Source organism: Mixophyes fleayi, chromosome 9 (assembly GCF_038048845.1).
Source record: "Mixophyes fleayi isolate aMixFle1 chromosome 9, aMixFle1.hap1, whole genome shotgun sequence".
In the NCBI taxonomy this organism is placed as follows: domain Eukaryota; kingdom Metazoa; phylum Chordata; class Amphibia; order Anura; family Limnodynastidae; genus Mixophyes; species Mixophyes fleayi.
This window is the reverse complement of record NC_134410.1, coordinates 111,806,603-111,950,781: the sequence shown is the minus strand read 5'-3', so window position 1 is coordinate 111,950,781 and position 144,179 is coordinate 111,806,603. Positions and strand designations below refer to the sequence as shown.

Sequence of the window (144,179 nt, the reverse complement as noted above, 5' to 3'; positions counted from 1 at the left end):
TTTACCCCTTTTTTTTTTGGTGATGTTTTACTTGCTAGCAAGATAAGAGTTCAAACTTGGCTTGTAACTTGTTTATTAGATGCTAATCTATGTCAACGTGAACTTCCTGGTACTGTGCTCAGTAAATAAATAAGACACATTTTAAGATAGCACAAGCTGGGGAAATATGATGGGAGCACAAACAATTAAAATATGATGGGACGAAGCAGACTTGGAGATCGCTATCTCTGCAGAGGATTGGGAGAAGATTTTCCAAAACATTTATAAAATGTCAAAGTGTATCAGCCACTCCGAGATGATGCACCGGTTGTATCTTACCCGGGAAAAGCTTCACAGAATTTGTCCTTCAGTCTCTAAATATTGTTGGAGAGAGTGTGGGGAAATTGGCATGATTATAATGATTATACGTCTTTTGGTCCTGTTCAGGAATCAGGCCACTGTGGAACGCAGTGTTCTATCTCATATCTTGGGTCACCAAAACTACTGTCCACCCTTGTCCGGCTATGGCACTTCTACATCTCTACCCACCTCATCTACAGCGCCACAGTCACTATGTCACCGGGCATGTTCTCATCGCCACTAGGGAGGCAATAGCCCAACATTGGAAGCTTCCATTGCGTAATGGAAACCATCAGGTTTAAATATTCCTCTGCCGTATCCTCCCCTCTGATTAAGTGGTCCCTGTGGTATGAATATTACATGGAGCACTTGTCCCCTGAGGAACCTCTGGCCTTAACCTAGCTCCTAGGGTTATATTTGGATTGTAGTATCCATTTGTATTTTACTGTACTGCTGTTTGCAACTAAATATGTCTCCTCCCTTGTCTCCTTTTCTCCTCCACTTGCTGCCCCCCCTTCCTCCCCCCCCCACATCCCATCCATTTCTGATTTATGTTTTCTTTTCTTGTCTGATGTTTTCTCTCTATACCAGCAATGTGTCTGTATAACGGTGTTTGCTTGTATCCTGAATTCCTCAGCACACCAAAAGCAAAAATATATATATAAAAAAAAAAGCAGGAATTACCGCGGGAACGTCACACGTACGCGATACATTCATAAGTGTTACCCCATAACATAATATAATAATAATAATAATAATAATAATAATAATAATAGTGAACTCTTTATTTCACTAAAATATTTTATGAAGAAAACATATGGAACAAATAGTGAAATTATTTCCTAAAGGGCTCACCGTGTATGTTTCGTAAACCTTACATCAACCTTATCATTCTAAACCTTTGCATGCAAATAAAGACACGGAGACTTGAATAAGTTATAAAAAATTGACAGAACTTTTATTATGATTTTAATTTTAACTAGACCTATGGTGGCGGAGAAAGGGCACTGCGAAACAACTCTCAAGCTGACAAACACTATCACGAGTGGACTGGCGCAAACCGCAGTACGTCCACCACCACAGGGAACAAATCCCAACATAACTTTTGCGCTGAGTTGGCGTCAGAGTGACTGCCCCTTTTAAAACTCACTCTGCCCTCCCTTACCGAGTCGAAGAGGGACCCTCCTCACCGAAGGGCCAAAAAGGGAGTTACTGGTGCCTCAACGGGGGGCAGTGACCTACGACAACTACCAATGCGCCCACAAATCAGCCGCTGAACGCAGTGCCTTCCTACCGCAACATAACCGGACATACCATACCAAAGGAGTGGGTGGGTGGGATCTCGTGCTGTAGAATGAACCAGAACAGGAAGTGCAGCCTCCTATAACAATCAAGGTCCCTCCCACTGGATTACACATTGGTCGGGCCAACCCATGTTAACACCTTCAGGTCAGTGTTCAGCTTACTACAAACCCTGTCGCCCTTTAAGTGCATTCGTCCTATTCAGCCTCATTTGTCATTAAGGCAAGGGCTTCCAGTTAACCATAGTATGAAGCCTGTACCGTCATAAATCTTGTGCTTTCTCTCCTGTTGGATGCCTTGCGCCGCAGCACACTTAGCAACATCTCGCGGCACGCTGGTTGAGGAGCACTGCTGTAGACATTGCTATGTTTGTTTTGTTTTATTTCATCAAACCAATAACAAAACTTTTCAAGTTAAAAAAAATATATATATGCTGGGGGCGCATGCTTGCTATTTCGGATGTAAGTAGGAATTGTTAAATGGTGAGAGGGGTACAGATTAGTGAAATTGACTGGTATAATGTGATGGCAGGACACACTGCTAATATGTGGTAGGAGGACGTGCTGGTACTATGCGATAGGAGCTCAGGTTTGTGGAGTGTATAGAAACCAGTGCAGGTATGGTGTCCTGAGCCCCTTTAGGCTATGGTACCTCCCACGTTTGTGTATGTGTGTATGTGTGTGTAGGAATTTTTGTTCTTCCATTAGCTTGTGGAAAAGGCTTGTGCAGTACCCTTGAGATGTGTAATTCATAAGCAGCTGGAATGAACACTGAGGTCATGGCAAACGTGGGGCTCAGCAGGGTCCGCAGTGTGTAAACTGCAGCCATGGTGATTCTGGACGACACTTACAGATAGAAAAGGAAACTTAGATTTTCATGATAGGGTTCTAAAATTGTTGTGGAGTTATCCAAAATAAAAAAAAACAGTGTTTTACAAACCATGTCAATGGTCTCCTATATGTTATGTAGCCTGGGCTTATGGTAAACATATACACTGGAATGTAAGTACAACATACACTGAATAAAATGGGTAAATAACTTGAATGCAAATGGCCATTCTACCATATAAGGAGTCATAAAGGTAGCATTAAAAAGGGAAACACTACTCACCATTATTTGATGTGTTACTTATGTATATTTCCCATTTAGCCAGAATGTCACTATTTTATACAACTTGGAATCATTCCAATATTATAAAGTAACTATAATAGCTGTGTTTATAAACAATTTTAATAGTAGTTTAATACTCCTCAATAGTAGTGGTAGGTGACAGCAGTGACACATGTAGGGCCTGAGTCATTAAGGTGGGCATAAAAAAGGAGTAATGTGATCTAAGTGATTTTTACTGTGGAATGATTGTTGGTGCCATAAGGGTTGTTTCAGTACCTCAGAAACTGCTGATCTCTTGGGATCTTTACACTAGGGATGTGCACCGGCCACTTTTGGTGTCTCGTGTTTTGTGTTTTGGATTCGGATTTGCTTGAGGTTTTGGGTTCGGATTTGTTTCGCAAAACACCTGACGAAAGGTTTTGGTTCGGATTTATTTTGAAAAAAACATAAAAAGTGCTAAAAACCAGTTTTGTGGGTTTTTTTTTTTTCACTCCTACGCTATTATTAACCTCAATAACATTCAATAACAATCATTTCCACTAATTTCCAGTCTATTCTGAACACCTCACAATATTGTTTTTAGGCCAAAAGGTTGCACCGAGGTAGCTTGAGCACATAATGCCAAAAAAAGAGGTACAAGATGGAATTGTTCTGGGCCCTCCCTCCCACCCCTCGCGAGATTCGACGCGAGACTTGGACGACAGAGCCTCGTTTTCAATTTTTTGCCCGCCGGAAATATCCGAACAGTGCTCGGATTCCGTTCGAATCCGCACTGTTCGGGTGGGCTCGGATTAGCGGAATCCGAGCCCGCTCATCTCTACTTTACACCCAACAGTCTCTAGAGTTTAACAGAGAACAGTGCTCAAAACCAGAGCGTCAGTTCTGTGGGTGGAAACACCTTGTTAATGAGTGATGTCAGAAGAGAATGGCCAGTCTGATTCAAGCTGACAGGAAGGTGACAGTAACTCAATTAACTCTGGGTGGTTGCAGAAGAGCATCTCTGAATGCACAGCACATTCAACCTTAAAGTGGATGTGCTGCAGCAGCAGAAGACCACAAAGCGACCGCCACACAATACATAGCACCCTTGAGACCACCACACAAAAACATAGCACGCAAGTGTTCATACATCTAAGCAGACTTCAAAATACAAATAGTCAAACACAGTTAACTGTCAGTGGTACCAGAACAGGACCATGGATAATAAAAAAAGGTGGCCTTCTCTGATGGATCATGTTTTCTTTTACATCATGTGGCCGGCTGGATGCGTGTGCATTGTTTACCTGGGAAAGAGATGGCGACAGGATGCACTATGAGAAGAAGGCAAGCTGACGGCGGTAGTGTGATTCGCTGGACAATGTTCTGCTGGGAACCCTTGGGTCCTGACATTCATGTGGATGGTACTTTGACATGTACCACCTACCTAAGCATTGTTGTCACCCCTTCATGGCAACAGTATTCCCTGATAGCAGTGGCCTCTTTCAGCAAGATAATGCGCTCTGCCACACTGCAAAAAATGTTCATTATTTGCTTTAGAAACATGACAAAGAGCTCAAGGTGTTGAATTTGTCTCTCGTTGTACCGGCTGGTCCCATATAAATGGGGCACCCTTGTTCTCCATATTCAACTCAGGGAACTGTGCTGAGGGGATAGGAGAGCTACAAGCTGAGTAGCAGAAAGGAGTAAGATAACTCTGTCCAGGTTTGAATACACAGACAGTAGTAGAGGCTTTGGTTTGAGTTTGCAGTTAACTTCCTTTTAGTATCTTGAATGTTGCACTAGTCTCTGATGACCGTGAGAAACTAGGCACATTGATAAAACTGTCTATAGTAATATGACAAACAAGCAGGTTTGGTGGACTGGTAGTTTGGTGATCTACTGACAGCAGTGATAGAGTTATTGGTTTGAGTTCTAAGGCAGGTTACATTTTTAGGAATTTGAATATTGCAACAGGCTGGTTGATAACATTGAGAAAAATATTCAGAAACACTGATGGCAAAAGTTAGCTTCGTTGTCTAGAAGCCCAGTACTTACCTGGCTATGATGAAGATGTCTAGAAGCCTAGTACTTACCTGGCTATGATGAAGATGTCTAGAAGCCCAGTACTTACCTGGCTATGATGAAGATGTCTAGAAGCCCAGTACTTACCTGGCTATGATGAAGATGTCTAGAAGCCCAGTACTTACCTGGCTATGATGAAGATGTCTAGAAGCCCAGTACTTACCTGGCTATGATGAAGATGTCTAGAAGCCCAGTACTTACCTGGCTATGATGGAGATGTCTAGAAGCCAGGTACTCATTTGGCTGTTATGGTGGAGCTTATTGAATCTCTAGGTGTGTTCTCTCTTACTACCATGAATGTTGCACCAGGTTGGTTGGTGACATTGTGAAAGTACATGACCTGGCCCAGCAAGCCGCTGCCAGTAATGGTGGAGTCCCAGGTTTGAATCTGCAGACAGGTATCATTTTACTACTTAGGATATTGCACATGCTTGGTGACATTTAGAAAAGTCTTATCTCCTAAACATACTGTGCTGGGTCACTGGACTAGTACCCATGTGCTCTACTAACAGAGATGTTGAAGTTGGTGGTAGTCATTTTAGCGGTACTTATAAACCGGACACACTACACACCGAGGAAAAAAAATCACAATCACTACAACAGCGATAATGCAAAAATAACGACCTACAATCTAACAGACAAGTAGACAACCACCTGGATTATATTATACAGACTGTGGGTCCACCCATTGCTGCTTTAAAACCCGCAGTTTTCACTATGACCATTAAAAGTGACATGATTTGTTACTGTACATGTTTTGGAAAGTCGCTTTTTACATTTGCAAGAAATTTAAGGTGCCGGAAATAATACTTGTTTGTTAGATTGTAAGTTGTTATTTTAACATTATTGTTGTTGTAGTGATTGTGATTTTTTTCGTTGGTGTGTAGTGTGTCAGGTTTATAAGTGCCGGGAACCCTACCACACCTGTTCAAGTCCTGGTTTATGTTCCCCCAGACAGCATTCTGTTAGCACCTTGGATCTTGCTCCAGGATGGCTGAAAACATTGACCATAATCTCACCAACATATCTAACAAGCAAGCTGGCTCTGTAGACTTGTGTCCAAATTCTCTTTCACAGTTAATGGTGGAGGCTCTGGTTCGAACCCCAAGAAAGGTTTCTTTTAACTACCTTGCCTGATGTACCAGGATGAATTATTACACAGATGAAAATCCCTTACTTAAGGTTAAAGTGGCTCAGAAGACTAGTAAACTGGTTCTCTGCTTGTAGAAATGGCTGAAGTCTTAGTTCAAATCCCCAAACAGCTGTAGTTTTGGTACTTTTTACATCTGGCTTGTTGAAGACATTGAGAAACGTCTCCTTAATTACTTATACCATGTGTTGGCTCAATTGACTAGTAGGCAGCTGCTCTCCTATCATTAGATGGTTGAGGTCCTGTTTCAAATCCCCCACTTTACATTGGTTGGTGCACTTGGCTGGTTTGTGACATTGACAAGAGTCAACTTACCTGCAGGATGGTCTGTCTTTCTTCACATTTAGGACATAGGTTAGTGGGCAAGTACTAAAGTGATCAACTGACAGCAGAGTTCTCAGTATTGAGAAAAGAGTAGGTTATTGGCAAGTTAATAATGTAAGAAAGAGTTCTCTATTCATATATCAGCTGTTGTACTTTTGGTAACAACAGCAAAGTTTATTAAAGAATGCTAGACAAACGAAATAACACATCATCAGTACCAGGAGAGAACCCAATAACCAGCTCACTGAGCAGGCTTATGACATAAGAAAGATCATCAAGCCTGAACTAGGACCTCCAACATCACAGTCAGCAATCTGGCTATTAGTCAACTGAGCCAGTACATGATGTGATCAGCAGAGAGACTTTTATCAATGCCATCAAGGGGCTTTAAACAAAATCAAAGGAGCTATAAATGTTACCTGGCTGGGGATTCAAACAAGGGACTTCATATAAACAGATCTTCTATCTACTGGGCCACCAAACTAGAACATTTGCTGAAGATATGGAGAGACTTTTCTCAAGGACTTCATCAAGCCTGTTGTAACATGAAATGTGGTAAAATAGAAGCCACTCAGAATTCAAAGGAGGCCTCTGCTATGACTGTCCATGGGCTCCTCACTACTAGTCAACTGAGATAACTTATACTTTTCTCAATGCCTTCAATCAGCCTGCTGCAACATTGAATTTACTAAAATGAGACCAGACAGGGGATTCAAACCAGAGCCTCCTCTATCACTATAATTAAAGAATGGGGTTACTATCCCACTGAGCCATTTCTTTCTTTACGTAAGGTGAGAGACTTTTCTCACTGTCTTCAATCAGTAACTTTGTTTGTATTAGACATGGGCCATGTTTCTGAACTGCAAACAGCAAACTCAATAAACCTCTGTTTGACCATCAGTGGAGAGAGCCCAGGCACAACTGGAGTCCTCTATTTCTCTGACTGCAAAAGCCTTTGGTATCTGATTACCTTATATTTCTACATAGGTACCTTTAGAACTTTGAAACAATGGTGTCAAATCATTCTGCTCTGTGGTGAGGTTTGTACATGTCAAGGACTATAGGACGGGGAAGGTGACAAGTGATATGTGGAGTGATGATGATGATGATTTTGGTGTGGGTCACCTCTCCAACAGACAAATCACAGCTGGGGGCAGTTTGTGGTAGTGGTTTAAGAGAGACCTTTGGGGCCTCCTCGCAGTTAGCAAGAGAGACAAATATTTAAGTTAGGTACAATGAAGTTATAACTAAGTTAGATGCAAACCTAAAAATGCCTTACTGTGTGATGTATTTCAGATATTACTCTATTAGATAGACACAAAGGGCCTGATTCATTAAGGAATGTAAATGCCTATACGTGCCATATTTTGTGTAAAATCATTCTGCACATGCCCAGAAACAAACCATACGCCAGAGAGTGCAGCAACGTCCAATTCATCTTCAAGCACAAAGGACCCTACTACAGACTACAATTTCACGGGAGGATTGGGAAGGGAATCATGTAGTCAATGTACAGTAAGGGCATGCTAAGCTTGAGTGCAATCAGCAGCGTCCAATTCAATCTTTGGGCATCTAATAGGTATGTGTATTTCTGTCATATCACTTGCACCAGCTACAGGTCTGGTGTAAGTGCTGATTACTAGCGATGATTGTCACATATACACGCTAGAACATGTGTTTGCAATCAGGTGCAACTATAAAAATGCATTTTATGCACAGTAGACATTAATAACATCCTAATAAATGTATTTTCTGGAGAGAAAAAAATGATTTTTTTTTTAAATTTAATTTTATTAATAACTAACAGGTGACATTAATTGAATTTTTTTTTTCTGTGCGTGGCTTTATATTCCCCATATGTATTGGGCGTATCCTGCAGTGCATTGTCTGTTAGAGCAGAGCTGACCTAGACTTGTATGTATCAACAGAGGCTGGAGACCATGCATTGTATCCGTTTTAAAGGTTTACAAAAAGAACATTTACCAAAAAACAGATACTGTGTCTGGAAGTGTCAGTTTTAGGCTGACAGGTTTCTGGATTTCAGCCCCAAGGTGTTTAGGAGCTTCTCAGCCATCATTTGTCTTTGGTGCAATATATTCAATTTTATTACAGATTTGCAAAACAATAATCAAGTTTTATTATTATTTGTCTTAATTAGGCAAAAAAAATATAAAAGTCCCATATTTTGTTGAGTTGCTCATAAAATGACATACCTGCCGACACTAGGCAACATATGGGCACTACAACAGATTAAAACCATCAGTGTTTCCAGAAATTGGGAGGCTAAAGGTCAAAAGATCTCCGGTGTAGAGGCGGAATGCTCAGGGTTAGAGCGGGTGCAAAGCCAAACGGAATGGACAGCATGACTAAAAGGCAACGACCTTGAGGTTGACCTTGGAGGTCAGAAGAAGGCAATTGTGCTCTAGAATTGCAGTGGTAACGGTGGCCTTAGTGTCTGTGAGTGGTTAAAGAACAAACATAGAGGCAGACATGGTTACATTGGATGGATGTGAAGTCTGGCTGTTTTACGTGACATAGGATGGCTATAATGGCCTGGAGAACATGGGTTAGTATTCAGGTTAAGATGGAGCTCTAGCAGCGAAGCAAGCTTAATGTGATAGTTCCTTATAATAACTATAAAGTGGCTCCAAGTTTCATTCATATAGATCAATGCATATCCAGAAAAGTTATTTTCCTCATAAGGATGTCCTCAATTAGTAAGTGTTTAATGTTATTTTATATGAGTTTATGGTACACAATTAGACTGGAATGGGTGTATGACACCACAGCCGCCCACTGGTATATAAATGAGCAGCCAACAACAATTACTAACCAGTAATGAACCTAATGTAATTTACAGCTGTGCTTGAAGTCTGCTTCTCTGGTCCTATTGGAAAATTATAACCCCTCGAAAAGGAGTAACAATAATAAATAAAAGAGGAAAACGGGTGATATGGATCCAAAAGAAGGAAGGTGACAGTTGGGATGTAGAATATTGTAGATTGCAAGCTCTTCAGCACAAGTTCTTCTCTGCCATTTGTGCCAACTTTTAGCTGTGGGTCAGTTACTCTCTGTGAGTTTCTGCATGTATTACGTAGTACGTTCCTCTCTGTAAAAATATATAAATGTTACACCAAGTGACTGACTCTAGAATGGACAGAATATAGGCGTCTGGGGACGATCGCTCTTGTAATATTTTTACAGCTGAAAACACTAGCTTGCTTGCCTTACCGAAATCTGGTCCTCCCCCTTGTCCTCAGCTGGGTCCCTATGTTTTATTTGGACAATAAGCTACATTCCTGGAGCAGATTAACCAAACCAGTGATAGGGCACTTCCTGTGCTCTGTGTCAAAGGCCACACATCCTAGTTACACTGGATTTTGGGAACGGCTCTGTGCTTGCGTTGTCATAAACGTTTGTTTGTAAGGACTATTTGCTCCTGAAACATCTTAGCACAGCTGTTGTGGACTGTGGGATGCACTTTGTATAAAGAAAGCTGTGATATTAGACTCTACTGAAGACCTTCCCCCTACAGGGACTGTACAAAGTTACCAAATTAAAGGGAATAATTATCATAGGGCGAAAATCCATACGGCTGACAATAACGGGTGTTTTCGTCGCCAATAGGGCTTCGCCCTATACATCAAGTGGTCACCGGCGGCGATAGATAAGGTTTGCCAAGTTTGGCCGGGGATAAGATTGGGGAAGCCAATTTAGCAAGCATTGCATTGGTACATGGATGGCAATAACTGAGGAAAATCAAAGAGAAATGGCTCTATTCTATTAAGATGATTTTTTATGTTTTGCAGACTTTTATCTGTTTCTAACATGTAATTGTATTATTAATATATTAGTGGAACTGAAAGTCCAAATCTAGTGATGAGTTAACCCTTACTGCTCTAGGCCAGAATCTCTGAGGCAGCCAAGGTACGCTCATCTGCCCCAGCGAGATGTTATTCATAAGTCGCAGTAATAACAGACATTATTATCATTCCAATAAGCGTGAATAAAAAATCCTGGTTATTGCCGTTTGCTAGTAAAAATGGCCCCTTAATGTAAATAAAATGCATCTGCCTCAATGGCCTCCTTTGCTGTGTGCAGGCGGTGGGTATAATTTAGGAGCGTGTGCGCACAGGAATGTTTCATGTGTACCCCGAACCCCTTATCATCATTTGTTTATATAATGCCACCAATTCTGAAGTGCTGTACAGAGAATATTTGTCATTCACCTCAGTCCCTGCCCCATTGGTGCTTACAGTCTCAATGCCCTAACACATACAGACTAGTGTTAATTTTGGCGTCAGCCAATCAACCTACCAGTACGTTTTTGAAGTGTGGGAGTAAACTGGAGTACCTTTAGGAAACTCACACAAACACGGGGAGAACATACAAACTCCACACAGACAAGGTCACGGTCGGGAATAGAGATCATGACGGTAGTGCTGTGAAGCAGAAGTGCTAACCACTGAGCCACCATGCTACCCTATGCATGTTCTATTGTCTCACATTCATTGTTGATCCAGCATTCACTCATTGTGTTTAATCAGTACGTTTTTTTATGATCTTTAATAATTCCTGTTTGGAGCTCTTTGCCATAACTGCCTCACCTCAGGTGGCAGAATAAAGGGGGGAGGCAGTGAATTGAGTGAATCAATCATTTTAATTATTTACAATTATTTTACTTCTTGGCTAGATATCTTTTATGCGACACAACTTTTAATCGACCCTTGCCTGTCAATGCTGATGCTCCTGACATTGACGTTGTTGAGGAGTGTGCCAGTGAAATCGAAAGGTATGGGGACAGTGCTAAGTTATTCCAGAAACAACAGGTTTCCATCATAACTATTCACTTGTTGACCTCACCCTGCTCTCACTAGTCACTGTGCACACCTTGTGTTATCAATGAATAGAGCAGTTGTCAGGGAACAGGGGTAAATTACCCCAAATGGGGTAAAAATTAATTTCCTGGGGGTAATGCTGCCGATTCACATGCTGTCAGTTGGATTGTAAACCTTTAAATGTGAAATTGCTGTTGTACCAGAATAGCCTCAAGGGTTGGCAGAGGCACTTCTTGAGCTTCGATGCAATAATGAAGCACGTATTGCATTTGAAAACAAAGCAGATCTGTCATATTTTTGGATGTCAACAGCTGCAAAGACATTCAAAATTGCACATGAGGAGGCAGTCAAAAAGTTGCTGCCTTTTGCAACAACCTACCTTTACGAACAAGGATTTTCCACTCTAACGAACATAAAAACAAAGCAGAGAAATCGATTGGACGGTGAAGACTGTATCCAAATTGCTCTGACATCAAAATGCCCCAATATTGATGCTCTCGTATCAAAATTGAAGCAACATCATTTCTCCAAAATCTGAAGTTTTGAAGTTGAAGCTTTCAAAGAAATTTTGAATAGATTCAATAAAATTTTGAATTCCAATAATTAATAATATGTGATTTCCTTCCTTTCAAATCAAGAGGGTAACATCGGCGTATCTAAATATATTCGGGGGTAAAAGGTAAAAAAGTTCCCTGACCCCTGGAATAGTGGAATGGTAGTGGTGAAGCACAAGGGACAAGAGGCAGATGGATATACCGCTTCCACATGAACAATGACTGATCATCAAGGCCAAGTAGAAAGAATTGTTTGTTTTTTTCTCTTTGGGAGGTGTGTATGGAGATAGTGTGGGGAGGGAGGGGGGGCAGCAACACCCCTAGGCAGCACTAGGGTTAGGAATGACCCTGGGGCTTCTGCAATCTTGGGAGTAAACAAAACAGCAACAATAATAATACAAATGGAAAATAATACTAAAGCCAACTACACTTTCATAAAAAATTGCATTAGAGCAACGTCCTATTTCAGTATTGAAAGGCATATCGAATAACTCTGAATAAAGCACACTGTGTACAGGGGAGGGACATGAAACAGGGATGTGGAGCAGGGCCATCTTTTCCATTGGGCACGATGGGCAGCTGCCCAGGGGCCCCACGGGCACGGGGGCCCCATAGGCATGGCTCTTAATGAGAATAAATAATCCTGCAAAAGAAAAAAACCTGCAAAAAAAACCTACAAGGGTCACTGAGCAAGTACATCTATCTATCTCTATCTCTCTATATATCTATATCTGTATCTGTATACATCTATATATCTATATCTATATCTATATCTAGGGGTCCCGGAGCACTGCTTTGCCCGGGGGCCCATAATGTTAAGATGGCCCTGATGTAGAGAGGGTGGTGCAGATTGAAGGAAGGAATAAGAAAATAAAAGATGTTTAAAAAGAAAAAGAAGAATCGGGGCCACCTCAGACCCCATCGCGTATCCCGCTAGGGAAATTTTGTACTCATTGATTTATAGGGAGAGCAGAAAACAGGTAAAATGTCTCAGGAAGGAATATTTATCTAGGGCTTCAAAGTCTTTGAGAATCTAGCACTGATGTCTGTTAATATGCTGGAAAATTTCTCTATCACCAAAATTAACTTCATAGTTTAAACTCCGGGAGGTCTTTGCTGGAGTATTTCAGTGTCTAGAGACCATCCACTGCTTTCCAAGAGTTAAAATAAAGTTAGCTTCCAGCCAAATCTATTATTATAAGCAATACTTAGCCATGGGCAGTGTTTTCTGCATGTAAAAGCCTTAACATGTATTTGCTCTGAACACATTTAGAACATCACAGCCATGGGGCTAGATTTACTAAACTGCGGGTTTGAAAAAGTGGAGGTGTTGCCTATAGCAACCAATCAGATTCTAGTTATGATTTATTTAGTGCATTATATTCGAAGCAATATGGGATGATGTACCATGGTCATTTATTAAAAATGTCATACTGGGACAGCACATTAGATAAGAGGCCGTCCCGGCATGACTCCTTTTCATCTGCAACTCCGGGGGGTTATTTTTACAAAACTGTGGGTTTGAAAAAGTGGATATGTTGCCTATAGCAACCAATCACATTCTAGCTGTCATTTTGTAGAATGCACTAAATAAATGAAAGCTAGAATCTGATTGGTTGATATAGATAACATCACCACTTTTTCAAACCCTCAGTTTAGTAAATATACCCCCGGGTCTTGACCCGGAGTGTTTACTGCTCATGTGGGACCTAGGGTTGTCAATTTCTTTAATCAACATAGAGGAGAGCACAAAGGTCTATGAGAATCTAAGCTTTGATAAATTTACCCAGCCCGCATTCCCCATTAAGTATTATGAGGACAGCGGTATTGTGTGGTACTTTGTCTAATGCAGGAGATGTCTGATATATAATTACTATATTATAATTAAAAATGCCTATAGCATACGGAAAAAGCAGTTTACGCATGGTTTAAGGCTTGATAGATAGACCCCTTAGGGGATATATTTACTAAACTGCGGATTTGAAAAAGTGAAGGTGTTGCCTATAGCAACCAATCAGATTCTAGCTGTCAATCTGTAGAATGCACAAAATAAAAGAAAGTTAGAATCTGATTGGTTGCTATAGGCAACATCTTCACTTTTTCAAACCTGCAGTTTAGTAAATATACCCCTAAGTCTTTTATTAGGCTATAAGAAGACATTCACATATGCAATTATAAACATAAAAAATAAACAACAAACTCTGGTCGAATCTTACTTTACTTTTAAATAGAGTACATTTTCCAGTAAACTTGCTTGGAATAGAAAATAGAGAGAACCCCTTTGGTTTCACACATGGGACAACATTTTTTTTTCCAGCTTGCACATGGATGATTTAACATCCACAGCTAACAAAGTCTCTATTCACAGCTCTGGAAGCCTGTGGGCTTTTCTGGAAATGTTTCCAAGTTTTCAGTTTACGATGAGATGACCAGTGAGGTAGGTCTCAAACATCTGGGCAGTATGGACTAATTATCCTCTACTCTCGTGTAAAAACAACAATAATTATCCGAATGTGCAAAACTGTCATTTCATCTCATAGCACATCTGCTACTGATATTTAAAAAAAATTGTTACAGTATATAAATAACTAATATTAAGAAAAATAGAGTAGAGAGTGAAGAAAATGTCCACCATTAAATAATAACCATTAACAATTGACTAGCAACCAATACAGATTGCCACCTCTGTCAATGTCTACCATGAATCACCCATGTTTCATCAACTACTTGGGTTTGGGAAATGTTTGGGTGGGAGGAAAAAAGTGTTTGTTGCTATAGTATTGACCGCACAGTGCTGGGTTTGTAAGTATCGAAACCACCAGGAAGTTGTCATCCCAACAACTTCAAATGCTAGGTTGGCCTTGCCAAGTTCCCGTCGTCTCCCCTGTGTCTTGGTAATAACACGAGCACTTCCTGTATTGTGAAGTCAAAGGTCGGTAACATGTGCTAAACCTAGCACACACCATCTGGGACAGCTCATTGCAGTCGAACATCTAACCCCCCTTTTTTTTCCCTATGCTATCGTTTACATCCCAAATGAAAACCATTTTGGACATAGTTTGACTTTGTCATCCAGCAGCATCATAGGTTAAAGGATAAAGCAAAAATACCCTTAAATATATGATGGAATGTGTTTTTAACAAGCCAAAATTTGCAGCAATTTCCGGTGTAATGTTACAACTTCTAGCAACTTTGTTTATATTAGATGAGACACTATTAGAGATTTGCATAGAGTAACAAAGAGAGACATGGCTTTGCCTGCAGGTGTATTTTGAAATGAGTTAAATGTATAGTATATTGAAGCAATAACCTAATTAGAGAACTTAGTATAATGTAAGAGACACAAATTCATCATCATCTATTTATATAGCGCCACTAATTCTGCAGCGCTGTACAGAGAACTCACTCACATCAGTCCCTGCCCCATTGGAGCTTACAATCTAAATCCCCTAACATACACACAAACCGAGAGAGACTAAGGGCAATTTAATAGCAGCCAATTAACCTACCGGTATGTTTTTGAGGTGTGGGAGGAAACCGGAGCACCCGGAGGAAACCCATGCAAACACAGAGAGAACATACAAACTCCACACAGATAAGGCCAGGGTCAGGAATCAAACTCATGAACACAGTGCTGTGAGGCAGAAGTGCTAACCACTAAGCCACTGTCCTGCCATTAAATTTGTTCTGCATTCCAAAATGATAACTTTGCAAAGCTGATAACAAATGTACCCTCTGAAAATATTAATTTAAACATAAGTAGCCCCACCCAAATCGGGACAGTTGGAAGATAGGAATAAATATAAAACTAAACAATCCATAGGTATATCAGTTAGAATTCTGTATATACACACAGCTCTGATTAATGCACAAAGCATGGGCAATGAACACATCAACACAAACATCTCACCAGTGTTGTGGATCCCCACCTCATGTACCCTGAAGCATTAATAATATGATAATTGTGCAAACCTAACATTTCATGTGTGTTATTCTGATAAATAAAAATAACATGTAATGTACACACAAAGGGCTCCAGTTAGAGTTTGATACAATTTGTGCTCCAAACGCACTTGTATATACTACAATAATACTCCATTGCACAGTGGCTTAGTGGTTAACACTTCTGCCTTACAGCACTGGGGTCATGAGTTCAATTCCCGACCATGGCCTTATCTGTGAGGAGTTTGTATGTTCTCCCCGTGTTTGCGTGGGTTTCCTCTGGGTGCTCCAGTTTCCTCCCACACTCCAAAAACATACTGGTAGTTTAATTGGCTGCTAACAAATTGACCCTAGTTTGTCTGTGTGTGTATGTATGTATATTAGGGAATTTAGACTGTAAGCCCCAATGGGGCAGGGACTAATGTGAGTGAGTTCTCTGTACAGCGCTGCGGAATTAGTGCCGCTATATAAATTAATGGTGATGATGATTGTTTGTGTCTGTAAATTAAAAAAAGATGGAAAAACTTTATAAAATTTTAAATTCACACTTTATTTTCACAGTTTAAATCCACTTTTAACAGACTGCTGTTTTATAGAATATTTTCTTTGATGTTGTAGTTTGATTTTTAAATGGTATCTTCTGAAGGTGGTTGTGTGCCACCCCGCCAGTTCCTCTACTGCCTTCTTTGTACAACTATTAAATTCCATTCACTTACATTTTCTATACCGCCACTCTAAACTTCCATACCGCCACTTCTAAATTTCATCTTTGACCACTGAATACATGTATGTGCATAGTCTTGAATTAGTCTATTATACGCCCTGAAGAAGTCAATTGCTATACAGCAGCCCCATTCATTTGGGAAAATTTATACAAAAAATGGTTAGGGAACGTTTTTCTTTTCTAACCTGTATTGTGTAGAAAAAGATGACAGCTAGAATCTGGTTAGCTGTAGCACCTTCTTCATGTGCACCAGTTGTCATAAATTATCACCCCCATGATCACTAAGAATGATTTTTGTGGAATTTACGGTAACAGTTGCACACAGGAATGTATCCCAGAAGTGAGTGTTATGGGAATTTCCACAAGTTTAGAGTGTGGGTCTCGGAAGGTTCACCTGGCATTGCTGGATCCCGATCTCTTCCGGGCCTTGTAGCGACTGCAGCCTCTGCAGTAGCAGCATTTCCGCTGCTAAACTTACCTATGAATATGAATCCATCAATCCACACAGTGTATAACTGTAAAGCAAGTCTGCAAAACTGTCAGTCACTGTCTGCCTGTTTAGTTATAGAATCACCTCCCTCCCAACATGGGAACTTGCTGCAGAGGAGGGGCATAGAGCATGCTGCACAAAATGAATTACATTTAAACTCTTCAGTTATTTCACTACACAAATTGTGATATATATACTGTATATCAGAGTCAAACACTGACTTTACTTGTTAAATAGAGCACTGTTTTAAAGCCATGCATCGTCCTTTTTGCTGGCGTTAGTCGATCAGATCATGCTAGTTATGTCTCAACTTAACAGCAACACTGTATGGGATGGATGATAGCCAAGAATATCACTGGGACCTCCATCCATAGTGTTATGAACATTAATGAAGGAAGAAATGAAGAGACCAGAGCAAGGAAAGAGTAATAAATAAAGATGGAGACGAGAACACCCAACAGGAATAATGACAGGATTGAAGGGAAAATGCAGGGTAGTCGGCTAGTAAATGATTAATTTAAAAGCCCCATCTGAATCTACTTGCCTTAATTGCCTACTCTCCCGGAATGTCCGGTATACTATTGAATATCGGGGAGTTCAACTGGACTCCCGGAAGAGTAAGCCGCCAACCCAGATCCCAACAGATCTTCATGCAAACTGGTAGGGCGGCATTGTGCAGCAGAGGGCGGGGTCTGTGATAATGTGAAATCCTCTGTCATACCCCCCTGGATCTCTGGATGGAAGGGATAATAAGTATGTTACTACCATTCACGCACACACGCAATAGCAAATTCTTACCTAGTACCTACTTTGGAGTGGGGGCAGGGTGGCATCTTGTATTCTTGGAAGTGTGGCACATCTGTGACTTCATGTTTTATTTGTCTACTTTTCCAATGTTCATTTTCTTAATAACTACATGGTCTTTACCATTCACCTCTTGGTCCTAGTAAAGATAATGAAGGAGAGGAGGATGTGCTAGCTAGAGGTCAGGAGCATATGAGCGTAGCCTTGTAGAATGCTTAGGAGAGTGGTACATATACAGTTGTTGAGCAGTCACATATCCTGGAGCTGAGGTACTTATACAATTATTAAAGGGTCACATCTTGTGTGGCTGTAGCTGTGGTACTTATACAATTGCTAAGCAGATACATCTGTAGCTATGGAGTGTACAGTAACATGACACTATGACATGTTGAAGAATTGCTTCCTTCTAGGATAAGAGCAGTCTAAGTATTAACCCTTGTAATTAAGGTTTATGTTTTAAATGGAAGCTTAAACCAATCTTTTAACAATGGCTGCAAATCCTTCCCTTACAGCAGCCTTTATGTCATAACCAGGGGCGGGCTGGCAAATTTCAGCCCAGGGGCGCACATGCGGCCGCATGACATGCGATGACGCAGCCACTTCGCGTGTCATGTGATGCGGCCGCCTGTGCGCTGACGTGGCCGCATCGCGTGTCATGTGATGTGGGCGCATGTGCGCCGCTGGTAATATTCAGCTTATGCGGACGGCACCGCTTGCATCCAGAGGGGGGCCGGCCCAAACAGCGGTTAGACTGAGCGGCCCGGTGCCCCCCTGCCCCAGCCCGCCCCTGGTCATAACCCTTCTAATAACAAATCACCACACTATTCTTTGCTATGGCTCCCTCTGTGCAGACCAGAAGTGAATAAACCACGGTTGACCATGAGAACAACAAGTCCCAGCATCCCAACGAACAAGACATGCTCGAACTTGTAGTCCCCCAACAGCCGGAGAGCCACTGGTGGCTCAAGATCAAATTGTTTTGTTATAACTTTTCTCTTGCTTGGACCCTGTCGGACCATCTGTGTTTTTTGGCGTTCCCCTGACAAACTTTGCACAAGCTAGAATGAAAAATGTTGCTGCTTGTCTTAAATCTTAGAAAACATAATGGACTTGAAGAGCACATATTAAGAAAGAATGCAACTGACGGGATAGGGTATATGTGCTTGGGCTGAGATACAGCGAAACTGGCTTCTTTGTGCGGCTTCCAATTTTTGCCTGGAAATAATAGGGAATGGTAACAGATGTAATAAATGCAGTAAAACGTCTCTGTGTAATCACGTTTTTTGTGCACGAAGAGCCGGACAATGTGTCTCTCTGTAAAACAAACACACACAAAGAAAATGTCCTTTGGGGGTGGGGATGAAGAGGTTGAAATAAAGTCCATATGCTGGTTTACTGTGCAATTTATCTAATGAGACTAGTTCTGGGGCCAAGAAAGGTTCATGCTTACATCCACCAATTACCTTCTGTTATCTTGAAGCAAGAAGAGGGGGGTGGCTGGGGAGAAGTTATGCTGAGTTAACCATTTTCCATCCAGAGATTTGGCCCTGCTTCAAGCACATCTGCAGTTGGAGCACAATGACAGCAGAGTCAGAATATACGGGCAGCTGGAAACTTGTGGAACAAAACGTTTTACGCTGATATTTTGAACCTCTACTGTGTTTGTCACGACCATCCTAAAACGGAACAGGCTGTCTCTCTTTTTTTTTTTTTCCTAAACGTTTGCAATACAATTTAGCAAAAATTTAACATTAAGCAATTTTTACCTTCTGCTTTCTGGATGGACCAACATGCAATATGTAGACTTAACCTCACATATCAAACTCCAATTGTCTCATAGATTGTAGGCTTGCCAGCAGGGCCTTCTTACCTCTCTGTCTGTATTACCCAGTATTGTTTTATAAGTGTGTTTGTTCCCAATTGTAAAGCGCTACGAAATTTTATGGCGCTGTAGAAATGAATGTTGATGATGATGATGAACATAAGGCAAAGAGCGACTCTCACACATTATTCACACTCGTCCAAACGTAGTTTAGGTGACTTTCGCTATTTCAAGTTATATTTGTGAATCTAACCGCAAATTTTCATCCATTTTTCTGTGTACCCATTGATGCTTGTAGAAGGCCAGAGAGCTATTGATTTAAGCTGCCCAGTAAGTCATAGTGGGACATTTAGGCCCACCCAAATCAAAATGATAATCTTCCTAACATAAATTAGTATGATTGTCTCATGCATTCCATTACTTCATTCACTATAACAAAAGGCAATTTTTGACATCCCGCTTCAGCAGTAAGGCCGTACTATATAAAGTTACCACTTAGTGATTACCCTAGCAGGAACCCCAATAGCTGCTACATGTAGCTATTTTTCGCAAGGGTCTGTTTATTTTTCTCACAGCTCTGAAAAACTGGGGAGCGACGTGATGCTGCAAAGGGGGTGTGTGCGGGAGGACCAATCAGAAGCCACAATATCTTTATCGCAGCTTCTGATTGATCCTCCCACTCACACACCCACTTCTCCACCTTTTTAAAGTGACAAATGAAATAGATTTACCAATTCTATTTAACAGAACTGCTCCCGGGGGGCTGTCCCATTCAATTTTTTTCCCGAGACCCCAGCTAGGTGACTCATCAAATTAGAAAAATCAATGGGGTTTGTGGTAGTGCAGAGTTAATATAGCCCTCTTATAGGGGGAACACCAAGGAAGCCTCCATGTCATGGGCTTAAGTAATATGCAAATGAGAATGCATACTAAGTAGAAGAATGTTTCTAATTCCGTTTGACATCTTTCATGGTTATTTATGGGGGTAAACCCATTGCCTTCAACCTACCAAGGCAGCACGGTGGCTTAATGGTTAGCACTTCTGTCTCACAGCGCTGGGGTCATGAGTTCAATTCCTGATCATGGTCTTATCTGTGTGGAGTTTGTATGTTCTCCCTGTGTTTGCGTAGGTTTCCTCTGGGTGCTCCGGTTTCCTCCTACACTCCAAAAACATACTGGTAGGTTAATTGGCTGCTATCAAAATTGACCCTAGTCTCTCTCTCTCTCTCTGTCTGTGTGTATATGTTAGGGAATTTAGATTGTAAGCTCCAATGGGGCAGGGACTGATGTGAGTGAGTTCTCTGTACAGCGCTGCGGAATCAGTGGCGCTATATAAATAGCTGATGATGATAATATATTTTGTATGCACCCATAGAGGCAATTTCTTAATTATAATAGCCATACAGACCTTAGTTATGTCTTGTGCATTACTGAACCATAGATTCAGGGATTTTTATGAAAATAGGGCAAACCTACAACTAACGCTAACATAATTCATACATCCTCACCCATGCTTACTGCTACCTGCCCATCAACTCTGGGTACATACAAACACTTTTCAGCATCTATAGTCTGTATTTTTTAACCATAAACAGACAACCTCCCACCCTTCATTATAAAGAGCCTGTGAAACCAAACAGCTGCAGAAGGTCTTAAAATGATCCCAAAATCTTTCATCCGCCACCCTTATAAAACGGTAAAAATAAGATCTAGAAATTTGGCACATTTTAATACGTTAATGAATGATTGATTGTAGTTTGCCTTAAACCATATTTGTATTTTTTTATGTTTTTATCACCAAGAATGCTATTACTGAGGCAGAAATGCCACGGGTACAGAAGTGTCTTTTTGCAGTTATTATTACATTAACCCATACTTGCCATCTCTCCCGAAATGTCCGGGAGACTCCCGCATTTAGCGTGAGTCTCACAGACTCCCAGGAGAGTGTGGCAATTTCCCGGATCTGCCCACTTCCTAGTGCAGTGGGCAGATTTAGGTCCAAAACGCCGCGATTCACCGGGAATCGCGGCGTTTGGCCCTGCCCCCGCTGTAAAATGATGCGTTTTGCATATTACGTCACGGGGCGGACCAAAATGACACGATTTTCGGAGCGCCCCCCTCTGCACACCCACCTTCCCCGGCAGGCTCCAGGACTATACTTGCCATAAGTTGGCAGGTATGCATTAACCAAAAATATATTGTAAAAGAACTAACTGATTATCCTTTATTATTTTATCCTTTTCCCAGGGCTCCTGTCCGCAGGACTGTGACTAGTGGCCAGATAGAGCTATCAGGCCCCCTCTAATATGTGTGGTGGCCTTCTGCAGTCTTACAATAGCCAACACGTAAAGTGAAATAAATCCTACTCTGAATGTGAGATCGAGGCGTAGTAAAATTTCTTCACATGTGTTTTGCATTTGGACTACCAAGAACACAGTGCTCTAGATTTAAGGGTAAACAAATGGGTTATATTGTCTCCTTATCGTCACATCTGACAGTGCCTCAATTATTTGATATCTTGCATGACATGCGCACACATTTTTGGGTTATTCATTGTTTGTGTAAATGGTGACAAGTCAAGATTTTCATTTTACACAAGTTTGCTGAAAGTTTCCACTTACATATCATCCTGTGTAAAAGTGTCATGATTACTACTGAATCTTTTTCTGGTATTTTAACTCTTAAAGCCACATTACCCAGGAAAATATTTTCCTTGGTGGCTCCCAAGGGCAGATTTTAGCTCGGTGGGGGAGATTAGACTCAGCAGCCTATTAGGTTTATTTTAAAAGAAAAACATGCAGGTAGCCTGGTGACCCATCCCATGGTAGCCCATTATGGGACCAGCCCAGGGGGACAGATGCTCCCCTGCCTCCCAGCACCTGGAGGCTCCTCCCCCTCGCTTGCTTGATCCCCGGGGGGTTCTCTCCCCCCTCCGACCAAAAACTGGGGTTGGGAGTTGGATTATAAGTATGGGCTCCGATCACAAACTCCTCCACAGTCATTTGATGTTGGTTAACAGAATTAATAAGGGTCCCAGGAAAAATGGCTCCATCATCATCTATTTATATAGCGCCACTAATTCTGCAGCGCTGTACGGAGAAGGCACTCTTATCAGTCCCTGCCCCATTGGGGATTACAGTCTAAATTCCCTAAAACACACACACACACACACGGGTCAATTTTTCGGCAGCCAATTAACCTATCAGAAAGTTCTTAGAATGTGGGAGGAAACCCACGCAAACACGGGGAGAACATACAAGCTCCACACAGATAAGGCCATGGTCAGGAATCAAACTCATGACCCCAGTGCTGTGAGGCACCATGCTTAGTGGTTAGCACAATGTACAGTAGTAGCACTTGGTGCTCCGGATAGTGGGCACCTAAGTGAAATATTTTCCTAGGGGGTAATGCAACTTTAAAACTGCATTAATAAATACTAATTTTAGCCCGGGGGGAGGGGGGGGCAAGACTTGACTCAGCAGGCTGTTAGCAACATTTTAAAGGAAAAAAAATGCAAGCGGCCCAGTGGCCTAGCCCCAGGTAGCCCAGTGTGGGACCGGCCCAGGGAGCAGAAGCCCCCCAGCCCCTAGTTGACAATTTTTTCTAATATCCAGGGACAGTCCTAGGTGTTAGGGTTTTTACGCATGGGTGCTTTCTCCGCACTCTGCTCCGTCTACCTGCGGTGCATTCTGTTGGACTACACCTGAAAAGAGAAGAGCAGCACTGACAGCTGTTATATTTATAAAAAAAAATACACTTTTTTTGTTTTTAGAAAGCAAACCCAGTCCCAAATAATTATTAAACTGATTCACCAAGCCTAAAAAAAAATTGCTAATTGAAATAAACTTTAAAGTGCCTTTACAAATCAACCCCCAACACACCTCATCACTCCTCTGTCTTGTTCCACTTGGTGGACAAACTTGTCATTAGGATATAAGTAATGGAAAGCGGCAGAGTTAGCTGAGTGTACGTCAATACAACAGGAAAAGGAGGAGAGATTGTCTGTCTGACTGGCCGTGACTCTGGTTCTCCGGGGGGATGATACATGTCAGGACTTTCTTCCACTAGTCATGTCTTATTTGGACTCAGGCCTAATTGGCTGAGGAACAGACAGTTTAAAGGATTTCCTGCTGGGCCGATTCACCTGCTGTAAATATGACAAGGATATTCCATAAACAGAGGCGCAGAGCACATGGAATTGTAACATTTACCAAATGCATCCCAGGGGCTACGGCAGAGTTATATGTCAAACAATGATTGGAGATAAAGCCAACAGTCCCGAAGATAGATGCAATAGTCTGGAATCTAAGGCCTGATTCATTAAGGATCTTAACTTAAGAAACTTCTTATTTAAGTCTCCTGGACAAAACCATGTTACAATGCAAGGGGTGCAAATTAGTATTCTGTTTTGCACATAAGTTAAATACTGACTGTTTTTTCAAAACTGACAGCATGTGAATCGCCAGCATTACCCCCAGGAATTTCATTTTTACCCCATTTGGGGTAATTTACCCCTGTTCCCTGACCAGTGGTCTAAAGTCTTACATGATGCTTTTATCTATGTATTAATTTTAGTGGTTTTAGGGCATAAAATACTTGCAAAAGTAATGTGAAATTACCATTGTTCTAAATGAATTGAATGGTCTGTATTGTGCATACATAATAAATTGAGAATATTCTGAAGAGACTTAGGGCTAGATTTACTAACCAGCGGGTTTGAAAAAGTGGAGATATTGCCTATAGCTTCTATCTGTCATTTTGTAGAAAGTACTAAATAAATGACAGCTAGAATCTGATTGGTTGCTATAGGCAACATCCCCACTTTTTCAAACCCGCAGCTTAGTAAATCTAGCCCTTAGTTTTTGGATTATTTCGGAAAACTCCCATAACAGTCGCTATGGCAAGAATTTGCAAACTGGCTGTTGGGGGTACCGTGGCCTGGTAAAGAACAACTCGGAGAAAAGACAAATGTATCAGTCTTGAATATTTCTCTCATTCTGTTGCACAAAGGAGGATAATATGCAATTTATCTCTCGAGAGAATTGCCTACACTCGCCTCACACACTTTCTTACAGCAAACAACCTATTGGATCCTCTTCAGTCAGGCTTTCGCTCTCAACACTCCACAGAGACTGCGCTGACCAAAGTTGTCAATGATTTGATCACAGCAAAAAATAATAACCAATACTCTCTTCTAGTTCTCCTGGATCTCTCTGCTGCATTTGACACTGTTGACCACCCTCTCCTCATACAAACGCTACAATCCCTAGGTCTTGAAGACACTGTCCTATCCTGGTTCTCATCCTACTTATCTAATCGCTCTTTCAGTGTTAATTTCTCTGGATCCACCTCTGCTCCGCTTCCTTTATCAGTTGGAGTACCACAAGGCTCAGTCCTAGGTCCTCTGCTTTCTCTATCTATACCGCTTCTCTTGGAAAACTAATAAGCTCCTTTGCATTTCAGTATCATCTCTATGCGGATGATACACAAATTTATCTATCCTCTCCTGATATTTCACCATCTGTGTTGTCTCGCGTTACTGACTGTCTTTCTGCCATTTCATCTTGGATGTCTTCTCGCCAACTCAAACTCAATCTTTCAAAAACTAAATTAATAATATTCCCACCCAAAAACAGAAGCTTCCTGACTGACATTTCTATTTCTGTTGATAACATGACCATAAATCCCACCCCGCAAGCTCGCTGCCTAGGTGTAATCCTTGATTCACAACTGTCGTTTATTCCCCACATCGACTCTATATCTAAATCATGTTACATACACCTAAAGAACATTTCCAGAATACGCACATATCTGACACAAGACACCGCAAAAACATTAATTCATGCACTCATCATCTCCCGCATCGACTATTGCAATTCCCTCCTTACTGGTCTTCCCAAAGTCAGACTTGAGCCCCTACAATCTATTTTGCACGCAGCGGCTAGATTGATTTTCCTTACAAACCGTTACTCCTCTGCTGAGCCACTCTGTCAGTCTCTACATTGGCTGCCTGTATTTCAACGAATCCAATATAAAATTCTTCTACTAACATACAAATATTTTTCTACTAACATACAAGGCCATCAACAAAATTGCACCGACATACATTTCCTCACTTGTCTCGAAATATCTCCCTACTCGACACCTCCGTTCTGCACAAGATCTACGTCTCTCCTCCACTCTCATCACATCCTCCCATTCTCGGTTACAGGTTTTTTTCCGGGCTGCACCCACTTTGTGGAATTCCCTCCCACGCACATTAAGACTTTCCTCTTGTCTTCAAACCTTCAAGCATTCACTGAAAACCCACCTCTTCAGACAAGGTAATGATATTCCTCAACCATCATCTTAATTTCCCTAGATTACACTATTACCATCCTCTACACTGCTAACGCAGGACAACAACCCTCTGACCAATATTGCAACACACACAGCCCACTCAGTACTTTTACCTTTGCAGTCTGGCTGGTCCATTGTGCAATATGATGTAGCACATGCCCTTGTGTTTCTAACTCCCATTGTCCTATAGATTGTAAGCTTTCGAGTAGGGTTCTCTTACCTCTCTGTCTGTATGTATTACCCAGTATTGTCTTATTAATGTTTGTTCCCAATTGTAAAGCGCTACGGAATTTGATGGCGCTATATAAATAAATGTTGATGATGATGATGATGATGATGATTCTAGTTGTCATTTTGCAGAATGTACTAAATAAATGATAAATAGAATCTGATTGGTTGCTATAGGTAACATCTCCACTTTTTTAAACCAGCAGTTTAGTAAATATACCCCCTGATTAACAAATAGGCTTATTAGGCTGTAGCCAGGGCGCATGGTTTTTTGGGGGCATGAGCGCCGTGACCTTACCTACTTCTGCACAGAAGTGTCCGGCTGCAGTCAACTCTTCCTGGTATACACCGAAGGGGTGTCTGCTGATGCCATGCTGAATTGGGTGGCGACCGGACTCTTAAAATATACCAAAAAGAGAATCAATCAAGCGTCATAGACAATTGCAGCTAAATAATTCACAAAATAACAACTGTACACAAGTTGGTTGGTAAATGATAAAACTAAACAGAAGAGTGGGATAAATTCAGTGCGATTGGTTCCTCAAAAGGCCAACAGATAACTATATCCGATGAAGGATAAAATAAAATTATAATAATATTGCAGGGTAACACCCTATTAATAACGTACTGTACCACCTTAAGGGGCGCTTCTGGTTGCCCAGTGAAGGAAGCCAGATTTTAAATTAAGGATGAGTTTGTTTTTACTTACCACGTATTAGCCTGGCATAGCAAGCATGTGGGCACTGCAAGGGTATTAGCCTAGGGTGGCATGAACCCTTAATCAGGTCCTAACACATACTTGCCAACTCTCCCCGAATGTCACGGAGACTCCCTGAAATAGGGGTGATCTCCCTCACTCCCTGAAGAGTCTGGCATTCTCCCTGATGCTGAGTCAGTACAAGACGTGGTTGGCTTCGCCATCTGTGGCATGATGACACAGTTCAGAAATTGTGTCCTATGTCCATGTATGTCCATGCCTATGGAGGTGGCCATTTTCATGGTGACCAAGATTTGATCAAAGACTGACAGGTAAGACAACATGACTTCAGTAATGGAGACAGAAATGTAAAAGACACTTCAGTCTCTAGAGATTCATTAGCTGCTTTTCTTTAATACATAGTTGCCTACTCTCCCAGAATGTCCGGGAGACTCCTGCATTTCTGGGAGACCTCCCGGGAAAGCAGGACAACCTCCCGGTTCTCACCCCCGCAATAGATAAGTGGCGCAAATATCGAGTCATCTTAGCCCCTCCCCCTGCTGTAATTGGCCAATATTGTGACAACTGTTTAGGGGGCGGGGTCAAAATGATGAGATTCATCAAGCCTCGCCCTCACACGCCCACTTTCCCCAGGATCTCCCTGAAGCCAAGGAGGAAAAGATGGCAAGTATGTCCTAACAATAAACCCTCAGGAATGTACACATAACATTTAATCACATAGAATCTATTAAAGCAGCTCACAGAAGAAGAATATATAATGTTTCAATGACACAGAGAACCCAGTAAAAGAGCGGATCCATGTAACTGACCATATACAAGGCTAAACTACATACTCACAAGACTAAAACATGTACACATACTAGACATCATACACAATGAATGAAACCCTACTTACTACATATTCTCTCTTTTCCCTCTGCCCACATTCATCTACCGAGCTCCCCTCTCCTCAATGGGTCTGAGTCATTAAGGAGAGCAAAGCATAAAAAAGAAGTAACTTTGCACCTGAGCAAAACCATGTTGCATTGGAGGGGGAGGTAAATTTCAAATGTGGGTACAGATTTATAATTGGGTTAGGGCATATCCTGGATTACTTTAAATTTCAGTGTACAAATAAAGCTATCAAGTATTTGTGTGCTACATGAAAAAAACAGCCAGTATTTTCCTTACGTGCAAAATAAAAAACTAATTAGCACCTCTTGCATTGTAACATGGTTTGTCCCAGAGAATATTTACTCCTTATTTTTGCCTTACTTCCCTTAATGACTCAGTCCCAATGTTTCTCCCAGATCCTTTTATCTTCTGAGGGTAAGGCTTGAGACTGCTAGAACACAGCACCTAATCTACACAAGTCACCTTTCTTTGCAGTGAAAGACCCTTCTCTATGATAGAGGAAGTCGAGCTTCCAGTGTGTGTTAGCCGGAGCTATTATTACATGAATCAGTTGTCGCTTCCTCATAGAATAGACAGAATTATTTATAAACGGGACCAAAGTTTCTTTCATCCATTATATTTAATTTTTGCGAAAAGCACAGACCCTTACAAATATAGACTCTCCTCTGATCTCAGCGGAGAATCTGTATAAGAGATGCAATGCACGCCAAGGCAGCCCCGAGGCTCACTGTGCAGGAGGACACAATTCATCCAGTCCTGTTCAGTGAAGCTTCTATTTCACTCTACTGAATGGGACTTGATAGAGTACTCCATCCTGCACTGTGAACTGCAGTAAAAGATCTGACGTGCGGTGCGGCTTTGGGTAATGGTAGAATCCTTACCCCAGGACTGCTGCAATTGGACCATCTGGGTGCAGGACTTAAAGGGGAATGATTTTGGACAACCCATATTTTAACAAGGGGGCACTTTGTTTGTGTGTTTGTCATTTCTAAGCTGTAACCCATCCCAAAATGACATGGGGAATGAGGAGGTATTTAAAGGTTTTAATCAATGCCCCATTAGGGGTCTTGGTCTGTACTTTGCCCCTTTCCCCCGCCTGGCATTAGGGCAGCGGTAATGGCTCTCAGCACAGGGGAGTTGTACTGTGCCAAGTCCTCTTCCAGAATCAAGGGCTGTGAAGGACCACTAGCACTTGGCTGGGGCTGGAATCCTGCACTTCTCCCTCCCGGCATCAGGGGGTGGGCAGCTAATTCCAAAATCACCCCCAACACATCATCATAATCCCACTTCCACATCACTCCAGGCGTTGCCAGGAGAACCCTCCAGGATGGAGCGTCACATTTTATCATCATACTTTTATAACCTAGCCCCACATCTGTTGATTAATACAGGTCTAGGTCAACTTTGCTCTAACAGACAATGCACTGCTGGATACGTCCAATACAAATGTGGAATATAAAGTCACGTACAGGAAAAAAAAATCAATTAATATCACCTGTTATAGTTATTAATGACAAATCATTAAAAAATATTAAAAAAATATATTTTTTTCCCTCCATAAAATATATTTATTAGGCTGCTGATTGCACTCAAACTTGGCACACACTTACTGTACATTCCATCAGGATAGTCCTGATTTTAGGAGACTGTCCTGATTAGCCAGGAGCTTGTCCCGGCCTGAGGGACAGCTGGGACGTATTTCCACTCTTCACGTTACATACATACTGTGTGATCCAGTTAGTGGTGCACTCTTTATATAAGGGAGGATGGGAGGGAGATGTAGGTGGTTGGAGGGAAGAGCAAGCTATGACCTCCATGGTGCTGGCCACGCCCACACACAGCTGGCCACACCCACACATCACTGGACACACCTCCAGTGGGACGGCACTTCTCACAACAGGCCCTTTATAATTTTCAGCCCCAGGCCCATGTGGCTCTTAATCTTGCCCTGCCTATACATCAAATGTGGGCCAAGATAGGGACCCTAATTGTAGCCTGGAGGCCATTTTATTGTACTGCCTAGGGCACCAGGGGGTGGTAAGACACACTCTCCAGGGTCTGGCTGGCAGCTTTAAGCCTGGGGTAGTAATCCCACCAAGTGTCCTAGTTTGTGCCACCGCCTGAGGCTACCTTCTCCCTCTCCATTCGTGCATCAGAATATATTCTATGTGTCCACCAACCATCCAGGCAATGAATCCATAAAAGCACCTTCTCCACCTGTTAAATATAATTTTAACATCTGTTCTTACAAACCATAATACATTTTTTTTGCATGTGGACTTACATTTAGTTTTCAACAAACCAATCCGTCCAGCTCCTCCCATCAGAAGAAACTAAATGCTGTACCCCTACAGATGCTGCTATTTTCATATACATGTCAGGCAAAATCATTTGTTTAAAAAGGGCAGATGGCAAATCAAAACATCTTTGACACTGCTGGTCTGCAGTTTTGTGCTTTCAGAAATGATCCTTACGACTCCTGTTAGTAACACAGTAGATGATGATGATATGTGGTTGTGTTCATACCTCCCAACATTTATGATAAAGGAATCAAGACAGACTACACTCATGACAAAGGGGTGTGGCCACACTAGAAGGGGACATGGCAATGTCACATTGGGTGCATGCTAGTTCCCAATCCACTCTAGACTCTCTGCTTCCTTCCATACTGTTGACTACTCCCTCATTTTGCACACTCTCAAATCTAGAGGCCTCAGTAACATTGTCCTCTCCTGGTTTTCCTCTTATCTCACCACCCACTCTTTTTCAGTCTCTACACCTGACTGCACATCTCCCTTGTTCTCTTATCTATTGGAGTTCCCCAATGATCCATTCTTGCCTCCTTGCTCTTCTACCTCTACACCTCCTCCCTTAGTGACCTCATACACTCCTTTGACCCCCAGTACCACCTCTATGCTGATGACACACAAATGTATCTTTCATCCCCTGACCCCTCCCCTTCCTTTATGTCTCGTGTCTCCTGATGTCTCTCGGCTATCTCATCTTGGTTGTCCTAGAGCTTTCTTAAAATCAATATTTCCGAGACTGAACTAATTATTGTCCTCCCTTCCAGGGCTTTCTCACCTTTCCCCCTCTCTATTTCTGTTAATAACACTATCTCCTTTCTGTTCCTCAAATCCGATGTTTAGAAGTCATCCTCGACTCCTGCTTCTTCTTCAAGACTCACATTCTATGCCTCTCAAAAGCCTGCTACTTCTACCTCCTGAATATATCCAAGATACGGCCCTCTCTCACCACATAAGCCGACAAAACTCTTATTCATTTTCTTGTAATCTCTTGCCTTGATTACTGTAAACTCCTTCTCTCTGGCCTACCCGACTCCCACCTTGCCCCACTATCCTCAATGCTGCTGCTCGCCTCATTTTTCTCTCCCGACGCTCTATCTCTGCTATCCCTCTCTGCCAATAGCTACATTGGCTCCCCTTGACCTACAGAATTAAATGTAAACATCTTACTATCACCTTCAAAGCTCTAAATCCCCCTCCCCATCTCCAACCTCATCTCTATCCACACTTCTTGCTGCTCCCTCCGCTCTACCAATGACCTCCGCCTCATTACTTCACTGATCACTTCTCCCCACTCCCGCATGCCTGATCAGGATAGGTTCTACTGTCCAAGGCTTCAAGTATGCCCTTAAGACTCATTTCTTTATTCACGTCTTCCTCCTATCTCCCTTGTCTCGGATTTCAGCCCCACTCCCCTAATCAATACCACCCTATTTGTGTCTTCCTCTTTCATTTTGGCATGTAAGCTCTCACAAGCAGGGTCTTCTTTCATTGTGTTCTCCTTCTACTATTCCATCACCCTCTGTACCTCTTGACCTGCCTCCCTATCCCTGTTTTCTTGAGCTCAGGCCTATTTCAAACTGGTCACTACCATCACTCTCACTCACTGTTCTGTAAACAATTTTAACTGGATTAGCATGTTATCTGTATATTATTTGTTTATTCAGTATGGTCTTTATATTTTGTTTTTCATATATCATGTAATGTGCTATGTATCATGGTGTTCTGTATATGTCATGTACGGTACTGCAGACCTATTGTGGTTTCCTTATAAATAAAAGATAATAACAATATAATAGTAATAATAATAATAATAATAATAATTCTAAGATTTTTTTTAATTGCTATAAATGTAAATTGAGTGCTAATTAAATGTATTGGTATGAAAAAATCATTAGAAGATGACACCAGAGAATGTTATGATTTATAGTTTGGACGGGTGACGGGCATGATTGCTCCAAAAAACACAAAACTTTTCCGCTCCCCAGTGTTTGTTGTGCAGTAACATTGACAACACATAGAGCAGACGATGGGATAGTTCAAACACTTGGTAAAACAGGAAATATCTAAGTGTTTGTGTTTTTCTCCATGTATCTGTCATTGTTCATTTTTATTGCCTGTTTTAACAAGAGGCCCAATTCTCTGGCAAATTACTCAGCCCCAACTAAAATGTAACTGCACTCTGGAGCATCAAAGTCTTATACACAACCTCATATTCTAGACAGCATTTTATAAAGTTAATTATCTAACCCATGACGTACATGTTTTACTTTTGTAAAAATTTTGCCCCCTCCCAAGTTTCATTTTTATATTATGCTGCATTTTAATTATTATTGTCCTTCAATTATATCATTTTAACATATTATGCAGTGTAAACAGTCACATCAGTACTTGCCCCAATGGAATTTACAGTCTATATTGTCTACCACAAAAAAACACACATGTACAAACACACACTAACGTACTAATATCATAATTACCTACTTCTCCGGGAATGCCTAAGAGCTCTCCCCGACTCCCAGGAGAGCAGGGCAACATCCCACATCCTGCCCACTTCTGTATTATACAGCAAATTGCGGCACTGAGCAGCGGGGGTGGGGTTTAATCATGCTTTTCACATAGCCACACCCCTTGACTCGGCAGCAGGATCTCCCCTCCCCAGAGGGGGGATTATAAATGTTGGCAAGTATGACTAATATGTTTTTAGGAGTTTGAGAGGAGTTCCTGGAGGAGACCCATCGTGGGAGAGATCGTGTCAAACAAATCTTATTGAATTTTTTTGACTGGGTGACTAAAGTATTAGATCAAGGGGGAGCCGTAGATGTAGTCTATCTAGATTTTAGTAAGGTTTTTGACACTGTCCCACATCGCAGACTGTTAAACAAACTCAAAAGCTTGGGATTGGATCCTAAGATGGTTGAATGGATGAGATCTTGGTTACAGGATGTAAAAACAGAGAGTTGAAGTAAATGGAGTACATTCACAGGAGGGACAGTTTACCAGTGGAGTATCCCAGGGATCTGTACTTGGACCGATGATTTTTAAAATCTTTATTAGTGACATTGCAAATGGAATTGAAAGCAAAGTATGGCTTTTTGCAGAGGACACAAAGATATGCAACAGAATAGAAACACCAGGAGGGGTAAAAAAAATGATCGATGATCTAGGTAGACTAGAGGAATGTTCAAAAGGGTGGTAGCTACAGTTTAATGCCAAAAAATGCTAAATCATGCACTTGGGTCTCATATAGTATTAACAGCACTATAACGGAAACTACTAAAGAGGAAAAAAATCTAGGAGTCACTATTTCAGGTGACTTAAAGGCAGGTAAGATGTAAATTTAACAAAGCAATGAGTAAGGGAAGTCAGATGCTTGGTTGCATAGAGAAAGAAATCAGTAGCAGATAGAAAGAAGTAATAATGTCACTGTATAGGTCATTGGTACGACCTCATCTAGAATACTGTGTTCAGTTCTGGAGGCCATATCTCCAGGAGGTTATAAATACATTAGAGACTGTACAAAGAAGGGCAACTAAAATGGTGCATGGCCTACAGCACAAACCTTATCCAGAAAGACTAAAAGATCTTAATATGTATAGTTTGAAGCAGAGAAATGTAAGGGGGAACATGATAGAAACTTTCACATTAATCAAGTACAGGAGGGAAACTTTCTACAAAGGAAGAGAAGTATTAGAACACGAGGACATGTACTGACACTGGGGGGAAGTAGGTTCAGAGGAAATTTGAGGAAAAACTATTTCACAAAAAGGGTACTAGATAAGTGGAATAACCTCCATCAGAGGTGGTAGAGGTTAATACAGTACAGCAATTTAAACATGCCTAGGATAGACATAAGGATATCCTTACATAGAAATAAGAATCAAATAGGGTTGGAGGTTACCATAGGTTAATAAAATGGGCAGACTAGATGGTCCAAGTCAAATTCTATGTCTCTATGTTTACCTGAATTTTGACTTCAGCCTACCCTGACCACGCTCCGGAATTTCTGGCACCCTGGCCCACGGTTATTCTGACCATCCTGGATCTCTGGGGCCCAGGCCCTGGGAAGTATAAAGAACTTTGTGTATTTCTGAACTTTGAGTTACTGGGTGGTTACTTTGTATATTGTGCATTGGTCTGTGGATTCTGTGTCCTTTTGCACATGCATCAGGACCTGCTTACCTGTATGTCACAGCACAGTGTATTCAGTATTTGGACTTGCCTGGCCTCCAGCCATTGAGATCCTTATCCTTGCATGTTATTATCAATACATATCACTTTATTTCACCTTAAACATTGTTTCAATGCAATATTTCAATGTGGACACAAGATAACCTTGAGACAGCAGGGAGTAGGAAAGTAATGAAGAGTTCTGGGCAAATGGGCTGCCACCATAACAATTACTTTTTTCCCCAATTAGTAATTAATTACCCAGTATTCAGGGAGGTCTGGTGAAAGACATTCCAGGACTTTTGTGATGTATATTATGAGGATTATACTGCAATATAGAAAGGTAAGTCTAAGTAACTGTCAGGAGTCCCAATATGAACACCACGGAGACGATATAAATGAAGCAAAATGGTTTATTTCAAACATAGGCCCCACAGGTAAAAATGAGATGCGGTAAATAAGGTAACTCTGGTTTTCCAGGTTTGACAGATGGCTGCAGCTATAGGATGTCTGGAGGCACTGGATGATCCATGGGAGAATAAGGCAAAAGGAGGGTCACGCAAGCCAGTAGTCAGAAGTCGAAGATCCACAATAATACCAGAAAGTAGGCAGGAGCAAGGTCAATTGAAGCCAGGGTCTGGGTCACTAAAGGAGGTGCAAAATGTAGGCACAAGACGGAGTCAAATACCAGGGAGTAAGTCAGGATCAGCTCACAGGAGTGTTCACAGGGAAAAAAGCAGCAGTGACAATTGTTGAACTGTCCCAGTTTGCAGGGAAAGGCAGTCTTATAATGGCCAGACACAGCTGATCATGATCCAGATTCATTGATGAGAACTTAACCCCTTGCAGGCAGGAACAGATGAAGGCACAGCAGCATCTAGGTAGGAGATGTTGAACTGCAGCCAGGGGCAAATCGTGACAGCTACAAGCGTGGGCCACAGGTTCCATAATTTCAATTGTAAAACAGCTTTCTATTAGGCCCTAATAGCAGGGCAAGACTGCGGGCATGGAATTGACAAAAAACAGCCACAACACTGGTATGGCTGCGGTTAGGACCCTTTTCTGCTTCTCTGATCCATATACCCACATTACCTGCTCACTTCAGACAATTCTCTTACAGCTCTGTCCCTCTGGAATTCTACATTCTGTCTCTAGCTCAAGAATCATCAATCCCTGTTTAACACAATGATGTAAACATAGTAAGCATACATCCAAATAATGCTACCTACTGAAGGGAAGAGTACTCTTAATTATTGCATTTGTTTTCTTCCTGTTCAACTCATCCATTACATATTTAGATTGTAAGCTCCCCAGGAAATTACTCCTTTCCTCAAGTAGTTTAACAATCAACTTACCCTTTACTATAAGTAGCTTTGTACGTCCTACAAGGAGTAGTGCGGTCATCATATAATGGACTCTTATGGGATATATTTATATAGCAACCAATCAGAGTCTATTTATCACTTATTTCGTACAGTCTACAAAATGACAGCTGGAATCTAATTGGTTGCTATAGGCAACATCTCCACTTTTTCAAACCCTCAATTTAGTAAATATACCCCCTTGGACTGCAAGTCATGTGATGTTTTTCAGGTTAAGCAGGTACTCTGTGGGGACTCTAGATATGGTATTGAAAAGGAACTCTCCTACTCATAGAGGAGGCAGCCATCTTTTCTAACAATGTATCCTATTAGATCACTGGCAGCTAATGACATCACTAAGGAGCAGAATAATGTCACTGGATCCTTGTAAGTTGGTGACCTGAATGTTGGTTCAGCACACAATATGGATGTCTTCAACCCGTGTGCAGGTGACAGGTGCAGATCATTGTCTGTGGTTGTGGCTCTTATGTAACAAGATTAACGCCCCCTACATAGTCTAACAGAGGCTGATTTAATATTTACAGAAACATCTCTCCCCACCAGTTGCTAATCCGCTGGGTGTGGTACGGCATATTGATGGCGAGAAGGCCGACAAGACTTACTCCGACCTGAAGATTCCGAATGAGCTGCTTCACGACAATGACAGATGCAAACTCCTCCTCAACCTAACTTCAGCCAATGACGATGAAGGAAGCAGGCGGCTGCAGTTGATGACGTCATTGAGCATGCCGACGAGATTATCGCTATTGTTAAGGGGGTAATGAATGTATGCACCCATGTACAATGTAGAATCCTTTGTAAACTACATTGTACATGGGTGCATACTTACATTACCCCCTTAACAACAGCGATAATCACGTTGGCATGCTCAATGACGTCATCAACTGCAGCCGCCTTCTTGCTTCATCGTCATTGGTTGAAGTCGGGGTGAAGAGGAGTCGTCATCGGTCATGGTCGGGAAGCAGCTCCTTAGGAATCCTGATGTCGGGGTAAGTCTTGTCGGGGCAGTCAGCATCGATATGCTGACTACCACCGAATCCGCTACCTTCTGTATCACGTGTTCCCCACACCTCTTAGATTGTAAGCTCATTGGGACAGGTCCGTCTTTACCTTCTGCTTCATGTCATTGTATGTAATTTGTATCATGTCATAACCCCCTCAATGTAGAGCGCAGAGTAATTGCCCAGCATTTTGTACATACTTACCAACTTGACAAAGTTGGTTTCCGGGAGAGGTGGGCGTGATGGGGGCACGGCTCCAAAATGAGCATCATTTTGAGCCTGTGACCTAATGACGCAAACATTTGACAGCGGGGGGCGGGGCCAAATGCCGTGATTCACTGGGAATTGCGGCGTTTGGGAGCTAATTCTGCCCACTTCACTAGGAAGTGGGCACTTCCTAGTGAAGTGGCCAGATCCGGGATATTGTCACACTCTCCTGGGAGTCCGTGAGACTCTCGCAAAATGCGGGAGTCTCCCAGACATTACGGGAGAGTTGGCAAGTATGTTTTTATAGCTAAAAACACAACAATAATAATCTTTTGCTGAAAATTCACGGTGAAACTGCGTTGTAGCAGAAATATGAAGCACAGACATGTCAGCTAAAGATAAATAGCTTGTTATTAGCAATAACTAAAATAACAATGTTTTGAACTGTAGCCTGGGAAAGTTCCAAAGCGTGATTATTTTCTTAATGAGCCACATCGTATGCTTGGTCTGTGAACTTTTAAACTACAAAAACATCTGATTTGAGGAAAATTGTTTAGTGCAGCAAAATACTTTAGGATCCTGGGAAGTTTAGCGGGGAAAAAATTTCACCTTTCATTTCAGGTATTAAATGTAGCATTTTAAGAAAATAAAATAATAAAAAAAGTAGAGGGTTCCATTTAAGTGACATCATGGACCTTGTTTTGTCTGTTGTATTGTGAACATAACGCAATGCACGGGCTACCTGCAGCGGGTAGGGTACATAACCGACATTTCCACTGTCGCAATTATGACCTGTCTGGCTGCTAAGATTGTGCTTTAAATCCAAGCGGAGTGGCCAGGCTGAATCCTCGGCCTGCTTCTCAGTCGTCAGGTTCCCCCTATACACCAATCAGAGTGAAGAATAGGCGGGGCTCTGATTAAAAGGTCTAGATCCGCCCCAGATAACATTGTCTTGAAAATTTCAGCTTATACATAGCTCACAGTTGAATGATGTACAAATCCAATAAGTGGTGGATAGTGCTTCTAGGTTAGCTAGGTTAGTTAGGTGGGTTACAGGCAAGAGTGGTACACACAGGTCATGGAGGATTAACAACCCAGCACCGGTTTACAAAAAGGCCCTAAAATCTTGTTTTACCTTTCATACAATACATTTCCACCTTGTTCTAGGGTGACAGTTTGCATGCCAAGCATAAACAATAAGCAGACTAGGGGGGTAAATTTATCAATTTGCAGGTTTGAAAAAGTGGAGATGTTGCCTATAGCAACCAATCAGATTCTAGCTGTCATTTTGCAGAATGTACTAAACAAATGATAACTAGAATCTGATTGGTTGCTCTAGGCAACATCTCCACTTTTTCAAACCCGCAGCTTGATAAATTTACCCCTAAAAATAATTGTAGTTAAACCCTTTGGGATTTTTGACTATTTACAGGGGTAACTGCTTTTATAACATAACAATATTTTTTCTGAAACTCTTGGGAAAGTACAGGTGCATCTATTTCTGTAGACAACTTTCCACTTAAACACTATGGGCTAGATTTACTAATCTGCGGGTTTGAAAAAGTGGGGATGTTGCCTATAGCAACCAATCAGATTCTAGCTTTCAGTTATTTAGTACTTTCTACAAAATGATAACTAGAATCTGATTGGTTGGTATAGGCAACATCCCCACTTTTTCAAACCCGCAGCTTAGTAAATCTAACCCTATGAGTGGGAAATGTTTGGTAAGCCAGAATTCACAATAAGACATTATAACTAGAAATTTTTATTTATGTCTTTATAAGTAGGCGTTATGGATGAGCACCAGCACTCACGAAGGACATTTCAATATATTTCCCCAATGTCTTCAGACTGAAGGCATATTAGCATGAGGAAGCCTGCACTCATGCTCAGTATAGCTCTATAATGTCTTTTCCTAAACCCCCTTTTTTTTTAGACATAGCAAACGTGAGGTGGGATGTTTCTTTAATACTCCTCGTATTCGTCATGCTGAGGTCGCAGGATGATGCTGTGGTAAGTCTTAATGCAGGAGAATGCGGTGGGTGGGATATGGTGTCGGTCGATGTAGTTGTTTTCCAGATGCACAGAAACGAGATTGGAGTCTTCAGATATCCTGGTGTCACAGATGGAGTTTAGCGGCACGTACCTTGGATTGTGAAAGGAAGAAGGTTAGCATTGCACGGTGGCTTAGTGGTTAGCACTTCTGCCTCACAGCACTGGGGTCATGAGTTCAATTCCCGACCATGGCCTTATCTGTGTGGAGTTTGTATGTTCTCTCTGTGTTTGCGTGAGTTTCCTCCCACACTTCAAAAACATACTAGTGGGTTAATTGGCTGCTATAAAAATTGACCCTAGTCTCTCTCTGTCTGTCTGTGTGTGTGTGTTAGGGAATTTAGACTGTAAGCTCCAATGGGGCAGGGACTGTTGTGAATGAGTTCTCTGTACAGCGCTATGGAATCAGTGGCGCTATATAAATAAATGGTGATGATAACGATAATTGCTCTGGGGCAAAGTGCAGGATTTTCGCACGGGGGAATGGGTATTCCAGATTAACAATTTCTCACATCATTACACTAATTATATATTCATAGTAAGCCTACATTATCAACAGAAACATATACATTTCAAAATGATTACAGCAGGTTTACAGTGTATATTCATGTTGAGCAAAAATATTTTACAACTACCAAGTGGTTTGACTTAGTATTGCCATGTGATGGTCATTCAAGCAGCGCTGTTTTTTTTAAACCCCATTGCTCCTTGCAACATTTTATACATATAGGATTTCAAAATATCTAGAATTCAGATTCACTCCCCCAGAATCACCTATGAATATGTCTACCATAGCCAGATTTACATTTATGCATGGACAATCTTAAGGTATAGGTGGAGATAAAGTGCACACAAAATCATAATAATATACGCATATGTAATCTAATGCACTATGATTTAGTAAATTTGATTGTAAGCTCTTCTGTCTTGTCTGCTCACACCTCATTCACCTTTGCATCCTTGTATGATGCTTGCGTGTTCTCAGGGCGCTATCACTAGGCGAACCTTGGCGGTTGGCTAAAATTCTGAATGAGTGACATAATGTCACCCATCCCGTATTTTTAATACCTCAGCGGTACAGTCATTAATGAATATACCTGTACTCCTGCTAGGACAGGGTTTTCCAAAACCAATTCTCAGGGAGCCCTAAACAGTGCAGGTTTTCCAGGTCACAATTACCACTTGTTGATCTTTTAAAATGTGTCAGTCAGTAATGACTACACCTGTGCTCCAGTAAAGAGATCTGGAAAACATGCACTGACAGGGCTCCCTGAGGACTGGATTTGGGAGGTCCTGAGCTAGTAGATATGGAAAACATGCACTGTTAGGGCCCCCTGAGGACTGGATTTGATGTATAGAACAGGGTTTCCCAAACCCAGTCCTCAGGGCTCCCCAACAGTGCAGGTTTTCTGGATCACATGTGACAAAATTAGGACCACCTGTGGATCTGTTACAATGTGTCAGTCAGTAATGAATACACCTGTGCTCCAGCAAGGTAATGGAAATATGGAAAACCTGCACTGTTGGGGAGCCCTGAGGACTGGGTTTGGGAAACCCTGGTATAGAACATGAGTGGTATTAGACCACTCAGTATCTTCCATGACACTGCATATTGCTTAGCGACACATACAGCACATTGATAACTCAGGTCATTAAGGTCATATCTCACCTTATCTTATTAAAGCTGAGGCGAAGGACCTGCAAGGATTTTAAGTTCAGGATTCCACGCGGTATAGCTTGAAGATAATTGTTATCCAGCAAAAGTTCATTGAGTGACTTGTACAAGCCGAAAAATGATACTGCATGAACACCGTCGTCTCTTAAATTATTGTGTGATAGATGAAGAAATTCCAGTCCAGGTTTCATGTGAGCAAATACATAGCCTGGAATAAGCTCGATCTGGTTGTGGTGCAGGATAAGCTGCTTCAACCCTCGGGGCAGAAAGGATGGAACATGCACCAAACGGTTATGAGACAAATCCAGGGACTCCACATTCCTGGAAGAACAAAAAGAAGGTTGAGTTTTGACAGCAAATGTATTATGTTATGTTCAATAGGTGAAATGCAGGAAGTATTTTTGCTCTATATAATCTTCCAACCGCATTAGTCCATTGAGAACCATAGAGTCTAGACAGGTTATAGCACAGAATTGTTTTCAGTTACACCTGCAGAGTCATCAGTCGCCATTATGTTGTTTATCACCATTTGTCCTATCTGTCTTTACAAATATAAGTAAAACATTTTAGTTTGATTTGTTAAAGACTTGCAGACATACAGAGGCACTTTTTGAGTTGGGATTAAATCCATCAGGAACGAGGAAAACCAGGTTGCATTGCAGGAGGAGGGCAAAGAATTAAAGCCTGGTGCACAGTTGGCCACAATTATGCTCACAATTGCGGGCGGAAATTGCGTTCACTATAAAATGCGTAATTGTGGGAATGCGTCTGGTTTACTCAAGGCAGACGTCACATACACTTATACCCATGTTAAGAACCATTTGTTGTGTTTGGGAAACTTCCCTTTACAATGCAGCGCCGCTTTAAATTTAATCGCCGAAGACTCTGAACACGCCGGAGTTGAAGAATCCGGACATTAATACATTTACCCCATGGGGTCTTTTTGCAATGTGGCCGTCAGTCATGGGAGTCTGGGTACAATGTATCTAGAAGTCATGGGGTCTTTGTGCAATGAGGCCGTCAGTCCTGGGTGTCTGCGTACAATGTAGCTAGAAGTCATGAGGTCTTTTTGCAATGTGGCCGTCAGTCATGGGAGTCTGGGTACAATATAGCTAGAAGTCATGGGGTCTTTGTGCGATGAGGTCATCAGTCATAGAGGTAGACAACACCAATGATAAAATTAGATGGGTTAGAATGGCTGAAGGACCCCATCAATCCTAATATCCCAACCTATCAACCCCAAAATCCTGCATATACTCACATAAGGTGGATCCAAGCCCGAGGAGCAATACGGTCTTCCTGAAGCCGATTCTTACTCAGCACAATAGTACTCAAGTTTAGCGTTTTGTTGAGTATTCCTTCTGGTACAATCTCTATATGGTTACTGTCTAAATGCAGCTCCTGTACAAGACAAAATGGGAAATCTGAGTGTTTCATCATCATCATCATCATCATCATAATCTATTTATATAGCGCTACTAATTCCACAGCGCTGTACACATAACTCACATCAGTCCCTGTCCCATTGGAGCTTACAGTCTAAATTCCCTATCATACATCTGTAGAAAGACAGGTGACACATATTGCCAGAGCTGTGTCTTCAGTCATTTTCTGCTTTCATTTTATATTTCTGAGCGCACATTGAGCAAAGTAATAAAGAGCTTCACACATACAGAAAAATCACACATTTACTAAGAATAGTTCTCAATGTTCTCTTATTCTCATGATTAATCTAGACACCGAGGGCCTGATTTATGTTCGGACATAAGGCTACTTACATGCCGTTTATTGCATGAAATAGGAAAATGCCACTTATGACTAGAGATGCTCACTGACCCCCGTGTCCTGGTTTTGGTTGTGGATCTGGATTAACCTTGTGTTTTGGTTTTGGATCCCGATTTTTTTCTAAAATCCCTATTTATTTATTTTTGCTAAAATCACATATTTTTGCTTCCCCCCCCCCCCCCTACATTATTATTACCCTCAATAACACAAATTTCAAGCCATTTGCAGTCAATTTTTGCCACCTCACAGGTCATAATATTATTTTTATACACTTTCAAACAAAGACAGATTTAGAAGACCAAGCCTGCCAGACCTATTATTTCTATTTCAGTGATGACAATTAGCAATGGAGCTCTCCTCTTTGTGTGTTACCTATATAACACAGTACAATGTGACTGCATATTTACACCAAGCCTGCCAGCCCAAGTATTTGTATTTCAGCAATGACAATTAGCAATGGAGCAATCAAGCTCTCCTGAATGTCACTGGAGACTTTGAAGAACACTGCTACCCCTCCTCTTTTTATTCTACCTATGACGCTGCCCAACTGCACTAGAGACTGCCAAGAACTGTGCTACCCCTTCTGTGTCCCTCTGTGAGATGGAGCTGGATCGCTGTGGAGGGGCGGTACTTATAGAATCCAAAGCTCGCAAGATCTGATGACGCAACAATGACGTTTTGCTCCGTTTTCAATTCCGAGGGCGCTTGAAAGTACCGAGCCGGCTCGGCTTGGTACTCGGATCTGCTAAGTTGGGGTGTGTTCGATTCTCGGGGAACCGAGCCTGAGCATCTCTAATATATATATATATATATATAAAATATATATATTTCCAAAAATGAAATGTGGGATATATCTATGTAGGAGCTGGGTGGACCAGTAGAGTGAAATGCATTGTACTGGTGTATTTTGCTGATTCATAACAGAGAACTTGGGGTTAATGTATCAAACTATGAGTTTCTGACGACTTTGAAAAGTGGAGATGTTGCCTATAGCAACCAATAAGATTCAGTGATCATTTTGTAGAATGTACTGGAATCTGATTAGTTGCTATAAGCAACATCTCCACTTTCAAACACGCCAAAAACTCGCAGGTTGATTTATTTACCCCCTAATGTCAAATTGTAGAGGGTCATTTTTGTACTAGTTTATCACAAATCAATATACTTTTTTGCAGGACGGGTTCTTTATATAATCAGTTAAAAGAGCCAAGGTCAGTTCATGAAGTTGAAAGGAGAAATAAACATGAAGAGAGCAGATTGCCACAATAAGACAAGGACTGGTCCACTTGGCACGGCAGGAAATACAGACGTTAGATGGATCACAGTTGGAAACTAACATCCCAGAATAAATAGACATTACAGTAGATAACATCCTGCTAAATATAGCATTCTTCTAAGTATCATTTACATGAATGGCTGGGAAATGCCAACATTTTCAAATCCTGGATAATCCCTTTAAACATAACTAAAGGCTGTCCATATAGTTAAAGCCCATCACTGATTCAAATCCTTCCAGAGGTATGTGGTGAGATACCTCAGCTTTTCTTGCTGCAGAGTATTTATAGGACAGAAATCATAGAGGTAAAAGTATATATAAAGACATTTTGTGAGTCAGTAAGCTACATCACACACAAAGCCATTATTTCAGTGAGAGTCATAATGATCATGTTTACCAGAATATGAATGACATTCCCCACATTTATCCCAATGATGAATATGTATTTAGTGTAGGTATGATTTAAAAAAAGGTCAAATCATTTAACTTGCAGTGGGTGGCATGTACAATAGTCTAAGCTGAATAGAGCTCAGGACTGTATCTGCAATACAGTAGAAAGGCACAGGTAAGGAGCATGACTGTGCAGACATGTGAGAGGGGGGCAATGAGCAATAGGAAAACTAATGAATTTTAATGTATTAACCCCTTCCTAAACTGGCCAGGCTTCACATTTTTGCACTGTTTCAGATCTATGGGGCATATTTAAGAAAGCACGATAGTGCTTTTAACGGGTCATTAAGGTGCCTCCTGTCCTCCGCAAATTTATTAAGGGTGCATCGCAGCAGATATCATGGATATCTGCTGCTTTGCATTCCTCTTCGTTTTTGGGAGCAGTCACCATTCAACAGAATGGGGACTGCTCCTGGCCGCAATCTAACAAGTCCCGAAAAAACATTTTTTTCGGGAACTTGTCATGTTAATGTACGCCAGCTGAGGCGACAAGGAATTCGAAGCAGTTTGTCCAGATCATGCCTGATGTGATTAATGTCTATAGATAGGCTATCTATTTTGCCAACGTGATTCGGCAGGAGAGTGTCCATCATATTTTGCTAGACCTAACTCTAACTTCCACCACCTTCTGATCCATGAATGGGGTTGTCCGAGTGCCTTTAGTTTTAACGCTCACCTCATGAGCAAGATACCTTCGGTTCACGGTCACAATGTGGAACCGCTTTATTAGAGGAGAGCGGTGTCTCTGGTGAAAACTGGCTTCAGGGATTCCAGCTCCACTGGGCATGCAGTGAACCAGCAACCCAGATCAGGCATGTGGCGCCTTATAAATAAATAAATACATTTATAATAATAATAATAATAATAATAATAATAATAATAATAAACAACTAAAAAGTCCTGCAGAGCACCACAAAAACAGGAATGCTTATAAAATAAGCAAATTTTAACTGTGCGGGTCCTTATGCCTAGAGAGATGCCTTCGAATCAGCAAATGGGTCTACACTATTTTCACATGCATCTTTTAAAAATTTTCCTTTTTACACATATGCGTCCAGCTCTGCATGTGTCCCTTTATGTGCATCCTGCAGGCTACTTTCACTTTTATTTCTTGATATTATACCTTGTATCTACATATCAGAATGACTTCATGCTGGTATGTGATGTGAATATTCAATGTGTTTTCACTAATATCCAAAATGAACACGATGACAGATGCAAAGGTTTCTGTGGCTTCAACTGAGGAAGAGACATCCTTGGACTCAGTGGAGTGGGCTTCTGTTGATGTAGAGAGATCCTTGGACTCAGTAGAGTGGGCTTCTGTTGAGGTAGAGACATCCTTGGACTTAGTAGAGTGGGGTTCTGTTGAGGTAGAGACATCCGTGGACTCAGTAGAGTGGGCTTCTATTGAGGTAGAGATATCCTTGGACTCAGTAGAGTGGACTTCTGTTGAGGTGGATACATCCATGGACTCAGTAGAGTGGGCTTCTGTTGAGGTAGAGACATCCTTGAACTCAGTAGAGTGGGCTTCTGTTCAGGTAGAGACATCCTTGGACTCAGTAGAGTGGGCTTCTGTTGAGGTAGAGATATCCTTGGACTCAGAAGAATGGGCTTCTATTGAAGTAGAGACATCCTTGGACTCAGTAGAGTGGGTTTCTCTTGAGGTAGAGACATCCTTGGTCTCAGAAGAGTGGGATTCTATTGAGGTAGAGGCATTCTTGGACTCAGTAGAGTGGGCTTACCCTTGCAAAGCAAGTCTGAAAATTATTGGCTTGGGTGCAGTTACTACATGGATCATCTACTACCTCTGTAAAGATAGGAAGTGTATTGACTGCTATTTTCTCTCCCCAGGAGAAGTTGATAGTGATGCTCTCTATCTCAAGGCCTTTTCGCTCTGACAATGAAGCCAATAGCTGAGGTGATTAGAAGTAATCCTACAATTGTTGGTCAGCAATTTCCATTAGTCCATATATAATGTCTTCTGGAGATGTAGGACAACTGTTGGCTTCTTTAATGATATATTCTATTTGTGCCCCCAAATACCCCCCTTTTGAGTTGATTAATACAAATTTATGGCAAACATTATCTATGTCTTAATTGTCCTCACCCTTGCAGCTTGTCTATTGGGGCTGGTGGAGGATCTGCCACCTTAATATAAGGTAACTATCTAAATGTGTCTAGCTTATTATTAAGCTATAGTAATGTGGTGGAAGAATGTGAAACACTCCTTGGATATCTGTCTACTTACATTACGAGATGGTGCCCTGAAAAATTGATGAATAATCCCAGAAAAAATTGCTGCCCATCAACAGGTAATGCGTGAGAACATGAGGGACAATTACTTTCAAGTCAAAGGGTCAACTCATCTTTTCTCAATTAGAGAGGTTATTAAGGCATTAATAACTGCCCCCCTGAGTGAAGCACTCAACTGGGACTACCACTGATAGGAGTAATGGACTAACAGCATAGAAGGACAACAGCTGTCCATGGTATTCAGGATTCTAAAGACGAGAATGTGGACTGAAGACAACATGGGTGGAAACATGCCATGTTGCAAAATGAGCAATGTGCCGAAACTGTTCTGGATTACTCTTATTTATTCTTGCTATCACTGAGCACAATGAACTAGAGAACAATATCTGTTCTGTATGTGGGACTGAGTGGATAAGAGCACTGCTGTGGATAAACCACCAAACCGGAGAAATATATAATATGAACCAGAAAAACACAAAATATATTTTCACACTGCTGTCATTTTACTTCCTGGCAGCTTAGATTCAACAACTGGCTTTCCAGCCCAAACCACATAGAAGAAAAGACAACATAGGCCTGGGGAAACGAAAGGGGGGAAGCCAAGGAAGCAAATATTCACTTCTACTCCATCTTGGCTGTGTCCCTTGGCAAACAGAGATCAGCCAGCCGAATAGTTCCCTCCGACTGATCTTATGAGGTGCAACAAGGAGAAAACTTGCAGTTTCCATAGTATATTGCTTGCAAGGTTCTACACAAACAACATCACAGTGAAAGGACCCCTGTGCAGCAATATGAAATAGGAAAAATAAGGAAGTCTGAAAACTCTAAAATAAATGTAGAGGTTGAACCGAAACAGCTGTGCGGCACAATTATTGCGGTCTATCTTTTTCATAGTAAGTCATTCCTTAAGCATTGCAGGAGATGGGGAGGTGGTGGTGGTCATGGGTGGATTATAAATCTTAGAGTGGACCTGACACTTACATTACCCGTTAAACAGATGTTTGAACTGACGCCAGTTAACTAAACATATGTTACATTTACTGTGTGTTTAAGCTTTACAATCCCCTTTTTACATGCCAGCATGAAGTTAGCCATCTAATTGCCAGCTATGAATATTAATATTGATGAGTATTAATCAAATTTGCCTACTCTTCCAGAATGTCTGGGAAGCTCACAAATTTTGGGGAGTCCAGGGGCAAACGCGGGATTTGTAGAGAGGGATTTCCACACCACGCCGCCAGTGGGAGTGACCAGCATGCATGGGGGCATAGCTATAATTTTAGAGAGTGCTTGACTGCTCTCCAACTCTCCCTATAATATACATGGGCAATGCTGCATGCACTACTGTTAGGTGCGTGCAACTCTCTCTTTTCGAACAGAGCCGCGTGAAGCGGGGGGGGGGGGGGGGTGGGGGTGAGGCAGGGTTCATACACCTCAATTATACATACATATATATATATACATATATATTGCCTATGGAGTCCTCCTGAACTGCCGTCAGAGTAGGTCATCCTCCTGGATCCTGCTTCACTTCGTCCTGAAGTGGGCGTGGCATTGAGGAAGCACTTCGATATGAATCACATCATCACCTTCCAACTCCCTGCTGCACAATTTTGCGGGTCGCAACATTGCGCACCAGCGGGTGGAGCCGTGATGATGCAAACCACTTCATTCCTTGGACATGAGATCAAGATCTCAGGAACTTCTGCCTACACTGATAGCTAATTTAAATAATGTCTAAGGCACTTGTGATACAGAAGTTGAGGGGCATAGTTTTATAGGTGCTTTTCCTCAATAATGATATGTGTGTTAATAGTGTTAGCATGATAGGTACACCTAACTAGAAAGATACAGTATGAAAAGAAGAGCAAAACCCATGAACATACAAATTTTTTCAGCATCAAATAAAACTTCCTAAAATAATAATCATGACAATGCATTAAAACACTTAGGAGGCTGTGAAAATACCGGGTTTTCTGGCCCAATTCTACCCTCTTCACACTGGCTGGCCACTCACGGGTGCCTTCCTATGCCAGGGAAGCCTACCCAGGAACCTTCTAAGGTTCCTATAGTCACTCAGGCAAATGCAGTTAGAAAGTAAAACACATTTATTGTAATAAAAACAACACTAGATTATTATGTACACACAGTAAATAAATGCCAGGCAGGTTTACCACATCATCTGTCCCTTACCCCACTAGCTTAAAGAGTTACAGGCTGTCCAGACTTAAAGGCCCATGGATCTCTCTCAGCTGCATATGTAGACTCTGGTAGAGAACGACAACTCAAAACCAGACCTTGCACCTTTCATGAATGAAATCCCAGAATGAACACCCTTCCCCCCTGGAGTGGCTCCTTATATCTAGGGTGTAATTTCCACAGAGCTTTCCCCTCTCTCGCCAAACACCTGGGCCTCTCCTTGTTAAACATTGGTCAGTGCTGGACGAGGGGGGGAGGGGGGGGTGGAGAGGAGAGTGAAGATGAGCTGTCCTCCCACAGAACCTCCCATGCTAGATGGCCTGTCTGGAATAGTCTTCTGAGGACAATGGACACCAATTAGTTTAGCCCCACCAGAATCTTGCAACCAGATCCCTACCCATGAGCCCCTGGCTTCACTTTAAAGACAATGAATAACAACCTCACTGCCACATCATCCATATACAATAAACAATATACATATTTACAATGAGTTACAATGTCCCCTTTTCCACATGTAATTAGACACTGCAGTGGTATTCTATTGGGGTGGGGAACAAAAGCAAGGGCTGTAAAAAATACTTGCTATAATTCACATTTTGTGAGAAACGAGGGACAGACTGATTAGGGTGATACTAATACCTCGTTTCACCACATATACACAGAGTAGATAAATGCCAGTCAGATTTACCACATTATTTGTCCCTTACTCCACTAGCTTAAGGAGTTATAGTCACCTGGCTGTCCTGACTTGAAGACCCATGGATCTGCAGATGTAGTCCACTGGTAGAGAACTGTTAGGATCTGCCTGCAGGCCTCTGCATTCTATGCTGTATGTTGGCAGCTCCTGCCTCCAGGACCTTGGACTTGTTTTATTATGTTATCTGGCAGTACTGTTCAGTGGCTATAGGAGGCCTTTTAAATCGAGAGTGCAGTGCCAAGACATCACTGCCAAAGAACCAACGCTAAAGTTCAGAACTAGAAACTACAGAAACTCAACCAAGATGTCTACGTAGGTACTTCCAATGTCTGCAGCCCAATGGCTTTTAGCTACGCCATTGGATATGCACAGGTAACTAGCCAACTGGGTAATTTTAGACCTAATTGAACACAAATTGTAACATGTATTGGCACAAAAAGACTGACGATAACAATTTACAACGGATGGGGTTCCATAACATGGTAGACGTCTGTACCTGATTGACCTACATGAGTGCATTAGTATGATAACCCTATACATGGTCATATGAGGTCATTGTCCAACTCCTTAATGAAGATCCATCAGATCCATATGTTCATCACTTTTTCAACTCTGGCCATAAACGTTTATGATCAGACTGGGCAACGGTAAGAGCCAATGTATGCCCAGTTTATGTTTGCTCCTGTGTGTTTTTATCTTATTTTACTTTATTTAACTTTTTTTACATTTACATTTTGTTGCCAGAATTGTTTCTGGTACCCATATAGCCTCTCAAAAGTTTTTCCTGTTATAAAACTTACATATGTACACATTCAAGTCAACGTGTTCACCTTTCCCTTTAGGGCACTGACTTGTTTATATAAAAATTCTTAATCCCCATCCATGTTTTAGAAGAATTTATAGTGAAAAGTTTGGTAGAACGATTGAAAGAAGCACTACGAGAAAAAATAATAGTGTGCTGTCGTGTTAAATATGTGATAATCGAGTTTAGAGAAATTACATAATTTGCATATGTTTTTTCACTTGGTGTTAGTTATTTAAAATGCACAAGTGTGCAGTTCCATTGCGTTTCATCATCATCATCATCATCATCATCATCACTAACTCCGCAGAACTGTACGGAGAACTCACTCACATCAGTCCCTTCCCCAATAGAACTTACAGTCTAAATTCCCTAACATACACACATACTAAGGACAATTAACCTACTAAGAGCCCGGAAGAAACCCACACAAACACGGGGAGAACATACAAACTCCACACAGATAAGGCCATGGTCAGGAATCAAACTCATGACCCCAGTGCTGTGAGGCAGAAGTGCTAACCACTGAGCCACCGTGCTGTCTTTTGATATGATATCTCTTGTAATACTCACTCCATTAGCCTTCATTATAACTCTATAAACCAATGTAGCAACAATCGATTTGCAGAACTATAAACAGTGACAATCCGTTGAAACAAAGGGAGATAAACAGTAATACAATAAATCATCTATACAAAATAGATAACTTTGGGGCTGATTTAGAGCATGGTGCATATTTTGTCTGGGGGCAGAATTTGCTGCGGCAAGGAGTGCAAACATAAACATATTTTTGCATGGCAAACACTGCATATTGATGTATGCTCCACACAGACACTGGCTGGCCCAACTTCTGCATTGCTGGACTAGGACACAATTTCTCTTTCTAAGTATGTTATAAAACTTACTGTCTGTTACTGTGCTGTTGTAACTGCTTCATATGTTACCATCGAATGAATTAGTTGGAGATAATACCTGGAGAGCGGCCGGGAGCCCTGATGGTATCGCTCGGAAGCGATTGCGGTCAAGACGTAAGTAAATTAGTTTCTTTAAGGACCTGAATGTCAGAGGGGAAACATTTCCATCATGAAAGCCATTACCCTCCAATTGAAGAGTAAGGAGATTACTCAGGCCTAGGGGAAGAACAAACAGATATTATTAATTATGCAAATTTTGACTTTGGTAATAACAAATGTCATGTTAACATTATTACATACACAGGATACCAATGCTGCTGACACAGGTTTGCTGAACCGCTTGGCTGTAGTTTTATTCAGGGATGTCAGGATGGTACAGACTCTGGGGGTAAATATATTTTTGCAAATCGCCAAAATCCAGCGAAACTTTAAATTTAAAGTGGCAATGGCTTTAAGGGCAAGATTTGAATTTAAAACCATTGCCGATTTAAATTTACCATGCAAAGTTGCCGGATATCGGAATCTTGCTAAAATCGCTATTTGATATATTTACCCCCTGTAGTTCCAGCAATCACACAAACAGAAGTATTTATAATTCCATGCAGCCCTATTTCTAGCTAGACACTTGATCCCCTCACTAGTTGCCTGCCACTGGCTGGCGTCGGTCTGCCCGCCCACAACACAGATCCAGATATTTATGCTTCCTCCCCAGCACTAACTAGCTGAAATATTAATTAATTACATCCATGTGCTCCACATGTGGCAATGTGACACGTGGACAACTGCGCGATATCCGGATGCGCACATTGCCTGCCATTAGGGTAGGAATCTCTGCTCATTTTTCCTACTCACCACTATAGGGCTTTTAGAAAAATGAGCAGAGATTCCTGCCATAAAATCGGTGCAATGTGTCTCCGTGGACGTTCCGCAGACACCTCGCACAAATTGAATCTTCCCCTATGAGACACTAATCTGCCATCCTCTGGTCAATGGCGGTACTACAGCAGTTAATATATGAACTAGATATAAACTAAACCTAAATTATTTGTATGTGGTATATTAAAGAATAACCTGTACTGTGTTAGCTTTCTTTGTACGTCTGATTAACTCTGTTTACTTATAGAAAGCAATTTATAAGTTGATCTCTGAGAGCTGCCATATTTCTTCAAAAGCCTCCCCCACATCATAAGTCATTGATTGGATAAGTAAATGAGTAACCATTTTGCAAAGAGGTTCCCATGTGTAATCAGTAAATGTAGAATGAGCACTCTCTCAAACCCTGCATCTCACATTATAAAGTACCACGTTCAGTCTTTGCATGAGACACCACCACAGAAGATGTCGCAGAGCCTTCCTGACAGGAGGCGTCAGTAGACATAAAACATATGTAACAGCAGAACGAATATGTAGTACGCTGTAGTATATGCTGTAATTTATTATGTGCACAAAGCATATTTCATCATCAAGGGTCTGCATAATGTAAAAGCAACAATTAACTTCATCCCGGAGCATCTTCAAACCAGTCTGGAACTTGAAAAGCAAATGAAGTCACATGAATACATTATAAATTACAGAGATATCAGACAAATCTGTTGCAAATCACGCAGTAGCCTTGCACAATCATGGCAGTGACTTGGACAGATAACTCATAAAACTTTGTAACAGGGCCGGACTGGGACTAAAAATCAGCCCTGGCATTTAAAGCACACAGGCCCACCTCTATTCCAGATAATAATATGACAGTACTTTTTGTAAAGGTCACAGCTTGACTCTCTATTTGTAGCATAGAGCTTACCAGTATCAGCTAATGGTATGTACAGGACCAGCAAGAGAAATTTGGGAACTTTTGGTGCCCCCTCCATAGACGATTAGCAAATAAACTGTACAGCGGCGGCACCAAAAAGGCTGTGGACGCATTGTGGTGGGGTGTGGTCAACATGACACATTGATACATATATTGTAATAAAACATTACATTTATCTTGCCCTCCCAGCCACATTATGACACCCCAGCCCACTGTACTTATCTATGCTTCTGGAGCTACTGACATCCATAAGGGTGGGAACTTCCTGTAGAGTGAGTAGGGAAGCTCTTTGTCTCACGAGATTACCAAATCTTGTGATACTTAGAGCTCCTCGTCTTGCTCTGCAGGCTGTGTCCTGTCCGGGAACTGGGAGCAGCTATCAGTTCCCTTCCCCTAACCAGAGCTGGATTAAGGCTCGGGGGACCAAGGGTATTTAAGACAGCAGGGCCCCTATTAGGTAACATGGTTATCATTTTAGACAAATACACAGGCAATACTGTGTGCACTACTGTTAGATGCACACAGCTCTGCCTTTACAAGCAGTACGTGGTGAAGCGAGACATACCTCCCAACTGTCCTTGCAGTCAGACCAAATCCTGACTAAGCGAGACAGCCACCCAAATTCAGGGCTGTCCCATCAGATTCAGGACAGTTTGCAGAATGATCTGCTCTCTCCTACCTGTCTTGTTTCTTTCACCACTTGTAGCAGCTGATTTCTTTAGCTCAGTTCCTGCTTGTCTTGATCCTCGAATATTGGATGCCCTATTTTGAAAAAAATGGGTACATGAGATTTAGAAAACTACAACCAGCCCTGGTGTTAAATCAGTAGCACTCACATTTTATAATTAGGCCTCCCTCCATTTCCAACAATAATTATATTCACATTTAATAAGTAGACCTATTTCCCTCCAACCAGCCCCAACATTAAATTAACAGTATACCCATTTACTCAAAACATTTTTTCCTCCCTCCAAACAGTCCCTACAATAAATTAAATAGCATTAAAGTTTAATAAACATAGCCATTTTCCACAACCGTTCCCGAGAATAAATAATTCATATACACATTTAATAAATAGCCCTCCTCCCCAAAATCAGCCCCATATTCAATTGATAACCTTACACCACCCTGGCATGAAATTAAAGGTTTCTTCACCTCACCTTAAATAATTAGCACCTACCTACACTCCACCATTAAATAGCCTACCTCCCACACTATATTAAGATCCTTCCCTCACACGCCATATTAACATACTGCGGCCACCTACACACACGCCTAATTAAAAAACTGCGGCCACACACACGCCTAATTGAATTGCTGCGGCCACACACACACACACACACACACACTATATTAACATAGCACACACACTCCCTCTATTAACATACATTTTCACTTACTCCCCCCCCTGCAGCCATGTTCACTCTCCCCCCCCCCCCCGCAGCCATGTTCACTATCTCACCCCTCCCCCTGCAGCCATGTTCACTCTCCCCCCCTGCAGCCATGTTCACTCTCCCCCCCCCTTGCAGCCATGTTCACCCCCCCCCTGCAGCTGTGTTCACTATCCCACCCCTCCCCCTGCAGCCATGTTCACCCCCCCCTGCAGCCATGTTCACTCTCCCCCCCCCTGCAGCCATGTTCACCCCCCCTTGCAGCCATGTTCACTCTCCCCCCCCCTGCACTTATGTTCACTATCTCACCCCCCCCCTGCAGCCATGTTCACTCTGCCCCTGCAGCCATGTTCACTATCTCACCCCTCCCCGTGCAGCCATGTTCACCCCCCCTTGCAGCCATGTTCACTCTCCCCCCCCCTGCACTTATGTTCACTATCCCACCCCTCCCCCTGCAGCCATGTTCACCCCCCCCTGCAGCCATGTTCACTATCTCACCCCTCCCCGTGCAGCCATGTTCACTCTCCCCCCCCCCCTCAGCCATGTTCACTCTCCCCCCCCCTGCAGCCATGTTCACTCTCCCCCCCCCTCAGCCATGTTCACTCCCCCCCCCCCTCAGCCATGTTCACTATCTCACCCCTCCCCGTGCAACCATGTTCACTCTCTCCCCCCCTGCAGCCATGTTCACCATATCACTCCTCCCCGTGCAGCTATGTTCACTCTCCCCCCCCCCCCTTGCAGCTATGTTCACTATCTCAACCCTTCCCCTGCAGCTATGTTCATTTATCCCCCACTCCCCCCTCCAGTAACTGTCCCTATGCCCCGGAATTAAAATACTAAAATAAAAAGAAACCACTTACCTAATCAGCCTGCTGGCTGGCATCCACTCTCCGTCCTCAACAGCTGAACCACAGATTGCAAGAGTTCCTGCGCGGCAGCGCATGAAGTCACGTCGCGCGGCCGTGCAAAACTTAAAGTGCCGGGATCGACCAGCGCCAGGAGCCGGACTGGCCCACACGGCCATCGGCCCTTCTGGCAAATGCCAGAAGTGCCAGATGGCCAGTCCGGCCCTGCTTTGTAAACAAAACAGATGATGTGAGTTTAATATTAAACTCGTGACAATTTTTGCACTGTTTCATTTTCTTTTCTTTATTTGTGAATGTGAATAAAGACGACAATGAAAGCCTTAAATAAAATGATAGGCTAAGCAGATTATACTGTATGCAGCTCTGAAACCTCATTGGCTGATATCCAAGAATTAATCTACTCGTAATGCCTGGAAAATATGGCAGCCATCCAGTCAGCTGACCGTGTTGTATATCAGTCCAGTGAGAGCTAAATGAGGACACTTGTCACATACGTATATTGGCAGAGACAGACTAGTGACCTTACACATTATTTACTACTCATGTAGCAATATATTGTTTATTTCAGACATCTTCGCAGCCACACATGCACCAACCAGAGAGTGGACATTACTAAACATTACCCTTCCACATGCAGGATAGGAATATGGGAACTTTGATAATACAATCATAGATTTTGCCAATAATGGTAATAAGCCCCTCAGAACAGGGAATAACAAGCCAATGATTCCCTGGCTCGGGTAAAGACCTCAGCTTTGCCACATGCCCTCCACTCTGTGGGCCATGGCATTAATGACCAATAATGCAGATTAATGCACTGTTCTTTTGGGATTATTGCTTAACTAAAGGTTGAATTAATGGTCTGATTCCCTTATATCCTTACAATTCTTTGCCCATTAAATTTGAGCTTACACTTTAAAAAAGAAGGAAGTTAGTTTCTGCCATCTTATAAAGATGGCTGTGATTGCAAACACAAATACACACAAAACAAATCAGAGGGTATATTTACTAAACTGCGGGTTTCAAAAAGTGGAGATGTTGCCTATAGCAACCAATCAGATTCTAGCTGTCATTTTGTAGAATGTACTAAATAAATGATAACTAGAATCTGATTGGTTGCTCTAGGCAACATCTCCACTTTTCCAAACATGCAGTTTAGTAAATATACCCCCAGGAGCGCTAACTTAAGTTTGGAACAAACTGAAAATGATTAAATACACAAACTTAGTTTAGATATAAAAATAAAATCAAAACCTATATATTTATTACAATTTCTCATAAACAACTAGTGTAAACGTTTGACCTATCCAGATTACCTATGAGACAGGTTTGACTACACATACATAAATCAATTATAGCAAATCTTGCCTCATAATAGGGGCAGCACGGTGGCTTCTGCCTCACAGCACTGGGGTCATGAGTTCAATCCCCAACCGATATCTGTGTGGAGTTTGTATGTTCTCCCTGTGTTTGCGTGGGTTTCCTCCGGGTGCTCCGGTTTCCTCCCACAATCCAAAAACATACTAGTAGGTTAAATTGGCTGCTATCAAAATTGACCCTAGTCTGTGTGTCTGTATATGTGTGTGTGTTAGGGAATTTAGATTGTAAGCTCCAATGGGGCAAGGACTGATGTGAGTGAATTCTCTGTACAGCGCTGTGGAATCAGTGGCGCTATATAAATAAATGATGATAATTGATGTCTTAGAATACCACTAAGAACCAACTCTCTGACCAATTACAGTTTTCTTGAGAATTTACTTTTATCCAAATTTGTCCAAAGATGTCTTTATAATATAGCCCCTCCATGCCTTTAATTCATGAGACAGCCTGACTTTGAGCCTTCTCAAGTTCTCTTATATCGTTCTTGTAGACAGCTGCTGTACCTGTGCTGTAATACTGTATCTCAAATTGGAGATGTGCTCTGACTAGTGACTTAACGGTTGTAGTGTGCCTAGGAATTCTCCTTCCTGCAAACGTGCAATTGTAAGCTAAAGAAACGAATCCAAATAAAAGTACAGAGTCGAGATTGAGTTTTTGTGAAGAGGAAAAGTCTGTGCGCCTATCTTTAAAAGAGGAAACACCTCCATAACTGTCAGTTCTTCTCGTTATGAAAAACAGTAAATAGTGTTTCTAGTTCAGCACACAAATAGATGACCTGGATCTGCTTGACTCCTCTGAAAACTGCAGATGCCGGCATCTTAGCCTATATATCATGGCAATTACCCGTAACCAATACCCATCTGTGCAAAAGTACGCAAGTGTTGTCCCAAAAGAGCATTTGCGCTGCACTTTTGCAATTACGCACATTTGTAAATAAGCAATATTGTGCTATGTTTATTTCCACAATATACTTCTCAATAGAATTCTTAAAAATTTCCGTCAAATATTTTACTCATTCCATTATATAATATAAAGGCTCCTTTTCAAGTCTTGGTACCACATCTGCTTTACACCAGGCATGTGCTATGAAGGATTCCTTAAATTTAATAAACAGTAGTCTATCAATTACTGAGCATAAGACGTGAGTGTATAACATCTAGAGCAAGTCATTTATCTATCGTGATTTTGTTAGACATGTCTCTGCTTCCTACTGAGATAGACAAATGGCATGCTTGGTTTCCTAGCATAGTTCCTCCTCTATGAACACTGATTAAAAGAATGTAATCACGAGTTCAGCTTTTATCTGTCAGACAATACATCCAGTTTATCTTTCAGCAGCGAAATAATACCAATTTTAATTAGTTTTCTATTTATGTACTTGATTTTTTTCCATCTTTGCTAAACCGATTTACATTTTACAGATTTTATTTTTCTTGCATGTTTAATGCCCACTCCTTTTTAGTTTTAAAAAAAATGTAATTCTCGCTTTATTTCTTGTATCACTTCTAATGCTTTTTAATTTAGCATACTGATTTTTTTTATTTCTTGTACTTTTGTTGCCATAAGGTATATATCTGCAACAGTAGTTACGTAGTATATTTTTTTAAATGCCCCACTTTTATTTGTGAGGATACTGACACCCTTTCTGTGAGCTTTAACACTACATTGGGCTTATGAAATTTAGCCATTTTGAAACTTGGATTTTCTTGTATCACTCTTTGTTTATGGAAAGTTTCAGAAAGGGGGAAACACGCTCACACATCCATTCACACTCAAGCCTAGACAATAAGACAACAACATACAAATTAGCCATCCTGGAAAGCACACTAGGGGGTATATTTACTAAACTGCAGGTTTCAAAAAGTGGAGATGTTGCCTATAGCAACCAATCGGATTCTAGGGCCTGATTCATTAAGGATCTTAACTAAAGAAACTTCTTATTTCAGTCTCCTGGACAAAACCATGTTACAATGCAAGGGGTGCAAATTAGTATTCTGTTTTGCACATAAGTTAAATACTGACTGTTTTTCATGTAGCACACAAATACTTGATAGCATATTTGTACACTGAAATTTAAAGTTGATATTTGTGTGCTACATGAAAAAACAGTCAGTATTTAACTTATGTGCAAAACAGAATACTAATTTGCACCCCTTGCATTGTAACATGGTTTTGTCCAGGAGACTGAAATAAGAAGTTTCTTCAGTTAACATCCTTAATGAATCAGGCCCCTAGTTATCATTTATTTAGTACATTCTACAAAATGACAGCTAGAATCTGTTGCTATAGGCAACATCTCCACTTTTTCAAACCCGCAGTTTAGTAAATATACCCTCAGGTCTCTCATATAATAGCCGTTTGGTACCCTGACTCTTTCAATGTAGCTGTCATGCCTTCAAACCCTGAGATGAAATCAATCCTATTCAGAAATAGTTGTAGTGGGATCATCTTTGCAAGTCACACTTGGCAGGCGTAAGTATATCATCATCATCATCATCAACAACATTTATTTATATAGCGACAGCAAATTCCGTAACGCTTTACAATTGGGAACAAACATTAATAAGACAATACTGGGTAATACATATAGACAGAGAGGTAAGAGAACCCTGCTCGAAAGCTTACAATCTATAGGACAATGGGAGTTAGAAACACAAGGGCATGTGCTACATCATATTGCACAATGGACCAGCCAGACTGCAAAGGTAAAAGAACTGAGTGGGCTGTGTGTGTTGCAATGTTGGTCAGAAGGTTGTTGTTTTGCGTTAGCAATGTAGAGGATGGTAATAGGGTAATCTAGGGAAATTAAGATGATGGTTGTGGAATATCATAACCTTGTCTGAAGAGGTGGGTTTTCAGTGAACGCTTGAAGGTTTGAAGACTAGAGGAAAGTCTTACTGTGCGTGGGAGGGAATTCCACAAAGTGGGTGCAGCCCGGAAAAAATCCTGTACCCGAGAATGGGAGGATGTGATGAGAGTAGAGGCGTAGATCTTGTGCAGAACGGAGGTGTTGAGTAGGGAGATATTTCGAGACAAGTGAGGAAATGTATGTCGGTGCAATTTTGTTGATGGCCTTGTATGTTAGTAGAAGAATTTTATATTGGATTCGTTGAAATACAGGCAGCCAATGTAGAGACTGACAGAGTGGCTCAGCAGAGGAATAACAGTTTGTAAGGAAAATCAATCTAGCCGCTGAGTGCAAAATAGATTGTAGGGGTTCAAGTCTCACTTTGGGAAGACCAGTAAGGAGGGAATTGCAATAGTCGATGCGGGAGATGGTGAGTGCATGAATTAATGTTTTTGCGGTTTCTTGTGTGAGATATGTGCGTATTCTGGAAATGTTATATGTATTAACAATTATCAGTAAGACATAGTCAATGGAGGGGGACAACAACAATCGAGGACTATCAAGGCATGAGGTATAAGTGTTGTCTTGAACAACCTCACAGGAGAGTGAAATATCCGAGATTACAAATATTCGGCATCCTGGTACTAAAAATGCAATATAGCAATAGAAACATCTACAAATTTGGAAGCCTAACAAGGAGACCAGGGGTATAAATATATAGACTATGTCTAGAGTTTTGTACCACCTCAGCATAAGCTTATATGCAGTCTATTTAAGACGCTAACCAACTTTTTATTAATAGAATTCCAATTTTCAGGAACATTGGGTTTGGATGTTTTTTCAACCAAACATAAAATCACACCAACATATAACTGGTTGGGAATAAAGATAGGGTGGTGGCAAGATGACAGTATAGGCTTCTTCAGGGAGGGTAGTTCTACAAAGCCCATCAAAGAAAGAGGGAACCAGTTAAGGTAACTAGATTTTGAGGAAAAATGGTCAGGATTAGATGTAACAAAACAGTCTCTCTCATACAACTTATTATAATAATTCATTTAACATAGCAGATCAATTTGTGTCTGGATGGAGTCGGGGGGGTGTAGTCATTTTGTCAGCAGAGAATTGGGTTTGTCTGCATGTAAATGAAAAAAATGCTTTGTCCATCTTAATGACTTTTCAGCTTTTTTCAGCAAAAGCAAGTTAAGATGTGATTTACCCCCCTTCAACTTGAAACTAAAAAATGTCTGAAGGAGGCATTGTATGCAATCTTTCCAAGGAGGTTAATTCAGGTCTATTTCCATTAAAGTTGCACACATTTCCTCATAGATCCAATGCTCATAAGCACTTCTCTTACAACAGCCTTTTGAGCACCTATGCTACCACAGAAATATGTCAAGAATATTCTCCTACAGTATTACTCATCTAATTCATAAGTAAATGGTCAGATTAAAATGCCTTGTATAAATGCTGGGTAAACTCGGGCTTAGGGTTGAAAGATATAAGGGTTACCTCAACAGGGTTATGGTCTGGCCAAGGGATAGGGTGACTTTTGTCAGATTGCAACCTCAGAAATAATAGATTCTCAAGAAAGCTATAATTGTTCAAAGAGTTGGTTTTATGAGGGTTGGGAATAAAATGAGTGCTCACTTTTGCTAGTGTGTACAGCGAGCAGGCACCAACAAATGTCAAAGGACATTTGACAATGTCAAAATGTCAAAGATCTCAAGAAGATTCTTCAGAACACATAGCTGACAAAGATAATACACAGCATTAAGCAACACTTATCGAGTCACGTGTCCTGAAAAAGTGGTTCCTGGGGAGAAGAACCAGACTTTTCTTCTACAATTGTTTTCCATTGTGCACTGTAGCTTCTACCGCCTGATCTGACTTGGGTTCCAAATCCTCAATGACTTAATTATGCCAAACCACTTCAATAATTAGGGTCAATTTTTCCGATCCAAGATGGAAATGTATCAGTTTCAACCACTATTAGGTCAATAGACAAAAACCATCAGTATTGTATACTGAAGCTTGAATTGCATCTCTAAACAGTTTCTTCTCCCTTCTGCACCTCAGTGTGGTGAGATTGATGTCAGAAAATATAGATGGCGCTATGCCATGTGCCTCTATAGTTTCATGGTCCCTTGCAACATTAATGATTTGTACCTTCATATTGTTATCAGAGGATAAATGGCAGGGATGCTGATGATAACACTGTGGTTCAGTGTGAAATACAGGAGCTCAACATACATGTGGCTTAACCAGCAGGTTGATTTATTACACAGAGTAAGAAGGGAACTTCACACATGCTCAGAAGATATCAGTAGTCAGACAGTACTAAACGCCATAGGAACCAGACCTACACACACAGAGATAACAGAGCAGACTGATTCCTAACACTCCCTCTCGTTTGAAACTGTCTCTAGCTATAACAAACTCTACTAATTCACATTTAAACTTTTAACTAGACATAACATTTTAGACATAAGTATTAATTTAATTTGTCTGATAGTAAAATAAATGATATGACATGCAATGACACTTTAAAAATATTCCAGTCCACATTTCTGCAAGCAAACATTTAGGTAATGCAAGTGCCTAGTTAGCATGTCTGCAAGATTTTCTCCACTTGCAAAGTACTTTACATTAGTCAGGTTGTTGTCAACTAATTTCCTGATAAAATAGTGTTTGATTGCTATTTGTTTGGACCATTCAAGGTGCTTGCTACTTTGGGATAAATCGATGGCACCTTTGTTGTCACAAGCAATCTAGACCACATCATTATCGTTGACTATACCCAACTTGTGCAAGATCTTTTGGATCCATATGGCCTCTTCTGCACCTTCTGTTAGAGCCATATATTCTGGCTCAGATGTAGATAAAGCTGTGGGCTGTTTCTGGCTTGAATACACACTCTGTATAGGACCACCGGTCTTCCCCATCAGATCCTCAGTCAAAATCACAGAATGCATTAAGCATTCCTTGAGAAACATAATTTTAGTGTTGCAGTCCCTTTTGGGTATCTCATTATGCATTTAACAGGAATCCTGGATTTGATGCAAACTGGCAGACATGGCACACAGCATGCATAATATCTGGGTGTGTGCCAATAGCCGCATACATTCATATCCCAACAGCACATTGATAAGGAATTCTTTTCATTTCCTCTATCTCTGCTTCAGAAGTTGGACACATAGCTTTACTGATTTTTATACGCGTGTCTACTGGTGCGCTGACTGGTTTGGCCACAATAATCCATGTGTTATTGTCCTTTAAAGCCATCAGTTCTTCATCAATTTCAGATTTTCCCTTTCTCCAATCAGGTCTGTGTTTTGCTTCATGCAAATTTTGAGATTTGCTGTAAATAAGGACTGCAATATTGGGTCAGGAGGGATTTTACCCAATTGAAACAGATTGGCGGGTGCTTCATTTGATTAAATTTCAAATATAAGAGAGGGATTGCAGGAGATCCAAAATAACTTGATGGACTGGTGTCTTTTTTTCAACCTAATCAACTATGCTACTATGTAAAATCCTCATAGTACCTGTGCTTTGTTTTGCCTTTATTTTCTATTTGACAAAGCTACCTGACAAGTCAAGAACCCCAAAGGATAGTTCCAAGTGTATTGAAAACTCCTAAACAGAGGCCCTCTGTCCCAATACAAATACATATACTGATTCGTCTCCTGGATTTGTCTATTGTTGGCTTTGTACTGGAGTCACATCTCATATACTAGCTACTCTTTATAGAGTACAGTGCTACCATTTTTCCTTATTATTCATAATCCCTACAAAAGATTGATAGATTGTGAGTCCAACAACGATAGTGACAGAAGTATTACTCTATCTGTCTAGTGTGTGTCGTCAAAACCTATGTAAGATATGAGGGTAATTAGCTCAGCAGATTGCAACTTATGCTGGCCAAGCACACAGCGATATTTTCACCAATATCGGCATATTGGATAGATATTGCCACCAGTGTAGCCACAAACGACTGGCATATCTGAGAATGATCCAAAGCCTGAGAGTGGCAGAAAATCTGGTTGGCAGATTTCGCCTTCGTCGCTCTGTGTGTGTGTGTGTGTGTGTGATCGTCTACTATGCACAAACAAGTAGTGCCACCCATAAGAATTATTGGCCCTCTTACATATGTTGATCCTGGACCCATCTCTCCTTGAGATATTAGTTTATTTACTTCCAAAACCCTATGAGCCACATGAAGATTTGGATGAAATAGTCATGGTGGTAAATATCTAAGATTCACAGTACGCACCAGACGCTATGATTGTAGATGAAATGTGCTCCCCTGGGTACTTTCCCTCCCAGTCACTTTAAAATTACTGTGGGCAGAGAGAGAAGTTTATAGTAAACCACTACACCTGTTTAACTGTGGTGGATTTCTAACAGATGGGTGGTAACTGGGCACTCCCCATTACTGCAGGTCAGAAGTTCAGCTGTAGACTGTAGATGGTGCTGAAACTTTTACTGTACTGTAAAAAAAAACTAACTAATTTTAGGAACTATATTAAGTAACAAAGCTCTTTATCAGTGGTGGGGTGGAGCAGTGATCTTCTCACAAATGCCAGCGCTGATGACCCGCACATCACATGACCAGCACCATGCAAATGCTGTTATGGCGCATGGAGCTTTAGGAGCAGGGTGATTGCAGCCAAAGGGCTCTGTCACAGGTCCCATGATATGACTCAGCCACTCGACATGTGTTTTCCTTGTCCCCCCTTATGGGCAGCCCAGCCCATATGATCTTGCCATTTAGGCCAAGCGTCAAATGGCCACATCCGTTCAATTTGGCCACCTTAATGGCCATATGATGAGCATGGTTAAACCAGCTTGAGTAGAACAAAATATTGAGTTATGCTCATTCATATGTAGGTTCTTACCACGGAAACTGTGCCTGTTCAGCTCCTGGAGATTATTGTCATTGACTTTCAGTTCCTGAAGAGATGAAGGGAGGAGGGGCAGTACAGTCAGGTGATTACCGTCCAAATTAAGCCGCTTCAGTTTTGTTAAATTCTGAAAAACAAGTCTTATTATTTCTGGTCTTTATTGGAATAGGAATCAATACAGTAAAAACAGTACTACGTTAATTCAAGAGCAGCTAAAATAGAGGTTAAAAATGCAGCCCATGAGGAGTCATAACATGGTCGCTTTAATTAGAAAAAAAAATGTAAAAAACCCCAACATATTTGTACAGAACTTCCCATCTAAAAAAAATAAAACACACAAGACCAAAAGGTCTAGGTCAACTTCACTCCATCATCATCATCATCATCATCATCATCATCATATGTTGCCATCTGTGAGAGTATCTTAGATTAAATTTTTTGAAAGTGCAAACATTTAAATGTACGGTAACCATAACAACCAATCAGAAATGTGCTTTCATTAGGCCTTAATGTACTGACTGAATGTAGAAGCAAAATATGTACATAACCATAGCAACAAGAGACTTGTATTCATTGTCTAACTTGCTCAAGACAGATCAAAGCTAATTGCTGATTGGTTGCTGTGATGCAGTGCAAATGTTGCAACTAAATGCAACACTAGGAAATGATTCCCACCGCCCAATGAGCATTCATAAAAGCTCATTGCTGATTTATTGCTTCAACTTAACACGTTTGTGCTTTGTTAGTAAATAACCCTCAAAGTCAGCATTGACAACCAGCGCAATCGGTCACAATATCCTGTACAATGTAGCACATGAGGATCCTTTGGTCATTAATCAGTGGGACTTTGCTTACCTTGAAGACATCAAATGACAGGCCAGAGTCGCCCAGCTTGTTCTTGCTCAGATCCAGCCACTCTAAGTTGGGAAGACCTGAGAAGGCTCTTGCAGGAAGCTTGGAAATTTCATTCTCTGGGAGGAGAAATATGAGAAGAATACATTTTAATTTTCACTTTGTAAGTCATTCACTGACCATCTTTCTTCCGATGTGTTGGTGTCTACAGAGAACTTCTTCAAGGACATACAACCTATGTAATGCATAATGGTCTCTCTATAAAGACCAAAATGTCAGAATAAATACTCATTATGGATGTTTGTTCTTCTTCCCACCTTGTGGAAAGCACTGAAAGATTGGAGGAAATATATCTATTACTATATAAACAAGAGGGATATGTGTATCTGTGTCTCTGTAACACAGCAGTCCTTAAATATGACATCATGTATTTAACAAAGTGTGTTACAAACACAAGACAGCTGTTGACTTGTTTCGTTGTACAAGTTGGGGTGGTAAATACATTTTATATTTATTTATGATACCTGGGTCAGTGTTATCCACCCATTTTCATGATCGCTTTGTTTGATTTAATTTAGTAACAGCCAAGGCCAGAGTGAACCCTACTTTGGCTCTAACAGTATCCACTGACTATGCTGCAGTGCAGAGTCAAATGGACAGCCTGGTATTCACCACTGGCCAATAAAAGCGTGTTTAGAATTCATTACAGGTCACAGAAGCCAGGCTAGGCTAACCAGTATGTACCCGCCTAACAAGGTATATATGGAAATTAGGACAGGCTAGCCTAACCAGTACGTACCCTCCTAACAGAATATATATGGAAATAAGGACAGGCTAGCCTAACCAGTATGTACCTGCCTGACGGGCATATATGGAAATAAGGACAGGCTAGCCTAACCAGTAAGTACCCTCCTAACAGAATATATATGGAAATAAGGACAGGCTAGCCTAACCAGTATGTACCTGCCTGACGGGGCATATATGGAAATAAGAACAGGCTAGCCTAAGCAGTAAGTACCCGCCTATCAGGGCATATATGGAAATAAGAACAGGCTAGCCTAAGCAGTAAGTACCCACCTAACAGGGCATATATGGAAAGAAGAATAGGCTAGCCTAACCAGTAAGTACCCGCCTAACAGGGTATATATGGAAATAAGAACAGGCTAGCCTAACCAGTAAGTACCCGCCTAACACGACATATATGGAAATAAGAACAGGCTAGCCTAACCAGTAAGTACCCACCTAACAGGGCATATATGGAAATAAGAACAGGCTGGCCTAACCAGTACGTACCCACCTAAAAGGGCATATATGGAAATAAGAACAGGCTAGCCTAACCAGTAAGTACCCGCCTAACAAGGCATATATGGAAATAAAAACAGGCTAGTCTAACCAGTAAGTACCCACCTAACAGGGCATATATGGAAATAAGAACAGGCTAGCCTAACCAGTAAGTACCCACCTAACTGGGCATATATGGAAATAAGAATAGGCTAGCCGCTAGCCTAACCAGTAAGTACCCACCTAATAGGGTATATATGGAAATAAGAACAGGCTAGCCTAACCAGTAAGTACCCGCCTAACACGATATATATGGAAATAAGAACAGGCTAGCCTAACCAGTAAGTACCCGCCGAACAGGGCATATATGGAAATAAGAACAGGCTAGCCTAACCAGTAAGTACCCGCCGAACAGGGCATATATGGAAATAAGAATAGGCTAGCCTAACCAGTAAGTACCCGCCTAACACGAAATATATGGAAATAAGAACAGGCTAGCCTAACCAGTACGTACCCGCCTAACAGGGCATATATGGAAATAAGAACAGGCTAGCCTAACCAGTAAGTACCCACCTAACAGGGCATATATGGAAAAAAGAACAGGCTAGCCTAACCAGTAAGTACCCACCTAACTGGGCATATATGGAAATAAGAATAGGCTAGCCTAACCAGTAAGTACCCACCTAACAGGGTATATATGGAAATAAGAACAGGCTAGCCGCTAGCCTAACCAGTAAGTACCCGCCTAACACGATATATATGGAAATAAGAACAGGCTAGCCTAACCAGTAAGTACCCGCCGAACAGGGCATATATGGAAATAAGAACAGGCTAGCCTAACCAGTAAGTACCTGCCTAACACGACATATATGGAAATAAGAACAGGCTAGCCTAACCAGTACGTACGCGCCTAACAGGGCATATATGGAAATAAGAACAGGCTAGCCTAACCAGTATGTACCCACCTAACAGGGCATATATGGAAATAAGAACAGGCTAGCCTAACCAGTAAGTACCCACCTGAGAGGGCGTATATGGAAATAAGGACAGGTTAGCCTAACCAGTAAGTACCCGCCAAATATATATGGAAATAAGAACAGGGACTGGTACACACTGTTGGGTATAATATTAAAATATAAATTCAAAAACATACTAGTAGGTAAAATGGCTGCTATCAAATTGACCCTAGTGTGTGTGTGTGTATGTTAGCGAATTTAGACTGTAAGTTCCAATGGGGCAGGGACTGATGGGAGTGAGTTCTCTGTACAGCGCTGCGGAATTTGTGGTGCTATATAAATAAATAAATGATGATGATGATGCTGTACAATACAATGCAATGCATGAGTCCTTCCTATATATGCTTTAGATCAATATAGACAGCTTCCCACTAACATCACATCAAATAATGTAGTAAGTCGAGTCCCTAAATATTTTGAGCAGTGCGCATTGAGTGCCTCTTAGTCTCTTAGTTCCACTCTCATGGCATTTTTACTCTACAGAGGATGATTTTTCCTTGTATTTTTTAACATTGGCAATTACGGTAGGTTCATATAATCAGTTTGACTAATTTGTTCCATTTTCAAATAAAGGACAGCTGTCATGATGGAAACTAGATAGGTAATTTAAAACTGCAATAACACAGTTTGTTTTTTTTTAAAGCAAGTTCATGAGCAGAGTGTAACCTTATCAGAGTCAGAGCAAGTCAGTCAGGAAGCTCCTCAGTGGTCATGTGATGTCATAGAAAGGAGAGGGAGGGGAGTAAGGGGAGGTGAAGGTCACTGTGCAATGAACACGCATGCTGTAGAGGGGCATTCCAAAGACTCTCTGCTCACTACATTATTATTATTATTATTATTTTTTATTTATAGGGCGCCACTAGCTATCCGCAGCGCCGTACACGGACAGACAGAAACACGATACAGGGTGAGACAGCATGGTACAGTTAACAAAAAGCACAGTAACTCCGTAGCTCAATGTACAGCTAGATGAGAGGTGAGAGCCCCAAGCGGGGTAAAGAGAGGGGTAGAAGGGCAGGAGGACCTTGTGGAAGAGACAAGGAGCTGAAGAGCAGAGTTAAGGTGGTGGAGAACAGAAGGAGAGGAGGCGCTGCTCGAAGGTGTGTACAATCTAAGGGGAGGGTAGGACGGACAGAGACGCAATGGTAGGAAGAGGGAATGGGGAGAACAGAGGCAGAGACAGAGATGGGGGAAGAGGAGAATGAAAAGGAGGGAGGTAAGAGGGGGACAGGAGGGAGGGCAGGAGTGGGAGGGGGGTAGGGGGAGACTGGGAGGAGGTCAATTAGGTGGGGGACTGGAGGGCTTTAAGGAAGAGGTGGGTTTTTACATCATATGTCATGTGAATGTGGTTGCTATGGTAAACGCTGGACACTTAGTAAATTTCATTATTAGCATATTGAAGAAAAATACTAAGGGAAATACAATAAAACAACGTCTCTTCTAACAGGTAACCAGAGTGAATTATGTTAAAAAAAAAACACTCATATTTTTTCATGAGATTGCAGCTTTAAAGACTTATTGCACCATATGACGAAGAGTATAATTTCCTTTGACCCTGAGGAAGATACCGAGTACATCCTTTTGGATGCTCATGAAAGGAAACCTTGAAGACTCTGTCCCTAGTTTATAAATTCTGTGAGCTTGAGACAGTGGAAATCACATGATGATTATTAGAACAAATAATACCTTCTTGGCTGATCTAATAAAAAAAAAATCTTTAAAACCATCAGAACAATTCACAGACCTTCTGCTTTCAACTTTATACCACTTCCAATCCAGCGAAGAATAAAAAAAATCTTTTGCATATAAAACTTTCATAAAACAGGACAAGGAAGTATCACATCAAAAAGGACATATATTTACACTTATTGGCCTTAATTTACATGTCTGCGACACTGTAAAAATTTAGACACAAATAAAAAATAAACTGCAACATGAAATTAGCTTTGATTCATTGTCAAACTGACTCTTATACACAGTTAACTCGCTCCTTAAATATTCTGGGCTGCAGATGTCACCCATATGGGAATTCTAAGTGACCTTGATGAAATGGAAAAAAAAAAAAGTCGACACACATGAGCAACAAATGGTTTCAATCATTTTTTCTTTTTTTGTTGATTCATATTGCAGGAAAATGCATATAATAATGTTATGTTTCCAAGTGTGCCAAGCCAATAAAGATTTATTAAACAATACCATCACTTCTCGTGATATCTAGATATCTATATAAAATATATGTCTATCCAATTCTCAAGCTCTCCTTACTGATGCTGCCTGCTTCTCATAAAAGACACACAGGGGTATATTTACTAAACTGCGGGTTTGTAAAAAGTGGGGATGTTGCCTATAGCAACCAATCAGATTCTAGCTGCCAAAAACATACTATTAGGTTAATTGGCTGCTATCAAAATTGACCCCAGTCTCTCTCTGTCTGTCTCTGTGTATGTTAGTGAATTTAGACCGTAAGCTCCAATGGGGCAGGGACTGATGTGAGTGAGTTCTCTGTACAGCGCTGCGGAATTAGTAGTGCTATGATGATGATGATGATGATGTGCAAGCTATAAAAAAAATTGGAAATAATGTGCTATAGGTTCTCCAGGCACTGAATTACCTAACACCAACCTTGGTAGCTAGATTAGAAAGCAGTCCCATGTAAATCAAAAAATGATGATAGTGATAGTGATCTTGCTCTCCAAGGACACCACCATCACTGTAACCCCATTGTCAATGATGACCTTGGACCATGTAATTTTTTCTTTGCTACCCGGCCCCACAGTTGCTATAAACAGCATCCAAACTGAAGACTCTATTTGTGATGTGGAGCACATGACACTTCCGCTCTAGAAAAGTCCTGTTACTGCGCATATTTAGGAGCATCAGCAAGCTTGGGCCTGATTCAATAAGGAACTTTTTATATTAAGAAGTTTCTTATTTAAGTCTCCTGGACAAAACCATGTTACAATGCAAGGGGTGCAAATTAGTATTCTGTTTTGCACATAAGTTAAATACTGACTGTTTTTTCATGTAACACACAAATATCAACTTTAAATGTCAGTGTACAAATAAGCTATCAAGTATTTGTGTACTACATGAAAAAACAGTCAGTATTTAACTTATGTGCAAAACAGAATACTAATTTGCACCCCTTGCATTGTAACGTGGTTTTGTCCAGGAGACTTAAATAAGAAACTTCTTAATTTAAGTTCCTTAATGAATCAGGCCCCTAGAGAAAAGCAGAGGAGGATTAAATCACTGTGCCAGCCTGCACTCACTATTAGATCCAGGCAAACTCTACAGTAGAGCTACACTATCTATTTTATAAGCATACTCATATCATTAAAGTATGGGGTAAATTAATGGTTGGAATTCCAAAAGGATGTTTTCCTCTAATGTTTGCCTGTTTCCCTGTATATTACAAATAAAGAAAGCACTTTCTATTACAAAAATAAAACCCACAAAAATCACTTGAGTAGAGTATAATTTTTTTAAAAAAATCTATTCCCTGTTTATCCAGCTCATAGCAAATAAGCAAAAAAAGCGGCGCTGAATCCAAAATTTATTGATACAGTTTAAATACACAGTTAAATTTTAGTTGCAGTATAGATGACTGCCACATATATAATCGCTAAGGCACCAGTAAAAACAATTGAATCAAATAAAGTTAAATGCTATAACTTCTAACCCCCAGAGGTAACATAAACTGGTAGATAACATCAAATATAAATGCACAAACCAATATAGTCCACCTAAAGTGGAGAGGAAAGGTACACGCACTACCCTTGCTTATGTAGCAAGAAGATTCTCAATTGATTGATGTTGTGTTCTCAATGAGTAAATGGCATGCAGACACCGCTGCAGCAGATGAAACAATTAAAGTCCTGAATAGTAGACAGTAAAGAAATGCTAATAAACTCGTAGATAATAAATTCTCGTGGCTTCCACTGATATTGGTCAGCCAAACAAATTAGTATTGGCATGCATAGATGCTCCACCAAATGGTATGTGGATGCAAGACACTAAAGTCACATAGCGGACATAACAACGGCCGTTGTAATAAATAGATATAGTTGAAATCTATATTGAGCAGAAAACAGACGGTTTAGCAAGTAAACAATGCACTCTCCTGATTCCACAGATAATCGTCAGCCAAGCAGGTTAATACGTAGCAAGCATAAAAGCTGCAGCAGCCGTAGTCTATGAGAGTCTGTGACTCGATAATCCTCACTTTGGCAGTCAGTTGAAAAGTGCAGAGGCAATAGGAACCGCTGAATCCACTTACTTGCAATCTTATTGAGTACCCCGGGGTATAGGAAATAGGTGTCCACAGAAAATATGTTAGTTAAAATCAATATAGAGCGTCCTGACGCGTTTCTCCGTGTGAACCCTCGAGATGGAGAATACAACTGTCAATTCTCAGACTGTAAACTTGTTTGATATAAATGAGGCACAACCCTCTAAAAAATTTAAGAACTGCTCTAATTTTCATCCCTTACAATTTAAGGGTCCGTTTGTTGAGAGCTTTTATAAAACCAGTCTTAATGAATTTAGAGAGTTATGGGAGAAAGTGGCAACTGAACCTTTAAGGGACAACTTGACTCCACTGGAGAGAAAGGCTATTAAGAACCTCTTGGTAGATCAAGATATTATAATAAAGCCAGCGGATAAGGGGGGTGGACTAGTCATCCAAGACAAGGACAGTTATGTCCTTGAAGCAAGGAGACAACTTGATGACAATAGGTTTTATATCAAACTTGATTCAAACCCCACCCCCATTTTCCAAAATGAGTTGCGTGATCTTCTGGATTCAGCTCTTGCTGACAATATGATCTCCAAAGATATTTTCTGGTTTCTGTTTACTTCACATCCGGTGGTCCCTACCTATTATCATTTGCCTAAAATACACAAGTCCTTTCACGCACCTCCTGGCAGACCTATTATTTCTGGTGTTGGTTCTTTGACTAGCAATCTATCTTTTTTTGTTGATGCACATCTTTAACCGTTTGTTTTCTCATTGAGGTCGCACATCAAGGATACATTGTCATTTCTGAAACTTGTGGAAGGTATTCAATGGAAGGCCTCGTATCAATTTTTGACGTGTGATGTGGAGGCTTTGTATTCTAATATCCCGCATGATAAAGGGATTGAGGCAGTGTCTAGTTTTTTGACCTCCTCTGACATGAATGGTCCTTTGTGCGATTTCATTCTATCATCTATTCGGTTTATTCTTCAACACAATTATTTTTTGTTTTAAACACGTTTTTATTTACAGACACTCGGCACGGCCATGGGGACCAGGTTCGCCCCGAGTTTTGCTAACCTCTATATGGGGCTCTTTGAGGAACAGTACATTTGGGGTTCTGAATTCGGGGCGAGCCTGGTCCTCTATGGCAGATATATTGATGATTTATTTTTTGTTTGGGATGGGGATGAATTGTCTATTTCTTTATTTTTGGCACATCTCAATTCCAATGATTTTGGTTTACGGTTTACGAGCAATTACAGTAATCTAGTTATCAATTTCTTTGACATCACATTGAAAGTGGTTAATGATTCTATTTGTACTGAAACATTTTCCAAGCCGATAGATGCTCACAGCTATCTTCATTATAAAAGTGATCATTTTAGGCCTTGGAAAGACAATATCCCTAAGGGCCAATTTCTGAGGATGAAAAGGAATTGTTCAACTAATAGCGATTTTAAGAAGCATGTCGCTATTGTATATCAATCTTTTATCGAACAGGGTTATCCAACTAAAGTGTTGCAACGAGCTCTTAAAAATGTAGAGGAAATTGATAGAACTGCCTTGGTCAATTCGCCACCTATGATGGAGCTAAGAGATAAAAATAAAAATGATTCAAGACCCCTAATGTTTACGACACAATACAATAGTTATGCCCGTCAGATTAGGCATATTATTAACAAGAATTCTATGGTTTTAGCAGCTGACGATTTATTAAGTTCATCTATCCCAAAGGGCAACAATGTTGTCTTTAGTAGATCTCGTAATCTCAAGGAATATTTATCACCAAGCTTCTTTGATCCAAAGAAACTGGGGAAGCCATGTAATAACTCCGTTATGGGTAACTGACTGACTACCAGACCCAATGGCTTTTACCGTTGTGGTAGGAAAAAATGTCTTACCTGTACATTTGCGGACCACAAATGTGACTCTTTTGTTTCGCATACTTCTGGAGAGAAATTCTCTATTGATAAAATATTGAACTGTCAATCAACATTTGTTGTATATTTGATCAACTGTTCCTGTGGGTTACAGTATGTGGGTCGGACGAATCGGTCTGTGGGTGTACGATTCACTGAACACCGTAGAAATATCCTTAAGAACGTGAGAACCCATAGTCTATCATCACATGTTAATATCTGCAAGGGTGGCTCCCTAGAGGGTCTCCAAATTCGGGCAATTGAACAAATAATTATTACTCCTAGAGGAGGTGATAGATTTAATCTTCTATGCCGTAGAGAAGCGTATTGGATTTTCAGACTCAATACTATGGTCCCAAATGGTCTAAATGACAGCATAGAACTAAACAATATATAAACCTATTTACCTTTTGTTGTTTTCTTCTGATAATATGGCCTATTTTTCTAACACTTTATTTGAATGTTGTAATTTTGTGATCAATCTATATATACATCTAGCCAATTGCTAGCTCATAATGAGCAGTTTTTTAGTACATATATATACTTCTAGTCAATTGTTAGCTCATTATGTCTAGTTTTTTATTACTTATGGTTTTTTGACCATATGTTCTATTCCATTTCTGTAGATTGGTATCGGTCATGCATTTTATGGTGGACATATATGTTTTTGTTATATTTATTAATTTTATTTGCTGGAATTTCCATCAGTTCTCCTGTTCCAAGTAAATCAAACCAAGTATATCTTTGAAGCTAAGCAGCGATCAGTATGGTCGCCATCTCGATGGGAGACCTTTGTTCATATCGGGTCTAGTACCCGAATGTACGATATTCTATTTATTTTTTTATCATAATTTATATGACATGCTAGACATAATTTATGTATTCATTGGTTCCTGTTGGGGAATCATGTAGCTCAGGACTCACGTTTATCTATTCCAGTTAATCTAATCGGTTAAATTGGAATATGTCTATAAGTGTATATAGCGGCTATACAACCTAAGATGACTGCCATTCATTGATTTGTTTTAATGATTTTAATTTGGAGTGATGTGTCTTTGTTTTTAGACACATAGTGTTCACTTAGAATGGTTTTATATAGCTTGATTCATACACCTTTTTGAACAAGGAACGATTTGGAATCAAACTGTGATTGGTCGGATAACGTCATGTGACTGAAGAACCGGCTTTAAATAGCATGGGGATTATACAACGTATACTATTCCTCTGATGAAACCGTGGTTCACACGGAGAAACGCGTCAGGACGCTCTATATTGATTTAAACTAACATATTTTCTGTGGACACCTATTTCCTATACCCCGGGGTACTCAATAAGATTGCAAGTAAGTGGATTCAGCGGTTCCTATTGCCTCTGCACTTTTTTCAACTGACTGCCAAAGTGAGGATTATCGAGTCACAGACTCTCATAGACTACGGCTGCTGCAGCTTTTATGCTTGCTACGTATTAACCTGCTTGGCTGACGATTATCTGTGGAATCAGGAGAGTGCATTGTTTACTTGCTAAACCGTCTGTTTTCTGCTCAATATAGATTTCAACTATATCTATTTATTACAACGGCCGTTGTTATGTCCGCTATGTGACTTTAGTGTCTTGCATCCACATACCATTTGGTGGAGCATCTATGCATGCCAATACTAATTTGTTTGGCTGACCAACATCAGTGGAAGCCACGAGAATTTATTATCTACGAGTTTATTAGCATTTCTTTACTGTCTACAATTCAGGACTTTAATTGTTTCATCTGCTGCAGCGGTGTCTGCATGCCATTTACTCATTGAGAACACAACATCAATCAATTGAGAATCTTCTTGCTACATAAGCAAGGGTAGTGCGTGTACCTTTCCTCTCCACTTTAGGTGGACTATATTGGTTTGTGCATTTATATTTGATGTTATCTACCAGTTTATGTTACCTCTGGGGGTTAGAAGTTATAGCATTTAACTTTATTTGATTCAATTGTTTTTATTGGTGCCTTAGCGATTATATATGTGGCAGTCATCTATACTGCAACTAAAATTTAACTGTGTATTTAAACTGTATCAATAAATTTTGGATTCAGCGCCCCTTTTTTTGCTTGTTTACTTCCGTTATATTGTCAGATTCAGATATCTGCTATAGGGAGCAGCGGTCCATTAATCCATGCTATATTATATGATTCTTAGTGCCTGAGTTATTATTGTAATTCATAGCAAATAAGCAACATCATATCTAAGGACTGTTTATCTGAGCCCCGTGTGCAGAGCCGTAACTTAAAATTGTAATGTCTGGAGTGAGAAAGAAAAATGCCGCTGTCCCAGCCTTCAATTTTAACCAAATGAACCTAAAAGTTTCATAAACTGCACTCACTCATTGATTGACAATACCTTAATGTGACAATTACACTATACATGCCACCTTTTTGATGTTCCCCTCCAGGAGGGTATGGGCGGAGAGGGCGGGGCTTGGAGAATTGCATCATTTTGGCCACGCCACCTAACAAAATGAGGCTTCCGCATCAATTTACAGTGGGGGCGGGGCTAAAATCAAGCCATTCCCTAAAAATCGTGCCATGGCGGCTCTAATCCTGTCCACTTCACTAGGAAGTGAGCAGATGCGGGAGGTTGCCCTATACTCCCGGGAGTCCGGGAGACCAACCTGGAACCCGGGATGAGTCTACTGGATATTCCAGGAGAGCTGGCATGTATGAATTACACTGCTTGTTTAATCTTGTCATATTGAGAAACATATGGAAGTGAGGGGAGAAAGTTGATGTGCTTCATTGAGTATTAGATGTGTCTATCTATTCATTATTGATGTGCACATTTGCAATAGACCACATGCTTTGCAAAATCTCTCCTATTTTATTGTTTGTTTTTATGGAGCCAGATATTTATAAGCCAACTCTGCAGAAAGGCTACTACCACCAATGCTAGCTCCCTTTCAGTACTTCAGATACTTAAATGCAGTGTCATGTGATGCATGTTTAGTTTATTGCTCAACGGATTACGTTTAATTTATCTGGTTTGGGAAGTCTCTGCTTCCAGTTAAAAGTCATTTTTTAAGCACATGGTCAGATTACTAAATGAGCACAGATGTGAGGCAGATACACAGTGAGACTTCATAAACTCTCCTCTCACTACGCTTTACCTTGTGACTTTACAGAAACATAAATATTACCAACACAGCCTTAGAAAGAGCAGATTGACACGAGAAATGTAGACAGCGCGGCTCCATTATTGCACACATATAAATGTAACAGCTCAGCATTGATTTCATGTCTAACCAAGCTGTGTGGAAACGGCTCCACCCCAGCGCTGGTGCCAATACCACAAGTGATGTTTCCCCTCTGTGCCAAGCATGCCAGCTGCTTCCAGTGCCTCTTTTCAAAAGTCCATCTGTCACCATGAATCAATATTTTTAAACTGAATTGTTCAAAAAAAAAAGAGCAAACTATAGTTCATGCTAGCCATCCTTAAAGAAATGCTAACTTTTTTTTTGGTGTGTTTGACTAGGCAGGGCCATCTTAACAACATTATGGGCCCCTGAGCAAAGCAGTGCACCGGGGCCCCTACATATATTGATATATATATATATATATATAGATAGATAGATATAGATGTATAGAGATACAGATATAGATATAGATATATAGAGATAGAGATAGATAGATGTACTTGCTCAATGCCCCTTAAAGGTTTTTTTTGCAGATTTTTTCTTTTGCAGGATTATTTATTCTAATTAAGAGCCCTGCCTATGGGGCCCCCGGGCACCTGCCCATCGTGCCCAATGGAAAAGATGGCCCTGTGACTAGGTTCAAATCAGCTTGTATTTCTCTGTTACACAAGGATGAGCCAGAAATAAAGTGGGTGGGGCCACAATCACTGCTTTAGAATGTTAACAGAATATGAAAATCACAGTATTCTAACACAACCAACTCCTGGGTGTTCTTATGTAGACGAGTGTGAAGTGGGAGGGGCCAGGCAATGGTGTAATCAATAGGAATATCTAAATGTTACTGACTGCAGAGAACAGTGATGACAGGATCCTATAAAACTAATGCTGGAAGAGGCAGCTGTCTCAGGCAGCAAGTTTGGGGGTAACACAATGAAAGGGGGAATTTAGAAAATGCTATTTTGCTTGATACAAAAGTCTAAATTAGTAGTATATATCTCGTTGGTAAATCTAATGCTTATGAAATATTATATATTTTGCTTTTAAAGTGCATAAATCTCGATTGTATAAAAGATGAGAAAAAGTGGCAGTTTAGTTTCCCCCTGAGGTGGCTGAATGGGTAAGAACCAGCCCGATATGAAAAAAGGTTCAGATCATTTTTTTTTCTCTTCGCAATTTGATGATATCTACTACATCGTGCCGTCAGCACAAGACGGATGGAAACTCTAACTACATCTCACTGGTTAAGAAAAAGTGAATACACACCATGGCTTCCCAGCAGGGGCAGGCTGGGCTGGGGGGCAGGGGGGCATCTGCCCCCTGGGCCGGGTCCCATAGTGGGCTACCTTGGGCTGGTTCACTGGGCCACCTGCATTTTTTCCATTTTGAAATAAGCTGCTGAGTTGAGTCTTGCCCCCCGGGCTGAAATTTGCCAGCACTCCCCTGCTTCCCAGTGACCTAGAGTCTACTAGTAATGCTAAAAAAGGCATTCTTAATGGGTTTGAAGAAGTGTCTGGCTTCTCATATATGCACAGACAAAGGTGCGTAGTTGAGAGCAGGGTGCCTGTCCTCATAGAAGTAAGCCTGGATCACTTGCAACTCCCACCCAAAAAACAAATGAGCACCTAGTATCTTAATGCAGCATCTAATATTACCCCCAGAGGCAAACGCATGATTTGCAGAGGGGGATTTCCACACCACTCCGCCAGTGGGCGTGACCAGCATGCTTCGGGGTGTGGCCATAATTTTAGATGGTGCTTGGCTGCTCTCCAACTCTCCCTATCCCCATAATATACATGGACAATGCTGCGTGCACTACTGTTAGGTGCATGCAGCTCTCTTTTTTGAAGCAGAGCCGTGTGAAGCAGGGGCAGGGTCCAGCCACCTCAATTATACAGTGCCCCAGGCTTGGAGGGTGGTTTCCAGGCACTAGGAAACGCTTCTCATTAAGGTTATAGGACCATATCTGATCAACGCCAGCTCTCAAATCCTTGTGCACTCTCCACTTCTTTATCTAACACAAAATTACACCTCGTTTTTGCAATGCTCTAGGTGCACCGATGTGCCTACGCCATAATATGTTAAGAATGTCCTCACTCTCCCTAATTCCCACTGGCTTGTAAAATCATTTGCTCCTCAACAAATGCCACCATCCTACTCCACAAACCCAAGCATAAATCTAGGCAAACCTGCACAAATTGTGACGGCACTGAAGAGGATTTTACGCTGCGCCTGAGCCATGTTACACTTTGTAAATGAGGCCCAGTATTGTGTTTTCAAGTCGTATCTGACCTGAGCTACAAGATGCCAACTGGATTGGAAAGTAATCAGGTTGCATCAGCAGTAGTTTTGGGAACAGGAGAAAAGGGCAAATCATTGGTTAGTTAGAGCTCACATTTCATCATGTGAATTCCTATTGGTTACCTAGAATGCCCCACTTCTTTCAATTATCCCAGATACAGAGATTTTAACATTGGCTTTAAAGTCAGAATGTGGTAAACCCATATAATAACATTGTATGTTTGGAGAAAGATTTCTTACTTAAAAATGGCAAAATTCACATTTATTTTCAGTGCACTGTGCTTTGTCCTTCGACCACATGCAAAAGGACATCATGGTTAGGTGGCCGTAGAGATCTGGGGGTATATATACTAAACTGCAGGTTTGAAAAAGTGGAGTTGTTGCCTATAGCAACCAATCAGATTCTAGTTCTCGTTTATTTAGTACCTTCTACAAAATGAACGCTAGAATCTGATTGGTTGCTAAAGGCAACATCGCCGCTTTTTCAAACCCTCAGTTTATTAAATGTACCCCCTGGTGTCCTCTTGACCACCTGCACATCACATGTGTTCCCCCATATCTTTTTAGACATAAACAAGTGTAGTCCATACAACGTTTCTTTAAACATGGTCACATGACATAAATTCTACTCTAGTATTATGAATGTTCCCCATCTAAAGATGAACAATGGCCTTTCTCCTACCAGCTAAGTAGAGAGTCTTCAGTCCCGGGTCAGTCATGAGTGGAAGGTACGTCATCTTTGTGTTGGCACAAGCGATGGTGTATTCAGACAGGAGACAGCCACTTGGGAGAGATGGGATCTGAGGTGGTGTTGGCTGAATAAACGATAAAAAACTTGGGATGGTTGGTGCAGGAAGCAAGGTCTCTGTATCCTCAGGTTCCTTATTTTTTTCTACTGGAAGAATTGTTGGTGGCTTTGTGCTTGGATATGGCGTTGACACTTTTTTCACTGGTTTGTGTTTTGCTTTCTCTACAAAGAGACAATGACATCATTAATACATTATTACATTTCATTTATACATATTCTGCAACACTGTTAGGTGTGACTATAGGAACATAAAGGCTAAGCTAAGGTATGGGGTTTGAGAACTTTGACATACAAGTATCTCTGTTCTTAGAAATGATAATGATGTCTTTATGCAGCAGCTATATTTGCAGCCATCGTAGAATTGAGCTCTAAATTTACTTCAATGAAACTTCAATGGCCCATCCGCAATTCACACACCTAATACACAAAGCAGAGGCGGGACTAGTGAGATATGGACCCCGATGCAGGGAAGCAAGGAACTAGGGACCACAGCTCACTAGTTTCCTGTGCAGCGGGCCCCATTATTTCCATGGGCTGCACCGCACCTGCTACACCAATGGTAGTTCCACCACGGACACAGAGCATCTCCATAGCTGTTCTTCTCTCCCCACTCATTACACCTCCAACTGCTGCTGGTAATTCAATAAGGCCTCATTTATTATACCTCCCCATAAGCAGCATGCATAGAATCTGTATCTTTAAATTGTTTCAATCGCTGTTGTATAGAGATCACTCTTGATCGATTATTGTAAATGAAACCATTACTAGCAGTAGAAGTTATAGCACTATTATATTTATAAAATACATATGTTGTACTTTGTAACCTGCAAATGTCAGTGTTTCCACTACTGTATATGGAAAGATTTAGACATTGTCCATAGTGATGACTGCAGAATAAATCGGTGTACTATGTTCTGTTTCTAATACTGCTTACTTTTGCATTCATAAACCTGTGTCAACTAAATCAAATGAATTCTACTGTCAAAGCTGATTGCTTTAAGGTTTGTTGTTGCTTGGGTACATTGTAAATATCTGGAGGAATCTTTGCTAATTTGCGGGTTTGAAAAAGTGGAGATGTTGCCTATAGCAAACAATCAGATTCTAGCTGTCATTTTGAAGAATGTACTAAATAAATGATAACTAGAATCTGATTGGTTGCTATAAGCGAACATTCCACTTTTTCAAACCCACAGTTTAGTAAATATAACCTCTAGTGCGAGTGTCTTCCAGTTTAAATGATAAGTGCAGACTAGTAATTACTATTATAAAATTACTCTTAACATGCTCTATTAAGAGTCAAAGACTTAAAGGATAATTCCTCCTTTTTTTTAACAAACTAATCCACAATCCCATGTTTGTCTATGACCTTAACTGTGGAGTTCCCGTAACCTGAGTCAAACTTCCTTGGCGCTATAGGGCTCCCTGAGAACACTGAGTCCCCAGAAAGAGGGCCTGATTTGGAATTGGCCACAAAAAGAGCCCAATGTCTGTTCTACCTTCTGCATCCATCATCGTGTCGCTTAATCCACAACTGTTTAAATTCTCAGCGCAAAACAATGTTTCGTTTGAGACCATTGTGTTGGCGTTATAATAGGGAGTGCCCCTAGAACTCAAATAAGGTTATGTCTCGTGACATTTAGGCATGTGAAATTGGGACAAAAGAAACCCTGCCCTCAGTCCATCTAGCAATGCTAATTTTTGGTCAAGACTTTGCCTACTTTAGTGTAAGCGTCACCCCTTTCGACGCCCGCAAATCAGGGTTGTCCTGCCAAAATCAGGACAGTTAAGAGCTAAGGTAAAGCAAGTGAGTGGAGGTTAGTTTGTAATTTTTTTTATATCCAAGAACTTAGATCATTCTTTGAAAAAGTGGACATGTTGCCTATAGCAACCAATCAGATTCTAGTTATCATTTACTTAGTATAGTCTACAAAATGACAGCTAGAATCTGATTGGTTGCTATAGGCAACGTCTCCACTTTTTCAAATCCGAAGTTTAGTAAATATACCCCATAGCGTTTAACTGGAAAACATATCACCTTGCCACTCTGGAAGATATTAATATGCCTAGTGCACTATACAGTTGGGAAATCACTGCTTTCCATCTCCCTGTTCCACCTCTGTGTAGTATTTCCCCTTGGAAGGAAGGTCATTTCTCTCAGTGAAAATAATATAATCCATGAAATATACTGTACAATATTTAGGGCATTGCCTGACAGTTACCTTGTTGCAAATGAATGTCATAATATATTGGTCAATGCTATCATATATATATATATTTTTGATTAGCTCTAAAATGCATTTTGTAATATTCGTAAAATTTTCAGCTTCTGTACTAAAAATGAATACAAGTTCGTTTATAAAAATATAATACTGAGGAGGTAGAAAACAATGAAATTTGGGCATTATTTTAGAACTAAATGGATTTCAATATAAAGTTTAATTACACACCACATGCTTAAAAAATCTATTTTGACTATAGCAGCCCTTTAAAAAAACAACAAAGACTCATTGGGCCGAATTCATCAAGGTACGCATAGTGAGCGCAATGTGCGTTGGTTTTCAGAAAACAAAATTTGGAACTGCGCGGGCCTGGATTCAACAAGGAACAAGGTGCGTTGATGAACTCAGGTGTAGGTCCGCTCAGCCATACCACACAAGACACGGCAGGATACGTCCAATACCTATGTGGAATATAATTTCCCAAAAGAAAGCACAGAAAAAAATGAAAAAATATTCAGTTAATGTCACCTGTTAATAATAAAGACATTAATGATAAAAAAAAAGTTACATTAACAGTTATTATTATTTTTTCCCCATTTATGTTCTTATGAACATAAAATACATTTTGACAGTTGCTCCTGATTGCAAACACATATTATAGCATGAATATGCATCACAAGTAATCGGGACTTAGACTAGCCCTGTAGCTGGAGCAAGAGATATGGCAGAAAATCAAGTATCAGAGAGTTGCCCAGAGCTTGAATCAGATGCTGCTGCATGCTCTAGCTATTGGCACGGCCTTACTGTACATTGACTACTGCCAAATGCCCCTTTCTCACCCCGTTCCCTCCCTTAAATCATAGGCTGTCCTAAGTGTCATTTGTGTTTGAAGATTAATGGTTTCTCTGGCATATGAGCCGATTCTGGGCATGCGTAGAGTAACTCTGCATATGATACGCACAAAATCGGCAAATGCACTGCTTGATGTATCAGGCCCATTATCTAGATACTTTGTATTTGCTTCCTACCTTCTTTTGGTTGTTCAGACTTTGGCACCTTTATATCCTTATTGTCTGACTCTTTTCCATTTCCATTAGCTTCTTTCTTTGGTTTAACCAGAGTCAATCCTTTCTTCTGGAGGTTAGTCTCTTGTTTTCCATTATTCAATTCCTTTTTAGGGACAGGTTTCCACTGGGCAACATCAGCCACTCTGTTTGCCACTGGTGTTTTCTTTAATTTTTGGGTCTTTTTAGCTGCAGCGTTAACATGCGTTGTTGTATTAGATCCCATCGCTGGTCTGGACGTTGTCTTTGTAACATTCCCTTTGACCTTCAAGACCTTTGTTTCCTTTTTCACTTCCTCGTTTTTTTGCTCTATTTCTTTTCCTTGGTTGATTTTTGATACCGACCCAAGTGGTTCCTGCGTTGTTACTGAAGGAAAACAAAACTGTATTGGACGGTATGTAAAACAGGTTAGTTCACAGTCATATGTGCACATATGTGTATGCTTGAAGATGAGTATTATCAGACAGATCTATTTGAGAAGAGGTTCTGGCAGAAAAACACCAATAGATTTAACTTGAACATAAGCCCAATTTTACATTCTTGTCTCCATAGGTAATTTAGGGTGTGTCCCTTATGTCTGCCACTCCGTGGAACTAAATGGGCGATTTAATCATAACAGCAGAAAAGGGGCATTTGATCTGGGCCCACTAGAGAAAAGTTAACTTAAGATTTACTTTACTTCTGGGATAGAGGTGCAAGTTACCCAATATGTTTTTGTGTGCAGATGGGTATAGTTGTAAGAGTATGGAGAATAGTTATGTCTTAAAACAATCCTGGCTCCAACATGCCCCATATGCATAAATGAAATGTAACTTACTAGTAATTAAAAATATAATAGAGAGAAAGAGAGAGGGAGATCATTGTGACTAAAATATTAGCACCCTTGCAGTTTTTCCTAATAACGCACCATTGTTTCCATAATATTCATCATCATCATTTATTTATATAATGCCACTAATTCCACAGTGCTGTACAGTTTAAGGGCCATGGCACTGTAGCCAACCTCCTTGGAAGTGGCCGTAAGAGAAAACTTGATGGAAGATTGCAGTCCAGGATTGTTTGAATGGTGGAGAAATATGTCATGGTCAACTTCCAAACAGACTCAACCTGACCTTCAGACACAAGGAACAACAGATTCAACTCTCACCATCCATCAGCAACTCAATGAAAGGATGTTATATGGTCGGAGGCTCTGGTAAGAAAGTGGGGTTTGCCAAAACGTACCTGAACAAGCCTTCTGGAAGAGAATGTCTTGTGGACAGATTAGATCAAATCAGAGCAAATCATCCATATGTTTATAGAAAGCAAAATGAAGCTTTTAAACAGACAAATATGGAGGAGATTCAGTGAAGTTTTGGGGTTGTTGTACTGCATCTAGCACTGGATGCCTTACATGGAATCATGAAATCTGAAGATTGCAAGGCCATTTTGGAGCAAAATGTTGAACCCAGTCTCAGAAAGCTGGATCTCTATAGAAGGTCATGGGTCTTACAGCAGAACAATGACCTCAAACACACTTCAAAAGGCACCTGGGAATGGTACAATACAAGACACTGGACTGTTCTGGAGTGGCCAGCAATGAGTTCAGTTCTAAATCACATAGAACACATATGGATATATCTGAAAACAGCAATTCTGGGGGACTGGAGCAGTTTGCACAAGTAGTGTTACCCAAACTGCCAGGAGAGGAGCAGGAAGCTCAGACATGTCTATAGGAAGCAGTTGATAGCAGTTGTTGTGACCAAAAGCTGTGTTATTAAATATTAAGTCTAGGGGGTCAATAATTTTGTCAATGCCATTTCCTTTCATTTTCTGATTTAAAAGGATGTATACATTATTTAAATTCAGAAATATTAACAGAGAAGGAACTGTGGAGATCAAATACTGCTGTAATTTCTTAATTTCAAGTTAGGTTTAGAGGAAATTGATGATTATTTCATCATCATCATCATCATCATTTATTTATATAGCGCCACTAATTCCGCAGCGCTGTACAGAGAACTCATTCACATCAGTCCCTGCCCCATTGGAGCTTACAGTCTAAATTTCGTACTATAGACACACACTCACACACAAAATTTGAAGAAAAATGAAGGGTGTCAATATTTTTGGCCACAAGTTTCTATAAAGTAGGAAAGAAATTACAAGCCGAAGAATGTAAAAAAAACCTGAGAGATAAATAGCCTACAAGGATGAACTTCTGACAATCTTGGCTATAGATTGACATTTCCACTAATCTTGGTCAACCAGTACATGTAACCAAATGATAATAGCTTAATTAGCTCAGTTGCATCAATACATTTAGTTTGTAGAATACTGTAGCACTTGCTTATATTTTTTTTGCCCTCCCGAACCTGTCAAACAGATCCTTTCCTCCCTCATCCCCCTTCGAGGGGGACGAGGGAGGGTCATGTGTATCAGCTCCCCTCTGCTCTCTTACCCCCTCACTACTCACTGAGACTTCACCTTCAGTTCTGGCCAGCAGACAGCACAGTTTGGCCCCCACAGCATTCTACAGAGCAGCTAAGTCAGTTGGGTTGAATTATTATTATTATAATATGGTGACTCGGGCTGTGGGTATTAATGTTATGTGGGCACTGGTGTGGAGGATTTATGTTTTGTGCAGGCTGCTGTGTGGATTGGTTAATGTCATGTCAGTGACCGGTCTGTGTGTTGGCTTAATGTTATGTAAGTTCTCTTGCATGGGGGCCAATGTTATGTAAGGACTCGTGTGGTGATGTTAATGTTATGTGGGGACTTGTATGTAGTGATCTTATTGTTATGTGTGCACTAATATGAATAGGTGAAATATATGTGGGGACTGGTGTGTTTGAGGATGTTAATGCTATGTGAGGACTGGTGTGTTTGAGGGGGTGGGAACAGGTGTAGGAATTAATTTGATATGGTAGCTATTAATGCAATGTGGGGTTACTGGGGACTCTTAGTATAAACTAAATGCATGCTGGGCACCTTATGTTAAGTCCACATGCAAAAATAAAAATATAAATATTAATTCCCTTCGCCACAGAAGCGTTTTTCACACATGTGCTGAACGCTTTTGGGCTCATCACATATTTATTTAATGCCTGTTGATCAAACATGAGCAGCAATAAATAAACAGGGCTTAAACAGAAGTTAAATAAATTATTACCCATGGGGTACTATTACCTCTTTCAAATGGTAGGGATACCATTTAAAGAGTGCAAGCGCACGCCGTTTCCAATGAAGGAAATCAGAATGTCCACAGATCCCTTCCCAACGTAACATGGGACTCGTCCTTCGCACTTTAGGGAATCATGTAGAGGACAAGTTCCACTTGTCCTTAGCACTCAACAGGTGGAGAGGGTGCACTTTGGGGGGCATTGACTGGATTCCAGGTGGATGCAGAGCATTTTTTTGGGTGCATGAATGGAGAGGAAGGAGATTGGAGGGTGGTCTTGTGGTAAGCACACTTCCTCTGTAGCTTGCTCATTCACCCTCTAGCAGTGGCGTACACTGGGCCCCTTGCTTGCACTATGAGGGTGATGGTAAGGGGGCCAGTGGGGTAAGAGTTGGCAATCAGTCCCTGTTTGTAATGTCCTACAAATGGGATATAACCATTTTTATTGTTGTATTGTTAGATGGAATGATGTGTAAGGAGGAAAACTATAAGGGAACACAGGAAAGTCAATGTAGTGACAGGGATAAAGGAAAGAAGGCAGAAAAGGAGTCAGTGATGAATAGTGACAAGAAGGGAAGAGTTTACCCCGCGTTGAAGAGACAAAATAGAGGTAACATTATGGGAGAAAGTTCACAGGGCAACCGAGGATAGAATTATTAGAATGGCACTAGTGAAGGGATATCTTGAGGTGATTTGTGAAAAGTAGGATAGAATGGGACAAGTGAAGGTATATCCTGAGGTGGTTAATGAAAAGAAGGATAGATGGGACAAGTGAAGGGATATCCTGAGGTGATTAATGAAAAGAAGGAAAGATGGGACAAGTGAAGGGATATCCTGAGGTGATTCATGAAAAGAAGGATAGAATGGGACAAGTGAAGGGATATCCTGAGGTGATTCATGAATAGAAGGATAGAATGGGACAAGTGAAGGGATATCCTGAGGTGATTAATGAAAAGAAGAATAGAATGGGACAAGTGAAGGGATATCCTGGGGTGATTTGTGAAAAGAAGGATAGAATGGGACAAGTGAAGGGATATCCTGAAGTGATTCTCGAAAAGAAGGATAGAATGGGACAAATGAAGGGATATCCTGAAGTGATTCTCAAAAAGAAGGATAGATGGGACAAATGAAGGGATATCCTGGGGTGATTTGTGAAAATAAGGATAGAATGGGACAAGTGAAGGGATATCCTGAGGTGGTTCATGAAAAAAAGGATACAATGGGACAAGTGAAGGGATATCCTGAAGTGATTCATGAAAAAAAGGATAGAATGGGACAAGTGAAGGGATATCCTGAGGTGATTCATGAATAGAAGGATAGAGTGGGACAAGTGAAGGGATATCCTGAAGTGATTCTCAAAAAGAAGGATAGAATGGGACAAATGAAGGGATATCCTGGGGTGGTTCATGAAAATAAGGATAGAATGGGACAAGTGAAGGGATATCCTGAGGTGATTAATGAAAAGAAGAATAGAATGGGACAAGTGAAGGGATATCCTGGGGTGATTTGTGAAAAGAAGGATAGAATGGGACAAGTGAAGGGATATCCTGAAGTGATTCTCGAAAAGAAGGATAGAATGGGACAAATGAAGGGATATCCTGAAGTGATTCTCAAAAAGAAGGATAGAATGGGACAAATGAAGGGATATCCTGGGGTGATTTGTGAAAATAAGGATAGAATGGGACAAGTGAAGGGATATCCTGAGGTGGTTCATGAAAAAAAGGATACAATGGGACAAGTGAAGGGATATCCTGAAGTGATTCATGAAAAAAAGGATAGAATGGGACAAGTGAAGGGATATCCTGAGGTGATTCATGAATAGAAGGATAGAGTGGGACAAGTGAAGGGATATCCTGAAGTGATTCTCAAAAAGAAGGATAGAATGGGACAAATGAAGGGATATCCTGGGGTGATTTGTGAAAATAAGGATAGAATGGGACAAGTGAAGGGATATTCTGAGGTGGTTCATGAAAATAAGGATAGAATGGGACAAGTGAAGGGATATCCTGAGGTGGTTCATGAAAAGAAGGATAGAATGGGACAAGTGAAGGGATATTCTGAGGCGATTCATGAAAAGAAGGATAGAATGGGACAAGTGAAGAGATATCCTGAGGTGAAATGTGAAAAGAAGAATATATTGTGATAACTGAATCTAACTTAGGTGATTTGTGACAGGGAAAGATTCATTAGGAAAATGGAAAGGTTCAGTCTTAACAAAGCAGCATAGTGAGGGAGAGAGAATTGGAGGAATAGAAGTACAAACTAAGTTTTAATAAAGAGGAATAGAATAAGGATTAGGAAAACGACTGGAGTAGTTTAGAGGAAGGACAGAGGCACAGACAGCGTTCCAGAGACACATCTGCAGAGACAATGCCACATTGACAGCTTCCGAGATACACTACATAATTCACATCGGCCAGGATTGCAGCCATTATTATTCAACATCAAGATCAGATAAGTGCCAAACTTTGCAGGCCCACATATCAATCACTACATACACATTATAGAATCCAGGCCAGGCGAAGAGAGTTGTAGCTTTCTGATGTGTTTTAGAAGTTAGAGATGGTTTTCCCTTCTCAGACAAACATAAAGCAGGATAGAAACCTTGAAACAAAAAACTGAGCATATAGGCATATTATAAAGGCTTACCCGGTAAGCCTTACCACATGCCTACCTTCAAAGAGCTTATTTATAGAAGACATGAATAGATAATTGTGTCTAGAATAGAATGCTAGGACAAAGTGTGGTTGTAGTGTCAGAGCAAAGTGATTTAGTAATCAAAAGTAATAACAATAGATGTGAAGTTCAAACTGTTATACCTTATAACTTATTGTTCAAGTTGCATAATATATTATTGCCAATTCTTGTTAACTTATAAGGAATATTTAATTTTTTAGGCATGTTTATTTTAACAAATTCCTACTATTGCCAATAATGAAGATTTTCCCTTTAAAGTGCTCTTACCTCTCTCTGTGCTGGCGTCTCTGAAATAAGTTTGCTATCACCCCAGCTCAACACATTTTTTGATTAATTGAATATTAGTAAGGCAGTAGACAGTGGATAACATCTGACAAGGGATGGCAAGACAATATAGTTCACCCTCTGCTATTTTATCATTTTGTGTTGGTTCTTTTTTATTCCAACAATCAATCCAGACAGTATCTATAACTGAATGGGCTAAGTAATACATATTTAGAAGAGGTCCCAACCCTATGCAAACCTCATTGCTAAATTCATGCACACTCACTGATCCACTTCAACCCATGCAGAGGCGGAACTACCGGGCTGTGGGCACCGGTGCGGAGTGGAGGCAATCGGGGACCCTGACCCATTGCATCTGCCATGCAGCGGGTCCCATTATCTCCATGGGCTCCGGAGCACCAATGGTAGTTCCGCCACTGAACCCATATTATACCTAACAATCTACATCTTTAGATTTCTGACAATATCCAGAAATATATAAATTCCTTTATCCTTAGAAGCTGTCTGGCCAGATTTCTGCTTAGCAAATTAATATGCCAGCCTCACAGCCTAGCCCTTATGCTGTCGGTCCTAATTGGTACAGATGGACTATTATTGAAAGCAATCTAATAAGATAATAGGTAAAAAAGTTGCAGTCAAGGAGCCCGATTACAGTTGGAGATAAATCTCCATAAATCAGTTACCTGTTTTCATGCAGATGGGACAGCATCCGTTTGGTGGTATTTGTAACTTGCCAGCCGGGCATGAGACGTAGTCACAGTCAAGAGGTTCACACAGCTGCTTTCCCTGCTCACAAACACATATGGTACATTGGCGAGGGGACCAGGCTGCTCCGTCATACATGATCATCCCATTCACCAAGCATTGTCCTTTACCTACAACATAAACATGAAGACATCAGGGTACTTACTGAAAAACAGATTCCGTTAAGACTTTATGACGTTCCAGGGTAGTCTATATTTCATGTATATTACTTTGTCCACAAATATAGAAACATAAGAAGACTGATGGTGCATATGGACCAGTTGGCCTATGTCATCTGCATTTTTGTCTATTAAAGTGGGCCTGTTGTCTACATACAATGGAGGCAATCAGTTTGTGGGATGGATAAATATTAAGCCTATTTGTATACTAGGAACTCATGACATTACTGAAGCATGTCAATATTTTCAGTAGGCTCCACTCATTTGTAGACACAACTCTGCCGTCTTTCCACCAGGTTTTTAGCTGTCAGTTGGGATTATCTTGAAAATGAATGTAACAGGACTTTTCCCAGTATGACCTGTTTCATTCACATTCATCTACAGAACATGTCAGCATCTGAGCGACATTTAGGGGTATATTCACTAAACTGCAGGTTTGAAATAGTGGAGATGTTGCCTCTTGCAACCAATCAGATTCTAGTTATCATTTATTCAATACATTCTACAAAATGACAGCTAGAATCTGATTGGTTGCTATAGGCAACATCTCCACTTTTTCAAACCCAAAGTGTACAGTAGTAAATATGCCCCTTAGCATCCAATAATCTGAATGTGATTTTATTACTTTTGGACCTTGATCTTTGCATTTAGGACTTCAGGAACAGTGCTCAGCTGTGCATGTACCTTTGTTTACATTCCTCTGGTTTGTTATTTTCCCACTTGTTGATTGAATTAACCTGGGCTTAGTGAATTGATGTATGTGAAATGAATCCTTTTGCTGTACATAAAAGAATTTACAATAAATAAGTGGTAAATACCAAACCAGACAAATGTCTCTGATGAACCGTGTCCTTTTGGTATGTCCATTATATAGATGTTTTTTTAAATGCTTTTGATTTCTTTCTTTTTTCTTTTATTTTTAATAAAACGTACGTCTATATTCAACAAGGAGCAAATCTGAAGATACGCCTGTTGATACGGGTCTAGATCAGCTCTACCTTAACAGATAAGACATTGCAGGATACATCTAATACACATGTGAAATCTCAAGTCACAAAAGAACACACAGGAAAAAAAATCAAGTAATGTTACCTGTTAATAATATAGGATGTTCTTAATGTCTACTGTACATTAAATGGATTTTGACAGTTGTTCCTAATTGCAAACACATGTTCTAGCCTGCAAACTGCTGTCACCACTAATAATCAGCACTTACACCTGACCTGCAGCTGGTGCAAGTGATACAACTGAAAATCACATACTTTTGAGATGCCCGAAGCTTGAATTGGGCACTGCTGCTTGCCCTTGAGCTTGGCACGTCCTGACTGTACATTGACTACAGGCTTCCGGCCCTTCCCCACCCTATTCCATCCCTGAAATCGTAAGCTGTTGAAAGTGTCCTTTGCGCTGGAAGAGGAATTGGAAGCTGCTGCGTTCTGTGGCGTATGGTTCAGTTTCTGGGCATTCGCAGATTAATTGTGCGCGTTATACGCAACGTATCGCCGTTTAAGCTTCTAAATGAATCCGGCCCAATGTTATCAGATCAACCATGTAAAAGTGATAAAATATACAAGCTGCCTGCACTGCAATTGCCACTACTTAACTCTGCAGCATCGCTTTGTACCCTTGTTTTTGCTGTTCAAATGTCTTCTCAGAATTAAAAATGGAGCTCTTCCTATTCATTCTCTGAGATGTTGCTGGAATATACTGCTCAGTGGCCACCCAATATAGCCATGACAAACACATCTTGTGAGTACACCAAATTGGAAAATAGTAAACCTTGATTATCTGTAAAAGCCATAGTTGGCAACATTGGCAACTTGTGTACCGGGAGGTCCGGGAGCCAGGTGGGTGTGTGGGGGCGGGGCTCAAAGAATTGCATTCTTAGCCCTGCCCCCAAAGCAGTCATTACCTTTTGGCCAATAAAAATAGGGGGTGGGGCCACAATGACACGTACACAATGTCACTAAGCCCCACCCCTCCATTTAATCTGCAGAGCTGGACGTGAATCGGTAGAATTGCCTGCTCTCCCGGGAGTTCGGGTGACCGACACGAATTTCGGGAGTCTCCCAGACATTCCGGGAGAGTTGGCAAGTATGGTAAAAGCGGTATCACACTCTTAGCACTCCACCCCTGCCTTTTTCACCCCTCTCTTCTTCTCATTCATCCACCATGCATGTAAACTAGCTGCAGTCCAGCTGTGTTGCATATGTAAATCGCATGTGAAAATATATGTGTCATGATTTACATAACTAAACTGGTTTAGAGTGCAGCTATCTACAGTGAAAAAAAAAGGTAAAAAAAAACAGTTTATCATGCAGCCCATGGATCCTATATGTCTGTTTGGGCTGAAGGCTCTATTAAAGTATAATGAAAATCATTATGCTGGGTACTACAGCGTTTTAGAACACTTGATACCTGACACTTAAAATAGGACTTATGTCTGAAATTGTCTGCTAAAATCTCAGAAATAAAGTTGCTGTATTTTGAAAGAAACGGTATGTTGTGAACAATCGACCTTCTACGGAAACATATGTTATCATGGAAACAATCATTGCATTCCACAGTTTATTCCCAAGATTATAGATGTTGCTAAGGAAGGTCAGTTTTGCACAAGCTGTCAGTTTACATTAATTGTGTGTTTCTGAGGTTTTAACGTACTATTTCTGGCATAATGCAGTACATATAATACTTTAGGCTGCCCATAGTTGACCACTGTTACTCACTCACATTGTAACCATTGTAACCAACGCCAACGCACTGGAAGCACCCCATAGTATTAGAGCTGAAACCATGCTAAGCTGTGAATGAGCAGGAGCGATTGTCATATGTATCCAAACTCATTCAGACAGCTGCATTTTTACAAATTGTATGTGGAGTATTGGCTTCAGGTAACACGCCATCGGCCAGACTCTGGCATAAACAGACACTAAGGGAAGCACTGTATTGTGTGGAGAGCTTTGTTGTCATGGAAATTGGTTTGATTTAATAAATCCATGCTGCTCATATTTTCTCATTCATTCTTATTATGGCTCAAATTTAAAGGCTGATTTACTAAGACATGTAATATAAATAACTATTCACATGACTCAGTTGACTTTCTATGTTAATTTAACATCAGGTTAATTATATAGAGAGAGACAGAACAGAGTAGCACGGTAGGTGATCACTGCTATCAGAAAAACATGCTACAAAACATTAAAAAAACCTTGATAATTGGGCAATTGTCACGTCATACCATAAAGTTATTCTGCGTGTTAACTCATTCACCCCACAGCTGTTGGGATGCTCCTTATATCATACTTGCCAACCATTGAGAAGGCAATTCCGGAAGATCCTGGTCAGGGGGCGTGGTTGGAGGGAGGGGGCAGGGCACGTTGAATCGCGTAATTTTAGCTTCGCTACCGCGACAAAATAGTCTTTGATGAGTGAGTTCCGTATGCGGGATACTTGCCCGCTCTCCCAGGAGTCCGGAGACCTACCCAAATTTCGGGAGTCTCCCGGACATTCCGGGAGAGTTGGCAAGTATGCCTTATAACTAGGTGTGGTTTGCCTTCACAGTCGGTACTGCATCATTATAGCAGATAAGTAAGACTATACATTACAACGAACGAGCCAAAATATCAAATTAACAGTACAGCAGTCACCTTATTTCTCCCAATGTCCCTTCTCCTTCCCACAGTGCACCATAACATTTAAAGGTTATTAAAGTAAAGTGTTCACCCCCACATACCTCCTAACTGTCCCGATGTAGGAGAGTGCCGAAGTCAAATAATTGGATGAAAGAAAGTATATTGATAAATATTGTTTTACTGTGTGATTGCGATCAGTACACCACGTGTTATACGCAATCGCACGATAAATAGCCCACGCATACACTTACACATGCACTTGTACATAGTTCATTTTCTAATAGTTCCAACCCACAGTCGTTTATAAACAGATGTTATTGAGTTTATAGTTAAATACCATAATATACTATAACTTTAGTTAGATCTATGGTTCAGGTTACAGGAAACATATCATGTTTGGTGTCATTCTAATCCCCTATTTATCCTTAGTGATCCGGTTCCATCAGCTATAAGATCGCACCTTGTGTATGCTAGTTATGGAATATGGGGAATTAGTGATCAGAATGGTATTGTGTGTATAATGTAAATAGACCAGTTTGAACTAGCTTTCGGCGGGAAGATTAGTATGCATCTGATTGGAGAGCTGACCCCCTCCCTTGGAGGGTGTCATTTGAAGTGACCTATGAACTACACTATACTGGACTGTCCTGGAGCCTGAACCTATGGAAACATGTCAAGTCATCTGTATTGTATTTACTGTAACACCAAATGTGTGTGTATATATATATATATATATATATATATATATATATATATATATATATATATATTGCTCTCTGGAGTCAGCTTTTGACCACAGACTTCAGGATTGAAAGACTGTAAGCTGGATCCTGCTGGGCGCGGCGTATGTATTGGCTGTACTTATTTATTTAATTGTTTTTCTTTTGCTTTTGCTAATAAATCGCTTTGTGAGTTGGAACCACACAAATTGCATACACAATGATTATTGATAAACGATAAAATAACTTTAATGAGAGACAATCCCAATTTGTAGGCTCTATCCCACCATCCCAATCGGGACAGCTGTGTCCCGCGGGTGATATGTCTTATTGATTGCAGCTCTGCATGGCTGAGCAACTGTGAATGGATGCTGCACGCATTAGTGCACACGGCAATGGAGGTGTTTGGAGGAGTGAGGAGGAGAGTATGGGGGCAGCCGAGTACTTCAAAAGTGCTAGGCACGCCTCCATGGAGTAACTACTACCCCATTGTGACATGGCCAGGCTCCCGTCGTGACGCATAATATCCCCGTCCTGATGAAAGAAATGGTTGTGAGGTATAAAAGTTGGGAGGTGTACCCCTACAATCTACCTTCCTACCCCCGGGTCAAACACCCCCTTTTTCAGGCATGGTAAATTGGAATTGCCCACGGACATGGAACTAGAGATCAGTATGTTGACTACAGACAAACAGATAGCCAGAATTCTTTGGCAAATCTCACTTAAAATTGGTGGGTGTATAGACACAATTATGCAGTGCTCTTCATCTGTCATAACCATTGGCTGCAAAGATCGTGACTCTGCACTCTCCATAGAGATCTATGGACACTGCCGGTCCTGAGGGCGTACACACTGCAGAATTGGAACAACATTGTTCCATCGTTGAACAAGATTTTTAGTTCAGTTTAAAAATCAAATGAAACGATACAGTGATAATTGTTCATCATTGGAGCGTACACACTAATGCAATATTGGGCCGAACGGTCATTTATCGTGTGATTAGTCCAAAAATCCTCTGAAAAACCTGTAACGTGTACCCAGCCTAAGCAAGTGACTTCAATGTGGTAGTTTGGGGAAGCTGATAAGTGTTCATAAGCCTGGGTAATGTTTGCAAAGCACACTGCTGTGTTCTTATTTAAATAGGTGAATGACAACAAAGTGCTCTATCTTGGCAAAACTGTACCACTTCAATATTTAATAAATATCGAAAGCCCACCAAATTTAAATTTTATAACGCAGTTTAGAGAACAAAGCGAACAAAACTACTCTCAGAAGCCGTCATATTATTTTGCACTAGTTGTCATACATCGCTCCCCCCACCCCCTTTAGAAATAACATGTAAAATGAATCTTACTGAAAACTATTACACCATTTCATACAACTCCCAAAGCAATAAAAATGTCATAAATCAAGCATCAAATTCTACATACATATAACACAGATTTAGCAAATCTAACACCTCTGCCCCCTCTACAAGTTTGCATTTATCATGAACGATGGGAATTTTGATCCATACGCTTTCATCTGTCACACTTCTTGAGTTTAATATAAATGCTTCCTGATCTATCAGTCATCAGACTATTGAGGGCGTATTAAAAGATCATATTTCATGTGTAGACGTGATCATGAGTCCAATTGTAGAAATCTCCAGCTCCAATTTTGAAGGAAATAGTTACGATGACTTGACGTGACTCCCTAGCTTAGTAATCAAGAGCATCTGAAAACAATATTATAAGAGGAAGGGAGGAAGCGGAATAATTATCACTTGTTGTTGCCCCGCTGGGACTTGCTCTTTTAACACTTTCCTTGCAAACAATACAAGCTCTAGGGAGATTGTAAAAAATATGCTGAGTCCTTGGAAAATTCCCCTTAAAGGAAAGGTACCGTGAAGACAGCAGTCACAGACTATTCTGTACATTTAAGCTTTGCTATTTGAAATGTATTATTTTATACATTTTATTTACTTTTTTAACCTGCACGTGTCAATATTGATTTTAATGTACATCAAGAAGTTACGCCTTTGACTAAGGGCTTTGCTGTAGATCATACTTGCCAACATTTGTATTTCTTTTTCCGGGAGATGCTGGCTGGGACGTGGGCGTGCAGGGGGAGGGGGGCCGAAATCGCGTCATTTTGGCCCCACCCCCGTGACGGAATGACGCAAATCGCGTCATTTTACAGTGGGTTAATCGCGGCGTTTAAACCGAATTCTGCTTACTTCCTTTCAGGGAGATTGCCACACTCGTCCATGAGACTCTAGCAAAATGCGGGAGTCTCCCGGACATTCCGGGAGAGTTGGCAAGTATGCTGTAGATGTCATAGTGCTCTTTGATCATGACGTAGGTGTGGGCACTTTTGAATGTGACCTGGTGGGCCGTCTGCAATACCCAGTCTTCTATAAGGTCAGATAAAACTGAGTCTGGCACTCAGACAGGGATGCAGCACAGAGGAAGGCATTAATATCAAAATAACTAACAGCACCTAGAGTAGGGCAGGGCTTATACTGACAGGCAAATTCAATAGCCCCACGACTAGAACAAGTGCTGTTAACAACTTCGACCCATTTAAAATACTGTCGCAGCACTGGGCAGCCGGTTGGCTAAGTGGTTAGCACTTCTCCCTCACAGCACTGGGGTCATGAGTTCAATTCCCAACCGTGGCCTTGTCTGTGTGGAGTTTGTATGTTCTCCCCGTGTTTGCGTGGGTTTCCTCCGGGCGCTCCGGTTTTCTCATACACTTCAAAAACATACTGGTAGGTTAATTGGCTGCTATCAAATTGACCCTAGTCTGTGTGTGTGTATATTAGGGAATTTAGACTGTAAGCCCCAATGGGGCAGGGACTGATGTGAATGAGTTCTCTGTACAGCGCTGCGGAATCAGTGGCGCTATATAAATAAATGGTGATGATGTCGAAATCTCTTTGCTGCAAATTCACACATGTATGTGTATCTGTTTCTAAAATGGACCAGTTACCATAATTTATTAACATTGCATTTAGGTGCAACATTTGCACTAAACCAGAGCAACCTGCTTTCATTGTCTGACATGTGTAAGAACGGCAGCCGCTAGGCCCTGCCCCCGATGACAAGAGCATCCGCGTCACTGGTGGTGACATGGCCAACGGACACAAACGCGCTGGGAAAAAATGTGCAGGTCAGGTGGTAGCCAGAGTCTATAAAAACTCTGGCTTACGCCAAACTGAGAGAGCAGCCATGATAAATCGGGATCTTGGCAGGAGGTGGGTGGTACCAAGTCCACAGCAATTGAGGGGGTGTGCAGCAGGTGAGACACAAATAATTCAAGGACCCCTGTAAAGGGACAGTGCCCCAGCAGAAAGAGCCCAGTAAGGGCAGTAACGCGGGGGAGCGCGCCGAGTGCCGTAAAGCAGCATATAAGAGCCCAGTGAGGGCAGTAAAGAGCCTCATAGAGAGGGGTCATGCCAGAGGGGGTGATCCCCACCTTCAGGGGTACCTCAGAAAAGTCACCAGTAAAGCAGGAGTGAAGGAAAGAATGCACCTGTATGGCAGTGCACAAGAGGAGGAGAATCCACCACTACAAAGGCTGTATGGAGGGTAGAGCTTTTGGATGAGGAGCTGCTGGAGAATTCTGCCTGGAAGGGAAAGGCATGGAGGAATGGCAACCAGAGACCCTGGATAGGGGTGGCAACTGCCACGGAAGCGCATTTGTGTGAAGTAAGGGGAGGGAGAGAGAGTTCATGGTCAGATGCACTGTTAGACTGAGTTATCTGCCCCTAAGCATGAGGGAGAGTGGTATGTGAAGCAGTACGGTTGGATCCTGCAGTCAAGGGAGTACTGTGAGTCAGCAAGTTAGAGTGTGACTACAAGAAGGTGATGCAGAGATCCCTGACAAATGGGATGCGTAACAACTATAAAATAATCTGGAAGTGTTCCCTTAACAGAAATTCTCAGCTACCAAGAGAGAGATGATGGGAGAAGGTTGAATTGAATTCTGGAGGGAATAGGGAGCAGTGCAGGGATTTGCAGAGTAGAACAGCAGATGTAGAGCAGCAAGAGAGGAAAATTAGGCTCACTGTGGCATTTAGGAAGGATTGTAGTAAGAAAAAATGGGTGCGGGGAAGGCAAGATAGTTTGAGCTTACAGTCAGGCGGGAGATAATGAGAGAATGTATAAAGGTTTTGGTAACGTCCTGAGTGAGAAATAAATGTATTCTTGCAATGTTTAAAGTAGAGATGGTCACTGACCCCCGTGTTTTGGTTTTGGATTCGGTTTTGGATCTGGATTACCGTCGTGTTTTGGTTTTGGTTTTGGTTTTGCAAAACCGCCATTGCGTGTTTTGGTTTTGGTTTTGGTTTTGTTTGGTTTTGTTTTGCTATTTTTTGGGAAAATCCATGTTTTTGGGCCTAAATTAACCCAATTTAGTGCTCCAACTGTTTTAGAGACAAGTAATCTAATTGTTGAGGTAATAAATCATCCAAAAAAACAGTTTAATTCTTCGTTGGTAGGCCTATTCTACACACAAAACAGATTGTCTTCCTCTCCATCTATGCATATTGGCAATGCAGCCATCGTCTTTGAATGTATATTACACCCTACACTTATAGTTAAATATGTAAAGAAATGGAAAAAGCCAGTTTGGTTTCTGTCTCTCAAGGCCCCCCTCCACTTGTATAAAATAGCAAAAAATTCAGCCATTATAGACTGTACAATATTAATTGACATGGAGAAAGCCAGTTTGGTTTCTGTCTCTCTAGGCCCCCCTCCACTTGTATAAAATACTAAAAAATTCAGCCATTATAGACTGTACAATATTAATTGACATGGAGAAAGACAGTTTGGGGTCACTCTGTCTCTCTAGGCCCCCCTCCACTTGTATAAAATACCAAAAAATTCAGCCATTATAGACTGTACAATATTAATTGACATGGAGAAAGCCAGTTTGGTTTCTGTCTCTCTAGGCCCCCCTCCACTTGTATAAAATACTAAAAAATTCAGCCATTATAGACTGTACAATATTAATTGACATGGAGAAAGACAGTTTGGGGTCACTCTGTCTCTCTAGGCCCCCCTCCACTTGTATAAAATACCAAAAAATTCAGCCATTATAGACTGTACAATATTAATTGACATGGAGAAAGCCAGTTTGGTTTCTGTCTCTCTAGGCCCCCCTCCACTTGTATAAAATACTAAAAAATTCAGCCATTATAGACTGTACAATATTAATTGACATGGAGAAAGACAGTTTGGGGTCACTCTGTCTCTCTAGGCCCCCCTCCACTTGTATAAAATACCAAAAAATTCAGCCATTATAGACTGTACAATATTAATTGACATGGAGAAAGCCAGTTTGGTTTCTGTCTCTCTAGGCCCCCCTCCACTTGTATAAAATACTAAAAAATTCAGCCATTATAGACTGTACAATATTATGAAAAATGGACAAAGCCAGTTTAGGGTCACTCTGTCTACGACACCCTACCCTTAAGGATAAATTGCCCTAACAGCAGCCTTTCAAGATGGTATGTGATATGGAAATGCCACAAGTCCCTTTCCTCTTTGGGGGTAGATTGCACCCTACACTTACATAGAAAGTTTTAAAAAGATGTTATCGGCATCATCTTCAGCTTCATCCTCACCCTCATCAGTGTGTACGTCATCATCACAGACTATCAATTCATCGCCGCTTGAATCCGCCATTAGAGAACAGTCAGTGCTTGGATGTCTTGGATGGTGAAGGCCTTCCTCGTGGAAGATGTAGTTCATTTTTATAAACATCATTTTCTCCACATTTTTGGGAAGTAACCTTCTACGGCGATCACTGACTAAGTTCCCTGCTGTGCTGAACACTCGTTCAGAGTACACACTGGAGGGTGGGCAGCTTAGGTATTGCAAAGCAAGTTTGTACATGGGTTTCCAAATGGCCTGCTTTTCTTCCCAGTAAGGAAAGGGACTGTCTGACATTTCCATATCAACTACCTCTTGAAAGTAATCCTCCACCATCCTTTGCATGTTTATACTCATATTGGATGGACTTATGGGCAAAGTGACACTTTTTTTTGAAAAATCCTTCAAACCAGCCCAGATGTTAAATTGTTCTCGTCTGCCCCCTGTGTCTTCCCTGCTTCTTTTTTGGAAATTTAATTTTTTACGAGCAACAGCTTGAGAAAGTGAAGGAGGACACGTCGTCAAGCCGAGGCCCAGTTCAGCGGCCAACTTGCTGAGCAATAGCTCCTTGCAAAAGTTCACATCTCGCTCATTTACAAGTAAAGACTCAATGTAGGTTTTAAACCTTGGATCAAGCACAGTGGCCAAAACGTACTGATCCGAGTTCAAGATCTTAATAACTCGAGGATCATTGTGAAGCGAATTAAGTACTTGATCGACAAGGCCAACATACTTTGCTGAATTGCTTGCTTTCAGCTCCTCCTTCATTTTCTCAAGCTGCTTTTCCAATAGTCTAATTAAAGGAATGACTTGGCTCAAACTAGCAGAGTCTGCACTGACCTCACATGTCACAACTTCAAATGGTTTCAGCACCTTGCACAGCACTGAAAGGATTCCCCACTGTGCAAGAGTGAAATACATCCCCCCTCCTTTCCCAATGTCATGACTTGTGCAATATGCTTGGATGGCTTTGCGCTGTTCCTCCATCCTCTGAAGCATGTACAGGGTGGAATTCCACCGAGTTACCACCTCTTGCTTAAGTTGGTGGCAGGGCAAGTTAAACTGCTCTTGGAGCTGCTGTAATCTCCTACATGCTGTGGCTGAATGCCTGAAATGGCCTGAAATTTTACGGGCCACCGAAAGCATCTCCTGCACCTCACGGTTATTTCGTAGGAAGCTCTGCACCACCAAGTTGATGGTGTGAGCAAAACAGGGAATATGTTGGAAATCACCCAGCTGTAATGCTCGCACTATATTGTTGGCGTTATCTGAAATGACATACCCTGGGGAGAGTCCGAGTGGTATAAGCCATGCATCAATCACATCTCTCAGTTTGCGTAACAAATTGTCAGCCGTATGCCTGTTAGTGAAGCCGGTGATACAAAGAGTGGCCTGCCTGTGACAAATGTTACGTAGTGGTGTACATGCTGCTGCTGTTCCTGCTGGTGAAGGTGAATGACCAACCCAGTGGGCTGTCACAGTCATATAGTCTTTGGTTTGGCCACTTCCACTTGTCCACATATCTGTGGTTAAGTGAACAGTGGGCAGAATGGCATTTTTCAGCGCAATCTCTACATTTTTACACACTTTTTGGTATAGTTGTGGAATAGCTTTACGGGAGAAATGGTGTCGCGATGGAATTCTGTAACGCGGACACAAAACCTCAATTAACTGTGAAAAACCAGCTGCGTTTATTGTGGAGATTGGACGCAGATCTAACACTAACATTGCAGCCATGGCGTCTGTGATTCGCTTGGCGACTGGGTGACTGCTGTCATATTTGCTTCCCCTCGCAAATGATTGTTTCACAGTTAATTGCTGAAATGTAGGACTGCTCATTTTATTCACCTGCCTCTGGGATGACGATTCACCCCCAGCAGCAGCAACAGCAGCAGCAGGACTAACGCTTTCTTCAGAGGAATCAATAATAGTGCCGGAGTCATCCAGCCTTAAGTGGGATGCCGGGCTAACTCCGAGCGCTACTGAGGATATTGATGAGGATGGTGTGGTGGGTGTATTTTGTAGCCGTCGGTATGTCGGTGAGCGGAGGGTCTTAGCTGATGAGGGAGTGCTTGTATTCTTTTGGGAAGAACTTTCAGCTTTTCCCAACACTTTGCCATGAACTCTCGTTAAATGGCGTAACATAGACGAGGTTCCAAGATGGTTAAGGTCCCTCCCTCGACTGACTGTGGCTTCACATACACTACAAATGGCTATACAATTGTTGTCTGGATTTGGGTAGAAATAATTCCACACATAAGAAGTGGATTTTTTTGTTTTATGCCCAGGCATGACAATGGCCTTTTTCTTGTCACGTGCCAGAACTGCTGCCACTGGTGCAGGACTTACACAAACAACCTCATCCTCATCAACATCCTCATTAGCGCCCTCGTCGCCTACACAAATCTCCCCCTCATCCTCTTCTAATTCCAAAGTGGCATCCTCAATTTGGGTATCACCGGCTACACTCGGGCTATTAAGGCACACATCAGCAGAATGCTCACGATTAGACATCCCACTGTTGGATGGACTCTCCACAGGGATTGTTGTCATTTGTGAATCAGAGCAAATATTCTCCTGTAATGCCTCACTGGTATCTTGCAGCTCAGCTTTGACGCGTAACAGTAGTTGTGCACCAATTGTAGCCTGGGTAACTTTTTGGGATCTGCCACTAATAGCCAAAGGTGAAGGCCTCATTCTCTCTTTGCCACTGCGTGTGTAGAATGGCATGCTTGCAATTTTTTTTTTATCGTCACTTAACTTTTGCTCAGTTACACTTCTTTTTCGCTTCAATACAGTAAATTTTTTTTTGGTTTTTGTTTTTTGCACTAATTTGAAAACACTCTGTTGTTTGACATCGCCTTGGCCAGATGACGTACTGGGAACACTAACATCAGGACTGGTGACAGAACCTGGTTGCTCATTTAGATCATATGTGGACTGCTTTGAATCCATTCTGAGCGCAAACCACTGAGGAGTGCTAAAAATTATTGAGTAGATACTGCTGACAGATATGACTTTTGACAGCCAGAAATATTAATGCACAATTAGGGAGGACACCCCAAAAACACTGAGGAGTGCTAAAAATTATTGAGTAGATACTGCTGACAGATATGACTTTTGACAGCCAGAAATATTAATGCACAATTAGGGAGGACACCCCAAAAACACTGAGGAGTGCTAAAAATTATTGAGTAGATACTGCTGACAGATATGACTTTTGACAGCCAGAAATATTAATGCACAATTAGGGAGGACACCCCAAAAACACTGAGGAGTGCTAAAAATTATTGAGTAGATACTGCTGACAGATATGACTTTTGACAGCCAGAAATATTAATGCACAATTAGGGAGGACACCCCAAAAACACTGAGGAGTGCTAAAAATTATTGAGTAGATACTGCTGACAGATATGACTTTTGACAGCCAGAAATATTAATGCACAATTAGGGAGGACACCCCAAAAACACTGAGGAGTGCTAAAAATTATTGAGTAGATACTGCTGACAGATATGACTTTTGACAGCCAGAAATATTAATGCACAATTAGGGAGGACACCCCAAAAACACTGAGGAGTGCTAAAAATTATTGAGTAGATACTGCTGACAGATATGACTTTTGACAGCCAGAAATATTAATGCACAATTAGGGAGGACACCCCAAAAACACTGAGGAGTGCTAAAAATTATTGAGTAGATACTGCTGACAGATATGACTTTTGACAGCCAGAAATATTAATGCACAATTAGGGAGGACACCCCAAAAACACTGAGGAGTGCTAAAAATTATTGAGTAGATACTGCTGACAGATATGACTTTTGACAGCCAGAAATATTAATGCACAATTAGGGAGGACACCCCAAAAACACTGAGGAGTGCTAAAAATTATTGAGTAGATACTGCTGACAGATATGACTTTTGACAGCCAGAAATATTAATGCACAATTAGGGAGGACACCCCAAAAACACTGAGGAGTGCTAAAAATTATTGAGTAGATACTGCTGACAGATATGACTTTTGACAGCCAGAAATATTAATGCACAATTAGGGAGGACACCCCAAAAACACTGAGGAGTGCTAAAAATTATTGAGTAGATACTGCTGACAGATATGACTTTTGACAGCCAGAAATATTAATGCACAATTAGGGAGGACACCCCAAAAACACTGAGGAGTGCTAAAAATTATTGAGTAGATACTGCTGACAGATATGACTTTTGACAGCCAGAAATATTAATGCACAATTATGGGGGACACCCCAAAAACACTGAGGTGTGCTACAAATTATTGAGTAGATACTGCTGACAGATATGACTTTTGACAGCCAGAAATATTAATGCACAATTAGGGAGGACACCCCAAAAACACTGAGGAGTGCTAAAAATTATTGAGTAGATACTGCTGACAGATATGACTTTTGACAGCCAGAAATATTAATGCACAATTAGGGAGGACACCCCAAAAACACTGAGGAGTGCTAAAAATTATTGAGTAGATACTGCTGACAGATATGACTTTTGACAGCCAGAAATATTAATGCACAATTATGGGGGACACCCCAAAAACACTGAGGTGTGCTACAAATTATTGAGTAGATACTGCTGACAGATATGACTTTTGACAGCCAGAAATATTAATGCACAATTATGGGGGACACCCCAAAAGCGCTGGGGAGTGCCAAATATGAAGAAAAAATAATAAACCTCTATCCTCCTCTCTGCACTAGCGATTTTGGTTAGAGCAATTGCAAGAACAATATGGTATTCTCTGTCCCTGCTCTAATTAGCCTATGACTACACCCTGCTCTCTCCCTCTGTCAAATGGCGATGGATTGCTGTGGAGGCGTGTATTTATAAAGTTGAAGTATCGCGAGAACCGAGTCCCGAGATCCGACGACGTCACAATGACGTTCGGCCTCGATTTGGATTCGGAATGGGCGGGAGAGTACCGAGCTGCTCAGCTCGGTACTCGGATACCCAAAGTTCGGGTGGGTTCGGTTCTCGGAGAACCGGACCCGCCCATCTCTAGTTTAAAGGAGGAGGTGACAAGACAGAGCAAGGCACTGGGTGTGTGAAGCTGAGGGCAGAGTCAAAGATGACACCAAGGCAACAGGCTTGGAGAACAAGGAGTCAGTGATATTGTCAACAGTGGGGGAGAATGGAGGAAGGTTTATAACACTAGGAGAGGGAGGATTATAAGCTCCGTTATGGACATATTGAGCTTTAGGTAGCACTGGGACATCCAAATGGAGATGGCAGAGTGGCAGTGAGACACATGGGATAAGAGAGAAGGAGAGACGTCAGGAGAGGAGAGGTAGATTTGTGTGTCACCAGCATTGTGGTGGTAGTGGAGGCAAAAGGAGCATATAAGTTCACCAAGAAAAGAGGTATAAAGAGCCAGTGCTTGTACAATGGCTTGAGGAACCCCAAGAGATAGAGGAAGTGTAAGAAAGGATGTGTTAATAGCAGAGACAATGAAGAAGCTTTCAGAGAGGTAGGAGGTGAATCAGGAGAGAACAGTGCTGCGAAGGCCAAGGTAGTGGAAGGTGTCAAGGAGAAGAGGCTGGTACATTGTATGGAAAGGAGCAGAGGGGTCAAGGAGGATGAGTAGAGATGAAGTGACCCTTTGTCAGACATGAGGAGATCATTGGTCGCGTTAGAGAGGGCAGTGTCAGTGGAGTGTAGATGGCAGATTGCAGAGGGTCAAGAAGAGGGTGTGGAGAGAAAGTGAGATAAAAAGTAAGAAAGAAAACCAGGTGGTGAAGTTGTTGTGAAATTTGGAAACATTGTGGGAAAAGATAGATGATAGCTACACGGAGATGAATTGGAGGGAAGAGACCTATGTTGTGGACTTCAAAGGAGTTGAAGGAGAGGAAGGGTTCAAGTAGGGATGACATGGAAGTATGTAGGAAGCCATCTCCAGTGACATGCTTTCCCCCTCGCATGGACATGCCTAACCTGTTCAAGCAAGACACTTCTCTCGACTTGCCTGTCTGTACTGCTCCCGAAGCTTTGCTGCCATTGCCCAACATCTCAGGCAACACTGTCCAGACATCCGTCTCGTGGTCTCCATTGTTCTGAGCATGCAAAGACTTCCGGACTATTTTCACAACCTGCTGACGGCATCAAAGAGCGCTTGGCTACACTCTAAGAGGAAACCTTCTTCAAATCAACTATTGCTAGGAAATTGTATTCCTTGTTCTTTCATATGTATTCTAGTCATGTTACTGCTTACCTGTGTACTGACCTGGCTTGACCCCTGGACCCCGCTACTACATTAACCCTTGAATCTTTGCCCGAACTGTTGTACACCTGTGTACTGACCATGCTTATCTCCTGGACCAAGTATTGCATTTACCCTTGGTGCACTACCCTTTATGTTATGAATTAAAACATGTGACAGCACCACTTACTAAATAACAATGATCTAAATGCATATAAAATCAGTTGTTCCCTTCAAAACATACAAATGAGCATCCCTACCGGATCCAGAGTTTACAGTGCCTATAATAGAATTATATATTACACCGAGATAATCCCTTACTCACACCTATAGTGCACATATATGATCCCTAATTTCCAGCCACATATTGCACAGAATCCCAGTTAGCAGCCAAATGTTGCAGAGACATTAAGCTCCAATTACTGTCCATATGTTCTACAGGCACCACCCAATTGTCAGCCATCCTCCCAGCCCATCCACATCACATTTTGGCTAGATCAGTGATAGTCAACCTCCAAAAGGGCGACACATTACACTTAATCTCGGCAATAAGTTAAAACATACATTTAAACAACTAATGAGATTCCTATCTGTAATAACATATCAGCAGGTATTTTAAACTAGTGTCACAAACTATAGCAACTAAATCTGACAATAAAGCAGAAAGGAACTGTAGGCCGCAGTTAAAGGCTCGGAGGGCCGTCTACTGCCCATCACTGGTCTAGATGTTATAAGGTTATAGAGTGCATGAGCTCAAAAGCACTGATTGATCCTGAATCACCCCAGAACCTCCAGACAACAGGCCAGTGACATGGTGATACCAGCGGGAGCACCTCTGTCTGTAGTAGTGACAGCAGAGATAACAAAGCTGCCCTGTACCTCCTCTGTCATCAGACGGCAGCCAGTGGTTGGATCCTTTTATGTGGAACATCAGATGTACGTTACATTGCTTTTCATGCAAATCAGCCATATCATCATCATCATTTATTTATATAGCGCCACTGATTTCGATGCGCTGTACAGAGAACCCACTCACATTAGTCCGTGCCCCATTGGGGCTTACAGTCTGAATTCCCTAACACACACACACACACACACACACACACACACACACAGACAGAGAGAGACTAGGGTCAATTTTGATAGCTGCCAATTAACCTATCAGTATGTTTTTGGAGTGTGGGAGGAAACCGGAGCACCCGGAGGAAACCCACGCAAACACAGGGAGAACATACAAACTCCACACAGATAAGGCCATGGTCAGGAATTTAACTCATGACCCCAGTGCTGTGAGGCAGAAGTACTAACCACTGAGGCACCGTGCTACCCAACAAATCAATATAAAATCAAGGACAAATGTTTCATGGCTGAATTGCAATTAGTTTAAATGCATGCTGCCCCTTACACAGATCAGATGCAATATGCTACCGAAGTGAATAAACTTCTATTTGTATCTATATATTAGGCCAAAACCATTATGTGACCCATTCAACCTGGTGCACAGTGATCCTGATGTTTCCCACTGATATTTTAATGGAAATAACCTTGTTTAAATCATGTAATCATACTTAACAACTTCTCATTTCTCTGGTGTCTCCTGGGGGGGGAAGAGTTAAGGGTTAAAGAGTGGCAAGATGTGTGGTCACCATAGCCCTGTCCCCTGTCGTGATATGCAGCATTGAACTGCGGGGGCGGGGTTAAATGGTGCACTTTGCCTGCTCTTCCAAGGGGGTTCCCTGAAATTCATGAGCCTCCCAGACATTTCAGGAGAGTGAGCAAGTATACACATAGGGGTATATTTACTAAACTGTGGGTTTGGAAAGGTAAAGATGTTGCCTATGGCAACCAATCAGATTCTAGTTATCATTTATTTAGTGCATTCTACAAAATGACAGCTAGAATCTGATTGGTTGCTATAGGCAACATCTCCACTTTGTTAAACCCGCAGTTTAGTAAATCTAGCCCATAATGTTATAAATAAAAAAAAATAAACAAGTATTACTATTTTATTTTATACAGCACAGAATCAGACCCTCCACTTCTCCAGATGCGACTGAAATACTGCTTAAGTTCTATTTACCCAGTTACAGCTGAAGATGTAAGAGCTGCCTACACCGGCAGCTGTGAGCAGTACTGCAGACATGATTTATATGTTAAATAATTTGAAATGTTACATAAATACAGAACACATGGCTGCTTGTTTTTAGAAACCTGTAAAGCATATGGGGACTTTTTTTGTAAAAAAAAAAAAAGTAAATGTGCTGTAACCTGTAGCAACCAGTCAAATGTTTGCTTTCATTTTCAAACCTGCACACGAAAAATGACAACTGGAATGTGATTGGTTGCTCTTAATTAAATAAGCTCTTTAGGTTTATTTCTATTCCATACTTCCAGCTGCACAATGTCACCACATCCTCAAGATGTAAAAGAGATTGTGCGTTATATACACTGCTTTAAAATATATGATGGTACTCTGTTTTTTCAAGGCAGTTAATATTGAAAGGAAAATATGCCCCGATTATAGATAAAGCTTATTTTCATTTGTTGGTAATAAATGTTAGCAAAACATATAGGCATACATCAGACCTGTAACTAGTAATGTTAGTGGCTGGGGCAAGAAGTTCAATTAACCCATTTAACCTCAAATATTCATGTCTGTGCGTCTCGCTAAGCGTTGCGCCCTGGGCAGTTACCCGTCTTGCACAACCCTAGTTACCGCCCTGGCATAAATTATTCTGTATATGGAATGCAATTTCTCTGTATTGATAGACTTTATTAGTAACAGCTACAAATATTGCCTGCTTAGATGCTGATGCCCCTAAGGGTTGAATTGTAATAGAAGCTGATAGGCTGACTCTAGCAAATGAAAAATTTTAAACCAAAAATTCCAGATACAGGTTTAGCTTATTCTGCAATAGCTCTAAAATATACATTGATTTTAACATAAGTCATGTTTTTGCATAATGTCCCTTTAAGAAGTTTTGCAAGTTTTAATCTAGCCATATATAGCAAACAACTTACCTGCAACCAAAGGACTGCCAACTCCTGGCACAATCACTTTCCTCTGTCTGGACGAGCTTTGCTTAGGAACTTTCTGCGTTGGAGGTGAATGTTTGGCTTCCAAAGCACTAGAGTTTCCTGTCTTTTGGATCGCTTGCTGCAGGCCTGTATTGTTAAGTTTCCCTTGAGACTTTTGGGCCCAGCCAGTGCACCCCAAAATGCTCAGAACCAAAGCTAGGAAAATCAGCTTCATGTTGACTAACTTGTCCCCACAAATTCCTACAGTTGAAACAAACCGAAATCTTGGTATCTGCCTCTCTGAACTGCAAAATAACTGCAAGAATGTCTCAAAGTTCAACCCAAGTCTTTTCCTAGATGAAATCCCCAAGGGGGGGTTTAACGTAAACACAAGATGGACCTCTTTCTCGTTCCCCTCCACCGAATATTATTTTCTGTTCAAACAAACACTTCTATCAGTTGTGATTTCCCTTCAAGTTTGGGTGGAAAAGTGCTTGGGATATTTTCTCTACGCTTTAAAGGTATTGGTTGAACAAGTCCAAAGTTTTTATCAAGGGCAAACTTATGGGAGATTGGATGAATACCAACAGTAGTCAGTGCTTTGAATATAAAGCTAGCAAAAAGCATCAGTAAGGTCTGCGGCCTAGTTTTAATGAATAGAGTCTCTGTGTCTTCATAAGTAACACGTTAAGGGAGGGGGCGATTAGACTCAGGTTAATACACTGCAACCTTTCTCTGCTATTTCCTGTATAGAACTACAGTGTACACAGGGTGTTGGAACTATATGAAGACGGGACACATCACATGTTTACTCATGTGACTTTCCTTCAGAGAAATTTATGTATATGTGTGATCTCACCATTAAAAACTTCAGAGTGATATTAATTTAAATAACTTTTAACGGTTCTATAAGCCCTGGTTAAATAAAGCAAAGATTTATTGAACACATTACCGCAAAGATGCAAACTGTTACTGAAGCTTAGTAGGTTGTGAGCATGTTCATATTCACTAATGAAAGCGGATAGTCTCGCACTGGGAATTTATTTGACAAAGGCAACAACTGTGTCTGGTGTATTCGTCCACTATTCCCAATATACAATGCTAGAAAATATTTCTTTAGCAATATGTTTGGATAATTATTATATCTACGCTAAGATGACATAGAATAAAGTGTTCATGTACAGACTTGCCAACAATTTATGGCCCACTTTTACTAAGTGGTGCTAAGCTTCACAGATTATCACCTTGCTAGTACCACTGTCTTCCATAGCTTTTGTTTGTGGCTTTGTGGTAGTTGTACTCTTTTTCCGTACACACTTGGAACAATGTAATTCAGTTACAGAGTTTTTAATGTATCTCCGTCCTTTTTAGTTTCTTTATTTGCAATTTCTTTTTATTTTCATCAGTAAAAACTGAACAGTTGTACAAATGACATGGAGATTAAATACATAATCATCGTCATCATCACCATTTATTTATATAGCGCCACTAATTCCGCAGCGCTGTACAGAGAACTCACTCACATCAGTCCCTGCCCCATTGGGGCTTACAGTCTAAATTCCCTAACACACACACACACACACACACACACACACAGACTAGGGTCAATTTGTTAGCAGCCAATTAATCTACCAGTATGTTTTTGAAGTGTGGAAGCAAACCCACGTAAACACGGGAAGAACATACAAACTTCTCACAGATAAGGCCATGGTCGGGAATTGAACTCATGACCCCAGTGCTGTAAGGCAGAAGTGCTAACCACTAAGCCACCGTGCTGCCCCGTCATGAATAAAGAATCAGAAGATCACTTGGCGCATATTAGGGATCGGCACTGAAACGACTTAACCAGAATCCTGGATATATGGAACTATGGAAGCTTGACATCAATAAGTAAGACAAACAAGGACTTTACAAGGGGATGGAAAGACAGAAGAGGGATAAAAAAAAATCAAAAGGCATCTACACATGTCAATCAATTGAATAAAGAGACAACCTCTGGGATGGTCCAGTTTGCTGCCAGAAGGATCTGACAGGTATAAGCACAAAAGTGGCCAGTCTAAATAATTGCATACATGTGAGGGCCATGAAACAGCCAAACATCTGATACAATGCCGAATAGAGCATTGCCCAAAGTAATATGGTCCTAGACAGGACCTCCATATTTACAAGAAGAAGCCATTGTCAGGATCATTGGGAACATTCCTAAAAGCAGGATAATTAACAGATTTGGGCAGTATTATTGTGGTGCAATACCGTGAATGTTTTGTAAGCTCGCTCCTTTGTGAGTGCTCAGATAGAGGTCCAACTCAAGTACGTTGTATTCTCAGTCTGACATATAGGGATCCTTTAAATGAGTAATATGAATTTGTAGTTAGAAATGGGTGAACAGATTCAAACGATTTGTACATACCTCCTAATGAAGTCATTTACAAATCAATGTTCCAATTTGCCCAAAAATTCAAGCAATTTGACACCAACCGGAGAATATTGCAGCCCCGTTTACAAAGCAGCAGGGCCCAGGGATAGTCTATTGCACACCACCTGTGGAGACACTAACCCTATGCTGACCAGACTGGGGCTGACAGGGGGACCCCACGCTATCATCAGGATAGTGGTGAATAGAATTTCTGGCCTTTTATACACTCCGGGGGGTAAATGTATGAAGCTGAGAGTTTTCCGGCGGGTTTGAAAAGTGGAGATGTTGCCTATAGCAACCAATCAGATTCTAGCTATCATTTTGTAGAATGTACTAAACAATCTGATTGGTTGTTCAAACCCACCGGAAAGCTCTCAGCTTGATACATTTACCCCCTAATCGTATAGCATAGGAGTAATTTAGGAGTTGGATGTGAGTATAGAATTTCAAGAAAGGTGATGGTATCATATGAGTTCTTCTTGGAACATTACCCAACAATGGGCCTGATTCATATTTGGCCGTACATCCATTTGCATAGCGTGTCTTGCTCTGTGCGTGGTCAGAAATAGACCTGGTGCCAATGAACGCTTTTGCATGCAAAACCTGTCTGACTGCAAGCGACACTTACGACTGCCTACGACTTGAGAGGCGTAACGGGGGAAGGAAGGTACAGACCAATGTAGGCCATGCGCAATAAGGGCGTTCTGATGCAGATGCGACCGCTCCAAATTCTGGGTTTCCCGTAAATACGCCTGGTTTCAGCCGTATCATTTGCGCCTTCTACAGGGCAATTGAAATAAAATATTTTGGTAAATGATTATACTTTTAAGAATTGTTTTTATTCTATGTTACAATTTTTTTTATGTGTTCTCATGTGACCTTTCATTGTATATAAGCATGTGCATATACTGCAGTGTGTTGTGTGTCCTTACGTAAGGCAAGTACTGTTTAGCCAGAACATAATTACACCCAAATTCTAATCAAAATGTATCTGGAGATCCGCTAGGATTTGAATACGATCAAAACGAAGTTCCATGCTCTTTTTTAAAACGCAACTTACGCGCAAGTTGTGTTCAGACTTGAATCAGGCCCAAAGTAAGCAAAGTTAAAGTAGAGTAGTGTGAGGGTGGAAATCTACTGGAGGTAGTCAGGTGTGTGGAAGATAATAATTTACCATCAGGTCCCACATGAATAATAAACAGCAAAGTGGAGATGTTGCCTATAGCAACCAATCAGATTGCCTATAGCAACCAATCAGATTCTAGCTGTCATTTATTTAGAACATTCAAGAAACTGATAGCTAGATTCTGATTGGTTGCTATAGGCAACATCTTCACTTTTTCAAACTTGCAGTTTAGTAAATATACCCCCAAATTAACTACTGGAGGGGAGGCAGTGTTAGCGGAGGAATTTAGAGGAATTTGATTAAGTTTATGTTTATTTCTGATGTAAACCCACATATCTAAAAATTATTTTTAAGTTTACACTGCCTCTGGAAGGAGCTGACTATGTTACTGGGGAATGCAGAAATAATGTATCATGGTAAGTAGGTGAAGATAATAGTCCTGGAATAATAATCCTGGAAGGCAAGCCATGGCCTCGCCCCCCTAAAGGAATATGCATGTGAGAAAGGGTTGTTGAAACACCATGAACTCGAGAAACATTTATCACTAATCTAAATGATTGAACACTTTCTGGGCATCCAAAGAATGTAACACTGCTTTAGCGTTAAATTTGAAGGCCCAGCCAACCAGGTTGATGACCTTCCGAAAATTAACTTAGTGTTGATGCCTAGGAGTAAAAACCAACCTGATCAGGGTGAATTAATGTCAGTAGAAGGGGAGTAAGACAATTCAATGAGCGTAGACCACCTGCAACATCTTCGTCCTAATGTCTGCATGTCTGTTTGATTATTTATATTCTATGTGGCCCATCTTATCTTTTTTTAACATTGTCACTTGTAATATCAAAGACTCATCTCCATACTGCCTCATGGGTATCCCAACGGGATGCATAGAAAAATGAAAGGGGGAGTTAAGTGAGAAGTAAATCTGCACAGCATTTTTGACTTCTGTCACAGTGCTGGAAGCTCCCAGGTAAGAAGGACCACTTGGCTGGGCTAGACGTCATAGATGCACTACACTTGGCCAAGCTGCTCAGAGGACGGGTTGTGAGGGACAAGCTGAAGTCAAAGTATTGTAGAAGGTAGGATAGTGGTGGACGAAGCCAAAGTCAAGGGATTGGAAAAGGTAGACAGGTGATGTACAGTCAAACAAAACAGGTCTTCTTCAAAGAACCAGCCGAGAACCAGCAAAACTGTGTCCTGCAAAGGTTTGGTAGCACTGGGGACTTATAAAAGCTACAAACAGGTGAGATAATTGTTCTGATTGATTTGACCCTTTCACTGAGGGCTGATTGCAGAATAAGGAAAGCACTGCAGTAGTCCAGGTGAGGTGACTAGCTAAATTGCCGTTCTTAACAGAGTGCTGATTACAGGAATGAAGAGAGGGTGTTTTTAGCTGTCATTATAAATAATTTTCTGACAGCTGTCCTCAGGAGCTAGTGTTGTGAATCCTCAAATTGATTGTTTTCTGATAGTTGTCATCTGGAGCTAGCATTGTGAATCCTCATAACTTCATGAGTAATTACTGGATCCCAAAATAAGGAATTGTTATGTCTCCATTATCTCTGTAAGGTCAAACATAAGTTCAAGGAAAGCATGGTCTCACCATGTAATATTTTGAATTGTAAATAAATGCAAATTACTAATGTGATGTTGGTAAAAATAAAGGAAATGGCTGAGTAGGAATTGTGGGGGGCGGAGTAAAAGACTAAGGGGTATATTTTTACTAAACGGCAGGTTTGAAAAAGTGGAGATGTTGCCTATAGCAACCAGTTTCTAGCTGTCATTTTGTACAATGTACTAAATAGATGATAACCAGAATCTGATTGGTTGCTATAGGCAACATCTCCACTTTTTCATACCCGCAGTTTTGTAAATATACCCTTACATCCCTGTCTAATAGGTGTCGTTCTTCTAGATATGTTGTTGCCAAGAGTGTCTGGCAATAGGAGGGTACCTCGTAATGGTGGGTTAGATTTAAAGTTATAGCAAAAGAGTCTGTTTGGGAAGAGGGTCTGGTGGAGCTCCTTGTTTTGGTGGCCATTTTATTTGGCACTTTAACTATGCCTCCCACTCTTAAATAATAGAAAATTCCCTTTGGGGCGTACCCTATTAAACACTCCTGCAATGCACATGGTGTACAGCCTAAAAAAGATTACATTTAATGTTTTAGAGTTTTAATACAATTGTGTGCCAAAATGCAATAATTTAAATATAATAAATGTAGCTGTGAATTAATGATAGTAAAAAAGTAAAGAAAAGGAGCAAATTTGCAACTGGGCAAAACCATGTTGCATTAGAAGGGGAGGTACATTTAAAATGTAGGGACAGATTTATAGTTGGGATATGGCATATATCAATTTTAATTTCAGTGTAAAAATAAAGCTATCAAGTATTTGTGTGCTACATGAAAAAACAGACAGTATTTTCATTCCGTGCAAAAAAAATAAGTCAATTTGTACCCCTTGCATTGTAACATGGTTTGTCCAGGTGCAAATTTGCTCCTTTTATTTGCTTTGCTCCTAATTCAAAATCAGGCCCTTAGTTCTAAAAATGATCCGGGCTCTGGTGTCTGGGACTAGCAACACCCCTGACAATAGCTAAGCAGTCATTTGGGTCATTTGGCATTTTGTGAATGACCTCTGCTCTGTGTAAATGGTGGGTACACTTAAATGCTCTCCAGAAACCACCTATTTCTGCTGACTTGGAATATTCTATAAAACGCTTGTTTCTCTTTCTGCTTATCAAAACATCATTAATCTGACCAGAATTAGCAAAAAATATATTTACAGTCAAACCAAGGAACAATGTTTATAGCAACCAGTAGTTTTAAACAACAGCGTCTTCAGAATGTTCCTAGTGGCTCATAAAGATTGCAACAACTGTGAGCTCACAATGAAATCAGCCCACAATGTTTAAAAATGGTCCGCACGGTTTAGAGGCTATTACAAAGTCTAAAGATTTCCAGCTGTGATTGTTCTACATGTGTGCTGGCTAATGTGCTCATTACCGCCTGCTGCTGTGCAGGAGACACCTGTTTTCTGCTCGTATTCCGGTTTTAAAGATCACCCATTAAGAAATATAATGGCATTGTTCTTATGCGCTGAGATTAGCTAAAAAAAGAAGCCAGAATTGGGCCTAGTACTTCTCTTTTGACAGTCTGGTCAGCAGTCAGTCATGAACCCGCCAGATGCTTGCTCACTGATACCCCTTAAATCCCTTACAGATTGTAGCTGACAGTCAAAGCCAATGGTTTCATCATTTTATGAGCTGTCCCTCAATGCATCTGTCTCATAAACTAAATCTCTAATATTTTAAATACATTACTGAGTTTAATATTTTGCGTGGTATCCTCTCTGCAACCCATATAACCTTTTGAGATTCGTAAGTCCCAGAGCAAATAAATAACTTTCTTCCTCCTTTTTGCAAAATGTACATTATATCGTAAGAAACGCCTCTGATTGGCGTTAGATTTGACCCATATTTATTAAGGGGACATAGTGAAAATATGTTTAAATAAAGAGTAGATAACCTTGCCAGATATTGTTTAATGTGATTAGTTGAGATACTTTATTTACTAGAGTTACTAAATAAAGTGTGTATACACACACGAGTGAGTGGTAGGAAATTTACACTGAAAGCTCAGATGGGCTCAGTGGTTAACAATTCTGTCTCACAGCGCTGAGGTCATGAGTTCGATTCCCGACCATGGCCTTATCTGTGTGGAGTATGTATGTTCTCCCTGTGTTTGCGTGGGTTTCCTCCGGGTGCTCTGGTTTCCTCCCACACTCCAAAAACATACTAGTAGGTTAATTGGCTGCTATCAAAATTGACCCTAGCCTGTCTGTGTGTATGTTAGGGAATTTAGACTGTAAGCCCCAATGGGGCAGAGACTGATGTGAATGAGTTCTCTGTACAGCGCTGCAGAATTAGTGGCGCTATATAAATGATGATGGTGGGCAGAGACTGATGTGAATACAGTGCTGCATCATATGATGAGACTATATTATTAATAATAATAATAATAATAATATTGATGATGAATCAGGAAAGATCTTCCCAAAGGATCATTCATTTCAGAACTCAGTATTTTTTCACCATATAATGCTGCAATAACTTTGAATACTTAACACAGATATTTGCAAACAATCTACAAATATTGATGTCAGAAAATGTATGCGGGATATACCTGGATTGGTCTGAATGTATTAGTTACTTGATAGCCATGTTAAGGCTAAGGTTAAAACGTTTACACATTGCTTTGCATGTACATTAATTATAGAGTTAAGCCAACTAGGATGTAGAGTGATTTGGATCCTATGAGCCTTTCTGCCATAGAAGAAAGTAGATCCTTCCTTACCCGTAGCTTTAATAAACCACAAACAGATTTTAGCAGATAAGTCCTTAGCATACAGTCTATAATATTTAGCGGGCAGACCATGGTGGCCTGGCATCTCCCTGTTTGAAATTGGGTAATAGCATCCATAATTTAATTCTTAGTGATTTTAGAAGAGCTGATTTAAATCAGTTTCCACAGAAAATTCAACAGCATATAAACAAGTCACGATCTCCTGCAAATTACAATGAGGACTTCAGGGGGTGTATTTACTAAACTGCGGAAAAAGTGGAGATGTTGCCTATAGCAACCAATCAGATTCTCGCTATCATTTATTTAGTAGATTCTACAAAATTATAACTAGAATCTGATTGGTTGCTATAGGCAACATCCCCTCTTTTACAAACACGCAGTTTAGCAATTATACCCCTAGGAACTTAGAAATGATTCTAATTCACAAAAACAATCATTAATCCTCAAATTATCTAAACATAAAAGTTGTATACATGAGAAATACATGGAGACAACCACTTCTTTTTGGACAACAAAGCCAAAAGTCTACTATTCCTAGTCCATTTTAAAATGGGACCATCGTTGTTAAATTATCTTTCTCTTGGTGAGATCCTTAGAAACAGGGTACAGGCCTTGCTCTCAAGTATGTAAATTAAGTCGGAGTGATTTAATATATAGCTATTTTTGATTTGCGCTGCCTGCATTGTGGCACCCTATAAATCACTAGTCTCTGGAGAAAGTAGAATAAGTAACATGATATTAATGATGAAGAACACCGTAGAACCAGGTGAGAGGATTTCCTGGATAACGAAGATATAAGGATGAAACAATACGGAGCCGTTTACTGTTGCATGCAACCCATGGATATTCTGAGATACAAGTTTAAGTTTTTCTGTTTGTCGTGTACAGGGCCTGATCAGCCAATAGGCTGACCAGGCTGCAGCCTGGGGCGCTGGGTCCCGGGGGGGGCGGAGTGTCGGGCACATTAATATCTGTTTTTATATTTTAATTATTTTTTTTAATTACGGATTGGCGCCTTTTCCTTCAATCTCGGGGCCGCCCCTTAGTCTGAAGGGGGGCGGTCCCGACTGTCAGCGGATCCAAGTAGGAGGCAGGCAGGCAGCTAACAGTAAATCCGAGGATGTTAGCTGTCCTGCCAGAGCGGGCGCGCTGTCACTGCTTAGTGTGGTCACATGACTCCTCCTACACCAATCTATTGGCCAATAGAATCTTCCGGATGTGACATCACACCCGGGAGTCAGAACCGGAAGCGTGTTCCACGCTTGCTCTCTGCCACTACCTCCTATCAATAGCGGGACTGATCACCCGCTATTGTGAACAATTTTAACATCTGAATACTAACAACTCCTTGAATCACGCAGCGAGACGCTTTGGGACTGGACAATAACTGAACATTGCTCAGCAAAACGCAAGTATCGGTATCACCTCCATGTGGAGCCAGTCGGATACATGTACTGTCAATTTACTCAGCTGTATATCTGAAAGAACTCTACAACTATTATAATATTGGGACTGCCTCATTATATTCATTTCATTTTTATTTTATTTATATTATTTTTATGACAATCAATTCATGCTTTTACTGTAATATTTTTTCCATTGTTACCATCTGGTTCATCAGCGGTTGTTGAGCCAGCATCTTTCAACAAATATATACATGTCAGGATTACATGTATATCCACCAGTGTATTTTTAATATTTTAACATTTATTGTGCCATTTGTTATAGGATGTGTTCCATTCACAGGTTTTATTTCACCTGTTATTTGCCATTATAGGAAATATCAATAAATTTTGTCACATACAATCAGCCTTGATCTAAGTATATCTATTAGATCCTATATATACAGTTCATTATTTTAGAAACATTTAGTCAGTGAGCGCATAAGGTTTATTTGTTGTTTAGGTTATTACTAGGGAGGGATCCCTAGTCCTGATTGCAGCTTCTGCACCATCAGGAGGTGAGCGCACAGTCTTTATTTATTTTTTCTAAAAAAAAATTGTTAAACATATTTTTTTTAAACCAACCATATTTTTACAATAATTATACTTTTTTAGAGTTGTTCATTTATTTTATAATATCATTGTTTTTGTATGCGTTCCGATGTGATCTTATATTGCATTCGACAAGTACCGTTTAGACAGAGCGTACTCATGCACAGATTTAAAAATCGAAACTCATCTTGAGATCCGCTTTTATTTGACTACGGTCAGAACAACGCTCTAGTTCCGCGCTCTTTCTTAAAGTTCCGTCTAAACAGGAATAAGGCGCAAAATGAGTTATTTTTCAGTACAAATAAATGAAATCCTATCTCCTATCCTGTAACATTATTCCACATTAGGTTGCTGCTCATCTCACCTTAAGGCAGAAACACCACTGAGTACGACCAACAAGAGAGAATAACATGGCCACTTCCAGTCAAAAAGGGTGTTGAATGAAGTTCATATAAAATGCATATTTATCACTTTCACGTATATGCAAAACTGCCTCACACAGGGGCCAATTCAATTCAGCACGATGTGAAGCCGCAATGTTTGGCTACATGTATTACCGGGTACCCTATATCGCGTATTTTACTGAATCTACAGGGTGCAAGGCAAAATCAATGTTATATCACCATTGGTCTGCGTGCCAGAGGCAGGTAAAGTTACTATTTTTCATTAATATCAGTGGTGCGGCAGCTGCCTGCACTAGGGCCCATGGAGATAATGGGGCCGCTGCACAGTAGATGCAAAGGGTTGGGGGCCCCGGGTCCCTCCTACCCATCTCCCTGCACCGGGGCCCACAGCTCGCTAGTTTGCCTCTGATTACTATGTATTAAAGGCATTGTACCACTGAGCTGAATAATAAACATGAAATAACAATAGTTACATACATTCCTCCATATCACATACCTCTAAAGTGCCCTGATTTGAGGACCTTGAAATGGGAGGGGCTTACATAAAAGTGGGTGGAGTTTCACCTAAAAGTGTTTGTTTTTTTTCTGAGCGGTGTCGGGGCTGAGTTTGGGCAGATTGGGGACAATTCATTATTAGCTTTTTGACGTGTAATAGACCCCATCAGAACACGGCCTTAAAGATTTGGCAGGAGCTTGAGCTGTGTTTAGCTGTAATGTAGCAGGAGACAATACTTTACTTTTTAACACAGTTTCTGGGTATCACTTAACAATATTATGAGAGAGGCCATTAGCCGAGGGAGTTTAAAATCATGTGGTGTGAAACTGATAATGTTACTTACCACTGGGTGGGGGTTTTAAGCCAGTGTTGGAATCAGCCAATAGGAAGGATGTGGGAGTGTCATGGAAAGAATACATCAAGCAGTGTGAGAAGGAGAGAGCTTCCGGTTTCCTGGATCCGGAGAAGCTGCAGCATCAGGCTTAGTATCTGGCTCCTCTGTATTTGTAGTTTTGATCTATTGTGTTTTGTTTCTTTCTCTACCTCTCTCTCTGTTCTCTCCTCTTCCGTTTGTCTGCTTCTCCTGTCTATTTTTCCCTCTTTTTCTTAACTTTGTCCACCCTTCCCTGGTATGGCATCATCCCGCCCTAGAAGGTCCCGCTCCATTCCCGCCAGGTTTGCGGGGTCCCCTCCCCCCCGTCGTCGCTGTCTGCGACTTTATCCCAAGCTGTTCCCCCTGGTTCCCCCCCCCAGTACTGCCCAGCTGCCCGTATGCCCCCCGGGTCCTCCCGGCGGAGGCATTAGTCTGTCTATACAGGCAGCCGCCCGCCGCCCACGTGACTCGGCCGCCGCGAGTGTTTCTCGCGGGACGGGGCCGGGTCGCACTCGCAGGTCCAGGGCTCCGGAGCGGGCGGGGAGGCCGCTCGTGTCCGGAGCCGTTCACCGCATTAGGCAGGCTGCCAGAACCCGAGGCAGGGGATCTCCTTCCCCCGCGCCTGGGGTTTCCTCTGTGCCCCTGCCAGCTTTTGTCCCTCCCCCCTCCTCCGGCGGGTCTCCTGACTCTCCCGCTATTCCCCCTGGTCATGGCGCTAGTAGTGGGGTCCTGGTCCAGCCTGCGGTGGAGCAGGGCCAGGGGTCCCCTTATAGAGGCCTGGGGCCCGTTATTGTCGATCCTGTCGGTTCTCCGGGGTCACGAGGGCTGGGGGCGGTTGTTACAGGGACCCCCTCCTTGTCTTCTTCCGGGCAACAGTTCCCTGGGCTTCAGCCCCATACCCTTCATCATCCGTCTCAACAGGCCCCCCCCCCTTCCTTCTCCCCCTCAACCCCCTTTCCTCCCTGTCCTTCTCCCAGGTTAGGGACCCCCCCCTCCTCCCTCCTCCTCCTCCCCCCTCCTTTTTTCCATGGATTCCTTGCATCAGGCGGGGGTGGGGATATCATCCAACAGGGCCCCTGGTTTGCTGGGTCCAGCCCCGGTTGGTTTCCCCCCAGGGATGGGGGTTTCAGCCCATCAGCAGTCCCCTTCTGTTTGTTCGGCTGCTAATCGATCACTGGCCTCTGACACAGCCGTGATATGGCCGTTGCAGCAACATGTCGGCCAGCAACACAGGGTGGAGCGACCCGCCCCCTTTTGGTCATTACCGTACCCCCCTAGAGGTTATGGGTCTGTAGTGGAAGCGGGGAATTTGTAGTCGGCCCCTTATCCAGCCTTAGCGGGTCAGTACGTGCATTCTTATCCTCAACCCTCCTTGTTTAATAGTCCTAGCGTTTCTGGTACGGATTCGTTTTCTCTGGTTAGACAACAAGGACGTAGGGATCAAGGGGTTCCCCCTCAAGCGGGTTTCCTAGGTCATCTCATGGTCCCCCCCCCGGTGTCTACCCCGGATGGGGTTCCTACTCAACAGTTGCATAACCTGTCTTCTCCACGTGCTAACATGTCTTCTTATCCAGTTTCACAGATGCAGCCATCTTCAGTGGCAGGGCAGATGGGCGTGGACGGAGCAGGGTCGCAGCTGCAACAGGAAGAGGCAGCGGGGACTTCGACAGGGCAGCAGGGGTCGCACCAAGTCGTTTCGGAAGGCGAGGGTGGAGCGAGATTGGATCTGCAGGAGGCGCAGGGAGCGGTCGGTGAGTATGATGGTTCTACTGTAAGCAACACCTACATGTCCAGTTCAAGCATAGCCACCACCAGTGATGAGTCAGCCCCATCTTCTCCTAGGCAGGGTCAGCGCAAGCTCATTAAAATTCTTAACACCCACTTCGGGGGAACTAAGAGGAAGAGCGTAGATCGGCGGGAGGCAGCGTCTCCCACTCCGGCTGGAGGTCCCCTGGTTAGATGTGAAAACACGGCATTGTTGATAGGAGTTAGGCGCAGCATGAGGCACAAGATCAAGAAAGGTCATTATGTTGATATATTTGAACTGACGAAGGTCGCTCAAAAGGAGTTGGCGGCTGCGTGCATGCGAGGGGGAGTCGGGGAGGATGCTTACAGAAATTTTTCGAACTGGCTGACAGGGTACTCCGTTTTCTCAGCTTGTTATTTGGAAACTAGACCTGATGCACTTATAGACGTATGGAAATACCTTCACCTTATTAATGAGATGCATAGTTGTGAACGCCCAGGTACCTGGAGATTGTACGATAAGCTGTTCCGCGAGAAGGTGCACGGTCAGCTTTATATGCCCCTGGCTTTTAAGGATGTTGAGATCTGGTTAAGATTAAATAGAGCCCAGGTGTGGGAGGTGAGCATGGGGTACGGTCCCCCTCAGTTAGCCAGGTTTCCGTATGGGGAGAGACGAGGTGCTCCCCAGTCTTCCAAAAACCGTTGCTTCGCCTTTAACAATTCCTCATGCGGGAGGGGGGATTCGTGCCGGTATAGACACGTCTGCACCAATTGTAGAGGTAGTCATCCCCTTAAAGAATGCCCTAGGGGCTCCGTCGGAGTCGGTAGGGGACGGGGTGGGGCGGGGGGTTCTGTCTAAAGCGGACTCCCCCATTATATTCCCTATCCTTTGCAAATGGCTGTCCCTTTACCCAGATGCGGCGCAGGCCTCTTTTCTTAGGGAGGGTTTTCGCCTTGGTTTTCGTCTTCCCATAAATAGTGGGGTGGCGGGTACTGCCGCCAGAAACCTTCGCTCAGCGTATGTACACCCCGACATCCTAGTGGAAAAAGTTGGTAAAGAGATAGGCCTTGGTCGCATGGTGGGTCCTTTTTCATCCCCTCCCATTCAAGACTTAGTCATTTCCCCGGTGGGAATAGTACCTAAGAAGGCCCCAGGAAAATTTAGGTTAATCCAGCATTTATCTTACCAGGCGGGTAAGTCAGTTAATGATGCTATTGACCCCCAAATTAGCTCAGTGGTGTACCAGTCCTTTGATGATGCGTTAGCACTAGTGAGAGAATTTGGCAATGGTGCGCTTATGGCCAAGTTGGACATAGAATCGGCTTTTCGCCTCCTTCCGTTGCATCCAGAGTCCTTTAAATTTATGGGTTTTAGAATTCAGAACCATTACTATGTGGATCGGTGCCTGCCAATGGGCTGTTCAGTATCGTGCGCATATTTTGAGGCGTTTAGTTCATTCCTCCATTGGTGTATCGGGGCAGGGACGGGACATCGCGGCATTGCGCATTATCTGGATGACTTCCTGTTTATAGGTCCGGCTAATTCCCCTAGTTGTAAGGAAACACTGTATGCTGCGCAAGCGTTATTTCGTGTGATGGGGGTTCCAGTAGCTGCAGACAAAACGGAGGGCCCGGCCACATGCCTGAGGTTTTTAGGTATCGAAATTGACACATTGGAAGGTTGTTGTCGTTTACCATCTGATAAAGTGGCTAAGTTACAATCCCTGATAAGAGAGGTCTTGGCTGTTCCATCTTGCACATTGCGTAAAGTTCAATCGTTGCTAGGCTCTTTCAACTTTGCCTGCCGAGTAATACCCATGGGCCGAGTATTTTGTAGGAAGCTTCAGCTAGCATCGTCAGGCTTGCGTAGTCCCCATTCCCAGGTGCGTTTGTCGACAGAGATTAGGGAAGATCTAGGCATATGGAGTCGTTTTCTAGTGGTTTTTAACGGTGTAAGAGTATGGCCAGCACACGCAGTAGCTAGTACATCGTTGGATTTGCATACAGACGCATCAGGCTCGAAAGGTTTTGGTGCCTTTTTTCAAGGGGAATGGTGCGCGGCACCCTGGCCGCAATCATGGAGATCCGAAGGCCTGGTGCGAAATCTTTTAACGTTAGAGTTGTTTCCCATCATTGTGGCTTTGGAGCTGTGGGCTGTCCGGTTACGCGGCAAGAGCGTGGTTTTTTGGTGCGACAACTTAGGTGTGGTGCAGGCTATTAACAAGCAAAGCGCCTCCTCACGCACGGCGATTAATTTGCTCCGTGTCCTGGTGTTGAGGTGTTTAGAGTCTGATATTACCTTTCGGGCACGTCATGTTCCTGGCGTGGATAACCAAATAGCTGATGCTCTTTCCCGCTTTGAATGGCAGCGTTTCAGATCTCTGGCTCCACATGCAAGTTTAACTGGCTTACAGTGTCCTCATTATGTTTGGCAGATGGTCCGTTAGGGATAAGGTGGCTAGCAGAAGCGTCCTTGGCTCCGGCAACTAGAAAATGTTATCAAGGGGCATGGGAACGTTGGTTGAGTTACTGCGCATCTTGCAACAGCGACACTTCAGGTCAGATTCCCTCCATTACGGGTTTTATGTGGAAGTGTTATAACGAAGGGGTTTCTAGAGCAAAGATGGGGTCCCTTTTGGCTGGTATTTCATTCACGGCTAAGTTGAACAGCGCGCAGGATCCCACAAAGTCATTTATCATAACTAAAGCGCTGAAGGGTTGGTCCAGGATTCAGCCTATAACTAGTGACACACGCCGGCCGATTGACGGGCAAATTTTAGCCAGATTGATTGCGGCATTGCGCAATTTAGCTACAGATGACTATGAGGCTTTGCTATTCGGGCTGGCTTTTTCAATGGCGTATCACGGAGCCTTTAGGGTTAGTGAGTTGGTAGCCAGATCTAAGAACGACATAGGGGGAGCTTTGTTGTTTAGAAATGTTATTTTACAAACTAATGTGATACGTTGTAAGATAGTCAAGTCCAAAACGGATCAGTTAGGCAGAGGTCATTGGTTAGCGATTACGGAGCAGCAGGAAACATCCATATGCCCGGTCAAGCTGGCCAATCAATTCGCTAAAATTTGCCCCCCAGGGGAAGGTTTGTGGTTAAGTCATTCAGACAATACGCCAGTAACTAAATTTCAGTTTAGTGCTGTTAAAACGGGCCCTTGGGGAGGTTGGCCTTAACCCTGTTGAATATGGAACGCATTCTTTCAGAATAGGGGCGGCCACCGCCGCTGCAGCCAGAGGGGCATCTGTCAATGAGATTCAAGCGCTAGGGAGATGGAAGTCACAGGCCTATAAGAAATATATCCGGCCGGATAAATGAGCCTTGTAAGGGCTCTTATATATATGGTCATGTTCTCTCCTTATGTCTCTCATGTTTCTTTATCCTTTCATCTCTTCTTTTCTCATCTATCACTTGGTGACCCAGGGTTATGCTGCTCGCTGTGTTAAACGGGGGCATGGAGGGATTTTTTCCTCTTGTTTTCCTTGGCAAGGCCTGATTAGTGTGTGTGCCTCCCGGGGTTTACAAGGGGTTTTTACCTTCATATGGGTTACCAATTTTCCATTTCATTTTGTTAAGAATTAAAGAATAAAGATAATTTCAGCTTAGCGAGACAAAATAGACGAAAAATAAATAAATAAATCAGTCAATAAACGAGACAAAATAGATAAAATCAATTGCTTTTAGAACTTAAGATAGGATCTTTTTTCCCTTTCCAATATTCAAATTTGGTTGGGGTGGCCCCTCTGGTAGGGAGGGGATACCTCAGCGAAGTGTTAAAATTGAAATAAAAATAAAAATAAAATAATAATATAGTTCTGTTTTTTCACACGGTTGTTTGGTGGATCATTCTCAGATACGGTTATGATTGATGAGACTATTCATTTTGTTTTAGGTTTTTCGGTGAAGAAGACAAGGATATGGGTCGTGGGTCATTCATTTATCTTTTGGGCTGCGAAGCACAGGATAGCGGAGAGGTGGTCCGGTTTCACACACCCAGTTGACATCCGCTGGTTGGGTAAAAGGGGCATGGTATGGGCGGCTTTGATTCCCACTTTAGGGGAAGAAATAGAAGAGCACGGTACCCCGGATATAGTGGTCGTTCATTTGGGTGGTAATGATGTAGGAAAGGGCAAATCCCTTGATTTAATCATTAACATTCGGGAAGATCTTGCGCAAATTCATGCCCGTTGGCCTTCAATGAAGATTTGTTGGTCTAACATAATACCTCGGTTGTCCTGGAGGTCATCTATCCCCCCGGCCACATTGATAAAGGTGGTTAAAAAGGTAAACGGATACGCAAGGCAGAACATTAGGGGCTTAAAGGGGGTTGTCATTAGTCATCCTGGGTTAACAGTGGACAAGAGGCATCTTTTTAGAGCGGATGGGGTTCATTTGTCGCCAGAAGGAACGGTTTTGTTCATAGAGAGGATTTTTTCAGAGCTCAAGGGTTTAGTTCTTTCTTTAGGTGGCGGGCCGCGTGGTCCGTAGGGCACTCGGCTTTGGCAGGAGAGCATGGCAGCCATAAGTTTGTTAAACATACGGTACTTAATGTGTTGGCAATATAGCCTTGGTTCCCTCAATGTTATTAGACTCGTTGATACTCTAGTAAGGAGTATCAGGTTCTGCCTAGAAAGGGCTTGACCAGTTTGAGTTCAGAGGGTATTGAGTTAATCTTTAGTGTATAGTACCGGCCAATAGATAAGGTGTTAACCTGGGTTGGTGGAAAGGAGGCGATCTTCCACCGTATTGGCTTGTGTTGGTTTTTTAGCTGGCTGCCCTTGCTCTTCGCCACCTCTATAAAGAAAAAGGTCCAAATTGTTTATAGTTTTGATAGTATTGATAGATAAAATAAAATAAAGATAAATATAATAAAATAAAATAAAAATAATTTAAAAATAAATAATAATGTAATAAAAGGACCTTTTTTATTCCAAACTTAAGTCGGTGTCCGTGTCTTTATTTTATGGTTGTATATGTGGGTTTGTTTAAACAAAAGGGGTATGCATTGAAGGGTAGTCAACACTATGCATTTTATAATTTAGTTTTACAGATCATATTGGAAAATTTAAATGTTGTGGTTGAGTTGTCCTTTAAGTAAAGGTTCTAGTTTTGCAATCATAAGAGACTGACAGTGATAACATTTCTCAGGTAGTACCATATTAATGAACTGTATTGATTGGTGCATTGTGCAATGGTTTAAAGCCTAATGCTATAGAAATAACCGCACATTGGAAGTAAAGCTGCGGGCAGATTTCAGGGCAATCTATCTTGAAAAGCAACATTAAATAAGCAGGCTTAGGATACTCAAATGATTTTCACAGAAATCTTAAAGAGATTTTACACATTGAAAACCCCTGCTGGTTAGTCACAGCTACCATCATTGGACATAACGTGCAGAACTGACAGTCAGAAGAGGACAGAGATATCAGTACAGGTGGACTACACCTTTACTAGCTGTTCAAGAAGTGTCCTAGATTGGAGCTGTTCAATCAGAAGCCAATTTACTATTGATGAGCCTGTGTACTAGATACACCTGTCAATTTCACACACCTGATGATGATGATAAATGTATATTAAAAAACTTAGAAAGAAGAATGAACTTGCTTGCTGGGACCAGAAGAGTCACATACTAAAATGTTATTTATATTTTACAATAATTCACCAGACACTCACTGCTCAGGGGTGTTAGGATGAGCTCCAGGTGCTTTTGAAGGACAGGTCTAGCATCCATTATATATAAATTCTTATTATTTTTCATCAAACTTATAATCATCATATTTCATGATCACAAATAAATTCTTTCCACTCTACTTTTGAATCAGGGATTTCTCCCTTCTATAAATACTGCTAGAGGTTCACTAAGTTACATTGTTCTCCTTGCACTTACTATACTCACAGCTAAAGCATAACATTTCTTTCATGCTCATCGACTTTATTTGTAATAGACCCTGACATTTCTCTAGTAACCCCATGTGTTTCTTTTAAAGCAACAATCTCCTGAGACATTTCCCTGAATTTATATTCTGTTTTTTTTAATTAAATCAAGAACCTGGAGGATAGTCAGAAAGATCCATCCCAAGTCACCTCTGCTATCAGCTCTAAACTTTTCCTATGATTTAAGCCTTAAACCAACAACAGCTGTTTTCAGAGTAACAGGTGTTGCACCATCCTCTTACTCGGGCCATGCTGCCAGTGCAGACCACCAACACCGCAAGTCAGCCACAGGCGTGCACGCCGCTGAAATTGGCCATGGAAAAAGAGCCCCTTTTCCCTATGCAACAGTGGACCCCGCACCTCTGTTGAAAAGACTTATCACACTCATACTGACAAAGATATAAACAAGTAGCAAACAGAATACTAATACTAATACTACAACTACTGCACAGTGCTGTCTCCCTATAAGTAATATATCGAAAAGCTAACAGTTTCTAATGGGTGACATTCATTTTGTCTGATCGCTTGTCTTGTATCATTTCTGTGGCTGCAGTGGGGTTTCCAGGCAACTGGAAAACCCCCCAGCCCCCTGTGTGCGCCTGGCATCATCTAAAATCTGCATTGACTCAATTTGACTTTCATGGTAATTTTCCTGAATTTAGTTCTATCGATGTACATCTTACATCGAGAGTAAAATTAGGATGGCTAAATGAGAGATAATTATGATAATGGTCCACCTGACCTTAGATACCATAAAAACTTTGGAATATCTTTGACTGCTAAGCCTATAAAATTTTGTTTGTATCCAATTGTTTGTATGCATTGCATGGTAGGCCCTTGACAGCTGCGTCACTCATTGGCCATTTAAATATAATAGTTGGTATTACCTATCATTTAATATTTTTTGTGCCATAGGGTGCGCCAATAGGATCAAGTGTTTGTGATTCTGCTAAGCCTAGACAATATTTACATAACCTAACACTTTTGGATTGCATATCTTTTTATGACCTAAAATCCATATATTTTCACTCATTGTCAAGATTGCACAGATTTTATAACATGCAATCAACTTCTGTCCTATATTAGATCCATCAAAGATGACAAAAGTCTTGTTTCCATATCCATATTCATATCATAACAAGAAGAATGTCAGAATATTATTGCTTTACAATCCAAAAACAGCCACACATACTCATCCACAAGCCGTTTTACAGACACAGCAAATTAATGGGCCTTGGAGACAGAGATACCACACATCAAGAGGTATTACACGTTTATAACATATTCAGATAAACAATGACATCACAAGTTTGGAGAGAACATCATCATAAGGCTTATATTGCTTTCAATAACAATTATCACCAAGTAACAAAACAGGAAACCAATGCCCTAAATGTATCGTACACACATCTGCTCTGTTTCACTGTTTTCGGTCATGTAAGTTTCTAAAAGAATTTTGGAAGGCTGTGCTTAACTTCATTCAGGATATAAAGAGATATATAGTATAGGCTGATTTTCATAATTGTATAATTTTAGTATCTAATATTTTAGTAGTGAATAATCGTTTCCATTTATATGTTTAAGGAAGTGACATATCTCCAGGCCTATCAATGGAAAGCCTGCAGACATTTACTAAGGATGAGCGGGCTCGGATTACCGAAATCCGAGCCCACCCGAACAGTGCGGATCCGACGGGATCCGAGCACTGTTCGGGTACTTCCGGCCGCCAAACGAATCCAAAACGAGGCTATGACACCCAAGTCTCGCGTCGGATCTCGCGAAACTCGGATGTTATAAATGCCCTGCTCGCGGCCGCCATCTTCATTCTCCCTGCGATCACTGTCGAGGGAGGTTGATATCCTGTGCTCTGTTATACTAATTTACTATAGTCAAGTGGTCCTTTGTCCAGTGCTCTGTCCTGCTGAGTCCAGTAGTACTTTGTCCAGTGCTCTGTCCTGCTGATTCCAGTGGTGCTTTGGCCAGTGTCTGTCCTGCTGAGTCCAGTGGTGCTTTTCTCCTGAGTGTTTTTGGGCTAAGTCCATAGTAATTTTATAATTATAATAAAATTGAAAAAAATAAAAATAAAAAAATAATTGAAAAAAAATATAAAAAAATATTTTAAAAAGTATAAAAAATATTTTAGAGCAATATATTCTTGCAGTCCCAAAAAATAGGAACTGCAATCTATATTACTACGTTCACTGTTTCTGCATTTCCAAAAAATAGGAACTGCAACCTATATTACTACGTTCACTGTTACTGCAGTCCCAAAAAATAGGAACTGCAATCAATATTACTACGTTCACTGTTTCAGCAGTCCAAAAAATAGGAACTGCAATCTATATTTCTACGTTCACTGTTTCTGCAGTCCAAAAAATAGGAACTGCAATCTATATTTCTACGTTCACTGTTTCTGCAGTCCAAAAAATAGGAACTGCAATCTATATTTATACGTTCACTATTTCTGCAGTCCAAAAAATAGGAACTGCAATCTATATTACTACGTTCACTGTTTCTGCAGTCCCAAAAAATAGGAACTGCAATCAATATTACTACGTTCACTGTTTCTGCAGTCCAAAAAAATAGGAACTGCAATCTATATTACTACGTTCACTGTTTCTGCATTTCCAAAAAATAGGAACTGCAATCTATATTACTACGTTCACTGTTTCTGCATTTCCAAAAAATAGGAACTGCAATCTATATTACTACGTTCACTGTTTCTGCAGTCCCAAAAAATAGGAACTACAATCAATATTACTACGTTCACTGTTTCTGCAGTCCAAAAAAATAGGAACTGCAATCTATATTACTACGTTCACTGCTTCAGCAGTCCCAAAGTGTGTGTGGTTTAGGGGTACGCTCTCTTGTGCTGCATATAATGGAGAACAAAAATTTGGAGGATAAAGTAGGGAAAGATCAAGACCCACTTCCTCCTAATGCTGAAGCTGCTGCCACTAGTCATGACATAGACGATGAAATGGCATCAACGTCGTCTGCCAAGGGCGATGCCCAATCTCCTAGTAGAGGGCATGTAAAATCCAAAAAGCCAAAGTTCACTACAATTAGTAAAAAAAGAAAATTCAAATCATCTGAGGAGAAACGTAAATTTGCCAATATGCCATTTACGACACAGACTGGCAAGGAACGGTTTAGGCCCTGGCCCATGTTCATGACTAGTGGTTCAGCTTCACCCAAGGATCTAAGCCCTCCTCCTCCCCATCCCTCTAAAAAATGTAAGAGACTTAAGCTGTCATCAACAACACAACAAACAACTCTGCCTTCTAGAGAGATGGTATCACAAATCCCCAAGGCGAGTCCAAGGGTGTTGGTGGTTGCGAAGCCTGACCTTCCCATCACTGTACGGGAAGAGGTGGCTCCTTCCACCATTTGCAGCACGCCCTTTGCATATGCTGGAAGGATCACCCACAGTCAAGTTACAGATTTGGCTAATGAAGGTGGGAATGTTGTACACCGGGAGGAGGATATTGATGTAGCTGGTGCTGAGGAGGAACTTGAGGAGGAGGATGCTGATGTGGTTATCATAAATGAGCCACCAGGGGGGGAAACAGTTGTTGTCCATGGGATGAAAAAGCCCATCGTCATGCCTAGTCAGAAGACCAAAAAATCCACCTCTTCTGTCTGGAGTTATTTTTATCCCAATCCGGACAACAAATGTATGGCCATATGTAGCTTATGTAAAGCTTAAATAAGCAGGGTTAAGGATCTTGGCCACCTAGGGACATCCGCCCTTATACGTCACCTGAAGAACCTTCATAATTCAGTGTTTAGTTCAAGAACTGTGGCTAGGACAGTCAGCAGTCCAGGGACACCTAAATCCCTTGGTCCTGTTGGATACACACCACCAACACCCTCCTCGTCAACTTCCTCCACGATCTCCATCAGATTTAGTCCTGCAGGCCATGTCACCAGCCAGACTGAGTCCTCTTCAATACGGGATTCATCAGAGGAATCCTGCAGCGGTACGCCTACTACTGCCACTGCTACTGTTGCTGCTGGTAGTCGGTCATCTTCCCAGAGGGGAAGTCGCAAGAACGCTACGTCTTTCACCAAACAGTTGACCGTCCAACAGTCGTTTGCCATGACCACTAAGTACGACAGTAGTCACCCTATTGCAAAGCGGATAACTGCGGCTGTAACAGCTATGTTGGTGTTAGACGTGCGTCTGGTGTCCGCCATCAGTGGAGTGGGATTTAGAGGGTTGATGAAGGTATTGTGTCCCCGGTACCAAATCCCGTCGAGATTCCACTTCACTAGGCAGGCGATACCCGGGATGTACAGAGAAGTACGAAAAAGTGTCCTCAGTGCTCTGAAAAATGCGGTTGTACCCACTGTCCACCTAACCACCGACATGTGGACAAGTGGTTCAGGGCAAACGAAGGACTACATGACTGTGACAGCCCACAGGGTAGAAGCATCGCCTTCCGCAGCAACAGCAGCAGCTTCATCAGTAGCAGCATCTCCACAACGGCTGCTCGTTCCAAGGCAGGCAATGTTGTGTATCACCGGTTTTAATAAGAGGCACAACGCTGACAACCTCTTAGAGAAACTGAGGGAAATAATCTCGCAGTGGCTTACCCCTTTTAGACTCTCCTGGGGATTTGTGGTGTCAGACAACGCCAGTAATATTGTGCCGGCATTACATATGGGCAATTTCCAGCATGTCCCATGTTTTGCCCGCACCGTTAATTTGGTGGTGCAGCATTACCTGAAGAGTGACAGTGGTGTGCAGGAGATGCTTGCGGTGGCCCGCAAAATTGCTGGACACTTTCGGCATTCTGCCAATGCCTACCGCAGACTCTAGCAACATGAAAAAAGGCTGAACCTGCCCTGCCATCACCTCAAACAAGAGGTTGTGACGCGATGGAACTCCACCCTCTATATGCTGCAGAGGATGGAGGAGCAGCAAAAGGCCATTCAAGCCTACACAGCCACCTACGACATAGGAAAAGGAGTGGGGATGCGCCTTAGTCAAGCGCATTGGAGACTGATTTCCGTGTTGTGCGAGGTTCTCCAGCCGTTTGAACTTGCCACACGAGAAGTCAGTTTCGACACTGCCAGCTTGAGTCAGGTGATTCCCCTGATCAGGCTGTTGCAGAAGCAGCTGGAGAAAGTGAGGGAGGAGCTGTTAAAGCATTGAGATTCCACCAAGCATGTAGCTCTTGTGGATGAAGCCCTTCGTACGCTTTGCCAGGATCCGAGGGTGGTCACTCTTTTAAAGTCAGAGGAATACATTCTGGCCACCGTGCTGGATCCTCGGTTTAAAGCATATGTTGTGTCTCTGTTTCCGGGAGACACAAGTCTACAGAGGTGCAAAGACCTGCTGGTCAGGAGATTGTCCTCTGAAGAGGACCGTGACATGCCAACAGCTCCTCCATTTTCTTAAACACCTGTGGCTGCGAGGAAAAAGCTCAGTTTTCCGAAAAGACCCGCTGGCGGGGATGCTGAGAACATCTGGTCCGGACTGAAGGACCTGCCAACCATTGCAGACATGTCTACTGTTGCTGCATTGGATGCTGTCACAATTGAAAAAATGGTGGAGGATTACTTTGCTGACACCATCCAAGTAGACATGTCAGACAGTCCATATTCTTACTGGCAGGAAAAAAAAGCCAGTTTGGAAGCCCCTGTACAAACTGGCTCTATTTTACCTGAGTTGTCCCCCCTCCAGTGTGTACTCGGAAAGAGTTTTTAGTGCAGCGGGGAACCTGGTCAGTGAGTGGCGAAGGAGGTTGCTTCCGCAAAACGTTGAAAAAATGATGTTCATAAAAATGAATTATCAATTCCTCAATCAAGAACAGCACTGCCCTCCAGAGACTACAGAGGGACCTGTGGTTGTGGAGTCCAGCGGGGACAAATTGATAATGTGTGAGGATGAGGAAGTACACACTGAAGGGGGCGAGGAATCAGAGGATGAGGATGAGGACGACATCTTGCCTCAGTAGAGCCAGTTTAGTTTGTACAGGGAGAGATGAACAGTTTTTTTTGTGTGGGGGCCCAAACAAACCAATCATTTCAGCCACAGTAGTTTGGTAGGCCCTGTTGCTGAAATGATTGGTTTGTTAAAGTGTGCATGTCCTATTTCAACAACATAAGGGTGGATGGGAGGGCCCAAGGACAATTCCATCTTGCTACTCTTTTTTTTCTTTGCCAGCTCGTTTTGTGGGGGTCCAAACAAACCAATCATTTCAGCCACAGTTTTGTAGGCCCTGTCGCTGAAATGATTGGTTTGTTAAAGTACGCATGTCCTTTTTCAACAACATCAGGGTGGGTGGGAGGGCCCAAGGACAATTCCATCTTGCTACTCTTTTTTTGGCATTATGTGACCGTCCAACAGTCGTTTGCCATGAGCACGAAGTACGACAGTAGTCATCCTATGGCAAAGCGGATAACTGCGACTTTAACTGCTATGTTGGTGTTAGACGTGCATCCGGTGTCCGCCATCTGTGCAGTGGAATTTAGACAGTTGAAGGAAGTATTGTGGCCCCGATACCAAATTGGGTACCGGGGCCACTCCACTACGCAGTCCAGAAATCTTAGTATCAGATATTAAACTACTTTCACTGTTCCTGCTACATCAAAAAAGCATGAACATGCCCTGCCATCAACAAAAACAAGAGGTAGTGACGCACTTGAACTCCACCCTCTATATGCTGCAGAGGATGGAGGAGCAGCCATCTGTGCAGTGGAATTTAGACAAGTTGAAGGAGGTATTGTGGCCCCGGTACCAAATTGGGTACTGAGGCCACTCCACTACACAGTCCAGAAATCTTAGTATCAGATATTAAACTACGTTCACTGTTCCTGCAGTGCAGAAATATTAGTATCAGATATTAAAGTACATTCACTGTTCCTGCAGTGCATAAATATTAGTATCAGATATTAAAGTACGTTCACTGTTCCTGCAGTGCATAAATATTAGTATCAGATATTAAAGTATGTTCACTGTTCCTGCAGTGAAGAAATATTAGTATCAGATATTAAATTACGTTTACTGTTCCTGCTACATCAAAAAAGCATGAACATGCCCTTCCATCAACAAAAACAAGAGGTAGTGACGCGCTTGAACTCCACCCTCTATATGCTGCAGAGGATGGAGGAGCAGAAAAAGGCCATTCAAGCCTACACAGCCACCTACGATGGGCCACGTGTTTGTGCCGCCGACTTTTGTCGCTTTGCTTAGACATCCAGCTACCTCGGTGCAACCTTTTGGACTAAAAACAATATTGTGAGGTGTGAGGTGTTCACAATAGACTGGAAATTAGTGGAAATGAATGTTATTGAGGTTAATAATAGTGTAGGAGTGAAAAAAAAACCCGAAATATGGATTTTAGCACTTTTTATGCTTTTTTTAAAAAAAATCAGAACCCAAAACCCAAAATCAGAACCAAAACCTTTTGTGGGGTGTTTTGGCAAAACAAATCAGAACCCAAAACCTCAAGTTAATCAGAACCCAAAACCCAAAACACCAAAAGTGCACACCCTTAATATTTACTTAGTACGCTAAGATATTATTACAGTGATTAGAAATTAAAACTGACTTACCAAAAGTAATTGTAGAAGCTAGGTTTAGGTGACTAAGCAATAACCAAGTTTATGGTTATGCCATGACTTTATTATGACTAATACCAAAAATACATTACTCAATCTACTATAAGAATTTCTGTTTACACTTTTATTTATATGCAACATTCTGTGTAAAGGAAGTGGTCTTATCATCAGGTCTATCTACAGACAATTGAGATACTTTTATTAAGTCTGCAATGTTTAATTCAAATTGAAAAGAATAGATGATTCTCTGCTTCAAGATGGAAGCACGAGGTATGATCTACCGAATACCATACACATGTTTATCCCTGAGGAAGCCTGAGCACAGGTGAAACGCGTTGGTTATTTTCATCATTCAGATCTATCATATTGTTAACTATTTTCCCCCATCATGAAACAAAGCGTGTATGTCAACTAAGCTACAGCCACTACATGGAGTTATTTCTGGAGCCAGCACAACTTGGAAGTTTTTTCCCTAATTAGCTTGACCTAGGAAGATTACATTTCTCCCAACGGAGTACCTCTCAGGGTAATCCACCCATGCACATGTGAGACCTAGGACACACTGAGGGGACCGGAGACACCGTGCTAGGAACGCTGGTAGGGTAAGAAAAATCGCAAATTGTCAGTTCATAAGGTACTGAACTGTCACCCTATACTTGAAGGGCTATGACATATCGGAATGAATTTCACAGAAGTTCAATATATCGGTGCTGAGACATAGGGATATACGGGCAAGAATCGTGGAATTACCATAATGAGACTTTACCATCAAGTATCAGAAAGATCTTTCCTTAGATGTTAGGACTTAGGAGCAGAGCCCTCTTACCTCTCTGTCTGTCTGTATTACCCAGTATTGTTTTATTAATGTTTGTTCCCAATTGAAAAGTGCTATGGAATCTGCTGGCGCTATATAAATAAATGAATGTTGATAAAGATGATGATGATTGGACAGAAAGGATTCTGCATCTAATATAAGCATTACTGGGTCTTTATTTCAAGATATTTGTCTTTGGTTGTACAGTGTAACACTTGTTTGCTACAATTGTTAAGGAGCAGGAATGATATAATATTATACAGTCTGCTTACACAATGTCTTTTAATTTACTGATACAATAAACAAATCTAACTATATATTGTATAGCGAACATATTCAGAGAAAAAAATAATAATTTTGCACCATGGAACAGGATTTTCTAATTTACATCTGAAATTTGGGTAGGGGTGGAGAACTACCCACTGCTTTGGCAGCATTAAAGTTTCATATTTACCAGGAGGTAGCGCTGTTTCTTTTACTAAATCATCATCACAGATTGTGGAGGGTTTGCAGCTTATTTTGTATCAGGAATAATAATTTAGCCTTTTATATAAAAGTTGGACACAAACTGCATTTTTGGCTTTTTTGCTTCTGCGCATGCACGCAAAGCATTACTTTCAAAATTAGTGCTTTCAGCGCAGAAGTAAAAAATGCAATTGGCTTCCAACTCTACAGGACCACCACAGTGTTCATGGCTGAGACCTAATGCAGTGGCTGCAAAGGGATAGATGCAGCACAGAAGTCCAGCTTGCTCAAGGCAAGATCTAAAGGGTGTTGGCTGTCATACCTTCATTTTCCTTAATGAATACATCCAATCATTTACATGTAGCCAAGAAATCATGATAAGTGTTACTTGTTCTATTGGTAACAGTGTGGGAAAATAACTCTTAGTTACCATAAAAATCAACACTACATGGGTAATATGTCACATTTTGTTTATTTTATTTCATGAATGTTTATTGCAGCTGATTAAAATCTGTGATTATGAGTGCAATTAGCAGAAAGTGCCATCTCCTTGATCCTCACACAAGATGTCTCATCACTGTGTACAAGTTACTTGCATCCTGTTAACGCCTTCTATACTGTACAGACCAAATAGCTCATACTTTTGCCTACATAGGGAAGCTCGAATATGATAACCCTTCAAAAGATGCAAGCATTAGTAAATCATTCCCAATGGATCATAGAGCAGTGATACGTGAGCATTATTGTAAACAGGATAGAATGTAGTGATTAACAACTAAACAATGAATAAAGTGTACTGTTTCTTGTTGCTCAACTAGGAGCACTCGTGATCTGGATCAACTTGCCAAAAAAAGAGAATCATTCTAAAATTGCCAAGTCATAACCACATACTTTCAGTAGCTGCACTGGAGAACCGCTGCTCTATCCCAAAGAGAGAATCACTCTAGTTAAAGGACTGTTTAAGAGTCTATGGGGTATATTTACTAAACTGCGGGTTTCAAAAAGTGGAGATGTTAGCTATAGCAACCAATCAGATTCTAGCTGTCATTTATTTAGTACATGCAACAAAATGACAGCTAGAATCTGATTGGTCGCTATAGGCAAAATCTCCAATTTTTCAAACCCGCAGTTTAGTAAATATACCCCTCTCTGACACCAAATTAGACAGATGCAGTAGTCTTCTTTTCTTCGGCCAGAAGGGCCCCATATTTGTACATCCTGAATCTTTAGACTCGCTTGAAGAAAAACAAAAAAAGCTGGAGCCGCCGCAAACACCTCCTACCTAGTAGGAGGTCCGTTACGCAATGAACGTAGGTCTATGTACTGTATTATGTGATTTTCCCACACTATTGGGGAAAATAGAGCTTAGGCAAGTAGCGTAGCACATGCGCAATGAACTAAGATTCGGGATGTACAAATATGGGGCCCTTCTGGCCGAAGAAAAGAAGACTATTAGCAACAAGGGGCCCCTCCTGGGCGAAGGCAAGAAGAGATTTTTCAAGCCAGAACTTTTGGATGGTATAAATAATGTGGGACTGGGGCAAGCCTGAACATTTGGATTTACAAATTCTTTTGGACCTTTTTTCAAGCCTGGACATTTGGAAGGTATAAATAATGTGGGACTGGGGCAAGCAAGGACAATTTGGTACAGAAAGAAGACTTCATTGGTGAGTATTTGGGGTTTTATTATTTTTAATAGATGTATATGGTGTAAATGAGGGTGGTTACTGTGTTTATTGTGGGTTTTTTATTTTTATTAAATGTGTGTGGTTGTACTGAGGGTGCTGTGTTTTTTTTAACATTTTTTTTTGTGGAACTACAGGTCCCAGCCAGCCAGGGATGTCAGGGCATGTTGGCACTTGTGGTTCTCCGAGTGCCAACATGCCCTGGCTGCCGTGGGTATGCTGGTGCTTGTAGTTATACAAGCAGCAGCATGGCCACACTATTTTGGGAAACCTGGCTGGCTGGCTGGCACTTGTAGTTCCACAAAACAAAATTGCATCCGTTTGTTATTTTTATACTTTATCGCCGGTAGTAGGAAGAGCCCTAGTGCTATCAGCACTGGGCTGGTTCTCTCTAGGGAGGGGGGGCCCGCTCGCTTTTTTTGGCGGACCCCACTCCCTAGGGAATCCAGCCCAGCGCTGAACAGTCTAGGGTTGGTTAGTCATTATGGCAGAGGGACCCCTGTTGCGTGTCCCACTGCTATAGTGCCGCCAACCCTGGCTGGTTTGCCTAGTGCTGGTTAAGTGAAAATCGCGGGGACCCCACGCAAATTTTTTCCCCGATTTTCACGGAACCAGCAGTAGTCAGGCAGCACTAGGGTTAAGCAGGAATAGAGGGGGGACCCCACGCTTTTTTTTTTTTTTTTTACTTTTATCTGTTCTTTACTGTTTTGACAGCTGCCGGAGCTGTATGACAGGCAGTGGAACAGTGATGTGTTTGACAACTCGCTGCTACAACACAGGAGAGTTAGCTAAACACAGGAGTGTTTACATCGCAGCAAATCGCCAGAGATGACCAGCCATTTTGAAGATCAGGGTCAGAATCGCAGCTTGATACATTTCTGTTTTTTTTCACTAAAATCGCGGGTTATAACCCGCGTCCTGCCGCGATTTTAACACGCTGGCAAAATCGCACATTGATACATTTACCCCCCGGTGTTCATTATTCCTGTTAATATTATTGCTAAATATTATTATCATTTACGTATATATGCGCCACCAGTATTATATTTCTATTGAATGTTTTATCTTTGCACTGTGGTTTATTATGCTTCATCGGATTGAAATCTGGGGAATTTAGAGGCCAAGTCAACACCTTGAACTCTTTGTCATGTTCCTTAAACCATTCCTGAACAATTTTTGCAGTGTATCAGGGCGCATTATCCTGCTGAAAGAGGCCGCCTCCCTCAGGGAATATTGTTGCCATGAAGGGTGTACTTGGTCTGCAACAATGTTTAGGTAGGTGGTAGTGGTCAAAGTAGCATTCACATGAATGCCAAGGCTCAAGGATTCAAAGCAGAACATTGCCCAGAGCATCACAATGGCTCCCCCAGCTTGCCTTCCTCCCAGAGTGCCTCCTGGTGCCATCTCTTACCCCCGTTAGACGATGCACACGCTCCAGGCTGTCCACATGATGTGAAAGAAGTCATGATTCATCAGACCAGGTCACTTTCTTCCCTTGCTCCATGGTCCAGTTCTGGCGCTCACGTGCCCATTGTAGACGCTTTTGGTGGTGGACAGGGGACAGCATGGGCACTCTGACTGCACTGTGTGTTTCTATCATAGCCTGAATTAATTTTTTCAGCAATTTGTGCTGCAGTAGCTCTTTGGTGGGATTGAACCAGATGCGGTAGCCTTCACTTCCCATCAATGAGCCTTGGGCGCCAATGACCTTGTCACCAGTTCACCGGTTGTCCTTCCTTGGACCACTTTTGGTAGCTACTAACCACTGCATAGCGGGAACACCCCACAAGATCTGCCGTTTTGGAGATGCTCTGACCCAGTCATCTAGCCATCACAATTTAATCCTTGTCAAACTTCCAGAACTGATTGTTCACTTGCTTCCTAATATATACCACCCCTTGGCAGGTGCCATTGTAACAAGATAATCAATGTTATTCACTTCACTTGTCAGTGGTTTTATTGTTGTGGCTGATTTTTGCTTATTTTAAGACTTTCTCCCTTTTGATGCAAACATATTATGACACATGTTGCCTGGTAATGTGACACTGATTGGGAATCACTGGTCTACACAATGAATGTACTAGGACATATGTTTGTGAATGGGCACTAGTTATGGCTGTCTCACAAAAGTCTGCAATGCTGACTCCTTAAGGTTAAGGGGGAAAAATAAAAACACAGAAAAATGTTGCTGATTATTATTATTATTATTATTTATAAAGTTTCAACATATTATGTAGCGCAGTATATTGAGAGGATCATGACACATGCAAATTACATACAATGATATTAAATAGAAGATAAAGATGACCCTGGTCAAATGAGCTTACAATCTAAGGGGTATGGGGAACAAATTAATGCATAAGGTAGTGGCAATTGTAGTTACTGATGTGGAATGTGTGTATGACAATTGCAAGACAGATTCATTATTTTCCACCAATATTAAAGCAGCTATTTACCATACTTAGTGGTCTATGCAGCAATAAGATACAGTACAGCTAAATATTCATCGCTGCAAATCGCAGTGTTGCATATTTATGCTCATTGGGGCTACTCTTGGAGTCAGAGAGGCTTCAGCAGAATTCCATAGGAAATAACAGGTAATGCCATCTCAGGATGGCGTTACCTGATTGCGCAATGCAAAGCTGATCAAAGATTCATGCATTGCAGAACATCGCAGTCCCCATAGTAATCTATGGGGACTGAAATGCTGAACGGTATTAGCCTAAACAGAGGAGATTTCTGTGAAATCTCCTCCGTTAGGCATGTAATGCATAGCAAACATATTTAAAAGATGCGGAAATAGTAGTTTCCGCATCTTTTATGTGTCAAATATGCTTGATGCATAGACCCCATAGAGCCACATACATTACATAGCAGCCGGGCTTTTTTTCTCATAGAACACTCCGGGCGGCGTTCCGCACCTTTTTTTCAAGGGGTTTCAATTACATTTTTAACTTTTTTTTTTGGTCTGCGGTGCTGCTACAGTGCAGTACTGCATCTTAGTTTGTGTCCTGCTTCCGGCTCCAGCAGCGTCGTGATGTCAGGACGCTGCCAGTGAGAGGAGCCGCTATAAAGCAGAGAAGCGAGAAAAGAAGCATAGAAGGTAAGTACAGACTACAGAAAGCGGGGGGGGGGGGGGGGGGGGGGGGCGCAGAAAGAGAGGTCTACAGAAAAACAAGGGGAGCAGAAAGAGAGGGCTACAGAAAAATGAGGGAGGCAGAAAGAGAGGGCTACAGAAAAACGAGGGGGGCAGAAAGAGAGGGCTACAGAAAATGAAGAGGGCAGAAAGAGAGGGCTACAGAAAATGAAGAGGGCAGAAAGAGAGGGCTACACAAAACGAGGGTGGCAGAAAGAGAGGACTAGAGAAAAACAAAGGGGCAGAAAGAGGGCTACAGAAAAATGAGGGGGGCAGAAAGGGAGGGCTACAGAAAAACAAATGGGGCAGAAAGAGAGGCCTACAGAAAAACGAAGGGGGCAGAGAGAGAGGGCTACAGAAAATGAAGGGGGCAGAAAGAGAGGGCTACAGAAAAATAAAGGGGGAAGAAAGAGAGGGCTACAGAAATTGAAGGGGGCAGAAAGAGAGGGCTACAGAAAAATGAAGGGGGCAGAAAGAGAGGGCTACAGAAAAATGAAGGGGGCAGAAAGAGAGGGCTACAGAAAAATGAAGGGGGCAGCAGAAAAAGAGGGCTACAGAAGAATGAGGGGGGAAGAAAAAGAGGGCTACACAAAAATGAGGAGGGCAGAAAGAGAGGGCTACACAAAAATGAGGAGGGCAGAAAGAGAGGGCTACACAAAAATGAGGAGGGCAGAAAGAGAGGGCTACACAAAAACGAGGAGGGCAGAAAGAGTTGGCTACACAAAAATGAAGGGGGCAGAATAGGGGTGAGAATAGCTAGTGGGCATTTGTGAGAAAAGTTGGTGGGCAGCAGGGGACATGTCAGTGTGTAACAGGTGAGTGATGTCCAGTTGTTTTGTTTTGTATTATTAAATCTAACCTTTGTGGCCTCCCCTCTAGATTTCCTGCGTTTGCTCCTGGGCAGCAGTGAAGACTGGACAGCATTCCGCTTTAGACATCAGTACATCTGGACTGCAGCCTTGCCAGCCAGCCCGGAGGAGGTAAGAGTTATTATTTTTATTTTACAATTGTCAAATGTGTGAAGGGGAAGGAAGGGAGTATTGGGGGGATGAGGGGCGTTAGGCTGAAGATTTGCCTAGGGTGCGGAGCAACCTTGCACGGGCCCTGCGGGCACGGTGCTTGGTGAGAGGTATTTGATTATCTAGCACAGAGGTGTTTGTAAGGAACCATTGTACAGTTTGTATACACTAATCACGGCGTAACACATTGTAGAGTGGCTCAATAAGTCGTATAACATCAGTACAAAAGGTCTTTTTTTAATAAAAGATTAACGAGATGTGAGTTCCGGCACCTTTTTTCTTACAAAAAAAAGCACTGCATAGCAGTAAATATAAAGATGTAATTCAAACTATTGTCTTTATACAGGTAAAAAGCTCTTGTCAAATAGAGATTCTGCAATTTCTTACATGAGATACTAGAAATAAGACAAAAAATAGCAGTGCTATATTGCACCTTATGTTAACATATAACAGTAAGAAACCCTAGTAAAAAAAAAAACATTTAACACAGAGATCAGCATATCTATCTAATATATTTGCAGTTAAAATCCAGTAATATATATATGGGATGCTCATATCAATTCAATATAATGCATTTTTAATGGGAGCAGAGGGGACACAGATTTGATGTATCAATATATATGGAACATATAGTCCCGATGCAATACCCTGAGCAGAGAGGCAGAGTACATAGTGTTCCGTGGTGCTGTACTGCAGAAACACGGAACCAACAAGATATAGTACAAGAGTGGTATACTGCAGAATAGCAGAACCAGCAAGACACAGCTCAGTGGTGGTGTATTGCAGAACAACAAGTGTGCCTCTGGTAAATTAGCTGCACTCAAAGCAACAGATGTGATAAAGGTCACATTTCTCCAGGGGATGGAAAGTCTGCTTGTGTCCAACAGAATAAATCAAACTGCTCACAAGGATTAGATATTCATTGCCAAAATGTTAAAGCTTAACGCATTTCTCTGCTTAAAGTGCAGTTTCATTAGCAGAGTGGAGTTTAACCCTTAATTTAGTTTTAGCGTTCTTTTACCGTGAACTGAATCAAATGGTTTCTTGGAACAAATGGATCAAAGGGAGCAGACCAAGGAGAAGGATGAAATAAAAGAAGAAGGAGATTTTACACTCATGTATAGATCAGTCTGATTATGGCATATACTAAAACCAGCTATTCATACTTGCATTCATTCTTCTTCAAGAAATATAGACAGACCTGTGTTAATCAGGACTGCTGGAAAGTATGGGAGAAGACAAGTATTGCTCTGTCATGGCCTGCTGTCAGGCACCGTCCCTCCGCTCCTTCGGGACGGCTGCCTGCCACTTCTCCCGCCGCGTCTGGTTGCCAGGCAACTAGAGATGTTCACTGACCCCTGTGTTCTGGTTTTGGTTTTGGTTTCAGATCTGTATTAACTTCATGTTTTGGCTTATCCTGCTTGGATTCTCCTGAGGATATGTTATTTCTGA

At 41.5% G+C, this 144,179-nt stretch overlaps 1 protein-coding gene across 1 annotated transcript; it reads right to left on the bottom strand.

Annotated features, from left to right (window-relative positions):
* Positions 1 to 38,455: 38,455 nt before the first annotated feature.
* Positions 38,456 to 109,747, bottom strand: LOC142101687 (extracellular matrix protein 2-like). Its single transcript, XM_075186076.1, has 10 exons — positions 109,174 to 109,747; positions 89,698 to 89,889; positions 82,837 to 83,238; positions 79,464 to 79,751; positions 64,857 to 64,972; positions 63,996 to 64,128; positions 50,867 to 51,024; positions 41,694 to 41,833; positions 40,427 to 40,753; positions 38,456 to 38,851 (listed from the first exon to the last, which is right to left on the bottom strand). The coding sequence occupies exons 1-10, from the start codon at positions 109,403 to 109,405 to the stop codon at positions 38,671 to 38,673; spliced, it is 2,169 nt and encodes a 722-aa protein (XP_075042177.1). The 5' UTR covers positions 109,406 to 109,747; the 3' UTR covers positions 38,456 to 38,670.
* Between the last annotated feature and the right edge of the window lie 34,432 nt (positions 109,748 to 144,179).

What these genes read in the sequence shown, in the direction of transcription:
- LOC142101687 (XM_075186076.1), bottom strand. Translation starts at nt 109,405, where the DNA reads ATGAAGCTGATTTTCCTAGCTTTGGTTCTGAGCATTTTGGGGTGCACT. An exon ending in TCCCATCTGCATGAAAACAG is followed by an intron (nt 83,239 to 89,697) that starts GTAACTGATTTA and finishes GTTTTCCTTCAG; the next exon opens with TAACAACGCAGGAACCACTT. An exon ending in GGCTCCCGGCCGCTCTCCAG is followed by an intron (nt 41,834 to 50,866) that starts GTATTATCTCCA and finishes TGTCTTGTACAG; the next exon opens with GAGCTGCATTTAGACAGTAA.